This window comes from Pseudorasbora parva, chromosome 15 (assembly GCF_024679245.1).
Source record: "Pseudorasbora parva isolate DD20220531a chromosome 15, ASM2467924v1, whole genome shotgun sequence".
Lineage (NCBI taxonomy): Eukaryota > Metazoa > Chordata > Actinopteri > Cypriniformes > Gobionidae > Pseudorasbora > Pseudorasbora parva.
In genome coordinates this window covers 12,499,459-12,643,637 of record NC_090186.1, presented here as the reverse complement: position 1 = coordinate 12,643,637, position 144,179 = coordinate 12,499,459, and the positions used below count along the sequence as shown (strand labels likewise).

The 144,179-nt window shown below is 38.2% G+C and overlaps 4 protein-coding genes across 9 annotated transcripts in view; 1 reads left to right on the top strand and 3 right to left on the bottom strand.

The window, feature by feature from the left end:
• Positions 1-27,190: 27,190 nt before the first annotated feature.
• bloc1s2 (biogenesis of lysosomal organelles complex-1, subunit 2) lies at positions 27,191-32,010 on the bottom strand. 2 transcript variants are annotated; one of them, XM_067418520.1, is made up of 5 exons: positions 31,729-32,010; positions 31,263-31,379; positions 31,059-31,178; positions 30,133-30,237; positions 27,191-27,784 (listed from the first exon to the last, which is right to left on the bottom strand). In XM_067418520.1, exons 1-5 carry the CDS (start codon positions 31,883-31,885, stop codon positions 27,753-27,755), a joined length of 531 nt encoding a protein of 176 aa, XP_067274621.1. In that variant the 5' UTR covers positions 31,886-32,010; the 3' UTR covers positions 27,191-27,752. The 2 variants fall into 2 exon arrangements, with proteins under 2 accessions (XP_067274621.1, XP_067274620.1); XM_067418519.1 differs by having other exon boundaries at positions 31,720-31,995.
• A 615-nt stretch (positions 32,011-32,625) lies between these two features.
• Positions 32,626-117,950, top strand: usp24 (ubiquitin specific peptidase 24). Of its 3 annotated transcripts, XM_067417152.1 has the most exons (68): positions 32,626-33,145; positions 51,942-52,110; positions 52,203-52,270; positions 52,397-52,540; positions 55,198-55,320; positions 55,742-55,777; positions 55,893-55,958; positions 64,477-64,542; positions 65,029-65,103; positions 65,545-65,703; positions 65,786-65,900; positions 67,713-67,816; positions 70,032-70,139; positions 70,213-70,308; positions 72,573-72,734; positions 73,342-73,437; positions 74,465-74,572; positions 74,712-74,861; positions 76,763-76,894; positions 77,132-77,243; positions 77,459-77,535; positions 77,614-77,754; positions 77,860-77,913; positions 77,999-78,114; positions 80,028-80,094; positions 81,773-81,883; positions 82,188-82,286; positions 83,579-83,629; positions 85,365-85,538; positions 86,315-86,400; positions 86,616-86,724; positions 88,220-88,378; positions 89,599-89,696; positions 89,817-89,912; positions 90,388-90,616; positions 90,700-90,862; positions 95,045-95,200; positions 95,292-95,362; positions 95,457-95,617; positions 95,749-95,810; positions 98,299-98,490; positions 98,589-98,703; positions 98,777-98,921; positions 100,067-100,186; positions 100,901-101,026; positions 101,196-101,294; positions 101,387-101,469; positions 102,287-102,428; positions 102,511-102,630; positions 102,807-103,027; positions 104,324-104,448; positions 105,223-105,364; positions 105,437-105,587; positions 106,102-106,197; positions 106,283-106,386; positions 107,662-107,775; positions 108,585-108,792; positions 109,131-109,220; positions 109,357-109,459; positions 112,260-112,381; positions 112,462-112,575; positions 113,019-113,084; positions 113,175-113,241; positions 113,328-113,406; positions 114,493-114,568; positions 114,649-114,735; positions 117,059-117,169; positions 117,291-117,950. In XM_067417152.1, exons 1-68 carry the CDS (start codon positions 32,864-32,866, stop codon positions 117,351-117,353), a joined length of 7,932 nt encoding a protein of 2,643 aa, XP_067273253.1. In that variant the 5' UTR covers positions 32,626-32,863; the 3' UTR covers positions 117,354-117,950. The 3 variants fall into 3 exon arrangements, with proteins under 3 accessions (XP_067273253.1, XP_067273255.1, XP_067273254.1); XM_067417154.1 differs by lacking the exon at positions 73,342-73,437; XM_067417153.1 differs by lacking the exon at positions 83,579-83,629.
• Positions 117,951-118,074: 124 nt separating this feature from the next.
• pcsk9 (proprotein convertase subtilisin/kexin type 9) lies at positions 118,075-140,733 on the bottom strand. 3 transcript variants are annotated; one of them, XM_067417150.1, is made up of 13 exons: positions 140,635-140,733; positions 140,001-140,196; positions 137,243-137,434; positions 136,965-137,088; positions 135,392-135,525; positions 135,147-135,288; positions 133,554-133,750; positions 133,276-133,459; positions 133,004-133,180; positions 125,127-125,275; positions 124,854-125,016; positions 124,369-124,541; positions 118,075-121,733 (listed from the first exon to the last, which is right to left on the bottom strand). In XM_067417150.1, exons 2-13 carry the CDS (start codon positions 140,175-140,177, stop codon positions 121,545-121,547), a joined length of 2,001 nt encoding a protein of 666 aa, XP_067273251.1. In that variant the 5' UTR covers positions 140,178-140,196; positions 140,635-140,733; the 3' UTR covers positions 118,075-121,544. The 3 variants fall into 3 exon arrangements, with proteins under 3 accessions (XP_067273251.1, XP_067273252.1, XP_067273250.1); XM_067417151.1 differs by having other exon boundaries at positions 140,001-140,060; positions 140,664-140,731; XM_067417149.1 differs by having other exon boundaries at positions 140,664-140,728.
• Positions 140,734-144,113: 3,380 nt separating this feature from the next.
• The window catches only part of bsnd (barttin CLCNK type accessory subunit beta), a 4,736-nt gene continuing 4,670 nt past the window's right edge, over positions 144,114-144,179 (bottom strand). Inside the window, exon 3 of the mRNA XM_067418518.1 lies at positions 144,114-144,179. This exon is cut by the window's right edge and continues 885 nt beyond it. The gene's annotated coding sequence lies outside the window, so the exon portion shown is untranslated.

Below are 144,179 nucleotides of genomic sequence, written 5' to 3'. Positions count from 1 at the left end.
AGCAGAATGTGGTATGGCATTGTGCCTTTGAAAATACAATAGAGATGATTGATGAGCTAGAAAATCTTTAATTTTAGCCCGCAGGCAGAAGTGGGGTATTTTTCCGAACTTTTCCCTTTCTAAAAATCACGCTATTGTTCATATGTATGATCCCGTCAAGCAAAAGAGAGCTTAAAAAAAATGTCATCAACAACAATTATTGGCAGATTTACAAAGTCTAAAATGTTTGGCAATTGTGGCTTTGACAATGCAGAGATCTCTGCGGCCTTCATCGTCTGCAGTGTGCCAGAATTGACTCCTGTGTGGTATTTTGTAACGGTTGCACAACATACAATTGTACTGAGCTGCTACTCTTTGTCCCAACATCCCTAAGGAGTGAATGGACAGCTCCGTGGTCTGATTTTTTGGCATCATGATCCACACAGTGTTGAAGCAGAAGAACTGGAATCAACCTTTCTGGTTGGCTCTGTATCTTTTCCTCTTCTGTTACATATCTATAAAATGTTCATCCCAGAACTGGACTGTTCATCGGATGCAGCTTTTTTACCGTCCTCTAGGGCCATAGCTAAAGGGGTTAAAGGTGGGAATGTTTCTCAAGGCCCACAGCTCCAGGGAGGCCAACAACAATTCTAGTAGGACTGATGCCAGATCAAGTACACTGTTTGAAAAAAAACCAAACATGGGTAAAATAAAAACATGTTGTATATGTTGTCTTTTATTATACTGTTGCAGCGGATTACAAAAGGGAAAAATGGACAATGATCATGAGGAAAAGAACGCAGCGACTGAAAAGAGCTCTTGCCTTAGATATTCCTGTTATATCATGTCACATTAAAATGCCAATAGTTAAGTTATTTTCTTGACACCTGACAATAGTACATGAAGGAATTTTAAGCCAATTCAGTGAAACTGACAGATGATTACTGTAACACAACCTTGATTTAAAATTATTTGTCTTTTTGAGTGGAACTTCCCCAAACAGAAAGTGCCACCCATAATCTAAAATCCATAGGCTTGTTTGGAAAAAGGTGGATATGAAAAATTCCTCCATATTAGCATAGTACACCGGGCCCTATTTAACAGAATTATTTTACACTGCCCTGCCAACAAACTGCTTGGATTGAAATAGGCTAATGCTTACGAGTCTATAATTGGATAATTAGATCAGAGTCTATCAGTGGATCATCACATTAAATGTTTGACAACGGTTCTTCTAACCCTAATTGATGGAGTGTGTGGCTTTTAATTTCTTAGGAAGACATATTATGGCCATATTCCAGGATGGTGAAGCCAAGATGCATCAGGATCAATTGTTGGGAGGGAGCATGAATAATAATTTCCACTCATGAATTGGCACCTCTGAGTCCAGACCTTAAATTCATTGAAAGTCTTTTGGATGTGTTGGAGGAGAGTTCACAGAGTGCTTGAGTCATGCATTGTCCATACAAGCTCTTGATCAAAACATGTATGCACCTCTTGATGGAAATAACAGCTTAACATTTATTTTGTGAAACTGAAGATTCTCCACCAATTCAGAAAGAAATGTTTTAATGAAACTGAAGATTCTCCGTCAGGCCCTTACAGTATCATCCCTCACTGTTCTCGGTTTTATGTGAAACATGAAACGTAGTTTGTTTTTGTTTTTGTTGTTTTTTCAGAGAAAATCTAACTCTATTTCTTTTTACTTCCAATAATGGTACCTGGGGGATTAAAACAAAGAAAACTATTATCAGATTGGCGCTGTGCACAGACACTAACACAAACACACCCTGTATCCATGACATTGTGTTTTGTTGTTCCACTGTTCATTCAAAGAGATGGAATTCAGTCCTTCATCTAGCACTAACGGTTTGATTCAGCAATATAACATTGAGGAGCTTAGGAAAATTTAAACGAAGAATCGTAAACTGGAAAACCTCAAAAGACAAAGCCTGTCATAATATGGTCAGCATTAACATTCGATTTTGGTAGGGATAGGAATCCCACTGCTGCTTAAACTGAGGTGCAACAATATGTCAAACTGCTTTAAAGAGTATCAAAACTGAATACAAATTAATACAAATTGAATATTTTGGAACAGCTTTTGTGCCAATAAAGCCTTAAATTAGATTACAAACCCGATTCCAAAAAACTAAAATCAGTTAGGAAATTTTACAAATTTTGAATAAAAACAGAATGCAATGATGTTTAAGTTCCACATTTCAATATTTTATTCAGAATACATCATAGATGACATATCAAATGTTTAAACTGAGAAAATTTATAATTTTAAGGGAAAAATAATAGCATCAACACATCTCAAAAAAGTTGGGACAAGGCCATGTTTACCACTGTGTGGCATCCCCTCTTCTTTTTATAGTCTGCAAACGTCTGGGGACTGAGGAGGCAAGTTGCTCAAGTTTAGGAATAGGAATGTTGTCCCATTCTTGTTTAATACATGCTTCTAGTTGCTCAACTGTCTTAGGTCTTCTTTGTCGCATCTTCCTCTTTATGATGCACCAAATGTTTTCAATGGGTGAAAGTTCTGGACTGCAGGCTGGCCATTTCAGTACCCGGATCCTTCTTCTACCCAGCCATGATGTGTTAATTGATGCAGTATGTGGACTGTCATTGTCATGTTGGAAAATGCAAGGTCTTCCCTGAAAGAGACAACAACTCTATGGGAGCATATGTTGTTCTAGAACTTGAAATATACCTTTCAGCATTGATGGTGCTTTTCCAGATGTGTAAGCTGCCCATGCCACACGCACTCATGCAACCCCATACCATCAGAGATACAGGCTTCTGAACTGAGCGCTGATAACAACTTGGGTTGTCCTGGTCCTCTTTAGTCCAGATGGCGTCCCAGTTTTCCAAAAAGAACTTAGAATTTTGATTCGTCTGACCACAGAACAGTTTTCCACTTTGCCACAGTCCATTTTAAATTAGCCTTGGCCCAGAGAAATCGCTTGCACTTCCGTAACATTCCTGTCTGTGATGCAGGACTAAGTCTAAGGGCCCGAAGATCACAAGCACCCAGTATGGTTTTCTGGCCTTGACCCTTACGCACATAGATTGTTCCAGATTCTCTGAATATTATGCACTGTAGATGATGATAACTTCAAACTCTTAGCAGTTTTTCTCTGGGAAAATCATTTCTGATATTGCTCCACTATTTTCGCTTCAGCATTGGGGGAATTGATGATCCTCTGCCCATCTTGACTTCTTAGAGACACTGCCACTCTGAGAGGATCTTTTTATACCCAATCATGTTGCCAATTGACCTAAAAAGTTGCAAATCGGTCCTCCAGATGTTACTTCTATGTACACTTTACTTTTCCGGCCTCTTATTGCTACCTGTCCCAATTAGTTTGGAATGTGTAGCTCTCATGAAATCCAAAATGAGCCAATATTTGGCATGACATTTCAAAATGTCTCACTTTAAACATTTGATATGTTTTCTAAATTCTATTTTGAATAAAAATTCATTTTTTGGAATCGGGTTTGTAGATTGCAAAATGTATTTGCCATTCACAGTGGTGGTGTGTTATCACTGTTTGTACATTACAATGTGTCCACAGGAAGCAGCTCTTATATGCCAATACATCACAACCATCTTGTTCAATAACAGCAGCATGATATGCAATATGTATAAAGTTCTGCTACAATGTCACAATCTGGAATAAATAAAAAAAATAACCTTGTTTGTCGTCATCCCCTGCAATTCTAAGCAATCTTCCAGTGAAATTCTGGTGTATTGGATAACAGAGCGTGACAGTCTTGAGTCATCTCTGAGGATTTGAGGTTTGTTCATGTCCACAGAAATGGAGAAAATGCCAGGAAGCCGCAAGCAGGAAGCCGGTGATAGACACAAAAGAACCAGATGTATGAACTTATTTCATGGATGTAATAACATTCTACATTAACAGATTTTTGGCTTTTTTTTGAGAGAGAGTTTTCTATTTCTGGTAGACACCAATCTTAAACTAGAATGATGTAAAATAAAATTACAGAAAAAAGAAAAATCAGCATCTATGTTGGTCTGGTCAACATCTATTCTTTATTCTTGAATCCAGTTTTGGTTAATATAAAAGTAGTTATAAAGTAGGCCTAGTTCATACAATCCTGGATCAAGGGGATTCATTTTACACATTTAAATGAACTGGACATTTTCAGGCATATATTTGGTTTGTTGTGGTCTATTTTCATTTTATTCAGTTCCCTGTTACTGTTTGCCTGAGTTCATTCGACCAAGTTGTTTCCATGGTTAGTTCTACACCATAGGCCTGTTCCATAAAGTGCGCTAAGAAAACGGCGGATTACAGTCAAAACCCTTAAATTAACCTAAAAATCAGTCGACAGTATATATATTGTTGTGGTCAAAATTATTGGCACCATTGGCAAATATGATCAAAGATGGCTCTAAAAATAAATCTGCATTGTTTATCCTTTTGATCTTTCATTTAAAAAATTCACAAATCTCTATCCTTTCGTTGAAGAACTGAAAGTAAAGTGAAAATCACATTATTAAATAAATTATTTTCTCCAACGTATGTTCACCAGATCTATTGGCACCCCTAGAATTTTTATGAGTAAAATATCTCTGAAGTATATTCCTATTAATATTTAAAAATGATTTAGCACACTGGGTGATCAGTAACATTAACTTGTCTAGCTATTACTTCTTGTTTCACATAACTATAAATATAAGGAAACACAAAGGCCAAATTCCCTTAATCATTTATCAGAATGAGTAAAAACAAAGAATATAGTTCTGATGTGCAGCAAAAGATTGTTTAGCTTCACAAAATAGGAAGTGGCTGCAAGAAAATAGCTAACGTATTAATAAATCCCCATTTCAACCATCAGGGCAATGATTAAGAAGTTCCAGTCAACTAAAGATGTTACAAATCTGCCTGGAAGAGGACGTGTGTCTATATCATCCTAATGTACGATGAGGAATGTTTGAGTGGACAAAGACTCTCCAAGGATCACAGCTGGAGATTTGCAGAGATTCGTTGAGTCTTGGGGTCAGAAAGTCTTTTAAAAAAATGTAAACAGCACCTATCACCACAAGGTTTTTTTGGGAGGGTTTCAGGATAAATCCCTCTAGCTCATCCAAAAACAAACTCCAGCATAATCAGTTGTGAGACACGATTGGAACTTCAAAAGGGACCAGGTGGGAAAAAAGAGATTTTTGGCAGCAAACCCACCAGATGTTGGTGCAAACAGGGATACAAAAAAGTACCCCATGTGCATGGTTAATATACTGCTGGATCTTTAATGTTGTGGGCCTATTTTCTTGTTGGAGGTCCTGAACATCTTGTTCAGATACATGGTATCATGGATTCTAGCTAATACTAAGAGATACAAAAATCTAAAGGCCTGATGGCCTCTGCTAGCAATCATGGGGTGTGGTTGGATCAGGACAACGATCTAAAACAAACATCAAAATCAACATAAATGTGTCACTAAGTACAAAATGAAGCTTCTTTGGCCATCCCAGTTCCCTTACCTGAACCCTATAAAAAAGGAGGTGAACTTAAGAGAAAAGAAGCACCAACATGGAGCTGTGACTCTGGAGGATCTGGAGAGATTCTGGATGAAGGAATTGTCTCTCTCTTGTCAGGTGTTCTCCAAACTCGCCAGACATGCTGTAGGAGAAAACTCAGAGCTGTTATCTTGAAAAAAGGGGGTTGCAAAACATATTTAATTAAAAGGGTGCCGTTAATTATGGCCAATGTGTATTATGGCCACATTATTTCATGATGAGCCTTGCTGAATCATGCTAAATGAAGATGAAATGCACAGCTGTGTAGGCATTACTCGGTCAGCTGGTCTTATGTGCCCTGTTCCTCTGAGTTTTTGATTGTTCGTGTGTGTATTTCCCCAGGTGTTTCCTGCTTTGATGGTTGATGGAAAACTATAACATAAGTAAATTCACTGAGCACTGTTTCAGCCTCCTCATTCTGTTTAGCAAAATGGTTACTGCAACTCTTTCATGACAATTGCAGTTTCCACCAAAGTTCTGTACCTGCACATGACAAAGTGCACAGTCAACAAGGTTAAGGAGAAGAAACAGAATCTCTCGAGCGAGCACGGCCAACAGTTTGTGAGTAATGAGAACCACATGCATGAAATTTTGATTTAAGTGGTAATACATGAGAAAACTAAAGCTTCATCTTTTCCTGCGGGTTCTCTGAAACTCTAGCTCTCCACAGCTACTCTTCAGGCAAGGGGGTATGAGGTCAGTCTCCTGGCTCTTGATAGTAAAAATGAAAAACATGGAGAAAATATGGACTCATGACACGCTACAGCATTTCATTTACAGAGTCTGGACAGTGGAGGTACAACTCAAAGATAAATCTGACAAATGTCCTTGTTAGACATATTCAAACTTATTAAAGGTTGTAAAAAGCCATTAAAAGGATATTTGTAATTTTTCACATGCATCAAATTTTATTTACTGAACAACAATGTTTACATAAAGGGCATTAATGTACCATAGTTATAGATGTCTGGTTACTTACAAGTTGTACAAGTTATAAAGCCTTAACTTTAAACCCAACTAAATCTTAACTAAGCCCAATCTTACCCTATTGTACATTTTTTGAGAGATATTAGAGATATTGGATTTATTTTCCATAGACATAAATGTCAAAAGCTGGATATATTGGGACTCTTTACAACTCTTTTTTATCTCAATAACAACAATAATCGTTGTTTTTTGTTTGTTTTTTTCTCATATTGAGGTCTATCCATGAAATAGCCGATTGTAAATTGGTTTACAAACCCAGCATTCAGTTTCATTAACTTTTGATTGTATGTATATATATATATATATATATATATATATATATATATATATATATATATATATATATATATATATATATATATATAGCTATAATTTTATTTAAAAAATTATAGCAAATTTGAAATATTGTATTCTACATTTATAATTGAATCTGTAACATACTATAACAGACACAGAAACACACATTAATTGCCTACATTCTGCTTAAATTATCCTCTTATGATCATGTGTAAATGTGCTAATCATTTCAGTAAAACTGGACCTGTTCTCCAAGCTGCATACTTTTGGTTTAAAATTTCAAATGCTTAAAAGTTGGACATTTATTGAAGGGTAGCCAAAATGTATATAAGAACTTATATTTCTGCCTAAAAGATATAGTAAAAGTTGAACAGTCATGCTAAATGAAAAACAGTGTCTGAAAACAGAAGACAGAATGTTATGTTTCCCTCATGTAGTAATCCCAGGCTTTTCCACAAAGTACACAATGTAATAACATATATATAAGTAATCTATTACAATGCAATTGTAAATAATTGCATTGAAACACTAATTTAAAGGGGTGGTTGCATGTGTTTTTGTACTTGTACTTGTGACTTGTGTTTTGTTGAGGTGATTGCACTTTTTTAACTTTAGTTAGTGTGTAATGTTGCTGCTTGAGCATAAACAGTATCTGCAAAGTTACAGCGTTGAAAGTTAAATGCAAACGGAGATAGAGTTTTTTAAAGTTATGGCAGTTTATATATAAAAACAGCCGGTTTGGACTACAACGAGCTTCTTCCCAGGTTGGTGACATCATAAACCCTTGCTATTAACATAAACACTGCCACAGATGTGACTTCTGCCTGTAATGGTAAGGGGTGTGGCGTTTCCGGACAACCTGTGCTTGGCATTTCAGCCAATAAAAAAACATAAAACTACATTTGGCCATCTTACGCCGCATTCACACGGGGCGTAGGCGTTAACGCTTGACGGAGGGCGTGGCTGAAGCTGGGTGCTGACGCGATCGTCATAGTGACAACAGACAATCACATTAATTTGCCGCTTGGACCAAAACACAACACAAAAAAGCGCCTTTTTATGACAGCTAGTCTGTGAGACGAAATGGATGCCGATTTGGTTGTATGTGCGAGTGCGATTGCCCATTTAGTTGTTGTCAGCGCACTGCACAGGTGCACGAAGCTGTTAAGTACATTAAATCCTGAAAAAGCGCCGACAGCGGGAAGAATATCACGTAGTGGTCAAGGAGCTGCGTCTGGATTTTTAGCAGTTAATGAACGCAATTGGCTAGCGTCTGCTGTAGGATATTTGCATACGGCGATCTGATTGGATGACGCCTGCGCTGGCGCTTGAAAAGTTGAGAATTCTTCAACTTCTGCTGCTTGCAACGCGAGTGAAGCGCCACGACGGAACCCACAATTCAGTTCGGCAACGGATGATGTCACCCATTCAAAGTAAATGGGAAGCGTTAACGCCTACGTGTGAATGCGGCGTAACCGATCTAAGACCATTGCGTTTTTCGGAGGGATGGGCTTCAAGGAAGCAGGAAGAAAACGAGCCGTTCAAAGGACAGTGGAGACAGCGGTGTAGAATAAAGGTAAAATATAAGAAAAATGCGGCGTTTAAAAAAAAAGAAGTATTAAGACATGTTATACTGTGCCCCATAAACACAACCAAGCCTAGAAAAAACACACGGAACCACCTATATAAGGATCCTATATGTAAGTCTTTGGCTCATAACTCTACATTATAAAACATCTCACCACCACATAATTGTTTTTAAGTGCATTTCAGTTGGTTTGTGACCTCTGGCCTTATGAAGTAAATATTTGATCAGAAAAGCAAGGCTTTTGATCGCTCCATAATGCTGTGGATATGAAGGGAGTAAACTGGCTTCCCCTTTGGTTCACAGAGAGTGTATTTCAGTGGAAGCCAATAAACTTACACCACAGTCTATTACTCAACATTAATCTAATAATAATGTCATAATTCTCAGAATACCCCCAGGTGACATCTATGTTATTTGTTTCTTAGTTCTTCCTCTGTAGGCCAGGTGCTCTTCAGTTTGAACAAATCTAACAGACAAATGTATTTTTGATATGTGATGGGAAACACTTTCAACACACAGCATCCAGCAAAGACTCAACCCCTACTAAGGTTATTAGGCTACTTTTATTTGGTACAACAGCATTGTATAAAAGAGAGAAAAAGTATTCACCCCAGTAAACCTCATATCCTTAGTCTTCATGCCTTATGATTACAATGAGGGATTGTTGTAATGCAGCATATTGGAACACAATGCAGTTTAATTATTGTTTGTGGAGCGGATTATGTGAGTTGGAGGTATACAGAATAATTTAGATATGCTAGTGTGGCTTTGCTTTATTGTTACAAAAGGCTATTTAGGTCAGTGTGGCCGTAGTCAGGAGCCTATTTTCTTGAAAGAGTAAAGCTTAAGCACGGCATTACATAAATGGGACTGTGGGAAGAAATCTCACTCTCCAATCCTTGCATCCCCCTTAATGAGAAACATTATGTATTCTTGAGTCCATGATACAGGTTTTACCTGTTTGCTCTCCCTTGCTAAAATATTAACACATTATTGGAACTTTATAGTAATGCATTTGGCACTGACATGCTTACAAAGTCTTTGATTCTTCTCCAGTTGCGTTACTTACCCACATGCTTTAAATGCAAGATTTAGTGAACAAATGCATGCAGGCAGGGTTTGGATTTGCTGTGATGAGTCACAAATTATTGCCTTTGATCTCAAGGCTCTCATCACTTAATCAAGCCAAGAATGAGCTAGAAAGAGAGATGGGAGGATGAGACGTAAAGAGAGAGACACAGTCTCCATTTACATCTGGCTGAACATCAGGTTAGATCACATCCATATGTATACCCTACTCTGTTCAAAACCATTACATCTTTCTGAACTTCTATTGAACAGATTTTGTTATTAGGTCTGATTTTTGCAGAATTAGAGTTCTCGGTTGGTGGAAATGTAGCATGTTGCTTGGATGTTTCTATAGCACCAGATAAATTATTACAAACACTGATCAATGTGTTTTTTTAGGATAGTTCGGTCAGCTCGTATAGTGAACTTATTACGCATCAATCAGTGGTCCGTTGGCCTGGTTATACTTTCCACATTCCGTTCCATCTCACGCACAATAGAGCATGCAAGCCTTTCGAGGTATATTCCTTTGGACTTGAGCGCAAAAAGATGTGCACAATAACTATTGGACTTTGTTTTCCAGCTATGAGGTCAACAACGGATCGAGGTGGAGACAGTGGGACGAGGGAACCCGGTGGAGCCGCAAGGCTGAGGGTTTCTGTACAGACAGACGATCTGAGTTTATAAAAGTCCACAGATGTAATCCTCAGTAAACCTCAGAATTAATGCTACTTACAGGGATGCTAATACTAATGCAAACGCTCTTGACACAAACGAGACCAGACATTAAACACAGGAAATGGAGGAACTTAAGTACTGACACGAAAGGTCAATTAATGATACACAGCTGAACACAACAAACTAATCATGTTAAAAACCATAGAGACAAAGGAGTTCTGGGAAATTCAAACAATTTTCAATTTGTTGTTGTGTGGTCTGGTACACAGGGTTCTGGCACTGTATGCATTTGATTAAACTCTATTGCACCATGCTATCATGGACTTCTTTGCCATCATGCAAAACACACATATTATGTGTGCACTGCATGATTAATTCTCCAAGGCAAGTTCCGTGTTTGTGTGTTTGTGAGTGTGACTTTGCTTCTTGCTGTTTCACTTTACCTAAATAAGCAAATATAACCCAGTCTTGACAAAAGCACACAAAAAATAAACAACATGTACGATAAAGTCATACAATCCATGCTTCCTGGAGCCCCTTCTAACATTGAGTTTTCCTGTGAGACGTTCATTCAGCCAGACACAATGGCACAGAGGCAGAAACCAGATACTTGTCAAACCTCGCGAGCACCTCTGGCCTTCTCCTCGCTCTCAGCTACATGCCTACAGTCTTGCCAGCCTTATATTTAGTGATTTCTCTTTAAGTGACATTATTAACGCAGTTTCGGGAGGTGTACGCCCGTCTAATCTTCAAATTAATACCAAGGTATAAAAAAGCCCTTACCACTTTCCGTTGTTAGTTCTTTCAGCATCCCGCTTCCTCACCTTCATAACATGTAATGGGGGGCAATCAGAGCTTGAGTAGAATATCCTCTCTGAGACCCTCTTTATCAAACAGCAAGCCAAATCTGCTTAGCATTTACATTAAGATTATATGGGCACACCAAATCATGAAATTTTGTTTAGCTTTTTGACAAACAGTTATGCTGGTTTTATAGAAATCTTCAGCGTTTGTCAAACCAGCTTGATACGTTTATGTGAATGTGGACATATTAGACACAGTAATCGTAATTCATCTTGGCCCTTGCCGGGAAAATGGTCTGAATATTGTGAAATGATCTACTTATGTATATGTAGAAATTTGATCATACACTGAAAAATATTTTCTATTACATTTTACATTGATAAGATATCTATTTTTAATACATTTATTTATTTATTTTAAAGTATCATATATTCATTGTATATTTTCAGTGTATAACATAGCACAAAAAGTTACGGACTGCAGCTTTAAAGGGCAACTAAATCAGTGTTGGCTTTGGTAAATCTGGACCCAGGAATCACGAATGAATCTAAATATTTGGATGCTCAATTGTGGGTTGCTATGAAGTAGCTCATGAGGAGAATTCTGGGAAATTTGTGTGTAGAATCTCACTAAGTGTGACCTAAAGTTTATTGTAGAGGATCATGTTGTCATATATTATTATGTACATCATATGTGATTACACCCCATGCCCTGCATTATATCAACGTTGGCTTGAGTTACCAAGGCTTGCAGCAACAGGTTCTGTGTAAACCATCCATTGCCTTGTTAGAGAAATTACTACCAGATGTCTTCACTGCAAAGATAAAGTACCTGCATGACGGTCAATTCAGACAGATGCTCAGGGTGTTGTGAAGTTTTCTCCTCACATACGGGCTCATCTGCATAAGTAAACAACCTGGGCAGTTTGTTCATGTGGTAACAGAGCAGCTGTCTTAATGGGTCATTGAACAGCCATGGCTTTCTCTCTGAGGACCTGATTTACACCTCATGTAAATGAAGCTGTGATTGGGGAGAGAGAATGAAATGTGCACTGAGAGGGCAGCTTGCGTCTTTCCTTTGAGACTCGCGTGTCGTGGTTCCCATTGTGTGAGGAGATTTAAAGATAGCTCTGGGTTTGATAGCGCCACAAAACCACCTAAAACACAATGAGCTCTGAATCTCCAAAGATCGGTGGCATTAACAACCGAAGCAGACTGACCAGCTGCTCAGTGGAAGTATCAGTAATGACTGGCATTACCAGCAATCTCAAAACTTTGATGAATTAGTGTTATCAGTGTAACAAGGTTTAATAGTTCAGGGAAGAAGGAGGTGGAAACACATTTTTCACACACTTTAATATAAAAATAAACAAATATGAAAACGAAAGTACAGCGGAAGCCCCTCGCGGACGACTGTCGCACAAACATAAATAAAACACAATGTAAATAGTCCAGGTCTGGGGCCATATTTATAAACATTGTGCACGCACAAAAGAAGGCGTACACCGTTCTCTACGCAGTAATTGGTATTTATAAAAAGCAAACTTGACGGGTCAATGTGCGGCCCTTCACGCAAGCTCTGACCCAGGCATACGCACAAAAAATGAGAAATGAGAAATGGCGATCCTGTCGGCAGATGGAAGTAACACGTGAAAGTGTGTGAAACTGTAGACCGTTGTGTGAAAGAAATGGCAATACTCCCTCTCATAAATAACATGAAGACTTCACAAAGCAAGTCTTACAATTAACAGCCTACACAAACACCCGTTGATCGATCTGCAGAGTAAAACAAACGAAAATGCTAATTAACACATATTTGCAAAAAGAAAAGTGAAATATGTTCTGAAATATTGGCATGTTATGCAATTCATCCTCATAAATAACATGGTTAACAAACAAAATAATGTACACGACTGATATTCTCGTCAATGTGTCTGTCTGGCGGAGCAGATATACTGTAGATGCCATTAGACAGATAGATAGATAGATAGATAGATAGATAGATAGATAGATAGATAGATAGATAGATAGATAGATAGATAGATAGATAGATAGATAGATAGATAGATAGATAGATAGATAGATAGATAGATAGATAGATAGATAGATAGATAGATAGATAGATAGATAGATAGATAGATAGATAGACGTATTAATTGTCCATATGGGGAAAGTTGTTTTCATAGTAAAATAGTAAAAAAATTCCTTATCAGCTACGGAATTATGGTATTCATGCATATGCCTTTGGTTTGTTTTATTTTTGATAAAATAACTTATGATGTAGACTGTCTTAACCATTCAGAAAGAAAATTTGAAATTCTCAAAGAGGAGTTAGCTTCGGTGTCCACTTTCCCCCACCCGTGGCAGACACACTCTGGCGATGAAGCACTAGACGCTTTTTTGCCTCCACTTGTCCGGACATTTCTTTTTTATTTCGGCTACGGTCCGAGGTTGTGAGCTACAGCATTTATGCCGTCTACAACCTTTTGGCACTTAAGTGCCTTTTTGGCATTAGCAGTGCCCGCACTGTTCCCTCCAAACAACATTTTTCTCCTCTTTTCCACCTCGCCAACGATAACTTCTACTTCACATTAAGTGAAATTGCGTTTTTTTTTTGTATTTCTGTGCGTTGCAAGTCCTATGTTTCATCCATACGCCACTTCTGACGCAAATCCTACGCAAAGTTTTATAAATGAGTCCCCTGGTCCTCGCTCATCATTCGCTGTCATCACTGCTCCTTTTATCCTTTCGGGAACTCCTCCGTGAGAGACACGAGGCTGGTGTGGCACACTGGTGATGCTCATTAGCAATCGAGCCGCCGGCCTCGTTCTGTTCCAATGGCTCTCTGCCCCGCCCTGCTTACCACATACCCCCATAGCCCCTTGCAGGCCAAGCAGTAGCCACGAGAATGCACTCTACTCCATCCTAGGGGTTGCACTGACTAGTCGACTAACCGACTAGTCGACCTTTATGCTGAAATGTATTGTTAACACTGTTCTGTGATTTATCAATAAAATAGCTTAGAAACTGAAAAGTTCTAGCATATATTTCTTGATAACTAAAACTCACCGCTTCACTATTAGTAGAGAGACGCTGGCAAGTAGAATGAATTCACACACAATCTCTCACTAATTTGCATTCATATACATGTAATCTTTATTATGCTACTTTATCTGTATCTTATTCAGAACGAGCAGAAATCGGTAAGAAATATAACGACCATAAGATAAAAGAACTGATACAAAAGCTGTAGGACCAATGTAGGACCAATAACCTTATGGGCAGTGCTGTGTCATATGCTATAGCTGTCCTGTGCACAAGAAGACCCGTGTTCGAATCTCAGCTCGAGGTTCAGGCTTATTTGTTCTTTATTGACATCATCAGCAACTAGTCGATGTCAACTCGACTTTCATCACATAAATGTCGACTTTAAAAAATCGGAAGTCGTTCAACCCCTACTCCATCCACCCTTCTCCATTCACCCACGAGACGGCCAGTCACAGAGGCCACAGCACCTGGGGGTAAGGGCAGATGAGGAGAGAGAAAAGGAGACAAGAGAAGGGGAGAGAGGAAAATAAAAATAAAACATTCTTGGTCCTGTTCCCAAAACGCACTGCCATCTGGTCCTACACCAGCTGGGTGAACTCCTCCGCGATGCCTGGCAGTGACACTGGAAACCCCTTGGTGGATGGCCCTCTAACTTTTCCGCCACCTGGCGAACACAATGGCTCCTCCAGCCATAGGCAGCCGACACCAAGTCCTCAATTCAGACTCTGGCCTCAGCAAACACCGGTGACTCCTCCACAACCCAGGCAGACGGTAGTGAGTTTATCCTGTGACTCATTGGTTGGTTAGTTTTATTCTCAGTGTGATGGAAACGAGATTATAACACATCTCGCTCTGTAAATAAATCTTTTAAACATTTGTTTTGATCAACTGTTGCGTATATTATCGCTCAGTCAAGTAGCATCCTGTGAAGGGCTTTTCTTTTTAATTGCAGATCTATTGTATTTATATTTAATAATATTGTTTGTGTTGAAATATCAGCAAACAGTTTGTTCTGCATAGTACAAAGTGTAAGAATATGAGTAAACAGTGTCGGACCTGATACCAGTTCTGGCATTCCGGAGTATGTAGGCCAACCAAAAGCAATGCCCTCTGTGTTTATGACTGCATGTCCTGTATGTGTGTGATCCATTTTTCTCCTTCGCTATCATTTAGAAAATGGCCCCTTTGCATGTTCTGCTACCCTGCAACTTAAGATACATGCATATTCATTTATCAGGCAAAAAGCCAGAGTAATTCATTTCATGTTCAAGAGACAGATGGACAGGGTGATGGAAAAAGATTTATAAAAAAAAAAGCTAATAAGGCAAAAGCATAATAAATGGTTTTGTTCTGTTAGGGGGATCCCTGCTAATCACAACAGCTGTTTTTGATTACTTTGGCCTGGTGGGAGGGATGCATTCTGAACCTTTTGTTGCTCTGGTGTTTACTGCAGCAGAGCATGAAGACCGTAGCCCCAACATTGTACGTCAAATGGGATGAGGGTAGGGTTCTTTGTTTGCTTGTGTGTGACGGAAGGCAGGGGTAGTGATGCTGGAGAACTGCAGTCTGCTTCTTATTAGCATGAAGAGCATTTGGATTCTGGTCTAAAGTATCCCAATATCCTCTCCTATAATCCACTCTCTCCTGCCGAAGGGATTCAGCTGTGGGTCAGCGCTAGGGGAAGGAATACTCAGAGACTTTCGAAATCAAAAGCTGTAATCATTGCAAGGAGCTATAATGGCAATTCAATGCAATAGGTCAATAAGTTTTAAATAAAAGTGTATGTATTAAGTACTGTACTAAGAACTAATGGCAATGAACTGCATGTGCATGCAAGCATAACTATTACTAAAATGTTGTTCCATAACACATTTCACGGTAGTTATCCCGAGGACAGGAGTCATATTACCATTTTAAGTGGTTAAAATAAAAATGTTGTTTGGCACATTATAAAATGGCTGGAAAACCCATAGACTTACATTGGTGGGGCCTGAGCAATATCTTAATATCCACCCAGATCTATTTAGCAACCACCCATTTACAGGTCCATCTCAAAAAATTAGCATATTGTGATAAAGTTCATCATTTTCCATAATGTAATGATAAAAAATAAACTTTCATATATTTTAGATTCATTGCACACCAACTGAAATATTTCAGGTCTTTTATTGTTTTAATACTGATGATTTTGGCATACGGCTCATGAAAACCCAAAATTCAAAAAAAATTATCTAAAAAAAATAGCATATCATGAAAAGGTTCTCTAAACGAGCTATTAACCTAATCATCTGAATCAACTAATTAACTCTAAACACCTGCAAAAGATTCCTGAGGCTTTTAAAAACTCCCAGCCTGGTTCATTACTCAAAACCGCAATCATGGGTAAGACTGCCGACCTGACTGCTGTCCAGAAGGCCATCACTGACACCCTCAAGTGAGAGGGTAAGACACAGAAAGACATTTCTGAACGAATAGGCTGTTCCCAGAGTGCTGTATCAAGGCACCTCAGTGGGAAGTCTGTGGGAAGGAAAAAGTGTGGCAAAAAAAGCTGCACAACGAGAAGAGGTGACCGGACCCTGAGGAAGATTGTGGAGAAGGACCGATTCCAGATCTTGGGGGACCTGCTGAAGCAGTGGACTGAGTCTGGAGTAGAAACATCCAGAGCCACCGTGCACAGGCGTGTGCAGGAAATGGGCTACAGGTGCCGCATTCCCCAGGTCAAGCCACTTTTGGGCTACAGAGAAGCAGCACTGGACTGTTGCTCAGTGGTCCAAAGTACTTTTTTCGGATGAAAGCAAATTTTGCATGTCATTCGGATATCAAGGTGCCAGAGTCTGGAGGAAGACTGGGGAGAAGGAAATGCCAAAATGCCTGAAGTCCAGTTTCAAGTACCCACAGTCAGTGATGGTCTGGGGTGCCATGTCAGCTGCTGGTGTTGGTCCACTGTGTTTTTTCAAGGGCAGGGTCAATGCAGCTATCAGGAGATTTTGGAGCACTTCATGCTTCCATCTGCTGAAAAGCTTTATGGAGATGAAGAGTTCGTTTTTCAGTACGACCTGGCACCTGCTCACAGTGCCAAAACCACTGGTAAATGGTTTACTGACCATGGTATTACTGTGCTCAATTGGCCTGCCAACTCTCCTGACCTGAACCCCATAGAGAATCTGTGGGATATTGTGAAGAGAAAGTTGAGAGACGCAAGACCCAACACTCTGGATGAGCTTAAGGCCACTATCGAAGCATCCTGGGCCTCCATAACACCTCAGCAGTGCCACAGGCTGATCGCCTCCATGCCACGCCGCATTGAAGCAGTCATTTCTGCAAAAGGTTTCCCGAACAAGTATTGAGTGCATAACTGAACACAATTATTTGAAGGTTGACTTTTTTTGTATTAAAAACACTTTTCTTTTATTGGTCGGATGAAATATGCTTTTTTTTGGGGGGGGGGGGGGGGGGGGGTTTCATAAGCTGTATGCCAAAATCATCAGTATTATAACAATATAAGACCTGAAATATTTAAGTTGTTGTGCAATGAATCTAAAATATATGAAAGTTTAATTTTTATCATTACATTATTGAAAATAATTAACTTTATCACAATATGCTATTTTTTTAGAAGGACTTGTATTTATTATACACTATATTGCCAAAAGTACTGGGGCACCCCTCCAAATCATTGAATTCAGGTGTTCAAATCACTTCCATGACCACAGGTGTATAAAATCAAGCTCCTAGGCATGCAGACTGCATGCAAACATTTGTGAAAGAAGTCGGCAACTTTCTGCAGAGTCAATAGCTACAGACCTCCAAACTTCATGTGGCCTTCAGATTAGCTTAAGAACCATGCATTGAAAGTTTCATGGAATGAGTTTCCATGGCCAAGCATCTGCATCCAAGCCTTACATCACCAAGTGCATTGCAAATTGTCGGATGCACTGGAAAAGCAGACGGCCGATTCCGCTTCTTCCTGTCATGCGTATGTGGGATAATGCAATGCTATTTTATCATATTAGATACACTTGAGTGTGTTGAAAGTTATGATGCTTCTCTGTGTGTTCACTTGGTAGTTACTAGGCCTATGAGACACTTGTTGCACACTGCAGTAAACTCGATGGCAAAATGTGGTAGGCTACTTGCAGTAAATCAGCTGTGTTGAGCTATATAACAAATTATTAGTTTTCTGTCGATGAATGTATCCAAACAGCTGCTCATCTGTCTGATAAAATGCATTATATATTAAAGCGTTTTGGTATTTTCATGGTTTCTACAAAATAAAAAAATCAAGAGTAACGTGGGTATGATGTCACTGACAGGCAAAGCACAGACGCGGTCTGTTTCCTAGTTCAAATTGCTTATTTCTCTGGGCTTAAACCTTCTTGAAAACATTTGGGATAATGTAAGTACACAAGTCAACAAAATATATAACATTGTTCTATAGTTTTTGGGTATTGGAATCCAAAAATCTTACAAACCGTGCCTTTAATAAACACTTTTTTTAATGATGCAAGTTGTAGGCAGAATTTATATATTTTCTAGTTCTAAAAACATAAAAACTTCATAACGACTGATGGATTGATACATGTCTGCTGTTATCCTGTTAATTTATCCAAGCATCATTGTGATCCCCAGTTTGGAGGAGTTTATTTAAATAAAGTATCATGTATACATCAATGACTCTGAAGCAGATATCAGCAGCCGAGGATGTTTACGAGTGAATTGATCAACCGATTCAAACATTCCAGTAAATCTATCATAGGCTCAATGCGATTTAAAAAAGATATGAAAGAGATCCGTCCAGTCACTCAACTCTTACACACAAACACATTTCACGCTCTCTCTCTTGCTCATTCACTCACAAACACAATTCCTGACTGCTTCCCAGGGGAAGGACTTAGATTTATGTATGTTTATTTACTTCAGCACAGGCAGTCTCCTGTGGTCTTGTAGGGTTCAGCATTCCCAGAGGAAAACCAGGAATTTCTTTCACCACAAATTCAAACACCGACCGCACAATTCCAAGGAGCTCTTTATTGCTTCTTCTCATCAAAGAAAATCTAGGCTATATCTTGGATCTTAATTTCACTATTTTGTTAAGAGATATGTGCTTTAGTTTCTTGTATATCCTAATTTCTGTCTTTTACTCAGAACTACATTTATTTTCCCAGGTGTTTTGAAAGGTTATTTTTATGTTTGTGTCCTGTTCTTAAAGGGAGAAATTGTTTAACTTGCTCTGGAGCACCTTGTGTAGAAGAAGTACACTTTAGCATTCTTTTAGTAGGACCACCAATGAAATTCTGTGAAAGAATATACCCAGTTGTAAATTAAGTCATGTTTTTGGCCACTTTCTTCTTTCAGACGAATAAAATCGGAGATATGTTCAATAATGTACTGACTCTTCCAAGCTTTATAATGGCAGTGAATAGATAACGACATTTTGAAGGCCAAAAAAGTGCATCCATCCATCATAAAAGATATCCACATGGCTTCGGGGGTTAATAAAGGCCTTCTGAAGCCATGCGTTAGTGTAAGAAAAATATCCATATTTAAAACTTTATAAACTAAAATAACTGAATGCACTTTTTTTGGGCTCCAAAATATGATCCTCTTTTCACTGACATTATAACTTGTAATTATATAATATATAAGATCCAGTATTATAAAAAATCCAACTTATACTTTATATGACATAACTATTTGTTATGAAAAAAGTTGAAATAACTCAAACAAAGTTTGTACAGCTATTCACCCTAAGTTGAGGAAATTAACTAATTAACATTTTAAATTAACATTGTTCTGCAGATGGTTACCTTAAACTTTTACTTTTTCTCAAAAAAATTTTTTTTACAATGAGCACATTATTTAATATATCTCAGTTTGTATGATAATATATATATATATATATATATATATATATATATATATATATATATATATATATATATATATATATATATATATATATATATATATATATATATATATATATATATATATATATATATATTATATTTAATACACTGTATTGCAAAAGTTTTGGGATGTTTGCCTTTTCATGCACTTAAAATGTAATGATATTCAGTTCTTAATCCATAGGGTTTAATATGGAGTTGGCCCACTCTTTGCAGCTATAACAGCTTCATATCTTCTGGGAAGGCTTTCCACAAGGTTTAGGAGTGTGTTTATGGGAATTTTTGACGATTCTTCTAGAAGCGCATTTCTGATGTCAGGTACTGGGGTTGGATGAGAAGGCCTGGCTCGCAGTCTCTGCTCTAATTCATCCCCAAGGTTATCTATCGGGTTGAGGTCAGGACTCTGTGCAGGTCAGTCAAGTTCCTCCACACCAAACTCACTCACTTTTTGGACCTTGCTTTGTGCTCTGGTGCGCAGTCATGTTGGAACAGGAAGTGGCCATCCCCAAACTATTCCCACAAATTTGGGAGCATGAAATTGTCCAAAATGTATTGGTAAGCTGAAGCAAGAGTTCCTTTCACTGGAACTACGGGGCAAAGCCCAACCACTGAAAAGCTCACACCTGTCACAATGCAGTCAGGTAAGTACCGTTCTCTTAGCAACCACCAAACCCAAACTCGGCCATCGTAATTCCAGACAGAGAAGCGTGATTCATCACTCCAGAGAACATGTCTCCACTGCTCTAGAGTCCAGTGGCAGCGTGCTTTACACCACTGCATCCGACAGTTTGTATTGCACTTGGTAAGGCTTGGATGCAGCTGCTTGGGCCATGGAAAACCATTCCATTAAGCTATCTACGCACTGTTTGTGATATAATCTGATGGCCACACAAAGTTTGGAGGTCTGTAGCTATGCAGAAAGTTGGCGATTTCTGCACTCTGCGCCTCAGCATACACTGATCCTGCTCTGTGATTTTAAGTGGCCTACCACTTTGCGGCTGAGTTGCTGTTGTTCCCAATTGCTTCCACTTTGTTATAATACCATTAAAATTGGACCGTGGATTATTTAGTAGTGAGGAAGTTTAATGAATGGACTTGCACAGATGGCAACCTATCACGGTACCACGCTTGAATTTACTGAGCTCCTGAGAGCGACCCATTCTTTCACAAATGTTTGTAGAAGCAGTCTGCATGCCTAAGCGATCGACCTGTCAATAATCATGACGTCGTAATCCTTTGGTCAATATAGTGTATGTACATTTTGTCCGAAAGAAGGAAGTCATATACACTTCGGATGGCTTGAAGGTGAGTAAATAATTGGATTATTTTCTATGTACTTTAAGTACATTGTATGGATTTTCATAATTACTTGTGCTGTCTTTGAAATAGGTTTAAAATGTATGTACTGACAAGCATAGGATAAATCAAAATATACTAATGTTCCTACTGAAATGTGTGTCACGCTCCCAACCCTGTTGACCAATTACAGCACACTGGTCTAGCTCACCAATCAGAGCACATTAAGTTTTTCACAAGGAGGGGCTTCATAAAAACAGGAACTAAACAGAGCATTACTGACGGACTGGAAAAAGAGAGGTGTTGCAGCAGTGTAAAATATGTGAAAAATAATGTGTTTTTTGTTTTTTACATTCAAGCATCAAAACCAATTGGACCCCCAAAACTAAACATTGAAAAAAGGGCCCTTTTAAAACATAATTATTTAGATTGTACTACATATGTATGTAATAAACCTTCTAATTTAACGTGTGTGTGCGTGCGTGCGTGCGTGCATGCACGTGCATTTGTGTGTGTGTGTGTCCACAACAACTAAAATATTTAGTGCTTGTATCGTGTCAGAAACCATTGAATGGGCATGTTTGTCTTTCACAATTAAACTTCCCCATTTTCACAACTGTCATGTTTGGATCAAATATGAGACAAAGGCATTATTTGTACTTGAAGTTTATGGGAAGATAAAGTGGTAAAATAATAAAAATGCCTAATTTGAAGAATATGTTTACGCTTCATTTTTCACCACATTTCTCCAAAGTGTCCCATAATAGGAATAATGATTCTGAATGATTCGTGAACACAGCACGACTTTACGAGCTCTGTGCTTGTTCTAAGCCCATCGGTGAAAAATCTATTGAGGTTGAAGGAGTTCATGCATGTCACATTTGTGGTGGGTTAATGTGTTTTCTGTGGCGGAATCGGGCAATCGGCCATTTACAACACAGAGATCCTCTTCTCTTTGACATATCACCCTTTTCTTTCTTTGAAATACGCTCTTTAGATAGTTTAGCAACAGAATTTGTGTTGGCCTCTGCACAGAATGGTCCATGTTTTGAGTGAAATAATCCTCTTTTCACTCTTTTTTTCAGTGTTATGACATTCAATGTGTCAGTATAAATGTACAGTATGTGGACAGTAGAAAGCACATTGAGCTTCACAGTTAGTTCTTGCACTTAAATGGTCAAATAGCGTTCCAACAGCACTGTGACTTTCCAGTTTGTCTGTGTTTGTTTCAGACAGATCAGTCTGTGTAGGTATTGGGCGTTTTTAAAGTCGACATCATGAAATTAAAATGAACCCTATCTATTTTTTAAATGCATATTATTGATCTTATTGTGAACGATTCATCCATGCACGTTAGGGTTAGGGTTAAGGTTAGGGTTAGGATTAGGGTTAGAGTATCTCCAAAACTGCTACTCTTGTGGGGTGTTCCTGCAGTGGTCAGTATCTATCAGAAGTGGTTCAAGAAAGGAAAAGTGGAGACCCAGCGACAGGGTCATGGGCGGCCAGGGTTCATTGATGCACGTGGAGAGCGAAGGCTGCCTGTGTGGTCACGATCAAACAGACGAGCAACACAATATTAGGTCATAATGTTATGCCTGATACATATATCCATAAAGTGCTACAGTTATGCTTTTTCAGATATTACCTTTCATGTGCATACATAGTTGTTTATGTAAAAGGTCTGCAAAGTTTTAAAGATCAACGTGCATTATAAAGAGTCGTCGTCTTCCAAAACAAAGAACCAATTCTGAACTGCTTGAAAAGAGTCACCGGTAACTCCAGTCTTACTTCCTACTCGTTCCTACATAGGTTTGTAATAAATCTGCCTAATGCCAGCCTATGGTGTCCACTGACTGCCCGTAAACATGTCTATCACCTGCTCTTATATGCAATGGTGGTTTAGATTGATTGGATGCTTCTTCCAATGTTTCATTATCGGACTCCGGCTCAAATTGATACAGTAAAACCGACGCCATTGTTACTGTTCACATAACTGTGCATATAAGTGCTGAGGAAATTCTTTGAGGAAACTGACAGTATAGGTTCTCGGAAAACAGGGGTTCAGACAAACAAACAAACTCTTTCAGACATTGTGAGAAAAGAGTTGATTCTGCAATATATAAAGTGTTTTTGGACCTCGGATGCATGTAAACCTGTTGTAGGAGACCTCCGAGACAAATTTAGGAGAGCATAATTGGAACACTTTAACATGTAAATGTATATAATGTAATGTGTATAAAACATACAGCTTTTTAAAGTATGTTCCTCAATGTGCTGGTCCTGAATAATGTCAGAAACCTTACCCAGTATTGGCAGTAATTGAAAGCATGTAGTAAAGTAAAGCAGGTTAGCAGACTTAAAAGCCCCGGAGCCCAACTACAGAACATTAGCACCACTCAACACTAATTACCTACTCGAGCAGGGGCTCATAATTAGCCTTGTCAAAAAATGTGATTAAGCACTATATCCACATACAAATGGCTGTATCCATGACCTCTGCTGCTCTGCCCGGGATTTGCCCCGCAATGTTAAAACTATTTAGGAGGGTGTAGCACCCAGTTCAGCCATGATGAACTGTATTATGCCAGATGTTTGTGAAAAACATGCACTGTATTTGAAACTAAGTGTGTTTTACATATAAACACTGGAGAAACAAAAGACATATAGGGTGGAGGAACAAGCCAATGAGCATCTCTCATCACTGAAACCCACTAACGGCATAAATCCTGTCGTACAAGCCCTGTGGACTGGAGGAAGTGTTGATTAATGAGTCACTGTGCTTAGTTACTTTCTCTTTGCTTTCAAGTTAGTGTTAGAAGCGGCATTCCGGGATCGATTTACTGTAAACTCAACATACGAACAAATAGCATTAGACATCTGTAAGAGTGCATTACGCACAGATATTTCCAGTAAAGTGATCTCTGAGGACTAGATGAGTAACTTCAGTATCTTGGGTCCTTCAAAATGATAAATCTCATTTATTAAAAAAACGTTTCCTTATCCATATATCGATGCCTCAAACTATGTTTAGATCCGAAGCACAAACAAGTTCTTCCGTGAGGCGCATGCAGTTTTAATTGTTTTTATTAAAACATTTTTAAGTCATATAACCTTCTTTGACCGATTTAAACCAGTTTCAGAAGGTTAAAAAGCCAAAGCGGCACCTGTTTGTGAAATAAAGACGTGGCCAAGGAAACATCGACTTGCACCAAAATAAAAAAGCACTTCTGTGAGTTGTATAACAAGTGAAGGACAGCTTACCACATTAAAAGATAAAGAAAACCTGCTATGGGTTAGAAGAGACGGTCTTTGTTTTTAACTTAAAAATACATGTTGAGTATGTGTAAGTTAAAAGAGTAAATATATCAAGGGAGAGAGAGATCTTTCTCAGTAGTTAGATAGCATTGTTACACAGTTTAGACTATGTGTATGTGTGGTCAAAATCAAAGTGAGAACTAGAGATAAGTTTGGTTTGCCCTGTTAAATATCACATTGTGAAAATGTGCATATGCATGCTGTCACTCACATTCAAGTTGTCTCAAGCCTGTATAAGTTTCTTTCTTATGTTGAACACAACTTTTGATAATCAAACACTAGCCATTGACTTCCATAGTAGAAAAAAATTAAATTACTATGGAAGTCAATGGAAATTATTTTGTGTTCAACAAGAAAGAAACTAATACAGGTTTGGAACAATATGGATGAGTAAATGCAAAATTTTAATATCTGGATGAACTATCCCTTTAAATTAACGGGAATCTATAGGCATACATTCATGGTTATGGACTGTTAAACTGTCTATCAAGTGTATTAAATGACTCCGTGCTGATTATTTTGGTATCCCGACATTGGAGCCTGAACAGATGATACGTCGGCAACTATCTCTGTGGATGAGCACCTCACCATACATGGCCCTGAATCCATCACTGAGGTTATAGTCAAATTCAGGTTAAAGGTTGAGTCAGAATATGTGTGGGCTTAGTCTGCCCTCTGGTGGATGTAGAGAGTTTGAAACATTTCATTAAAAGAAGCATAAAAAGAAGCCCCCCCCCCCACCCCCCCCCACACACACACACACACACAAACACACACACACACACACTGGCATCAACATCCAACATAAGCAGCCAATAATCATGACAGAACAAAATTATTAGTATGTAAAATTATGATGTGAGGCATATTTGTTAGGAACATTTTCTTAAATTGATTTGAAGCATTTTTCCAAAATCAGATCACTGATCGCAAAACAATTAACATGGTGATCTGAACACTTCGTAATTGTCCTACACAGACTGTTTTTATTAATTTCATACAAATTACAAATGTGTACAAAGAGTATAAGTTGAGTTGTGGAGAGAGTTGAGGAATGGTTGTAATAAGATGAAGAGGAAGAGTGGAACAGGGAGAAAGAGATTTTTCGGGCAATCATATAGCTAATGATTTACAAAGGTGTCATTATGTTATGAATTTACTTGTTGGGGGGCACATGACTATTAACTAATTGATTTAGTAATATGTAATCGTGGTTATGGGTTTTGAATTAATTTTGAATTAGTTAGTCATGTGCCCCAATAAGTAAATTCATAATGACACCTTTGTAAATCATTAGCTAATGATTCATTAAAGCAGACAACTGGAAGTTAAAATGCATGGCTTTGACCCCTTGTGGTAATTAACACATTAATTAACATTATTAGTTAATATAATGTGTTATTAAGGAATTAATATATTGACACATTTAACTAATAACAATTGAATTACTTAATCTATTAATCAGGTAGAATCTTCATTAGTTGCTGATGCAGTAATCATGATGGGTTAGTTCACCATTAGTAATACATTAACTCATGATTATCTGTGCATTAGTTAAGCATGAACTAATGCATATTAGTGCACCCGTATTGTAAAGTGTTACCAAAGCCTCTTTAGTGTTGAACTAAGGCCTAATCCTGGCATCTAAAAATTATGTGAGACCGGAAAATAGCATATTCCGTGGATACACGTCAAAATGTCCCATAGGGTCGCTACAAAAGAATACATACCTGTATGTATGGCTTATGAAGTTGAAAAATTGCATACATCTTCTTTGGTGGACGTCCCAACTAATTTCACGAGGAAAGGCCTACATTAAATAAGCATGGCCACAAGCAGCCAATCAAATTTCAGCAGCTAATAACGTCAAATCTGAATGGCCCACCATTGCACATATTGACATTCGTAGGCTGTGTAAAACATAGAGCCTGTGTGTTCCAAATTGTGTGACAATTGCCCATACAGGGGCATTTTAGTATGCAATTTTAAATGTTTTGTTAATAATGCTGCAACCGTGCATGATAAAATCAAACATAACCTTTGTCAAGTTACCAGAAATGATTAGTTATATTGCTGTCCATTTAAAATGATGGCAATTTTATTTGTCTCTTTAAAGATAATATAGGCCTATACTATATTATTTCTATAGGATTTATGTAATTTTTTTCTAACATGTTTTTATTCATGTGACAATTTGCTGCATTATGTTATAATTCGTACAAATATATTATACTCAGACACCAATCCATTCATCCAGCCACTTTCTCCTCATCCTCTAGTGTAATGGTTGTGGCTGAAGTCCATCCCAACATCCCAGGCAACATAATTATTATATTTTTAAAACATTTGCAGACTGAAGTGATTTGCTTTGGACGTCAGTTGTCCCTTTTGACAACAGCATGTATTGCTAACATGCTTCATTAAACCCAATCTGTCATCCATAAATCATTTATGCTTGGACTCTGATGATTGCTGCTATATTCATTAGTGTATTAATGCTGAATATGCTATACAAATCAATAGCATTTACTTTTAATAAATACAAAACCAGAAAAAAAATGCAGTGCTTTTTGGTTACCTGTTAGGTAAGAGTGTTTAGATAATTGTTAAGAGAACAGAGACCTGAGTTTGGAGAAATGTGTCAAATTGATGAAGAAACTGTAAAATATGAAATAGCATTCACTTCTTTATTCAAAAGGTTCACAAACTGACATTTTAGTTAGGTTAGTTAAGATCTTGAAAATAATTACAGTAATAAAAATACAAATGTCTAACAAAACATTCGCTTTTTAATTGCAAACATACAAAAAAATTTTTTAAAAGAAATAATGGGTAAATCATCTTTAACAACATATAACAAGCCATTTTAAATACACTGTACAGGTTTATCTGTATTCATGCCTTTTGAAATCTTAAATATGTATTTCGAGATCAGGAGTCAGTATGAACATATGCCAAACTTTATACTCCTGCCCTTTGCAGTCTTGCCTAGATTACCCAAAACCAAAGCATGGCGTTTGATAATTAAATGAGTGTTTAATATGGGAATTCATGTTACTTGCTGAACATTCCATAACCTAGAGACTATGACAATACCATAGAGTGTGTCGTACAATTGTGTGTGTGTATATGTGCGAGAGAGATATCCTTCTGTAGATTATTTAGTGCATAAAACAAATAATCTCTGAGAAACATTTTGAGGATGACTACATGGAAAAAGAGCCTGGCCATTTTCACCGCTTCTCCAGTTTCTTAAACTTGGCCTCTGTGAAGAAACACACAAATAGAAGTTAATACACAAGTGAAAAACAGCTGCATATCTGAGTACTGTATATTAATTTCACACAATACGCTCCCTACCGTAACGAAAGAGGAGCCAAGCATATTTTTTGGTCTAATAGCGCCATCTAATGTCCATTTAATCAGTGAACCACCAGCAATTAATTCAGGGGTATTTTATTCATTACGTCCAGTCTCTACATCTTACACATAACGCAAGTAAAATCAGAAGATCAAAAACTATGAACATTATAAGCAGGATCTAAATGATGGTCAGTTTATGTAAATATATAACAAATACAAAGTGCTTTGCAATAAGTGCATATGGTATTTGTAAATAATATGATCTCAGTTGAAATGCAAAAATTCAATGGTAATAAAGGAAGCTGCACAGCAGTTTAAAAATAGAAACAGGGTGCATGTCATCAGAGGTAGAGAGTAGACAACTCTATTGATTGTAATAGGAGATGAACTAGTTTCATCACGTGACGCTCTTCCAGACATGGTGGAGGCGGCTCTGCATTAAGTGTTGCAGGGATGACAGCCAACTATGGCACTTATGGCTCAGTACTGGTAGCGGCAAAGGTCACATGGGCTGCATCTGACCCACACACATCAAGTCGGTTTTAGTGTGAGTTGTGGCTTGCTGTGTGTGGCCCAGATGCGGCCCATGTGACCTTTGCCTCTGGCAGAACTGAGCCATATGTGCCTGGCTCTGCCCTCCTACGTACTTTCGCTCAATTTTATTTTCCTTCAGTACTACGTCTGGGACTGCGGCGTATTCTTAGTTTTTTTCCGAACAAATTTTTACCGGTCCAATCAGTGAACAAAGGGAGTGGCTAAGAAGGATGAGGTTGATGTCGTGCACTAGTTTGAGTTGTAGTTCAGTTATAGCGGCGGAGAACAACCTTTGCTGGGGTTTGTTGGTGGCCATGATGTTGTGGCCCTCCTCCCCAACAGGGTGAATTCGGGAAAAGTTTAATTTTCCAGCTTGCTCCATTAGTGGTGAAGGAGTTGACTGAAGCCCTATTCGGAAGGTAATTGTTCCTCGTGGGGTCGAAAGGTATTGCCATCATTTAAGTTACAGAGGCTAGTCAGTTATTTCATCGCTGTCCGTTTCCCACCACCCGCGTAAAAATCCCTGGCCGAGTTACCTACTGCTTTTGACAAACGCAAGGTCGTGTGGTGATGTAATAGCGGTCCGAATCCACATCTCTGAGTTTTCAAGAATATCTCACTTCAAAATATATCACTTCCTTTTACACCACTGCAGAGCACCGCACGGTTGCGCTTTGCTGTTATTTGGGTAAGTATTTATAAGACCAATATATTTCATAACCGCTCAAAGAAATTAAAATAAAAGCATGTAAACATTTGAATTGGGCCGTTATTTACCGCAGCATTTATTCTTATCATACTAAGCATATGACATTTTATTAACAGCATACAATCATGTTACGGACCACGTGAGCAGTGCATTCCCGATCACAAAACTTTCCCGTCCACCAATGAATAACACAATCCGACTGCTTGTTTTAGGTTATCACTGAGGTGGCGTGCCAGCACATTTATTTTGACGGATTTACAAGAAACAGGCGAAGTGCGCATGACATACGTCACGACCAAACATTAGCGGTTGTTTATGGCAAATCCAGAGTGGCTCAGGGCAGATCCAATAGTTTGAAACTTCAACAGAATTCCCGCCTTCACGGAAGTAAACGCTTGTCAATGGAGAGTGGCCAGACTCAATGTACAAATGAAATGTACGGGAGTCTGGTAAGACCAGGCTAGGAATGTATGCTGCTATTGCCAGCCACACTCAGGCTGAGTCATCGCTGTCATTCCATGCGGTATGTGGGCCAGAAAAATGTGGGAGATGTGGGCCACGACTGGGCCAGATGTCATTTGCTATCTGGATTTTAGCACTTCCGCTTCTATTGTCCCAAATAAATGTGATTTTGGTTAAATGCCTGAAAAAGGGTCTGTAGTAAACACAAGCTCAAGATATTGTCACATTTTATTCTACAGCATAAAATACATCAGTATTTTATACTTTCAGATATTGTTCAGTTTTTTTTGTTTATAAATCAGTAATGACAAAGAGAGGCCGCTTCACGCAATACAAAATCAATGGAGACGGTTTGATTGGTCCCCCCATTGGGTGTAGTTTTCAGATTATGACGCGTGTCACCCTGTCTCTATGTCTGGTTAATCGTTTTTTATAAAAAATTAAAATGATTTATAATCAAATTAAACTTCCCTATATACAAGTAAATAGTAAAATATTACTTAAAGCATGTAGTATTTTCCCCACAGAGTTCTGTTTGTACTCACCCAGTTTCTTCGAATACGTGTCTAGTTTATATGCAGCCTGCTCCAGAGCCGTAACCTGCTCCTCAATCTGGTTAATCTGATCCAGATAAGGCTGCAAACTGGCATCTACAGCCAAAAATGAGAACACACTTTAAAATGATCAATATACAGTATATGGCTTGCATATTCACTTATCAGCAAATCACAAAAGAATTAACACTTGCAATGTAACAATAATGTGATTAAACGGTTATTAGTGTTCTTTATTTCTAAATAACATTGTGAAAAGAATGTGGTTGCAAAACACTTAATGTCAAACATGAACGTGAAAAAATGCATATGTTGGTTGATTTTATACACGAAATCAAGCCAAAATAAAAAAAGTCGCTGTTTGGATTTAAATCAAATACAAATACTTAAGAGTCAATGATTGGATCATTATTGCAGTGATTATTATGTTTCTAGCATGTCATATGTTTGGTAACAGTTCTTCTAACCCTAATGGATGGAGTGTGTAGGAAAACATGACAAATCATTGCCATATTCAAGGATGACAATCCATCAGGCTTAAATTGTGAAAGAATAGTTTGAAATAAATGTTATGATGTTATTTCCATCAAGAAGTGCATCAATTTTTGGTCAACATCTTGTATTGGTGATGCAAGAGTCAAGCACTCTGTAAAGTCTCCTCCAGCACATCCCAAAGACTTTCAATGAATTTAAGTTTAAGTTAATTTATTCACGTGTGAAAATGATGCTTCATGCTCCCTCTCAAACCTTCCTTTCACAATTTGAGCCTGATGAATCTAAGAGTAAGAAGAACTGTTTCCAGACATTACATGTTAGAAACATAATAATCAATGCAATAATGATCCAATCATAGACTTTTATGCATTTGCCTATTAAATCCAAACAGCAACAGTGTATATTGGGGCCACATTGCTTACATTTCTGATTGAGATCTTGCAGATTGCGGCTGATGTTGATGGATATGTCCTTCATCTCCATGTACTTCAGACTGGTGAGTTTGTTCATGTTCTCGAGGAGTTTGTAGTCCTCACAAGTGGCTGAGTAGACAGGAAAAAAAACAATTACACACAAAGATCTAAAAGTCTACGGATTAATCATCATCATTATTCTATTCTCATTACCAGTGAGCTCTCCCTGTAGGAAAACTGCCATTTTGTCAAACATGTCTCTGCAGAGCTCATTGATATCTGGTTCAGCGGGTTCAGTGGCCTCCTCTGCTGTCTCCACACCTCCCTCATCTGTACAGACAGCAAACACGTTTAGTGTCGCATTCCCTGGCAGAACTTCTGGGCATTAATTGTGGATTTTAAATGCCCATGTAGCCTGGGCAGGCAGCTTGTTCGATTTAGAGATACAGACACTAACATTCTAGTTAGTCACTGAACACAAAACGCATTCACCTCAGGGGGAAGAAAACAAGTAAAATATCCAGAAACAGGAAGAGAAACAGGTTGCAAATATCCCGAAATATTTTGCATAGCTAAAAAAAAATCGGTGTCGAACACAACATGACTACAGATGAACTTGCAGTATGCAGTGACTTGCACACAACTTGCATTGTTTACAAAAGCAGCTCACTGTTATTACTGGGTCTTTTGGCTTTTTGCGTCTCAGTCGCGTCGCTTGTGGCCGCATCTCTCCTCGGCTCTGGCTCGGGTTCGGCTGTGAGGTTGAGGTCGGTCGGGGGAGCGGGTGCTTTACAGATGCTGTCCATCGCTGCGGCCTCCTCCCCCGTAGCTGCCATTTTCAGCTCACATGATCACATGACCAAAACCAACTTCACGTGACTTATCATTTCCGTCTTTTTTCTTGAAATTAAGGTAAATGAAACCGATTTTTTAAAACAAAAATTTGGCGAAACGAAACGGACAGAAGACTGTTATGATTGTGTGACGTGGATTTGTGAGTTTTTAGTTTTAAGTGCTAAGATAATCAGTTGCTCTTATTTATCTTGTAAATTATTTTTGGCGTTCATCATTAAATTCCTAAATTTGAAATCTTTTAAGAGTTATAATAAATAAAGTATTGGACAGAAAACATGTTTTATATACAGATATGGGTGGGGCTGCGTGACAACTGCCAATTTAAAAAGAGTGAAGCAAAGAACAATGATGCGCTATTAATTGTATTTCCGGTCAAATGCATTTCAAAATAATGATTAATTCAAGCTTTGAACTCGGAATTCATGCCCGATGCCTTCATGTGTAATATATTTTGAGTATATTACACTGAGTCATAGTTTACAGTTTTTACACACGTATTAAGGGGGAATATATTTTCATTCACACTCTAAGATGATGAGTTTTTATTTGTATGTTTATTATTCATTTTTTACCATTATTCATTGTTACTTGCTTGAGATAGCTACTTTTTATATATCATTATATTTATATACATACATTTTTATTTGCAAGTACATATACTAATTTTTATTATTATTATTATTATTATTATTATTATTATTATTATTATGAATACGTGTTTTAATTTGACCTTTATTTTGAAAAGTATCCCAGTCTACACCCACATAGCTAGTCAGTGGAGACGCCAGCTTCACAGGCCTGGTGCGGCCCGCTCTCAGCCCCGCTGCCCTCTGCTTGTGACGGGAATCCATCGTGACAGGATACCAGCAGCACCACCGACTGTAAACATGGCGGCATGCACAGCCGGATGCCTGTGCTATGTGCCCCCTTACTGAAGCCCCAATCATCGATACACTTCCATGATGGAGACAGAGGAGGAGCAGCATATGACCACGCTGTTATGCATGGGTTTCCCAGACCCGGTGGCCATCCGGAAAGCCCTGCGCCTGGCCAAAAACGACATCAACGAGGCTGTCGCGCTGCTCACCAACGAAAGCCCGGGACTCGGATACGGATACGAGCCGATGGAGAGCGGCACTTCCCCGGGCTCTGGCCTCAGCGGAGACGGCGATAACAGCGGGCGCACGGGCACCGGAGGATTTGATCCTCCGCCTGCCTATCACGACGTCGTGGAAAGTGAGGTATGATTATGAAACGCATGCATGTGTTCATTTAACTTACACGGCTGCTTGAGGCGGAACCACCGGGGCTGTCAAAAACCGGAGGGAAAGGCGCACGCACGCCTTTATCGCCCCTGTATGCATGCATTACCTGTTGTGCATATGCGTGCAACACCTGGCGAGGATGTCAAGATATTGTCTCTTAACCTTAGTATCCTTGTGCATGCAGGAGCAGATTACGAGTATATTCTGCTGCCATGTGATGAATGCCTCGGCTGAAGTTGTAGGATCTTGGGGGATGGGTCGTAGATTGCCTTTAAATGTACGACCTGTTAGAGTTCACGGTTTTATTTTCGTGTTGAACGTAAATCATTAAGCCAATGGGGTGTGTTTCCTCCTGATTAATAATGAAGCTAGTGTCTTTCCATACAGTTAAGTAATAACAGGAAACGTATGGCTGATGATTTACCATTGTTGAACCATCAATGTCATCTGTTTTATTAACAGAGGCAGGCAATATTGACCAGTGTTATTGCTGGGTTGAATTAAAGAGGCTGATAAGAAGCTGCTGTACATTAGCATATGAAATATTTCCCACAGGTCTCGAATGTTTATTTTTCTAGATATTTATAAACAGCTCTAATGTAATTCTGTGATAAAGCACGTCTGATTTTTGAGTCTTATCTGTGGCCATCGGGCTTTTTGATCATTGCCCAAGTGTAGTGGTACAAGTTGTAGTGTTTCTTTTGCTATTTCCCTCATGGCTTCTTTGACCTGTTGGTCAACCGCAGTCAGAGCCAAACACTAAGTGCAATGATTTAAAATATCCATGTGGGTCAGCGTGTTATAAGACCTGACTTGTGTGCACAAACAAACTTCTTCTATTGTCGAGAAAGCTCGTAAAAATAGTAAAAAAGTAGTTTTGTGTTGTAAAAGTAGTTTAACTACAGTGAAATAGGTTAATGGTAGTTAAAAAGTACTTAAAACACTAAAGATAAATAAATAAAAACACACAATAAACAGTAATTATATTACATTTATACCCAACTACAACAGTCCCTTTACAGTCATTGCTCTCATAAAAGTATAATTTCTTATATGTAGAACTTTAAACCCACATTTAAAGAGGTATTTCAACGCTGGGAATCTGCATTTATCTGAATGTGTATTTAAATTGGGTCATTTATGTAGTAGAAATGTGAAATTATTTTAGAAGTTGGTGCCTTCTAGACTGAGAAAAGCCAGAAAATGTGGATAAAAGACAACAACTCCCAGAATGCACTTGCGGAACACTTGTCGGTTACATCACTTGCCCACTGCGGCTCTGCCTCCACCATCTTTTTAATTTTTATGGTAATAAAATAATTTACTTCAGTTAGAGAAAAGACTCTTCAAATAAAAACTGAACATGTCTGCTCAATTCAGCGTGAGCTGAACGAGAGTCGCAGCACAAACGCAGCAGGAGTCCGATTTCATCATCACGGGAGCAAATAGCTGAGCTGTAAATGTGTATGTGTAATAATTTATAATAATCACTGCATTCCATAAAACAGTTGTGTCATGGTGACTTGAAAACATCAATGTGGTAAATGATCAGCAAGAGCATGGCTAGGTTTAAGCATCACTACTTTTAATAATTATTCTCCTTTATACGTTGGGCAATATTAGTATAGATATAGAGATGATTTCGTGTCAAATAAGGTACATCTTTTGGTTTCAGGCAATTACTATGGCTTGTCTTTCACTCGGAATAAACCAAAGCATATCCTCTGCTAATACTTATGACTGGATGGAAATGTTATGTAGCCATTCTGTTCTAGCCCAGTTCGTAATTGCTTCATTTAGAAATGCCACTGAAATCCAGATGACATTTCATCTAGGTCCTCTCCTGTCATCCACCCTCTATGCCTTAGGTTTGCCTCTTCTGCCTGTAAAGTGTTGTTGGATGACAAGCAGGTTTGACAAAGCTGAATGGTTGTTGAGCAATGCTTTTGGCAGACTTGTCTTTTAGAAGGATGATGATATTATTAGGAAACCAAAGACTGTGGGGTGGACCTCTCACCTCTGTCCTCCTAGGGGACAGAATTAAAATAATTTGAAAGGTGCAGCAAGTGATTTCTGAGAAACGCTTTTGAAAGTTGGTCAGACCGAGCAGCACAAGACACTTGTAGCCAATCAGCAGTAGGGTGTGTGTCCACTCATGATGGGAGAGGAGAGAGAGGGAGATTTGAAAAAAGACTGCAGAAAGAGCGATGGCTGAGAGACATTACCAAAGAGAAAAAGTTAAAGGAATATCAATGGAAAAAGAAGGGTTATGATCAGGCAAGAGCTGTAGGACCCGTGTTAATATTCGAAAACTTTCCAGAACTGGTTACACCTAAGCGGGAAGGCCTGAAAATGGATGCAGAGGTTGCTTTATTTCTGCTCCATGCATGAGTAACATTGGTTTTGCTATGTTTCACAGAACCAAGATATGCTGTTGTTGTATTGTTAGCTATATGAACATGACAGTTTAGAGTGTCATTGAAGCATTACTGTGTGTTCACACTTCACACTCGACGGAGGCGAGAAGTCGTTCATTTTCAATGGGAGCCGGCGAGAGTTCCGGCGAGAGCGCGTCTTGGACGTTTTGGGCGTTGAGGAGAGTTGAAATATGCTCAACTTTATGGTAATAAGTTATGACGCAGTTTGGTGACAACCGGCGCAATCAGTCGGAATGCAGAAGTGCTCCGCTTGAGAGAACGCAGGCCTGTAAACTTTGGTTCCGACCACATTAGTTCCCAAGCAAAATAGAGGAGAGGTCCTCCAGGAGAGGTCCTGATCATTGCCGTGCGGGTTTCCCTATCATTTATGACGTCATCATTCATAGTGATGTGAAATTTGTTAAGAAGGCCCGCAACACTATTTCAGTGTTTCCCACACATAGACTAATTTGAGGCGGTCCGCCACATATTGCTTCGTCATTCATTTTTAACGCTATTTAAAATACGCACGCATATTCGTTTAGCTGCATTTCCAATGTGATCACTTACCCACACACACTCTCACACACAAACAAACACACACACTCGGTGTTGCATTCGACCGCAAGTCTTTAACAAGTTTTGTTGCATTTTGGCGAAATTTTGATCGGTTGGATTTAGTGTGGTACAACAGTTAAAACCAGAGCAGTTGAATAACAGAGCTGCAACATGCCTTCATCTCGCGGCAGCGCGCATGGTTACGGCGCTCTCAATAGTGTCAATCAATACATTTGACCTGTGTTTCCCAACCGGGATGCCGTGAGCAGGGGTGCCGTGTAAAAGGTGCCGGGACGCACTTGCACCGCGGTTCATCTCACATCTGATGACGCATCAATAATTTGGGTTGTAACTTGAAAATAATGCTTGTATGTTTCTGTCAATGGATACACGTGCTAGCTCCTCAGTTTTACACTAAAACAGCTTTGTGCTCAATAGTATTTATTTGGGCTGCTGCTTCTATTTTAGATATTTGTTCTTATTTTCTTTATTTTTATTTGACAGTAGTCCTTTTTTCCTGAACATAGCAAATACCAAACTATACTGAAACCGTGAATCTAAAACTGTGATACAAAGCAAAATGTGAGCAATCTGTACTGTTACAACCCTAGTGTAATATATGCGAGGGGGTGCCACAACATTGTGAACATTTTCAAAGGGTGCCTTGACTGAAAAAAATGTGGAAACACTGGAAGAGACAGCAGCTTCACTATACTGGTATTTGCAGATATGTTTGGTAAACAGTACAGCATAGTGTGCAAAGAGGCAAATTAGAGTCATTTTGTGGCCAGGTAAAATAATAAGTTTCATTTGCAATGCCATTACCGATAAAGTGACTATGGCTCTTTAATAAATAAATAAATAATAGTGAAGTTGCTTAAAGTATTGCAGATCATAACTGCTTACTTATTTGTAGGTTTTACATTTGAATACATGTTAGACATGGTCAAATATTAGATTTCTTTAAATTATAAATTTTAAAACGTTAACAACACTGGCTATGTATGTATATATATGTGTGTGTTAGTGTTGGGCGATATGCCTAATTTTCCAATCGTCATATCGTCAGCCTGTGAGATCGCCGATACACGATCTTATCGCGTCGGGGCGGAGCAATCAGTGGCGTAACTTTGTTTTAAAAAGTGGGTGGGACAGTCTCACGAAAATGCGTATAAATAGTACGAGTGTGCAATCTGGTGGAATGTATACGTCAAAATGAGCTTTGGCTTACAAATGGTAGGCTACGCAGTTTTATGTGTGCATATGATACACACTTTATGGCGTATTATAAGGGGATGCATTTAAACATAATATAGCATTAGTGTCCAGATTTTTCACGTGAATAAAGGCATAGATTTGCACCCTTTAAATCCTCGTATTTTTTTCTCATTAAAACCGAATATCATCAGTGATTGTACATGAAGAGCAGGGACAGTTTTTGTGCTTTTTGTTTCGTGATTTTACCGGAACGAATAAAAAAGTTCGATTAAAGTGCTCTGCACATGCACGAGCCACGAGAGAAATCTGCACCACTGAAAACGGCAACGAGCGCCAGATCGCCTCTTATTTAACAAACGAAATGATGCTCTTCTAGTTAACCATGTGTTGTGTTTGTATTTGTTAGGTTCATCCGTGAAGCAATCCGTGTGCAACTGGTCCGCTGTTGCATACCACAAACACAGCATTTATTCATTATTTTTTATTTAAAATCCAAAAGTTTTTACTGAACATGGTTCGTCAGAATTGAGGCTCGTCAGAACATTTATTCATATTTAGATTTAGCTCACACAAGTGGCAAAACATTTAAACATAGGTTATAGCCTAAATCACAAACATTTTAAATTAGAAACTTACAATAGGCTATTCAAAAACAGCCGACTCTCGTCTTTTCTTTCGTTTTTAAACCTTTTAAAGGAAATCCTGCAGTCTCGTTTCCTTGCGAGAAAAAAAGCCATGTGTTGACTTTGAAACAAGAGTATATTTTAAATTATATGCATCTGTGGTTAAATTACTAGATTTTCGGGCTCCATCGGAACGTGTGTTCAGTGCAGCGGGCAACATAACTCGATCCCCACCGCAACCTTCTCAATCCCGAGAGAGTAAACCAGCTGGTTTTCTTTATACAAAACATTTTTGGGAATAGATACCTGAATTGCATAACAATAATTGTTGTCTTAATTGTTTGTGGCCTTGTGTTTGTTTTAGCAATAAGTTAATTCGAGTAGCCTATACATTTGAGGTGATTTAATTGTTTTGCCGTTTTATTTGAGTTCTTTCATTGTGTTTTTTATTTATTAAAGCCTATTTCGTTATTTATTATTTTTAGGCTACCGTCAACCTGGTGTCGCAGCCTGTCTATTTTAATGGACTATTTATTTCTGTAGCCCATACAGCGGGCAAGGGCTAAAACACATTATTAGAAAATACATTGTCTGCTGACATTTAAGTATTTCACTGCACTTTAACAAGAAATCTTAGCTTAACGGCCAGTGCAATATTTTTTGTTCATTGTTGTTCAGTCGTAAGTCGTTTGAAATAAAGCTGCTTTTACTTTTTGACTGATTGCTCTGTTCAAATTTATAGGCTAGCCTATAATTATAATATAGCAATTTGTTATTGTATTATTATAAGTATAAAATAAATGTACATTTATGAAAAAAAAAATGCTTTAGCCTGATGATGATGATGATGCCGTTTTCGCCGTGGCTTATGTGAATTTGTGAATATAGGGCTAGGTTGATCACCTTGCAATTAAATTCTGAAACTACGTAGTTTTTTAGTCTTTAAAAAAACATTTTTTCACTGAAGAGTAACTCATTTTTACATTTTAAAAGCGTGTGGTGTTCCACTCGCAGTATATATGCGGCACATAGCCTGTGAGTGCAACACCACGCGCTTTGATTTTTGATGTGAATAGTAGGCCTAAGGCTAAGCAGAATAAGTACAATTAATGTAATGATGATGATAATAATAATAACTATGATCATAATATTTTCATTTAATAATGATTTTTTTTTAAATTATATTCATGGGGAGCGAGCCAAATATCGCCTTGAAATCGCCAACAGCTTCAGCTTTCGGCGATCTCTCTGCCTATCGTCGATACACGATACTATCGTCTATCGGCACAACCCTAGTGTGTGTATATATATATATATATATATATATATATATATATATATATATATATATATATATATATATATATATATATAATATTAATATATTATATTTATATATTATATAAATCACAATGTATGATTTCTTAACTATTTATATGATACAGCTGCAAATAAGTATTTGAACACTTGAGAAAATCAATGTTGATATTTAGTAAAGTAGTCTTTGTTTGCAATTACAGAGGTCAAATGTTTCATCTAGTTTTTTACCAGGTTTGCACACACTGAGGGAGTGATTTTGGCCTACTCCTCCACATCCTCCAAATCATATATTGTGATTTCTGGATTTATTTATTTATTTTAGATTATGTCTCTCACAGTGGACATGCACCTACGATGACAATTTCAGACCCCTCCATGATTTCCAAGTGGGAGAACTTGCAAAATAGAAGGGTGTTCAAATACTTATTTTCCTCAATGTATAGCAATATCTCTTGTTTTCTTTGGAAAGGGATCTTTCCAAGAATTTTAGAAAAACTGTAATAACGTTAGCAACAACAACTTTATTTTATTTAATCAACTCTTTATATCACAAATCACTATTTTGTGCAGTCTAAGTAGAGGACAAATAATAAAGTGCTAGCAGGATTATTTAGGTATACAGTAGGGCTGGGCGATATGACGAAATATGTCGTCTGGACGATAGAAAATGTCTATCGTTTTATATAAGGCTCTATCGCTTACGCCACGATAAGGCGTTTACGGCAGAATTTTATGTCAAGATGCACCTCACGCCACGGCATGCCCATGCACACTGCAATACATAAACAACAAACATGGAGTAGTAGACGCGGTTCAGACCAGGGTAATTCTCAGAGTAATTATGCCAGAGTGGTGGCATAAGCGCTCAAAACAAACTTCAGACACAGACGCTGCAACGTGCTTTTACGCATGGCACACCAGCCATACATTGAAATATTTTAATGGCAGGTGTAGGGATGGCGAAAACTAAACATTTTCATGACCGACCACCGAGCCTCATTAGCCGGTTGAAACCGGTTAACCGATTAGTTTAAAATATGCTGCGCTATTTGAAATAACAGCCGCGAGTGGCGCTCCTGCTCTCTCTCTCTCACACACACACACACGCACTGTCCTAGCGCTGCCGCCTCCCTTCCACTCACGTCACTTTTTTTTAAATCCCCCACAGCGCGAAACACGAGTCCCGCAAACGCGCCGCCGAGGAGCTTGTTTGTAATCTGAGAACAAATGGCTCCTTAGTTTCGAAATGGTTTGGGTACAAGGTGATCGCGTTGAAAATAAAAGCATTTGTCTAGCGTTAGAAGCTCATTTGAAACATTGCCGCGGCTTATTTAAGAAAATGACAGCTCCGAAGAGACGCCGCTTTAGTTCGAGGTAGTGCTAACAATAATAAAGAAAGACGATCAACACCTGTGTTACCACTGAAATGTAGATGTAATATACATTTCCAAATGTAAGCCCATCTTAAGCGAAATGCACGCTTTATACGGTCGTCTGCCCTGGCTCTAACCTCGAGTGCTTTAGACTGTTTACTTTTTGCAAACCTTGTGAGCGCGCAAACCCAAACGCTGTGACCTCGCGCCAAATGTTTTTATTGGTTTATTAAGTACAAACAGGCGAGTTATGAAAAATTGAGTGCGAGGGATATGTTCACTTCACACGAAAAGATTTTGGAATGAGACTGCTAATTGTAGTAGCGTTTAGTCCACTGTATAATAGCCTAATTTTGAGATCACTTTTTTTTTTTTTTTTCAACCGACAACTTTGATTGGTTAGCGTTGATACGCTCAACCATCGGTCAAACGGTCATCGGTTAACATCCCTAGGCAGGTGTTAACTTTACCAACAGTCTTGCTTGAAAAAAGGTTCTAAATAAAATAAAAATGTAGTCCATACTACCTTTATTTGTTTTGTATATCATTTCAAACTGCATTTCCACATTGCAATTTTGTATAGACTATTCATAAACTGAATTAACAGAAAAATTGCTATATCGTTATGCATATCGTTATCGGGATATCAAATGAGCTATATCGGGATATGAATTTTTGGCCATATCGCCCAGCCCTAGTATACAGTATATACTTATAGTGCATCGTACACTCCATGACTGCAGGACACTTTAAAAAAAAATAGTTTATACTGTAAAGCTTCTTGATTTAAAGCATCTACATCTATTGTAAATGTGCTTAACTGGAGTGCTAAATTTCAGAGCTTTTTCAAACATAACCACATCGCTATGGTCAGATGCTTTCTTGCTGCTGTTGTCACAGCTGTCATTTTTGTTGTGTCTTTTAGTTATTGAGAGGAAAGTGTTCAATACATATTTACATATTCTATTGTAACCCCCACTCTCAGTAGCATGGATTGGGTCAGGATGTTTAGTGAGCTCTTGGATTTTATAGGTTTATAGAGTATTGTTCTTTATCATCGCTTATTTTGCAATCAACATGTCTTTTGTCAGTCTCCTTAGAGGTTTCTTTATAGTGGAAGCCAAAATGGGTCCACACTTCAGCTCTGTAAACCCGCAGCACAAGCTGGGTTTGCTAATGCTAATGCTAACGTTAGTACCAGTGCACTCTTGTTTAGATTTTGAGATAACACTCCCATGTAGTCGGTAGAGATGTGACTGATTTTCCTATCGGTTAATCGACGTGTGACAACACCAGAAATACCGGTATCACAGACGGTGTTTTTTAAATCGCTAATTCTAAACCGAAAGTAAAATGCGCTCATCCGGTCGGGCATTCATAAAAGAGAGGAGCAAAGCGAGGATTTTCAATGAATTCCTATGGAAGGTGAGCTTGAAAAAATCAAAAGACGGTGGGGGGCGGTGTCGCTGTGGGTAAGTGATGTAACCGTTGTAACACAAAACCAGACACAAATCTTGGACATAAACAAATAAATACATCAAAACAGTGTTTTTGAGAATTGATACAGTGTTGCCAAACATAATATTGTGATATTTACGTGTCATTATTTTCTTACACCGCTATTTTTTTAAAAAAATTTTTAAGGAATATCACAAGTTTTCCATCCTGTATACTTCTGTTTTGCAGCACTTTGTTTGCCACAAAAAACTAAAGGAATTGATTTGTGTATTTTAATTACCATAAAATTATTATAAAACAGAATATCAGGAAGAATTTTTTATAGGGTACTATTATCATTAATTTTACTGTTTTAAATATTACAATATTAAATTAATTTTAAATATTTTATTAATTTTTTAAGTTTACTGTGTGATATTTGCCCCCATCTAGCGGTACAAAGGTATATGACCATCCGGTGAATATTAGTTTCATTTCCTCTCAATTCTGATTTCGTTTTAACTCCTACGGTGGCCGATTTAGTCCAAGATTAGCATGGCAATCCTCCTCTTCACATTCGAAACGGTGCCATTGAGTGTTAAAACGCGAAAGGCGAAGCTTGAATTTACGGGTATGTCCCTCTTTGGCTAATGTACTTTCAAGATGGAGGGGCAACATGGCGACCGGCATTCGAAGCCCTCACCCGTATGTATTTTAAATGGCATATTATAAACTTAAGAGAATACATTATTACTTGAAAGAAGTAAATATACATTAATGAGCCCATATATTTTTGAAAGAACTACTTGTTTTTAGCTAAGAATAAACTAAAAGTTACACAGTGTAGCTTTAAAATTGTAATAAATTCTTTAATTGTTACATTTGTATTTGAATTCAATTGATTCAATTAGATTCAGTTTGATTAAAATTGTATTGAACCATTAAAGTACATGCCTAGCTGCTTTGTTTACACCTGGTCTTGCATGTAACAAGTTGCAAGCACCGCGTATTGGGACTATAAATAGAGCCAGCAGGCCTGGTCTGGAGGGTACTGGTACACACGGATGGGGTCTCCAGTTACCCAGCACTGCGCAATGCAGTGGAGAACAACAAACAACTTGCTCAAATCACAACTGGCAGGATTACATGTACAGTTGCTGGAAATAAGGGGTAGGTCTTTAAAGGGAAATGCATTCAGATGCCAAACATGGGATATGAGCCATTAGTTTGTGCCGAGGGAGGTTCGAACCCTCTGAGGTTGTATGTTTAGCGGGCAACAGTCTGTGCAATCACACACCACCCTATTCGTTCCATGGCAACAAGTTTGGAATGTGCCATGTGACCTTACATTGGCCTAAAGGCCAGAGGCCTCCTAAAAACACAAACTTTCTCTCGTCTCTTTAGATCATTTCACATGAACAGCACACCAGCCCTAGATTTACAGTGTTTGTTCGAAATATTAATATTACACGTGACAAAAATGAACTAGAATTCTGCTAAATGGGCACAGATTGTTTGCACAGCAAAATTATTATTATCTCCATCAACGCCGGTAAACGTAATCCTGCATTGAAATGCGGACTAGGACATAACAAGTGTCCAGTTACATGCTCAACGTTTATTTCCATAATCAGGCACCCTTATGTTAGACTGTATGGGCTTCCTGACCTTTAAGAACAGTACACAAGTATGCAGACATGGATGCTTGTAGAACTGAAGAATAAGATTTAAAAAAAAAAAGTTGTATGTTGTTTTATAGTGGATTTTCACTGGTCACATTTTTTTATTTACCAGCATATATTATATTATCACCCTTTTTGTTTTTTCCCTCATCAAACTCTCACTTATAATTAATCTTTTATAATTTAACAACAATATTAAATGTTATATTTAGCAAATCTCTGAAAAATTGAATGTGCTTTTTTATACAGCACATTATAATGTGGGGATGCTTAAATGTACTTGTAAAATTAAAAGGAACACGCTGACTTTTTGGGACTTTAGCTTATTCAACGTATCTCCCAGAGTTAGATAAGTCCATACATACCATTTTTATCTCTGTGCTTGCCATAACTCTGTCTGACGCACCCACCGCTTTACCTCCAGTCCAAGAGCCGTTTACCTCCAGTCTTTGTGCTACGTTAGGTTAGCGGTGGGTGCGTCAGACAGAGATATGGCACGCACGGAGATGAGAATGGTATGTATGGACTTATTTAACTCTGGGGGGTACAGTGAATAAGCTAAAGTCCCAAAAAGTTGGCGTGTTCTTTTAAAATGATTGTTCTTTTAGAATGTTTTTAGTTATCAATATCATTTAATCTTTGTGCATTATAAATCATATCTTCTATCACTATCTGAGTAATTTTATTTTAAAGTGGCTTTTAATATGCTGATACCCATGCACTTTCTTTTAAACTGTTTACATTCACTTAAAACATAAAGAACTGTGTTAACGGGATACTCGCAAAGATGGGCATTTTGACACAATTGTGTGTATTTGACCATTCAAATATTTGATCGTTCTCTTTCTATACCTACTGCGCTTCAACAGTTTAGAATCACTTGTGTTTTAAAAACGCATTTGAATGAAAAGCTTTCGTGACTGTGCAAGATGATGGTTCAAAATGGCAAATTTTATTCCATTGACAAGTTTATCATGTCTACCATATCACCCACCCCTAAATTCTAGGTCCCATGGCATGACATTTTCATTTAATGAGGGTTTTCAACATTAATATGAGTTCCCCTAGCCTGAATAATGTACCCAAGTGGCTAGAAATTTTGATCGGTGTAAACCGAGTTCTGGCTGTATTTTTCAGCCTTTGAGTAAATGAGAGCTGAGACGAGCTTATCTTTAATTCTCCTGTTATGACATCATGCCAGGAAAGGTTACAACCCCTTCTTCTTCTCAGCCCGCCCAGAGAATTAGTAAAAAATGGATTCAGTTTATCAGTCGCGATGTCAGCACAGGCTTTACCATATGGATTCAACAGCACCTCCACAAACAGTGAGTAACAGTGTTCATTAATGCCTGATCTGGGATCAGTGATTTCTGATGTGTGGGTAATCCTTCAAGTTCACACAGACTTTCTTTCTAAATCGTTTAATTCTGGTCAGTCCTGCCGCTGGCCATCCTTATGCATCAGTGAATCAAGCCAGTGGCTAAAATGATCCACTTCACGTCGTTTCTGTTAGTAGCATGAAACAAATCTGTTATTTAAATGATTAAACAGAGACCAAAGAGCGATCATAGAACACCCTTTATAATGTATGGATCTGTCAGTCTCACGTATATCGGCAGTGCACACTTGTCCTAACTGCCGTTAAGCTGCACTCTTACTGTACAGAAGCTCTTACTGTATTCATGTCGACCTTGTGTTTGTTGTTAGTTGTGGTGAAAGCATTTTGTGAGAGAAATAATGTTGCAAAGTTCACTCGTGTTTATTCAGAGCTCTCAGATACAAACAATTTAAACTCGCGCTCACAGTGCTCTCAACAACTCGGTACAATAACACTTTCTCAGCAATCTTTCTCCAGCTCTCCATCTCTCTTTGGACTGGCAGTGCTGCTTGCGCAGTTGCGCCTCACTAAACCACGCCTCCTCTGCCACATAATCTCATTTCAAATGCAAAGCATTCAAGCCAAGGGTTAATATCGGTTTAGAAAAAATGCCTTTTATTTCTAAATTATGACATTTTTTGATGTAAAAACCATACTAACAATATAAGTACAACTCAGGAAACATTATAAAATAATAAAAAATCTTTAATCAAAATAGCTTTCCCTCCCTCTTGACGTCTCTTTTCTCCTCTGATGATGTTTACGCTGCTAAATAAAAAAACTTGCCTTACCATACTGGCAGGACAACCTGTCATTCACATAACATCACAGAAATAGCAAACCAAAACCAGCCAATCAATTTTTGATTAACCATTCCTGCCCTAATTTTTTTTTTTCTTTGTCTGAGAATCTGTTTCATTTGGATATACATCACAATATGGTAGGAAAGACAATCACAACTTCCTTTTCATGCTGATGTCATGACAAATCGGGTCCTCCCTCGAAATCGGGTCCCAAACTGTCAACGGTCATAAGGATTATCCTAAGTTTATACGAATTATATTATTTCAAAATATGCATAGCTTACTATATAATGCATACAAAAGCACATGATTTTGACCCAATTTGTCACTAGACTGACATTAACTCTTCCCCCACCATTAAAAAGTTTCACAAAAATTAGATTTTCTCAGCTATTATTTGCTCAAAAAGTCCCTTTTTTAAAAATCTAAGCACATTGCCCCCCTTACCCACATTATTTGCTTCTAATATTAGCCATTAATTGCAACTAAAAAAGAAAACTTTTTAAAATCTTTTTGGCAAATCATAATATGAAACCATGTTAGTAGGTTAACATACAACAAATATCACTTCCCTGCTATTCTTAACATTTGTGGTTTATCAATTTTAAAGTCACATGGCATAGGTTATGTTTTCACACTCCACAGCTCCTGAGGTGACTTTCATTTGACATCAGCAGTCACAGTAAATGACGACATATAGGGGACAAAAGGTGTCAGTAGCTACCTTCACCTGTCATAATTTAATTAACATTGACAAATATAGATCACAAGACTTTTAATATGTACTATAAATATGTGGGTTGTAATTAGCATATTTTCCTCCTCAGAACAGGCTTCAAATATTCAGATAAAGGAATAGAGATTTTCCAGTTTTCTGATCATATACAGTGGTCTTTATATTTTTAGTAAACACATTTATTTGATCAGAATGCTAAAATAGGTCGGAGCTCAACTTCCGTGGTCTCTCTTTCTGTCTCTTTCTGAGATTCTCACAGTGCAGGTGGTGGTTGCCTCCACCAGAGAACAGAATAAGTAATTTGTTCCTGTTGCCTCTCTTCTGCTTTCCCAGCGCTGCCTCTTCCTCTCACGTTGCTCAGCGCTTCTTATTTCTCCTGAACACAGAAGCTGTCAGACTCCGTCAACAGAAACACACAGATCTTTAACAAATCAATCGCTCCTCTACAGCCGTTTAATGTTTCTGTCATAGAGATTGTAATGAGATCTCATAACAACTGCTGTAAACTCGAACCTCAACGGTGCAGTTGTGGCACTTTTTACTAATAGGGTGCAAAAATAGAATGTGAATCAGTAAAAAAAAGTATTGGGTAAGTTTCTTTAAAAAGCAACATGTTGAGCAAAAAGCTGAGAAAACGCAGATTCAGAACAATGATCAAAACATAGATGGAGTTCATCAACACCGCTAATGCTTGCACAGTCCTATAGCTCGTCCTGGGTCAACATTTCATTCAATTACATTTTCGTTTTGATTTATCTGCTATTTAATATTGATGATGGCATTATTTTACATGTGCATATGATTGCATATGATATCGCTTGTTTCTGCGCCATCTTCACACGTGTTTTGACCAGATGATTCAGCACTCTTTCAGGAGATGTGCAATTGCACCCCTACTAGGGATGTCAACGATTAATCGATGATCGATTAATTGTCGATAAGACATTTGATCGATAAGACTTATCGGTCATCGATTAAGCAGGGTCATGCGCGTGGGTGCGGCTCAACCGCGAAACGGGAGGAAAAATGATGCGAGCGTGCCCGAGTTCTATTTGGGACCATTTTACAGCTGGAGTAACACCTTCATCATGACTGCAAGCTTGCATGTGCATTCGCAGCCTTTTGTTTTGTGCAAATGTAAGTTGTAATATTGTGTTTATTTTGTGTAGGCCTATCTTTAGCTGATTTATCTCATAAGGATGCATTTGATTAATAATTAACGTTAGAGGCGAGTGGTAGTAAAAGCGTGGCGGTGATCAGCTTCAGCGTGCAGCTCCAACAGCAATGCACAGCTAATAATGACTATGATTGGAACTGTCATATTACACAACATTAATGAAAACACTATTGTAATAAAACATTGTGATTTTTAATTATTTGGGTTTATTTGCCTTGTGTTTTATTGCGTTAATCCAGGAAGAGCGCATGCACAACATGAGTCACGCATTCTGACTCGCGCATGTCACTTGTTCAAGTTCACTTCTGCATTCGCATCAGATTGTGCTGAAGTAATTTGTAATATTACATTTATTTTGTAACGTTATATATGTGATCAATCATATAGGATGCGTTTCTTTTAGCGAAATAAAACGCACTAACAAATGGCTTCAGTCAGTGATGGCTACCGGTTTTCATTCAGTGCTTCGGCTTTAGCGCATACAGAGCAATGCATAATAACGATGATTGGGACAGTCATATTATATACCAGAAATGAGAACACTATTTTAATAAATGGTTGTAAAGTCATTGGGTTTAGGTGCCGTGTTCAGAGCGTTGTTCCAGGAAGAGCGCGTCTCCCATTCTGAACATGAATATCAGCAACTCAATTCAAGTTCACTTGTGCATTCGCATCATTTTGTGAAGATATATAATTTGTAATATTTTGTTAACTTTATATAATTCTGATTAATCTCATATAGGAAGCTTTTTGTTGAGCTAAATAACGTCCTAGCAAAGAGCAGTGTAACTTACCAGTGTTGATTCAGCGCATCCGCTTCAGCTCAGGCAGTTCAAACAGCAACGCACGACTAATAATAACTATGATTGGGACTGTCACATTACATAACATTAATGAAAACAATATTTTAATAAATCGTTTTGAATTAATTGGGTTTAGGTGACGTTTCAGCATGTTGTTCTTGCAAGTGCGTCCACAAATTCTGAATAACAGATCTGAGGCTGCGTTCGTGTTGTATTACATGTTATATTTGGTTATTAAATAAGTAATTTAATTAAATTATAAATAACATTGACTAATTTTACAATCCCATAGCCCTTTGTTTAGATAAAAAAAAAATCCTTCTCATTCATTTGGTGAAGAACATGGCGTTTTGAGCAGCATTGCACATAGGCCTACTGTCATGCTGTCGGCTATAAGCCACTGCTGTAGACGTATATTTCAGTATTATGGTTAACGATTAATTGATCGTTAATTTAAACGACGATCAATCATGGGAATTTGTGAAAATTGACATCCCTAACCCCTACCATATAACAGTGAAAACGCAGAAAGCCGTAATTTTCTGTCAATGGCAGGTAACGAAATTTTAGTAACAGGGTTAAAGAAAAAAAAGAAAAATTAAGGATATGTTTAATTGCTGTATAAAACCTTGATTTGATTTGACTTGATTTGCATTGAAAACTGTAAACGCACAATCTGACTTTCAGCTATTTGCTCAAAAAGTCCCTTTTTTAAAAATCTAAGTACATTGCCCCCCTTACCCACATTATTTACTTCTAATATTAGCCATTAATTGCAACTAAAAAAGAACATTTTTTTTATCTTTTTGGCAAATCATAATATGAAACCATGTTAGTAGGTTAACATACAACAAATATCACTTCCCTGCCATTCTTAACATTTGTGGTTTTTCAATATTAAAGTCACATGGCATAGGTTATGTTTTCACACTCCACAGCTCCTGAGGTGACTTTCATTTGAATGTATGAAAGAAAAGGAAAAAAAAAAATTAAGGATATGTTTAATTGCCGTGTAAAACCTTGATTTGATTTGACTTGATATGCATTGAAAACTTGATTTGCGATGCAATTATGGGCGTTCAAAATATTTAGAAATTCTGTGGAGTGGGGATGTCAAAATTACCAGTGCTCCGGTACCAAGTCGGAACTGAAATTGTGAAAATGTGACTATACCAGCATTTCTGCTGTACTTCGCTGCGTGTCTCTGTGTGAGTGAAGGCCACAGACGGTTTCATTTACTGTGCGTGCATGACGCTCACAGCGTTTTCAGCCTTTGCCGTCTCACTGTATGAGGCCATGAATGCATGAACTTTATCTCCGGAGCCGCTTTGAGAGTCACTTTTGAGTTTCATTTGAAAAAAAAAATTACGTCTTATCATACGTCAAACCATAGATATGTATACATATCTATGCGTCAAACACCCACACAAACTCAAAGGTCTTCACGGCAACCCATCAAAATGAGCTAATTAGTTGTTCTACAAAAAAAAAAAAATGTTCATTTAAATTGACAGATTTTTTTAGTGATTATAAAGAGACCACTCTGTGTTTTTGTTTTTGTTTTCGCCACAGGTTTTGTGAGTGACATCCACTAAAATTATGTATTTGAGGAATTTTTTTTCTTTTTTTTTCTTTTGTTCGTTCATTACCACACACTTATGTCGATCTGAGTGGGTCAGTCCAACCCCTGGCCCTTTTTTAGCCTCACCACTGCCATAATCATTGATCTACATCCCACCATTGTGAAAATAATTTTATTTCTCCAGTTCTTAAAAAGCCATAAACTTGTTTTTAAAAGCCCTGCAGATACCCTGTGAAACATCTTTCACAGTAGCTGCTCTCAGTTTGAGCTCAGTGTTAAACCTGCTGTATAATGGCTTTTTAATAAGTAAACAGTAACAGCTGAAGTTCAGTCAGGTCAGGAAAAGCTTTATTTAACCCTTGAACTCAGAACCTGCCCACAAGGAGGCATTCACTCCTAATCCCAGGTCTAAATCAGATCTCGGTTTTCCCTCTCAAAGTTAGAAAATCACTGATTTCCAGACCTTGTTGGGAATGCCACGACAACTGACGTTCCCCTGAGTAACCAATAGAGAGAAGGTGACTTTCACTCTGTGTTGCTGCGCTCAGTCTTTCCAGACCTGATTGCACATTCACTTATTCCACTCACTCAAGGGCAAACATATGTCTTGTATACTAATTCCCCTGGCAGAACTGTTTTCTGTTCGCAGAGTCCGCAGCCCATAAAGCAGTAATCTACTACAGCACATATGCTGAAAATCACCAAACACCCATTGAAATATTTGGCTTTTAAAGTTGTGATATAATTGCAGTGAAATTTGAACATAAATAGCCTCAAAAAATCAACTGCCAAGCTAATTTCTTTTTGCGTTCCACTCAACATCATCAATATGTGCTAGTTTCTTGAGTAACCATAATCCAGATTGCAGTATTAATTATAAATGTGAAACAGATGACGTAGATAATAAAAAATGAGACGTGGTAGTGGCACAGCATTGAATTACATTCTTGAAATGAAGAGAAAGAGACTGAAATAAATATCAGATTTATTATCCTGGCTAATATGTTTGTTAGGCCTTTTTTTAATATTTCTGAAATTAATATTGTCTAAAAATATCAACAATTTGGGGTATTTACTATTTTTTGTGTTGCTTTTGTAATTTGATTGTAATATGTAGGCAGATGGAGTTGGCCAACATACTCTTCTTTAGATATCGGTCATTGAAAAGTGTCTTGATTAACACATAATTAAATGTCGTACGTTGTAACCTTTAAAATAACTAAATAATTAGGTGAAGTGATATAAATGTAATGTAATGTGGTCAAAACCTGCCTGGAACTACTTTAGCTGTGCGTTTCCTTTAAAAAATAATTGCACACCTTGGAACGTTAATCAACCAATCAGATATATGTATATATGTATATATGTATGTATGTATGTATGTATGTGTGTGTGTGTGTGTGTGTATGCTGTTTGTGTGTGTGTGTTTGTATGTATGTGCATTGTGGTTTAGTATTTTGTGCACAAACTCTTGCACTACAAATTTGTATTGCTGGATTGGATCTCGCTCCAATAGTTTCCTGTTCTCGATGTGTCATGTTAAGAAAAAACATAGCATTAAAATACTGTAAATAAATAAAAAGTTAAATTTATAGAAAATATGAAAAAAACAGTAATTGCAAGTGTTCATTTTGTGAAAGATTTCTCTCTTTCTCTCTCTTATAGAGGAGTAATGATGAGAATGGGAACTGTTCTGGGAACAGTATGGAGTTCCCCACCACTAATCTGTATGAGCTGGAGAGCAGAGTGTTTACTGACCACTGGTCCATCCCGTACAAGAGAGAGGAATCACTCGGCAAGTGCCTCATCGCCTCCACCTGCCTGGCCCGACTGGGTAAGTTTTTATGGCTTTTTTATGTACATGTCTGGATTTTTGTGTACTCCAGAAAGAAATGTCACATCTGAAATCATATTTCCTCTCTCCAGGCCTGGCTGATGCAGATGAGAACTGTAAGAGGTTCATTGACCGCTGCATGCCTGAGGCCTTCAAAAAGGTTAGTGTGTGTTTGGATAAGCAGGCATGTAAACGTACCGGCTCTACCAGGTGTTTGTTAGAGACTTTTGTAAATAACGAGATGTGACGATGAGATGAATAATTCAGATGTTAAATGGTGTTGTAGTTGCTGACGTCCAGTGCGGTGCACAAATGGGGAACAGAGATTCACGAGGGCATCTATAACATGCTGATGCTGCTGGTGGATCTGGTCGCGGAGAGAGTCAAACAGGATCCCATACCCATCGGCCTCATGGGAGTTCTTACCATGGTACACATACCCTTTTGAGTTTACATTCTAGTAAATATGGTTAGCTTCTACTACTACGACTGCATGATAATTAAAATAAATGTATTTTTGGTGACATACTATATGTAATTGCTCTTCAATATTAACATTATTAACATGTTGACACAAAGTAAAAAAAAAAAAATGTGTTTTTTTACCTGTTATATACCTGAGACACAGGGCTGAGCTTCGCGTCAGGTGTGAGATACCGGAGATGCGGCGCTGAGCTTCGCGTCTGTTGTGAGATACCTGAGACGCGGCGCTGAGCTTCGCGTCCGGTGTGAGATACCTGAGACGCGGCGCTGAGCTTCGCGTCCGGTGTGAGATACCTGAGACGTGGCGCTGAGCTTCGCGTCCGGTGTGAGAGACTTGAGACGCGGCGCTGAGATTCGCGTCCGGTGTGAGATACCAGAGACGCGGCGCTGAGATTCACGTCCGGTGTGAGATACCAGAGACGCGGCGCTGAGATTTCACGTCCGGTGTGAGATACCAGAGACGCGGCGCTGAGATTCGCGTCCGGTGTGAGATACTTGAGACTCGGCGCTGAGATTCGCGTCCGGTGTGAGATACCTGAGACTCGGCGCTGAGATTCACGTCCGGTGTGAGATACCTGAGACGTGGCGCTTAGCTTCGCGTCCGGTGTGAGATACCAGAGACGCGGCGCTGAGATTCGCGTCCGGTGTGAGATACCAGAGACGCGGGGCTGAGATTTCGCGTCCGGTGTGAGATACCTGAGATGCGGTTCTGAGATTCAAGTCCGGTGTGAGATACCTGAGACGCGGCGCTGAGCTTCACGTCCGGTGTGAGATACCTGCGACGCGGCGCTGAGATTCGCGTCCGGTGTGAGATACCTGAGACGCGCCGCTGCGATTCGCGTCCGGTGTGAGATACTTGAGACACGACGCTGAGATTCGCGTCCGGTGTGAGATACTTGAGACACGGTGCTGAGATTCGCGTCCGGTGTAAGATACTTGAGACACGGCGCTGAGATTCGCGTCCGGTGTGAGATACTTGAGACACGGCGCTGAGATTCGCGTCCGGTGTGAGATACCTGAGACGCGGCGCTGAGTTTCGCGTCCGGTGTGAGATACTTGAGACACGGCGCTGAGATTCGCGTCCGGTGTGAGATACCTGAGACGCGGCGCTGAGATTCGCGTCCGGTGTGAGATACCTGAGACGCGGCGCTGAGATTCGCGTCCGGTGTGAGATACCTGAGACGTGGCGCTGAGCTTCGCGTCTGTTGTGAGATACCTGAGACGCGGCGCTGAGCTTCACGTCCGGTGTGAGATACCTGAGACGTGGCGCTGAGCTTCGCGTCCGGTGTGAGATACCTGAGACGCGGCGCTGAGCTTCACGTCCGGTGTGAGATACCTGAGACGCGGCGCTGAGATTTGCGTCCGGTGTGAGATACCTGTGATGCGGCGCTGAGATTTGCGTCCGGTGTGAGATACCTGAGATGCGGCACTGAGATCCGCGTCCGGTGTGAGATATTTGTGATGCGGCGCTGAGATTTGCGTCCGCTGTGAGATTCCTGTGACGCGGCGCTGAGATTTGCGTCCGGTGTGCGACCCCCTTTAGGCACAATCGGCTTAAGAATGTGCATGTAAATGCACTCAGTATTCTTTTCCTATCTGGGATGGTACACACACACACACACACACACACACACACACACACATAGATGATTCGACTATCAGTCGACTATAGAAAGATTTGACAATTCTGATTCGAATGTGTAAATCCTTAGTCGGGGACACCCCTAATTTATATGAACCAATTTAACAAGTAATGTATATTACGTATTATGTGTAATACATATCAATTAAATGTTATGCTTTAATATATATTTATATACAAATGTATTATAATAATTCATTTTAATAACAGTTATTAATATAATGCATTAAATATGTATATAAATGTAATAAGTATATTATGCAATATTTATTTAATGTAATGAATATTAATAAATAAGTTGGCTGAACATCTGATGCATAAGGCACACAAAATAGGAAACACTTCAGGAATTTTTAAGGTGTCATCTGATTGGTTGAATTCTCCAGGATTTCCAGGAGAATTCAATGCATTTCACATTCTTTAGGCCGTCATGTTTACAACAGTGACAATTAGCGCCACAATTTCATGGCACCATTGTTGCCGTAAATTTGCAGAGCGTGTCCGCTCTCTTATAGATAATTGCGATGCGTAGCATTGACTACCTGCTGTGTCACGGGCCCAAGGTTCAGAGCCTTCATTAATGAATAATTTATTAGATGCACTCAGGTCTGTTATTTTAGAGATGTTAAATTTACATTTTCACGCCCTTAAACATGATGCGGAACAAAACGATCTGTGATTGGTTATGTGATTGGATCTTTGTGATTGTCGATCAGACATCTTCTTGGGCGACATTTGGCCAATGAAAGCTGCTATGAAGTCCAGACCTTCAGCCGTCAATCTGAATTAAAAAAGACGTCTCTGTCTGCACCATGTCTGACTATAGGAAACTACAAGATTTCTTTATTTGAAAGATTAAAACTAGTGTAATGACGTAGTTATTTCATATCACCAGCAAGTATATTGATGGCCCTACGTCTATCTTCGGGTTAACTTTTTTCTCTGTGTTGTTTTATTGATAGGCTTTTAACCCCGATAATGAGTATCACTTTAAGAATCGGATGAAGGCCTGTCAGAGGAACTGGGCGGAAGTGTTTGGAGAGGACAGCATGTTCGCTGTGTCTCCCAGCTCCAGCTATCAGAAGGTACTGTAAATGTGTGGGTGTGTGCGTGTGCTTTCGGCTTGACGTTTTTGACATGACAGAAAAACTGGTTTTGTAGATTCCAACATGTTTGTCAGGAAAAGAGTGGCACAGTGGGGGATTTTTTTGTCAGAAGTTGCGCATATGTGGATGTTTGATGGAAGTACAGTGAATGAAAAACCTGCAAGTTTATGATTAAGAAATTATACTTTTATGATGCCAATGAGTGTTGTTGTATTTCTGCAAGTAAGCCTGTTAATTGCAAAGCAAAAAAGAGTCATTTAGACCATGAAAAACGCTTTTCTAAATATATTCTCTAAGATGAAATTATAGAATTTGCAAAGAAACATACCTGCATAAGTGAAGTAAATACCACATTTTTTGCAAGCAATTTATCTCATATACTGTGTTCTGATTGGACTAGGAGCCTCACGGCTGGCTGGTGGACTTAGTGAATCGGGTAAGAGCTTCAGTCACTGATGGAAGGAATCATATTATATTACCTTGCATTAGACGTTAGAAAAATCTATGGGGTATTTGATATCTCTAAGTATGACTCTTTCTTATATCTGCAGTTTGGAGAGATGGGAGGCTTCACAGCAATTCAGTGCAAGCTCAACCAGGAAGAATTAGAGATTGGGGTAAGACTGTGCACTCCGGGCAATTCTAAATGTTCCTGATATAGAATAGTCTTTATATTTATTTACCTCAAATGCCCAATGTCAATTAAATGAGACCGTTGTTGGTATTATTATAATAGTTATCCTTTGTGAACTGACTTTCTCAATTGCACATAGACCTTTATCACACTTCCTATTTCCAGCAAGTGAAGCTGTGTATCGCTACTTCCGCTACAATTGCAACACAATCAAAAAGGAATGTCTGAATCCTCTCGCTGGTGTTACTGCAGCGATCCTGCTGCTCTAATTCTAAATGATGACACCCATATCGTCATATCCACAATTATATCATAGATTTCATGATTTCCAGACACAAAAAGAATTGAGGAAAGCATGGGTGGGACTCATACAGCGGGGTCTTCTAAAATAATACGCAGGAGTACGTTTGTGTATATTAGACATATGTATTTCCATACTGAGTATGTTTACGTCTCATCTTATTATTCATTGTTTTATTTATTTTTATAAAGATTCACGTGGCCAGCATGTTCCTTAGGGTTGGGCATCGTTTTGATTTGAGCGATTCTTACTTTCGATTTTGGTTCTTTTCGATTCTCGATTCCGATTCTTTGAGGGGTGGAGTCAAAACATATCACATCGATATTCAGTGCTATTTTCAATATCACAGAGGGGGAAAAAGCTGCATATACTGTCAAATAGATATTTTTTATATAATAATATTTTTTGTCTGTCTATTGAAAATCTAGGCAATCAAAAAATTCTTCTGAAGAGATCACTTTATATGATCAAGCTTTTAAGCTTTTTCTCATATATAAACATTGATCAATTACTATTAAAATTAACTCAAAAATATTTGCTAACTCTATGTATTTTTTACAACGGGGTAATTGTGTTGCAATAGCTTACACAGGACAAGTAAGCTTGATTTCAAATGGTAAATTAAATTTAAAAGACGAGTAAACAGTAATAAAATAAGATCAAATAAACAGACTACAAACAATAGCACAAATAAATACAATAGAATAAAAGATGAAATACGAATGACATAGACTGCTTTATTTTTTCAGGTAGGTCTAACATTCAGGTAAGAAACTGAATAATTTTTTTTTCAAAGTAATTCAATTTAAAACAACATTGGATAATGTTCTTTGTAAAAAAAACATTAAATAGCCACGAGTTGATCAGTCAAGAGCACCTAACCCTTTAAGACCTCACGCATGCATGGATCCGAAACACTGTTCCTGTTAATCATTCTTCCTGAACTGTTTACGACTGCGTTTACGTCGCTTTTCAAGATGTGCACTGAGAATTTTTTTGAGTGTATTTGACCAATAATAAGCTGTAAAAAGAAGCAAACGTTTGCACTTGTATGTCAGAGGCGGCTTTATTACGGTATGTGCGCTTCAGATGCGAGTGCGAAATCTGCTGGGATTAGCAGAATTATGTGCAATCCCGCGTGAAATTCAGACCAATCACACACTAACACTAACATGCTGTCATGAGAAAATATCCAGCAGAACACGCGTTCGCCGTGTCCAGAGGGTTAACCGGGCTGAATGAGAATATGCGGCAGCTCGCTGTCGGTCATAGAGGAGAGGAGGGCGCAGCTGGTATCGATACTGTAAAACTGAGTATCGTATCGTTTCATATATTCCAGTATCGATACATATCGAAATATCGATATTTTTGACAACACTTCTTAATATAAATATATTTAATTATATATTAATTAATATATTTAGAAATGTATCCAAAAGTGCATTCTAAATAATAAAGTTCAGTGCTCGTCTTCTCATTAACATTTTTTTTTTCTCTTACTGATCATTTTCCATACCTGCTGAGTTTACGTTTTTAAATGAATTTGACTGATAAACACCACTTTGAAAACTAACCATGGTTGTATTATTATTATAGTAACAATCTTTTTTTTTTCATTGATTGATCCTGACACTGTGGTCATAAAAAAGTCATTAAAAATGTGCCCATTGGCCCCTGTCTATCATGGCCTCCTAATAATCCCCATATAATGAATGGCCTAATCACTCAGTCTCCTCTCCACCAATCATCTGGTGTGTGGTGGGCGTTCTGGCGCAATATGGCTGCCGTCGCATCATACAGGTGGATGCTGCACATTGGTGGTGGTTGAGGAGATTCGCCCCATCTATATGTAAAGTGCTTTGGGTGTCTAGAAAAAGCGCTATATAAATGTGATGAATTATTATTATTATTATTATTATGGTTAAACGATGGTAAATAAACCAAGGTAACCACAAACCAACCATTGTTTTAAGATGCGCAGTGTACATTTTAGCGGCATCTAGTGGTGAGGTTGTGACCTAGAATTGCAACCGCCCACCTCTCACCCCTCCCTTTCGAAGCACATATTGAAGCTGTGGTGTATAGCATATTGAAGATATTGTCGTCTGAGACAGCAGAGAGTGACTAGCGCTCTGTAGAGCAGTTTTTTTATTATGGCTTCTGTAGAAACATGGCGGAATGAAATGGTGACTTCACAATAAGGGGACCTGCGGTGTATGTAGATAGAAATGGCTCATTCTAAGGTAATAAAAACATTAAGGTTCTTTATACACCACTGAAAACATAGTTATGTAAATTATATTGCATTTCAGTCAATAGATCCTCATAAATACTACACACTGCACTTTTAACGACAATCACCATGTTTTTTGGGGTGGGTTTGTGTTAAAACCATGGTTAATTTTGTAAGAGCAGTATAAAATTGATGAATAAATGCGTGGTAACTGCCTTAAAGAAATGTAACTATGTTAAACATTTAATTTATCTTAAACAGTATTGCATAACAGCGTGAATATTAAGAATTTTGACATATATGTGATAATTACATACATGGAAATAATTGTCAATGAAAAATGACAGAAAAATGACTAAAATATTGAATACAAATAAATGTTAATTTTAGACGAGCACTGACACGTGTGGTGAAATAGTCACGTACGTTTACGAGCTTCAGCTTATGTTGGGTTAAAAACTACAAGTTCCTTTGAGTTTGGAAAATTCTGTTACATGGTAATTATCAGAATATCTCTTCTGTCTCTGAAAATGTCTGGATTTTGAAATCATCCTGCGGTTGCTCATTTTAAGAGCCAGTTAGTCAACTTAACAGCACATTGAAAATATACATAACCGGAAAAATCAATGCTGCTTCTAGCACTTCCGATAATCAATTCCGACTGTGATAAAGGTCTATTGATAGTGGCTTATGGCTTGCTTGACACAAATTAAATTGTATTGACTAATTGTGGTTTCTGTGTAAACACAGATGTGTGTTTTTTTTTAGTCTAATCTTTGCCAGTTTTCTGTTTTCTTCAACTGATTTTTTTTAAATACAATTATGAAAATCTTAATATGCATGTAAATACGTAAATGTGTAAAAAGAAAAGGGAAATAAACTGCCACTATTTAAACCATTACCAAAACGGAGTAAAACTAAACTGACTTTTCTCACAGTGTCTGAAATGGTGAGATAAGGGATTAGTTTTCTCTGAACCCCTCCTTTCCAAGAGCCTAATTGGCTCTGATTGGTCAGATGCCCCAGTCTTTGTGATTGGTCTACCACTTACAGCGTGTGCTGGAAACATCACAACAGTAACAATATCGTCGGTTTTACCGTAACCATTCAAGTCAATCCTCATCCTTTGGAAGTGAGAACGTCGTCTTTTCGACATGTCAACCACATGATCCAAACTCTTCCAGGCCTCAGCTACAGCTACTGTGTTTGAGACGGACCAAAGTAGATGTTGTTAACATAAGTTTTTTTACACAGTTTTACACATTACAAAATTCATAGTTTTCTCGTGTCGTCATGCGCTTAAAACAAGTTTTTTCCTCCATTGCCTGCCAGTCATTTTTACCAGTTTATATTCAGTATTAATGCAGTAAGACAGTGATAACATAACAAATTCAATATACACCTTATTGATGTTGCATACTTTGTACAGGAAAGCAGATGAATACAGAATATTAGTGCAGCACGCAGTTTCTCCTTAGGTATTTTTCCCATTGAAACCCATTATAAAAGAAAATGCCTTGCGTTGGCTCATTTACTTACCAGTACATAGTATACATCATCAAAAAGATGTAAACTGAATTTGATATTTTAATATCACTCTTATAGTACATTAAGGCACTTTAAGGGTGGGTTGCACTAATGCAGATTCTTTAGCCTGTCGTCAGTTCACCCTCCGCCTGCTCCTTCATCAGCTCTATAACGGGTTTACTGCGTAATCTGTGCTTAAAATTAAGTGGTGCAACAACTCTATTTAAAAAAACCCATATCAACAAATCCTAGATTAGCATTAAACATTGCTTAATTTAATCCTTATTGGTGAAACTCACCCTATAGTGTTTTTCACGTTAAGCGTTTTAAAAACATCCCGCTGTTTTTAGTGATTGAAATATGCAGCAGGGGTGTATATGGATCATAAGTGCCCAGTACTTGCATCGTGTTCACATATTTTTGTTTTAAGATGGAAATTTGATAGAAATCCATTGAACTACAGCGGTTTGCCCTCCAAGGCTCCGTGACAGTCACGTGACTGAAAACTATGAATTGGGGCACTTTAAAATTAAAGTCCCCATTAAATCAAAATGTAAGTGTTTTGGGGGGGCTTTTATGAACTCATATGAATATGTAAGCCTTACTGACTATAAGCTAGTATGCTCCAAAACAATACAACAAATTGCTGTTAGAAGATATAAGCATTCAATACTTACAGCCTCTCACTTCCACTCTGCACTTCAGCATCTCATCAGTTTTTCTGTCCAATCAAATGCTCTCTGAAATCTAAACTGTCCCACCCCTTACATTATAAATAGATGCTGAAGCTGTGGCTGAAATCTGTCAGCTTGTTCACACATTTACTGTTTTCTATATGGTGAATGGCACATGGTACACAATATAGGGGATAGGGAACGAATCAGGCGGTGTAAATATGCTTTCCATTGGGGCAAATGAGGTCTGGTTTCATGTTAGTGTCACATGAACCGCTGCAGACCGCGCACACACACAGCCTGCTCCGGTCCAGAGACATGATAGCACAGAGCGGATCATATGCGCGAGTCGGCGGAGACCACAAAACATATCTGACCCATTTAAATTCTGCACAGAATGATATATTTTAAAGCGATGTGAAGGAGATTATGAAGAAACCGCGGCTTTACAGAGCTCAGTGGCTCTGGCCGAGCTGTGATATAAATGTAACACTATTGGCTATTTAAAAAAAGGGGCGGAGCTGATCGATTTTTCCACCCTGTCTTCCTGTTTTGGTGGAAATTTCGTCAAATTTTGTTAAATATAAAAGAACATTAGTTGCACTTTCACATTGGCTATGAGTTTAGATATCCCAGATAAAAGCAGGATGTTATCTTTTATGTTAGCATAATTGAATGGCAAAGAAATGAATGGCTAATTCATGTGTCATCAGAGAGAGAGAGAGAGAGAGAGAGAGAGAGAGAGAGAGAGAGAGTTGAACGAGGGCAGATTCTTTTATAGTGTGTGCGCTAAAGAGCTCAGGGTGTTTATCACCATCACAGAGAGCGTCCTACACACGGCAGACAGTGAGAAGGAGACGAGAGCAGGGGTATGAGAGAGAAAATCTGAGAAGATCTCGCATTCCTATGGGCAGATAAAAAGTGCGTTCAGGCCTGTTAAGATACCCACTAAAAGAATTGCTTTTAAACACTATTTCTTATCAAACCCTCTGAGGTAATGTGGTTGTCTGAAAAACATTAAAAAGTGAGTTAGTGGGATAATGTCAAAGAATTTTACCTCACCGCCCTCAAAACACAAACTAATAATGTTTTATATAGTGAAATGGGAGGATAGATAATTTGACATATGGTAGTGATAGGGAGGGTGGTCAACACTACTGTGGTTTGTATTATTTTTTATATACATTTTTTCATTCTTTATTTTTCAATAAAGTTTCCTGTGTTTGTTTGTTTGTTTGTTTGTTTTTAAAGAAGAACCTCAGAAAAGCGTCTAATCTGGTATGAGACAGACAGATAGATGCTCAGAATGTTTGACAGCTTCATTATTTTTAGCAGTAGAGGCGTCCGCTCCCCCATTTAGTGCAAGCGTGTAAATGCTCCCTCTTGTCTCGGAGCTGTGAAGCTGCCTTGTTTTTGGTTCCGCCCGCTTGTCTTTTGAAGGTGGGCATTAGCATGATCTGGGTGCCAGGGCTGACAGATAGAGCTGGCGACAGGGAAAAGATGCTTTGATTTGGGATTTGCATATTAATGGCCTTAACACAGGAACCAGGAAGTTTGAGGCGAGCGTAGGGAGGGAAATTCTTTTCAGGGGCACATACAACCTGCTGTGGCACGTATAGGAAACTCCGCTGGTTCATCGCCAGCTATGTTTTAATCTCAGACATAAAGGGATGCCCTGCTACAGTGACCATTTAATCCGTAGTGAGGGTAGGAGTCAATTAAAGCCAGGACACAAGAGAAAGACGCTGTCTTTTCTTCTCCACTGACTGGACTGATTCATTCACTTTCTCCAATGGATGAGAAGTCATTAGATGCTGAACAGAGGAGTGATTCATCTCTGCTCACTCTCTGTTGGCAAATAGCTCTAAAGAGATGTATGCCAGCAGAGAAATGTTGTATAAAAATCCCAGATTTTTTTAGTTATGGCTCAGTTTTAATCAGGTGCTTCTGAGTGGCCACTCACCTACAAATGGAAATTTTGTTATTTGCTCAACCCATGTCCCTCTATGGGCTCTTTTTTAATGAACTGAGCACATGGTCTTAAACCCAGGTGCACTTAGGGCGTGTTTAAATCCACTTTTGCTAGTTTAAGGATGAAAAATGGTCCAATAGGGTTGTCTCTACTCTCTTAATGAGTTATGGGTGTGTTTTGGGCAAAACCATGGCAGATGTGCTATTTACATGGCGGAATTTGCGTGCAGAAAGACTCATTTTTAATATTTAAAAATGTTTGTGTGCTGCAGCGCGTCCCTGTGTGTGTAATGAGCGATGAATACGCGTTGTGCCTCCGCCTATAGGTGTATATTACTAACACGCCCTTTAAATAACCCAAAAATTCTGCGGCATTGACTTTAGACCAGGTTTTTGTTAATCAATGTTGCCTCAAAACACACCTTGTTTTCAAAAGACCAGCACGCCTGGGCAAACAGATTGGCACGAGTGCATTTGCTGTTTAAACTGCAAATGTGAAAACGATAAATGCGTCAGGATGAAACTAGCAAAAAACACTTGCGTGACGCCTGGTGTAGCATTGCACAGGGTCTATGATAGGGCACTAAATGAAAATCTTCTCATGGTGTTTTTCCATACAACAAAAATTCAGAGATTTAGTTTTTATGCCACTGCTGAAAGTGTCGTACAGGTTGTAAAGGTTTGTAAAAAAGTGATTTTTCTTTCTTTCTTTTTTGTCAAAAAAATGTCAAAGAAAGCAAGAGAAAGAAAGAAAGAAAAAGTTGTTGTCTCACCCCTTTTTGCCATGTCATGTCTTACGCCCGTTTCACACATACTCCGTCTGCAGTGCGTGTGCGTATTTTTTTCCGTACCCATGTTAACGGATTACAGCTTTCACACTGCACCCGGATGCTGTCCGTCAGTCCGTTCCAGGAGCGTTGCGTCTGCAGCAGTGTACGGATCGTTTTCGTACCGAGTCTATTTTTTGCTGCGCTGCGTTGCTGCATTAAAGCGACAGAAGACTTTTCGCATTAAAATTAACATGTACTGACGCGAAAATCTAGTAATTTCACCAAAGATGCATATCATTTAAAATATACTCTTGTTTCAAAGTCAACGCATGGCTTTTTTTTCTCAAGTAAAGCAACAAAACGACACCCACCTGGCATTTAGGTAAAAAAAAAAAAAAGTGCCATAATGGAGAGCACTCGTACTTTCTTGGAGGTGAAAAGCAAAGTTATTTTTGACCTGCAGGATTTCATTTGAAAGGGTGTAAAAACGAAAGTAAAGACTAGAGTTGGCTGTTTTTGAATAGACTATTGTACGTTTCTAATTTAAAATGTTTGTGATTTAAGGCTATAACCTGTGTTTAAATGTTTTGCCACTTGTGTGAGCTAAATCTAAAGTATATAAATATGAATAAATGAATTTAATAAAATGTTTAAATGTAGTAGGCTATACGTAACCTGACTTCTTTTAAAGAGTAAACAAAGAGAATTGCAATTCTGACGAGCCATGTTCAGTAAAAACTTTTGGATTTTAAATAAAAATAATGAATAAATGCTGTGTTTGTGGTGTGCAACAGCGGATCAGTTGCGGACTGCAAACGCAGCATATGTGAAAACACTACTGGGCTTACGGATCCTGCAACGCACATGCAACGCAACACGCACCGCACACGCACTGTAGACGGAGTATGTGTGAAACGGGCTTTTAACAGGCAAACAAATATGTACCGGTATTTGTTTCATTACTGATTTGTTTTTGTGGTAATATTTAGAGTAAAATATATATGTGTGTGTGTGTGTTTCCTCAGTGTGTATCAGCTCTGGTTCAACCGCTCGGTGTGTGTGCAGAATACCTCAACTCCAGCCTGGTCCAGGTGAGTGTTTCCACGACTGATCTGTTCTCTCTTTGTTACACGGATCCCTGGAATGCTTGATTCTGATCGGTCTGTCAATAGTTTATCAGGGTATTTTCATATCTAGTTAGAATAGTTGAATTTTTTTTATTTATTTATTTTATTTAGAAAAACTAGTTGTGCTAATTTAAAAAAAAAATCTATTCTCTAGTTTAAAATGTTACTTTGTAAAACATCTTTGGCTGTTTTTCTGGGTGGATGGCTGGATGGATGGATGGATGGATGGATGGATGGATGGATGGATGGATGGATGGATGGATGGATGGATGGATGGATGGACCTTAATGCATTATAAATTAATAATGAGGTGGTGTTTTGAAAAAGATATTGAATCAAAAAGGATACATTTGAATGAACATGTTTTAGAACAATGGTTACCAGAGAAATTTCAAAGACACGGTCATGTGACCTTTACCTTAAAGTGGTTGTTGTGGTTTTATTTTGTAGCCCATGCTGGACCCAGTCATCCATAAGATGATAACATATGTGCAGAACCTGGAGGAGAAAGACCTGAAAGACAAGGTTAGGATATGTTTGTGTTTTTTTTTTATGTTAATCTCTCTCTCTCTCTCTCTCTCTCTCTCTCTCTCTCTCTCTCTCTCTCTCTCTCTCTCTCTCTCTCTCTCTCTCTCTCTCTCTCTCTCTCTCTCTCTCTCTCTCACACTCTCTCTCACACTCTCTCTCTCACTCTCTCTCTCACTCTCTCTCTCTCTCTCTCTCTCTCTCTCTCTCTCTCTCTCTCTCTCTCTCACTCTCTCTCTCACTCTCTCTCTCACTCTCTCTCTCTCTCTCTCTCTCTCTCTCTCTCTCTCTCTCTCTCTCAATAAATACAATAGTGTTGTTGTAAATAATGTTTGTAAAATATTGTTTTGTTTAACTGGCCGTTTTTAATTCCTGTAATGGTCGACTTTGACTCTCCCTTGTTGTTTTTCTCTTTTTATGTACATCACTTTTTCTCGAAAGCGTTTGGTGAGTATTCCAGAGCTCTTGTCAGCTATTAAGCTGCTCTGCATGCGTTTCCAGCGAGAGCTGGTGAACGTCGTGGATGACCTTCGCCTGGACATCCTCCTCAGAATGCTCAAGACGCCTCACTTCAGTGCCAAGATGAACTCCCTCAAAGAGGTTCAAATTCCTTTCTACATATTAGCACTTAAAGTTCACGCCTGAGTTCTTCCCTCATGTTGATGGCTCTTTGCTCTGATAGGTCACGAAGCTCATTGAGGAAAGCACAGTATCCAAGACTGTGAAGAACGCCATTGACACAGACCGACTCCTGGATTGGCTTGTAGAAAACTCGGTCCTGTCAATAGCTTTAGAAGGTGAGGAGTTCCCTGATCCAGTTTAACATATTAACAGTTAATCTCATATCAAAGCCATATCGGGCCTGTTAACCTTCTCCGGTTTCGCAATGTTTTACCATACAGGGCAAATAATAAAGAAAATAGTTTTGTGAATAAATTTAGTCAGGGTTATTCCCATTATCTAAAATTAAACCCATAAATTAGCCTGATAAGTCAGACCCACATCAAGATTTTTGGTCTGGAAACTCACCATAGACAGGGCTCAATCCGAGGGGCGGGATAAACGGTTGTCTTTCAAACTCCCTCTGCACGCGATAGGATAGCACTACAACCAACCAGAGCAACGAAGGTGAAGCAGAGCTAGTTCTCAGATTAAACTTTCGCCGTATCCGGTCGGCAAAACTCAGAACACATCTTCCCTTCTTAAGAATGACTTCAGTGCCGTTCTATGTTCTTTTCTCAGAAAAAAGCTCACCTCCAAGTCTTCCAGAGTCGCGGTCAAAGCTGAATTCGAAAGACCTCAGTTCGCCAGCTTCTGTGTTTACTAGAAGCACGCAAGTGCAACTCTGCTGTCATTATGTTAACCCCCGCCTACCGACTCTATACACGATGTGATTGGCCCGACCAGAGTTTGGCGTTTACAGCTCAGAAGTGTTTTAAGAGTTGCTAGACGACACTCCCGACAGATAAGATTTGCTGCCGCTTGGCTGTGTCTAGATTTCTAGGCTACCCATAAATAACTGTTATTTGAAATAAAATAAACTTTTACTGAAATAAAATATTAAAGAGCTTATTTTGTTGAAGTACTAGAATAACTAGAACAAATACATAAAAATGTATAAATGTAATATAGACTTTTTTTTTGCTAAAAAAGCAAACACTAATAAAATGTTTTAATTAAAGTGAAAATAAAAAAATATATTTAAAAATATTACAAAAAAACTTAATAAATTGGTAGATTTAAGGATACTAAAATAACCCTGAATTCAGTTTACAATTCAGACATATTTATCCTTCCAAGCTTCCCACATAATAAATATATATATATATTCATGCTTATTTATTAATCAGTAATTTTGCAGGGATGTAGTCACTTTTTTAATATGCAAAGAGGTTAGCTAATCACTGAGAGTACATTAACATATTAATGTCTTAAGGGTACAGCCTATTTAAAAAGTGTCAAAGAGAAAGTGAAAAAATACTACTGTATATAATACTACAAACTGCATTGAATACAGTCCCTTAAATATGGCTGTATGACATGCCTTATGTGGACGCACACACACACTTTCATACTGAGCGAATCCTCTGTGTTTTAAAGTGTTCAGAAGCCAGAATCTCAAGCTGTTGCTTTGTGTCTGAAGTCTTTTCTCCTCACCCACTCATTTGTCATCTTCTCTTTATTCAATTGTCTTTATTTAACACCGCCTCATTGTCTTTTCTCTTTTTGTTCTGTTTGCATACCTCATGGCACTTTCTTTTTTATCCTCTCACTTTCTCTTTTGCTCGTCTCTTTAACTTTAATGCCTTTATTTGGTTTAGCTTTCTCTTTGCATTCTTCCTTTCATTTTCTCTTTTTATTTACTTTCATTTTTCCATACCTCTTTGACAGCTTTCTTTTTCACTTGTGCTCTCTCCCTGATTCTCTTTCTCTTATTGCTCTTAATGTCCTCAGAATGTTTATTTTTTGTTCAATGATGGAAACCATCTGTTTTTTTTATGTATAAGGAATGTATGTTTTTCATATATTTAATTTTCATAAGGATTTTGTTTAATCAGTTTTTTTCATTTTCAAAGCTTGAAAGTGTTCTCTCTTTCTCTGTGCTGTAGGAAACATTGACCAGGCCCAGTACTGTGACAGAATAAAGGGGATCATTGAGCTTTTGGGCAGTAAGCTCTCATTAGATGAACTCTCCAAAATATGGAAAATACAAGTAAGCTTTTACAGAAATGTATCTACTCTGAGCTCCATCAAAGCTGCATGAACTTCTGACATTGAATCTAAAATGTATTTTTGAATATAATCGAAATGAATGGAGAACATTTCAATTGGTGTCCATCTGCATTCCCTTTGATTTTCAGGATGGAAATTAAGCTGTGAAATTAAGCTTTTTATTAACAACAGTAACATGCAAAACATGCTTTTTAAATAGCTTTTTTCTACTCTTAGTAAATGTACCATACATAAATGTTCTTATACAGCATCATGAACTAACTGACAGCTTCAGTGATTATAAAAGGAGCGCTTTGTAAAAGTTGGTTTTTCATTACCCTATGTGACTTAGTTCACACTTGAAGTTCGGTTCGTTTGGTCCGGAGCAAAAAACAAAACGTATAGTCTTAGTCCGCTTAGGGTTCATACTGGCATTTTTTACACTGAACCTAAAGTTACCGAACCAAAGGCAAAGGGAGACACTCACAACCTGATTGGTCGGGTTATATGACGTAGGAGCTTGCTTACCGAACATTCAAAACAATGCTGTGTGCTGGATTAAACGCGATCATTTTATGCATGTACATATGGCATTATTTTTACTAGCTGAGAACTCATGAAGAGCTCATAAAATGTTCAAAACATTCAAAACACCACCAGGATTTCCTCCGTTGCATGCAGAAAAGAGACGGCAGTTTGGTCGTCTACCGACTAATGGACAACACAGGTCCTTTGATGAGAAGAACCAAGTATGCTTTTTGTGTGTTTTTTTCTAGCATTTTCGAAACATGCTCGTCGGACCAAATATTGATGAGGCACTTCCTCGTTGCTTCACGTCTGCCCTCTAACGTTAACGTTATTCATTTTGGATACACCGATCTTTCCGCGTCGTCAAATCAGCTGACTATGTGTCACATCTTGTGAAAATACGTCCTGTTTTTGGTTTGTTTACATGTCTTTGGTCCGTGTTGAGTTCATATCAATCGAACCGCACCAGAGTTCGTTTGGAAGCGGACCGAGACCCATCTTTTTAGCGCTCTCGGTCCGCTTGTTTGGTGCGCACCAGGGTTCGGATGGCAGCCTTCACATATGTTCAAATGAACCGCACTAAACGAGCAATCGTGCCAGGGTTCGTTTTAATCGAACCAAACATGACAAGTGTGAACGCACCCTTAATACTTTAGTACAAAAAGTGCCAAACTTTGACAAACATTTATTTCTTGATGATTTGACATGTTAGCTATTGTATGTCTAAATATACATTCACAAGTAAAACACATGAAAAAATGTTAGGTCAGGGTTTTTCCTACATTGAATTATTTTGGTGGCCGCCAAAACAAGTTTTTGTCCCGCCAAAGCATTTTTGATGAGTTATTGTGATTTTATAAATTGATGTAGATTGCTAATGCACGTGACAGGGCGCACGTTAACTGAGTGACAGAGAACGAGCTGAGAGCCCGGCGCGCGCACTCTCTGTCTTCAAAACGATTGATCATTGCTCTGAACTGATAAACAATCCTCGCTGCATAGCTCAAACGAGAAGCTTTGTTTCGTCCTGGTTTCTTTCAGTTTGCTGCTTGATGTTTCTCATTTGCAAGAGAAATGGCAGGTCTTATCAGTTCAGCAACATGGTGGTGGCACCAGTGTGACCTCTAGCAAAATGACCGGTCGCAGTCTGGAGCCCTGCCGAAACTTAAACCAAAATTTAATAAAAATGGAAACTATAAAAATAAAAACTAAATTATTTATAAAATCTACTAGTACATCAATGAAACCAAGGGGCCGTTTACACGACACAAAAAAAAAGGACAACGGCTCCTCTCCCAAAACACTTTTATGGTGTAAATGTATTTAAAGTTTTCTGTTTTTAGTTGAAAGCGGTGTCATGTAAACGGACGCTAAAATAACACTAGTGTCAAGATCACTTATTATTTTTTTCATGATTTAAACATATTAAAAGCCTTTAAAACAAATCAAGTTATTTTGAGTTATCACAAGAAAACAAGGCAAAAATAATTACTCTGAATGCAATAACTCGGTCATCCTCACATGGTTAGTCTGCCTAAATATATATAGTATATTGAATTATTATTGTTATATTGCATTTAAATTTTGTATATTGCTTTTTTATTATAAAATTGCTGTTACAATTAAGTTTATGTAGTCTGGTTATATCAGCTGAATATATAAGTTGATGTGTCCTATTTTGTGTACAGGCTGGTCAGTCTTCCACTGTGATTGAGAACATCCACACCATCATCGCCGCTGCTGCCGTCAAGTTCAACTTTGACCAGCTCAGCCACCTCTTCGTCCTCATACAGAAGGTCTTTTCCATCTTCCTTTGGGCTCTTTCATCTTTGTGAACTGTGTTTTTGACTTTACCTTGTGTGTTTTCAGAGCTGGGAGGTAGAGAGTGATCGCGTAAGACAGAAACTTCTGAGTCTGATTGGACGGATCGGCAGGGAGGCTCGCTCTGAGGCAACCACAGGAAAGGTGCGCGTCGTCAGAATTAACCTGCATGTGTATTTCTGTCCCTCACCTGAAAGTTGGGCTTTGAACCTGCCTAGCCGTTAATAAGATAGAAAGAGGAAATGTGAAAGGCAGTGATTGTTGTAGCATTGTTGATGCTAGTGAAAGTTATTTTCTGTATTAAACAATACATTTTAATATGCTATTTACCATTTAATATGCTACCACCTACACTACAGTACAAAAGTTGTGGGTCAGTCTGAATTTATATTTCATAATAAATATTTTATAATATAAATACTGTTACAAATAAATGCTGTTTTTTATTTATCACGGTTGAAAAAAATATTAAGCAGCACAACTGACAACATTGGTAATAATAAGAAAAAATGTGCTTTTTTGTGCTCAAAATCAGCATATTAGAATGATTTCTGAAGGATCACGTGACTCTGAAGAATGCAGATATTTAACTTTGCATCACAGGAATAAATTACATTTTAAATTACATTCAAATAGAAAACTGTTATTTTAAATTGTAATATTATTTCACAGTCTCACAGAATTTTTTTTATCAAATAATTGCAGCCTTGGTAAACATAAGAGACTTCAGAGCATGACAAAAAATAAACACTATCTTTTTTTAGAGGTGGGCGATGTGACCAAATATTATATCACTATATGAGTACCGGTAATTTTATTTATTTTTACAATATATCACAATATAGTTATTTTTGATTTTAAATAAGTTTTTTATGATATCAAAATGTTTAATACCATTGAAATGTTATAATTCTTATCACCATTTTCAATATCTTACAATAGCACTAGAAATATTACATAAAATGTATAAAGTAATATAATGTATAGAAATCCACAGTGTTGCCACAGTAACTTTGAAAAAGTAATCTGATTACTGATCACTCCTTTAAAAAGTAACTTAGGTACTTTGCAGATTACTTGATTTTAAAAGTAACTAAGTAAGATTACAAGTTACTTTTATTAGTTACATTCAGCAGTTGCCGACAACACCCCTTCCGCCTCAACATAGAAATGACAACTGAAATGAAAATGAAAACGTTTTTGCCAACACTTGTACGTTGTTGGTCCTGGTACGTAAAAATGTGTGCATTTTTAACAGTAATGTAAACAATGTATCTCCTCCTGACATTTTAAGTTAAAATTAAAAAAAAAATTTCCTTTGATAAAAATACTCTCCTAGAGACACGAGAAGAAAGCAAAAAGATATTTTTTACTAAGGAAAATTTATAAAATAGTAACTCTGTGACTTGGATAAATTACTTTAATCTGATTACTGGTTTGAGAATAGTAACGCATTAGATTACTCGTTACTGGAAAAAAGTATTCAGATTAGAGTAATTTATTTAAATTAGAGCATTACTGGCATCACTGGAAATCAATGCATAGTCTTTACTGTGTAAATTAAATCCACATTTATTCTTATTAAAGTTAAAAAAGTGATTCAGTCAAGAGCAGTTTCTCTTTTTTGTTGTTTGGGTAGCATTTATAATGACAGCAGGTAATTTGTATATTGTCACTTTAACACAGATCCAATATACCTTTAACGTTTACTTAAAGGTGCACAATGTAGGATTTTTGCAGTAAAATATTCAAAAACCACCAGGCCAGTGTTATATATTTTGTTCAGTTGAGTTCTTACAATATCCCAAATGTTTCCAACTATTTGTAAATTGTGAAAAAATTGCTATTTTAACCAAGGAGCCGGGACGTCTGAGGAAGTCTTCTGTCAATTCCGTCATATCTGTTAATAAACGCATCCATGACCTTGATTTCTACCCCAGTCCTATCCCAATTCTTTTCCAGTGGCTGTGAGACCACGTCACAAGATTCTGAGCTCAAACTTTTGTTTTGAATAGGTGGCCTCTATCGGATGACAAAATTTACATAGTGTTGCTTAAAGACAAATGACTGTTTACTTGCTAATACATGGTCAGTTAGACACATGGGTATGTGTATTTAACCGATCAAGCCCAATTATGCAGCAAAAAGCACAGCGCTGAGAAACTATATAGCGAAATGAGTTCCTTTTGCTGCTAATTGTGCTTCAACGGTTTAAAATCACCTGTTTTAAAACTGCAATGCTTAAAAACTCATGCAAGTAATAAGATTTGTGACCACGCAGCACAGCAACGTCACATGAGCGTAACCGTGATAGTTATGATAGTCCAAAATCTCTACCGGTTGACAAATTTCTTCTAGTTAGTCTACCGCCCACCCCTAATCTGTGTGTTTTGTGGCTTGTGTGTCAGGTGTTGGAGGTATTGTGGGAGTTGGCACATCTCCCCACCTTACCTACCAGTCTAGTGCAGCAGGCCCTGGAAGAACACCTGACCATCCTCAGTGACGCATACGCCGTCAAAGAAACCGTCAAGCGGAACTATATCATAAAATGCATCGAGGACATCAAGAAGGTGAGCTGAGACCACAATTCTCAAATTTCTAATAATGGCCCGGACTCTTAATCTTCAGTGTTTCAGTTTATCAACTAATAGGAATCTGATTCATTTTTTATGATGCGACTCTGCTACATTATTCTTTTGTTTTTCTGTCATTATGGAAACTCATTGTCTGGCTTGCTTCTGGTGGTCTGAATTGGAGTGAGAGTCTCTCACTATCACACAAATCTCCTGTACTCCTTCATCTGCTTTGTTCTCCTTTCTGAAAATCTATATTCAGAAGGTTTTGTACCGTAAACACAAAATAAACACAGAAGCGCAATGGCACACATTTTTGAGCTTCCTGGCTTCTCTTTCAGGCTAGAATCTGTGCAGTGGGCTATTTTAAGAGCTGATCCAGGGAGTATAAAGGTGTTGTTCTGTCTCTAGTGCTAGATGTATATTTTCGGCAATCTAGTTTCAGCTTGCCTCATCTCACCCCAAACGCACGCACACACACACACACAGGCATTCACTTTGCTCAATCTTTGCGCTTCAGCCTCTGGTGTGATTTGGGTGCAGCGTCTGCCGCATAAACTCTTTAGTGGCGCTCACTGAATACAACTGAAGTTTATTTCTTTAGATGCAAATACAGGAGGATTCAAAGTCTCCCAGCGAGTCACAGGTCTCTTTTCTTACTGGCTCCTGGGGCAAGAAGAAACCAAGCTCATTGGCTAAAGTAAGAGAAGACCCACCCCTTTGGTTTAACACTGACCAATCATAACTCATCCTGAATCTTACATGAACAGAATTTTATTTACAAACTGATGATTGCCACTTGATTCATGGGGAAGTACTGTAAAGATATGTGTGATTTACAAAGACCTCTAGGGGTTTGTTCTTCCAATCCAAATAACTAATGACTTGTTGTCTGTTGGCTTCAATCTGTTGTTGGACGATTTGAAACATTTGGAAATCTGAGACTCTAACCCAAGCCTGGGGTAATAGTGGGGTCAATGACGTGATTCTAATTTGTTTGTTCCTTTCATTAATTATTTTTTTTAAAGTAATTCACATGTGTAGTAATGTTTTTTTTATTTATTTTAAACTAGATTAAATCCTCATTAAAAGGAAAAATAAAACAAAAAAACATAAAACAAGAAATTATATCATAGATGTATTTGCATACCCCTGCAAAAGCGTGACTCTTGATGATTTAATAATTTATGAAATATGTTTTTAAAAAAAACAACTTTTTGAAAAATACCAGAAAAAATATTTGGGGATGTTCTATACGTCTCATCCCTTCATTTGCGTGTCTGTTGTAGATTTTGATTATTTTATTATCTTTTTGTTGTATTTCCCATTAATTTCCTATGATGGGTCAAATTGACCCGAGGAGAGGATTAAAAAGAGAGCTCACCCAAAAATCTAAATTAGCCCATGATTTTCTTACCCTCAAGCATCCTATAGGTGTATATGACATTCTTCTTTCAGACGACTACAATTGAAATTATATTAAAATATGTCCTGGCTAATCTATGCATTATAATAGCAGCCCACAACAAAAATTATGTTTTACTTGGTTACACCACATAACATTTTAGAAAAATGAAAACGATATAAAGGTTTTATTAAACCATATGAAAATACATACTTATACGTCATTGACCCAGATGGAGATTTCTGTATTCAATGAATGCACCATTTATGTTATGGTTGATGTGGTTGTGTGTAATATCTATGTGTTTGTGCTTGTATTGTAGTCATCTCAGCAGACTAACCCACAGACAGTGTGGGTGGTTCCTGCCTTGCGGCAACTTCACGAGATTACCCGGTCTTTTATCAAACAGACCTACCAGAAACAAGACAAGGTAGGTGCAGACAGCATCCAGACGGACCATCTGGCCTGTTCATTTTTTACACAACTGCCGCTACGTAAACAATATATATATATTTTTTCTTGTTACTTTAATTGGCTTTGCATTTATACTTTGTCATCTTCTCTATCAGAGTATAATCCAAGATCTGAAGAAGAACTTTGAGATAGTGAAGCTGATCACAGGCTCTCTGGTGTCATGTCATCGATTGGCCGTGTCCGTCGCTGGATCCAATGGTCTTTCTGGGTCCACACTGGTCGATGGGCGGTACACCTACCAGGAGGTATGCTGCCACATGTCCTTTTTCTTTTTAGTCATACTGAGAACTTTATTAAGGTGGGAATACAGTGCAAATGACAATTTTTATATTTTAAAAAAGAGTATTATTACATTTTTGGTACCAAAAGTATTTTATGAGACTGCCAGTCTCATGAAATAAAGATATGCTGTACCAATTCTTTCAGAAAACAGCCAAACTCGTGCAGACATGCACTGGGCGGAGCTAAATAGACACGAGTGCGCGCACACGACACACAAAATACATCATGGCATTATCCCTGGATAACTTTCGATTCACTATACGTTTGTGTTGTTATACGCACTTACACACTGATTGCCAACAAAACAGACATTTGATGCAGTTTCACTCACCGCCTGCGGTTTCAGCTCATGACCGGGAACAAACAAACACACTTGCAGAACTCCGTTGATGCTCCGGAAAAACAAACTGCATCCACTGTTTCCTTAACGCTGAGTTATTTGGGAAGCCGAACAAGGTTATCTTTCCCCTCGCAACCGAAAACACTCTTCTTTAGTGACACTTTTGATTAAGTGGTCTAAAAACAGCGCTGCCGATGGCTCCCTTAACCCGAACGAAGCTCGTTGATGGATGCGCGCTTGCTCTCGCTCTGGTTGATGTGTGCACGTACTTAGCTGGGTGAAGTGCCCATACAAGGAATTCCACCCTTTATGAAGTCACACAGGGCCATACTCACAAAAAAAAATCTGAAACTTATTCAGTGCCTGAAGAAGTGTATTTGGCACAGAAATACACTGGAATACGTCCAAACTTTGGCCATGTTTAGCATGAGAATCCAACTCTTTAACAGTGTAAGTCAGAATGCATGGAATGGCATTAGACCCCTTTAAAAACGTATCACAAAACCAATTAATCAACATTAATAATCAGCAAATCAGCATATTTAGAATGATGTACGTAATGGATAAAATAATTAAACATGCATATGATGATGACTGTTGTGGCTCATACCAATTTATATTTAAAAGCCTTCCCTTATGATGCAGGTTTTTTTATGAGTGTTATGAAATTATTACAATATTTGTGGACGTTAAATGGATAGTTCACCCAAAACTTACAATTCGATGTTTATCTGCTAACCTCCAGGGCATCCAACATGTAGGTGTCTTTGTTTCTTCTGTAGAACACAAATGAAGATTTTTAACTCCAACCATTGCAGTCTGCCAGTCGTATAATGCACGTGAATGGTAACAAAATCCATGAGAGTAAAAAAAAATGCACACACAAGTCCAAATTAAACCCTGCGGTTTGCAACGACTCATTGATGTCTTAAGACACAAAACGATTGGTTTGTGCAAGAAACCGAACAGTATTTATATATTTTTTTAACTCAAATACACTATGTCCAACAGCCTTGATCGCGCAATCACTTCCAGTGTGTGAGGTCTGTACACAATCTGGGGTAAGCAGATAAACATAAAATAAAATTGTTTGGGTGAACTATACCTTTAAATAAAGTGGGATGTACTTGGGTGTGTTAAATATTTTAGAGAAATAAGTTTTTTTGGTTCAAATTTCTACAAATGTGACAAATTTATGACTGGCAAAATGTTGGGATCCCATGGCCAAACCAGTTAAGGACTACTGATCTGCAACATATTAAATTGTTTTTTTTTACCATCTTGTTACAAAAAGATGATTAGCGTCTAGTTTCTAGTTAAGGAATACAGCATAAAGAATCTAGTAATTTCCTCTGGTTCACAGATGAGTAATATTGTTGTTTGGCTAGGGAATTAGCACAGAAATATATTTCTAGACTAGAGAGGTGACTCATATTATGCCTCATATTTAAAAATAATCCAGAAGAGAAGTGTGGTTTTGACTACCTGATGTTATCTTTTTTTTTTTTTCTCACATATTTTCAGTATTTGGAGGCTCACTTGAAGTTCCTCGCGTTCTTCCTGCAAGAGGCCAGTCTGTACCTGGTCTGGAATAGAGCCAAAGAGATCTGGGAATGCTTAGTGTCCGGCATGGATGTGTGCGAGATGGATCGAGAGGTGTGGTCCTGTTGGTCTTTTTGTTTAGTTGGCTGCTTGTTTTTTTGGGTTGGTTTTGGGTTTGGTTTTGTTTTCAATTGTAATCATACCATTTATACAACTTTAAAATGCCGTTTAAGTAACTTATTTATTTAAACATTAAAGTGTATTCAATGGCTTTTCAGTTGTAGTGTCTAACTTGATTGCATTTTCACAAGCTATGTAGTAGTTTTGATGATGTTCGTCTCCCTGCTGTAGATGTGTTTCGAATGGTTCACTAAGGGACAGCATGATCTAGAGAGCGACGTTCAACAGCAGCTCTTTAAAGAGAAGATCCTCAAGCTGGAGCCTTACGAGATTACTATGAACGGTAAGAGTTCAACCCAAGAGTTCTCACCAATTCCACTTAAACCACAGCGGTTCCACATTAAGTATAGCACCTTGAGGTATTGCATCCTGTACATCTGCAGGAAACCACTGTGGTTACTGTGCTAAATTTACCCTTATTAGCACCATGGGGTGGAGTGGCATGAAGTGGCACTATAAGTATGTAAGTTTCCTGTGGGTTTCATCAATGTCTTACAGGGTTTAACCTCTTCAAGACCTTCTTTGAGAATGTAAACCTCAGTGACCACCGTCTCAAACGGCAGGGAACACAACTGGTATGAGATTCCCTGCTTGTTCAGTAAAATTGATGGGAAAATCCAGCATTAAAGTCCGCATATGATTCATTCTCTCAGTGTGTGGAGCGATTGGACCTGGCTGGGATGGACTTCATCTGGAGAATCGCAATGGAATCTCCAGACGAGGACATTGCAAATGAAGCCATACAGCTCATCATCACCTACAGCTACATAAACCTCAACCCTAAAATGAAGAAGGTCAGCAGTCAAACCCTGATTTTCTTTATTAATCTTGCCATTCCAGTGCACATAGTTTTTTCTATAATTCTGTTAATAACCCTTTTCTTTGTTTATTTGTTACAGGACTCAGTATCTCTACATAAGAAATTCATTGCTGACTGCTATAAGAGATTGGAGGTGAGTATTGCAGTGTGAAATGACACTCTCCCCCCCTCCCTTGTGATGATAATTGTGATAAAACTCATCCTTATATCACACACAGGCTGCTAGCTCTGCGCTGGGCGGCCCGACCCTCACACATGCTGTTACCCGGGCAACCAAGATGCTGACAGCCACTGCTATGCCAACAGTCGCCACCTCAGTGCAATCTCCATCTAGGTACGACTCGTTTAGAAGCTAGTTGAGCAGCTTTCAGATCAGTCGATGAGATCCAGCTGATGTTGTTGGTTGCATTTTAATTGTCCTAAAATGAAGAAAGCACTTTTACATTTTTTATTTATCCAGAGCAAAAAGGAGGAAAAAGCACAAGGAGAATATTACCAAAGCTGGAGCAGAGTGATTTCATTGTACAATAATTAACTAATAGCAGTATTGTAGTAATATATAACATAGGATAATTTACAGATTATATTAATAAACAAAAATATATTTAAAGACACATTATTGTAGAATGATTGTAAAAAAAAAAAAAAGAAATCAAGGGAATGTTTGAGTCATTTCAGTAGAATTTTTTTTTTTTTTTATTACTAATAGCAGAAAGTCTGGTAGAAAAACAAACATTTGCAAAATCGATGCTTTTGTTTTCTTTTTAGTTGTATGTTATTACACTGTAGTTTTTTGTTGTTGTTTGTTTAATTCATATCCTACATTTACCTTGTCATTTAGTCACATCAGACTTGGTGCAACATTTAAGTCTTAAAGGTGCACTATGTAGGATTTTTGCAGTAAAATATCCAAAAACTACTAGGCCAGTATTATATATTTTGTTCAGTTGAGTTCTTACAATATACAAAATGTTTTCAACTATTTGTAAATTGTGATAAAATTGCTATTTTAACCAAGGAGCCGGGACGTCTGAGGGAGTCGCCTGTCAATTGCGTCATATCTCCGTTACCCTCGGTTTCCTGTTTTATTTGGCAGAAGCGCTTCTACTTTAAGCAAGTGTCACAGCAGCCGCTGAGCGAACGCACAGAGTAACGTCATAACATAATTTTAAACACAATAACATGTATCTAATATGATGAACAGAGCTGCGTTACCTCATACTCATGACCGGAAAAGCAGAAATGGCACCGGCGACTGTCCCGTAATAATAAAAGTCCCGCTGCTCGCGAGCCGTGTGTTCGGCAACATTCGCCCCCACGGCCTTGCTCAGCTCCTTCAACACTCGGTCCTGCTCTTCTTCATACTACAGTAACGTTAATAATCACATACATCAACATGATTTCTGCCCAAGTCCTATCCCTATTATTGGCTGTGAGGTGAAGACCACATGTCCCAAGACTCTGAGCTCAAACTTGGCGTCATCAAACTACTCCTTTGTTTTGAATAGGGGCCCTCTAGCGGACGGAAAACTTACATAGTGCACCTTTAACTGATCTTAAAGTGTTAGTTCACCCAAAAATGTAAATTAAGTCATTAATGACTCAACCTAATGTCATTCCACACCCGTAAGACCTCCGTTCATCATCAGAACACAGTTTAAGATATTTTATATTTAGTCTGAGAGCTTTTCTGTTCCTACTATGAACGTGTATGCAGACTCTACTGTCCAATGTCCTTTCGGGTGACCAATGTCACGTGATTTCAGCAGTTTGGCAGTTTGACACAAAATCCAAATCATACGCTGATTCATAACCGTTCCAATCTTTGTTTGCGGATTGAAAACAAACGCGGAAGAGAAGACAATGCTGAATAAAGTCATAGTTTTTGTTATTTTTGGACCAACATGTATTTTTGATGCTTCAAGAGATTCTAATTAACTAACTGATGTCACAAATGGACTACTGTGATAATATTTTTTTATTACCTTTCTGGACATGGACAGTATAGTGTGCATACACTTTCATAGGAAGAACAGAAAAGCTCTTGGACTAAATGTAAAATATCTTAAACTGTGTTCCGAAGATGAACAGAGGTCTTATGGGTGTGGAACGACATTAGGGTGAGCCATTAATGACATAAGTTTCATTTTTGGGTGAACTAACCCTTTAAGCTTGTTTAGATATAATTTGATATCAAGACTGACATTAAAATGTAACCCATTGAAATCCATAATCATCTGTCCTCAGGTCTAGTAAACTGGTGATCATTGAGAGACTTCTGTTATTGGCGGAGCGCTACGTTATCACGATAGAGGTAAGTACACACTCACACACGGGCACATACACACACGCGCACATCACACAAAATATCTTAATTTGTGTTCCGAAGATGAACGAAGGTCCTACAGGTTTGAAACGACATGAGGGTGAATATTTAATGACAGCATTTTCATTTTCAAGTGAACTAACCCTTTAAGTTCATCCTGTATTGTACCTTCTATAAGTGTTGCTTTAATATTTATCTTAAAAAACTTAGTTTATCTTTGTTTGAAAGCTCCAGTCAGTGTCTGCAAGAAACAAGCAAGTTGTAAAAATCAAATGTAACATCATTGCTAATTAATTCTCTTAATGTGTTATAGTTGTCAGACTTGCAGCTGTAGAACGATGGCTGAATGCAATATACACCATCTCCTCATTTCTCCAGCTGTTCAATTCTGTACTGAAATCTGGCATTGAGTCTGTCATGTCATTTAGCAGATTCAGGAATCATCATCCCAAGACACAGCGAAAGTGATCCGATATGGTGTCGATTCCTGTGTGTATCAGAAAGAGAGGCAGACATTTTGACACCCGTTCAGTCTAACAGATGCTAATTGGTCGGTTATTGACAGACATTTGGCTCAGGAAGTGCTTTTGGACTGTAGTGTTTTGTCTAATATGTGAAATTGAGTAGACTGTAATATAAAGCCTAGTAGCTTTTTTTCTTGCATTCATTACCCCAATTCAATGCAATGCTTTTTCATGGAAAAATGATTTGAAATGGCAGATATATTGCTGTAAGATATGCAAGAGCTCTAATCTAATGTTACATTTACCTCAGAAAAGTGATCCAATAGCCTTTATCTTATTCTTAATAATATATTTATATCTTATTATAATATATGCATTATATTTTATTTATGTATATCTAATTATTTTATATACACTATCGTTCAAATGTTTGGGGTCAATTTTATACAGTATATATATAATAAATATATATATATATATATATATATATATATATATATATATATATATATATATATATATATATATATATATATATATAGCTCTGGAAAAAATTTTGACCACTTAACATTGATTTGATATTGATTTGAAGTTTTCAGAGCTATTTATAATTTAAAATAAACATTTTCAAACTATTTAAGTATATTTCAAATGTAATTTATTCTTGTGATGTCAAAGCGGGATTTTTTCTGCATCATTACTTCAGTCTTCAGTGTCACATGATCCTTCAGAAATCATTCTAATATGCTGATTTGGTGTTTACATTTTATTATTATTATCACTGTTGAAAACCGCTCTACTGCTTAATGTTTTTGTGGAAACAGAGATTTTTTTTTTATTTGATGAGGAATTCTTTGATGAATACAAAGTTCAAAAGATTTGTGTTTTTATTTGAAATAGAAGATTATACATGTCTTTGTCACTTTTGCTCAACTTAAAGTAATTATTCCTTGTTTAACAAAAGTATTAATGTCTTTAAAAAAGAAAAAAAAGGTCTTACTGACCCTAAACTTTTGAACCACAGTGCATCGGTGAGAATAAATCTTTAGCGAAAATGAAATCTTAAAAAAAAATATTTAGAGGCACTTTTATCAAGTTTTTATGGCATCCAACATCTAAATTATAATACGTCCACACTGTTTTGAACTGGAAAATGTGTTTCCTTGTCAGCACCTCCTAATGAACCACTGAATCTGTTTCAGGACCTGTATTCTGTTCCTCGAACGATTCTACCTCATGGAGCTTCTTTCCACGGTCATCCGGTTACACTTCACATCACTTACGAATCTACCAAAGACACATTCACCTTGGAGGTAACGCCACACGCACACTTTCCTTCTGGAACCCTCAACACAGACGCACACACTTAGGACAGATTGTGAGCAGGGTTGATATAAATGTTAGACAAACATTCTCCCTATTTGGAGAATAGAGAAACATTGATAGATGGCAGGTGGACGTTCGGCATGAGATACCGAATGTGATATTCACGAGCACGGCAGTCTGTTGTGTGACCACTCACTCCGTAGACTCAACTGAACTGCATTTGCTTTGCCTTATTTAAAAGCATGAATCAAAATGGCCCTTATGTGTTTGTGTACATGTGAATGTGTGCAGGCCCACAGCAACGAGACTATAGGCAGCATCAGATGGAAGATAGCGGAGCAGCTCAGCTGCCCAGTGGACAATGTGCAGATATTTGCCAATGACAGCATGGTGAGTAAACACTAACTGTGATCTGTCGCAGTCATACCCAAGCGGTGCACAGGTGCCAAACACTCCTACAGGACACGACAGCGCTGTTTGAGACTGTGGCAGCTATTATGACTGCATGTGGAGCCTTTGTTCTCGGACTAGTTATAGAGAGTTAACATTGTATATTCATATTGATTATTGTTACAATTATTGTTACTATTAGTGTTATTTTAGTAGTATTTATATACTATTGTTTTTTTTTTATTAAAGTACCCCTATTGTGCCATTTTAAAGGTTCTCCTACAACAGGTTTACATGAAGTGTGTTCAAAAAACACTTACATGTTCTCATAACATACATCGCAGCATCACCTCTTTTCTCAGTCATTGGACTGGAATGGTCCAATAAAGGATTCCATCTCTCTAAACCCGAGAGCCTCATCTGCTCTGATTGGTCAGATGGCTCAGCCTGTTGCAATTGGTCTGCCACTTACAGCGCGTTTTGTAAACGAAACGCTCATTACTATATCTGAATTTCATCTCCAGAGGCGTCCTCAGAGCTTGACACACTGAGACGAACAGTAACGACAGTGTGCGTTTTGCCGTATCAATTTTACTCCGAGTCCTCATTCTTTTGAAGTGGATGCAAAGTGAAAACGGTGTCTTCTCTACATGTCATCAACATAAACCAAACTCTTCCAGGCCTCAGCTACAACTACAGGGCTTGAGGGTCAAAGATGTTTTTCACGGCAGTCAAGGAAGACCATAGGTGTGCATTATGCAAATTTGTTAGGTTCGAGCAGGAAGTAAGACTAAATTTACAGATGACTCGTTTCAAGTAGTTTTTTAAATTTGAATCTTTAAAACTTTGCAGATCTTTTACATTCACAAACAGCTATATTATATACTACGTGAAAGGTAATATCCAAAACAGCATAATAGGGGCACTTTAATATTATGAATCAGCTTTTATTTTTATATTTTCAGTTGCTATTTTAATTTGTTTAACATTTTTGTCATGTGATTTTGTAGTTTTTATTACTTAAAATTATTTCTAAATGCTAATAGTTTTAATTAACAATAACATTATTGGCCAATTAATTGAAATTTGTCTAAGAGGTCTAAGGGCCTGTTTGCACGTGGTCACTTACTGTGTTTTTTACGTATCGGACAGCTGTCTGATTTGTTTAAATTCCATTTACAATTGGCCACATAAATGGGACTGCAAAACGGATATAAATCCGATCTTCAATTTTAAACGGAGTTCACGTCAACAAAAGCAACCGATATGAGCTGCATTTTATTTATCATCAGCTAATTTCAAGATCAAAGACTGCAATAGGAGAGAGAGCTCCATCAGCACTGGTAAGATCATTCAGTCACTACTTTTAATGAAGATGATTGTGTGTTGAGCATCTGCGACACTTTCAGTTTCATTTGCGGCAGTTTGCACGTCGACTTGCTGAAGAGATACTCAGCTGTGGCGATGTGTGTTGCAGTAGCGCTATCATATATGGCTATAACATGTCATATAGCCTAAAACATGTAACAATTTTACACGTGTTTTTAACAAGGTTCCAGGTTCTGATCTGCTCAGCAGCTCAGGCCGGAAACCTGCACATTTTCCTGTCCTGCTTCCGTTACGTTGGACCAATCACAAACTGGTTTATCCACCTGGCAAGCTATTGGTGGAACTATCCAATTGCGTACTGAGTCATTTGAACTATGCCCGTTGATCAGGCCTCTTGTGCAGTAGAAAATACAAAGCAGACTCCCCAAACTAATGTTCAAACTTAAAAGATTGAGCTTGGTCTGGTGAGCCAGGCAACCTCAGACCACCTCCCGAAGTGGTTTGAGTGATTGGATTGAAATTCATCTCGAAAGCATTTCATTTACTCCTATATTATTAAAATCAAAAGTTATTTAATGGCTCTGAGCTAACATGAACTAACAATGAACAGTTCAGAGCTCCGGACTGCGAAAAACTAAATTTAGTTTGAGGTCGCAATGGTGCCACCACCATGTTGCCCAACTGATAAGAGATAACTGCTGTTTCTGTTGCAAATGAGACGAAATCAGCAAACTAAACGAAAGCAGAACGTAACCGCACTTCTTGTTTGAGGACCGTTTATCAGCTCGGACCAATAATAGCTCGGAACAGGTTTAATCACGAGCCGATCTCGATCAAGCGATCCTGTTACTGCACAGCGCTGAGAGATCCAGTGAGACAGTGCTCGAATTAACCGCAAAATTAATAACATTGCTGCTATATCTAGTGAGTAGCAGAACAGAGTTTTCGCTTATAAACCATAGATATCAGAACAAATATCGCTGATGTGGAAACCAGGAGAAACATTCTGCCATGAAGTTATAGAAGGCTTTTCACACAATATCACATCAAAGCTGTAAATATTATCAAATGTGCAGTGTGTCAGAGAATCTATGGATCTTTTGATATCTATTGAATTTTAATATACATAACTATGTTTTCAGTAGTATATAAAGACCTTAGAATAAGCCATTTCTATCTACATACACTATAGGTCCCCTTACAGTGAAGTCAGCATTTTGCGCCGGCATGTTTCTATAGTAGCCCTAAATGGACAAACTTCTCTACAGAGCGCTAGCTAAACGGAGGGTTGATCGGTGGGCGGCAATTCGCAACCTCACCACTAGATGCCCCTAGAAATAACACAGTACTCCCTTTAAATGTTGTTGTTTTTGGTAAAGACCAAAAATAAATATGTTATTTCAGTTAAAACTTAAGTTTATCTGCATCTTAACTCAAGCTCAGTGCTTTATTTCTTGCATTTCCAGGAGATAGATAGGTCTATTATTAGTTACTGTTCTTATTAATGCAAATTAATAGTAATTGTATGATTTAAATTACCTTAATGATTAAAAATATATTTCTTAAATATATTAAATAAAAATAAAAATCTAAAATAGATTGTGGAACACAAAATGAGAATAATTAAAATCCAAAAATGCATCTCTTTTGCCTTTAATGAAAGTGTATAACAAACTAGCGCTTCGCATAAACTCCATTTGTGTGTAGTGAGTAGTCATGCTAAGTTGTCTTGTTAAATGTGCATTCCAGCTGACGATGAATCGTGACCAGAAGCTGTTGAATCAGCTGGGTTTCTCTGATGAGCAGAGTCTGACAGTGAAGAGCTCAGGAACAGGCACGCCGTCGGGCAGTTCAGCGGACAGCTCTGCCTCAGCCAGCTCCAGCAGCAGCGGGGTCTTCAATTCAGCCTACGCTCTGGAGCAGGTACGTACACACACTGATCTGACTTATCAAAATTTTCGGTACTTATTGGATCAAATGCTCTCTAATGGTGGGAATACACGCTTGGTTCAAGTATATGCAAAATTGTGGGGTTGGTAAGATGTATTACGTTTTTGAAAGAAGTCACGGCAAAAAATGCTTTTCTTCTAAATAAATATAAAAAATTCTTACATTTATTAGACAAGTACAATGACATAAGATATTGATTTTTTTTAATTTATTTTTTTGTGGGGGCTAGAATTGAGATTATTATTTTTTCTTACCCCATTGGCAGATAACTTTGACTTTTAAGAACTTTCTTAATTTTTATTTTATTAATTTTTTCAGAAAACATCCCATAATATCTTGTAATTTTAAAGTAAAACAAGCATTTTTTGTAGTGATATGCTCACAAAGGCTGCATTTATTTGATAAAAAATAAAACTATTTTCTATTTTAATATCTTTTAAAATGTAATTTATTTCTGTGATGGCCAAAATTATTTTTTTTAGCATTATTACTCTTGTATTCAGTGTCACATGATCCTTTAGAAATCATTCTCTTAACATTCTAGTGGAAGTATAATTTTAAAAAATCTGGATTCTTTTTTTAATTAATCGAAATGTTTGAAATAGAATTTTTTTGTAACATTATACATTGATGTAGTGTTATGTTTGATCAATTTAATATGTCCTTGCTGAATTATATTAAGTAGCGCTCCATACTTTTTTATTTATTTATTTATTAACCTACTTTATCAAACTCCTGTGTGATTACAGGAGAAATCTCTTCCTGGTGTGGTCATGGCATTGGTGTGTAATGTCTTTGAGATGCTTTATCAACTTGCCAACTTGGAGGAACCCAGGTAAACAACCCACAATGGCCATGTTTAGCATGAGAACCCAACTCTATTAGCAGTGTAAATAAATCAGAATGCATGAAATCACATTAGACCTCCCTTTAAATCTTTTAATGGTTGATTTAGCTTCAGAGGGGAATATTTTCGCTTTGCTGACTAAATTGTATTTTGTGTTTTCAGTTGAATTGTAATGAATTTGTGGCCATCTTGTTCCTATCCAGAATAACTTTGCGTGTGAGGAAGTTGTTGCTGCTTATCCCGACTGACCCAGAGGTGCAGGATGCCCTTGATAACTTTGTGCCAAAAGAATCCAGCGTCTGGAGTCACCAGGTACCGGAACATCTCTCCTTAACTTCTCTTTGAAATAGTACTGATCTTTATAATGTATGATCGGTTTATAATGTTCTTGAAAATCTATTGATCTAACGACTTGTCCTTAAATGTTTTATTAAACAAAAAATATTGTAGACAAATATATATATATATATATGTATATATATGTATATATATGTATATATATATATATATATATATATATATATATATATATATATATATATATATATATATATATATATATATATTACATACATACTACAATTTAAAAGTTTGGTGTCGGTATGACTTTTTTAAACAGAAATGTTGTGAAATATTTTTACAATTTTTAAAATAACTGTTTTCTTTTTTTATAGATATCTTTTAAAATGTAACTTATTCCTGTGATGGTGTCTTCAGTGTCACATTATCCTTTAGAAATCATTCTAATATGCTGATTTGCTGCTCAACATTTCTTATCCTGCTTGACATTTTTGTGGAAACCGTGAATTTTTTTTTTCAGAATACATTGATTAATAGGAAATTATAAATGTTTGATGTAAATGTTTTACTGTCACTTTTAATCAATTTAATGTGCCCTTGCTAATGATAATTTCAACAACAAAAAAACGTATTGACCCCAAGCTTTGGTTGTTTTTAGCTTTGATTTATTTAACATTTGGGCTCAATGCATATGATTACAATTCTGGAAATTATTTAATAGTTTTTGAGATGTGGAAAATTTTTATAGTAAAGAATAAGTAGGTGTGACTGGTATAGGGATGTGCGTATACCGGATAAAATATATTTTTTATTTCAAACGGTACAATATCATGATTTTTCACATTTCGGTATATGCTGCTGTTCCGAAGTTCACCACTAGAAAGCAGTGCACGCTACCCAAACGGACGCAAAACCGGCAAATGTGACAACAACATAGACGAACAAAATGGATAAAGCAGTTGAATCTCACTCAAGATGCCCAAAACCAATTACTAAAGAGAGGAGTAGAAGTGAAAATTGTAATTACTTTCCTTATAAAAGTTAACTGATGAAGAACCATCAAACCTAGCCAAGCATCTGTCACTATCAGCTCACAATTTTGAGTTTTTTGCTGAAATTATTTCTCACAAGAAAGTTTTCAAATGACTGATGTGATGTGATAATCTTTGTTGATTAATTTACTAATAAAAATTTGTGGTAATTTCCCACTTTATAAACTCAAATATTGCATAATTGTACTCATTCGCGCGTAATATACCCGCACCATCAGACCATGTGGTATCGATTCAATATCGGTATTTCGGTATTAGATTGTGGTGCCGTATCGAAGCCAAAATTGTGGTATCGAGCCATTTCTAGACTGGTAGTTTAGGTGAAATAGAGTTAGATGTAATCACTGACTGGATGACAGCATTTTGAGAGCTGTAAACGTCATGTGAAAGTTTTTTGGTTTAGCATGATGCTCACAGTGCAGAAGACTAAATACCTTCTCTCTCGGTCTCATCAGAAAACTCTGTTTACACTGGGGTCTGGTTCTCAGGCCTCGAAGTCTCCATCTCTGTCCAGTAAACAGCAGCACCAGCAGAGTGCAGCATCTATCCTGGAGTCTCTGTTTCGTTCTTCTGCCCCGGGGATGTCTACATTCAGAGTGCTCTATAACCTGGAGGTTGGTCATACATTTCTCATGTTGAAATTGGAATATTATAACTTCTGTGCAGAGACTTAACTTCATGTGTAAGCCAGTCATAGGCTGACGAACCTAAACCATGTAAATAATGTGTCTCTGGCACTTTCAAAACATTGCTCTGTTTTTCTTAACTTCTGGATAAATCAGTGTCATGCGATCATCAATGCAATACACCGATCAGGCATAACATTACGAAAATTATACGAAAATTAAAGGAAGTGTATGTAAGATTGTGGCCAAAACTGGCACTGCAATGACTTTCAAATGACAGTAGAGCGGTGTATCCCCTCTCCCCCTCCCCCTGACTCGAGGTTGCCAGATAGGCTGCAGGAACGTTTGTAGCTGCAGCTGTGGTAACTAGAGCAGATCTGGCAACCCGGATGCTGAAACACTACTGACTTTGTGATTGGTAGATAGGTGGAGGGCGGAGCTTCAGGCCAAAACACAACATGACAACTTCAACATCAGTTGAGGTCTGCGACAACAACTTTTAAATGACAATATCCTGGCCGTACTACTGTTGTCACTGATATAAGGCTTTGAAATTAACATGATTTCTTAATGTCTAGTGACATATCAGGGCCATTTTATGATTAATTGAAATACATTTCTTACATACAGTTCCTTTATGTAAATAACACTGATTATCTCTTCATCACGGCAACTGTTAGTGAGTGCGATATATTAGGCAGCAAGTGAAAAAAAATTTCTCCAAGCTGATGAGTTAGGATCAGGAAAAACGGGCTAGTGTAAGGATTTGAGCGAGTTTGACAAAGGGCAAATTGCGATGGCTAGACGACTTGGGTCAGAGCATCTCCAAAACTGCAGCTCTTGTGGGGTGTTACCGGTCTGCAGTGGTCAGCATCTATCAAAAGTGGTCCAAGGAAGGAACAGTGGAGAACCGGCGACAGGGTCATGGCTCATTGATGCACGTGGGGAGCGAAGGCTGGACTGTGTGGTCTGATTAATTTAATGCTGGGCCTGATAGAAAAGTGATAGAAAGAATGTTTGTTGTGTATGGGGCTGCATAGCCACAGATCACTCAGGTATTTTTTGTTTATAACCAGCAAATTAAAAACAGAGGTTGTGTATTCAAATCTCACTTCTTTTTTTTACAAATAATACAGAAAATGGATGATAAACTCTTTCTTGTGAAAAAAAAATGAACATCTCACTCACCTCATCATCCATTCTCTTAGGTGTTGAGCTCCAAGCTGATGCCCACATCTGATGATGAAATGGCGAAGACCAGTGTCAAATCTTTCTGTGAGAACTTCCTCAAAGCAGGAGGTCTCAGGTAGCTGTCTGCTTTATACCCACTTTTCCTCTTCATGCGGATAATTGTGCAGTCTTAATGTGTCTGTATATTTGAATCATTAATTATCTCAGCGGTGCATTGTCTGTCTCTCTGTCTCAGTCTGGTGGTTAACGTCATGCAGAGAGACTCCATCCCGTCTGAGGTGGACTACGAGACCAGACAGGGAGTCTATTCCATCTGCCTGCAGCTGGCCAGGTGCAGTCTCATTTAGCAGTCTGGCTGTCTTCTCTTTCCTGTTTTCTCTTTTTCTCTCTCTTTTTTAAGCACCACTCCAGATTTTAGTCAGCAAGCATAATCATATTGCTTGTATTCTTTTCAGGTAATTTTTTTTAAAACGCATGCAAATAATAAACTTTCGTGATTGTGAATAACTATAGTGATCCGTGAGTATAACTCTCTGACACCAGCATTTCAATCGTGGCTAAACATAACTTTAGTGCATATGATTGGATATTTGCTCATATCAGCGCGTAGACTCTGAGAGAAACAGAAATAATGAATTAAATGCAAAACCGAAAAATGTAACCGTATTGAACCGTGAATCCCTTACTGAGCGGTTCAATACTATATTGAGAATTGTGGCATCCCTAGCACACACCGTTCACGCCCAAACTGAAATATACATTTGGCTTTAGCGTTCAGCGAACTTGCTTTTTGTCTCCCCCTGTAGGTTCCTGCTGGTAGGGCAAGCTATGCCTAGTATCCTCGATGAAGAGTTGAGCAAGGACGGTCTCGACACACTGTCCTCTCGGCCGTTCCGTAACGCTGGGCGGCAGAGCGGCCGGCAGCTTTCTGTCTGTGGAACTCCGGAAAAATCCTCCTACAGGCAGGTGTCCATGTCTGACAGATCCTCCATCAGAGTAGAAGAAATCATCCCGGCCGCCCGTGTTGCCATACAGGTGCGTGAGAGCATCCGTTATCTCAGTGTTTTCTAAATGATTTTTCCCGCACCCTATATGACTCAACTGGTTTGCTGTTTCAGACAATGGAGGTGGGAGACTTCACATCCACTGTGGCATGTTTCATGAGACTCACTTGGGCGGCAGCCGCAGGCCGTTTGGACCTAGTTGGCAACAGCCAGCCAATTAGAGAGACAACCAACTCGCTTCTCCCACTGGGCGTGCGCAGCAGGGTCAGCAGCACAGGTGAGACTCTTATCGCTACTACACTACCGGTTGGAATTTTGGAATAATCAAGATTTTTTTATGTTTTTGAAATAAGTAATTTTGTAAAATATTATTGCTATTTAAGATAACTGTTTTCTATTTGAATACATTTTAAAATGTAATATATTGTTGTGATAGCAAAGCAGAATTTTCAGCAGCATTACTCATTAGTGTCACACGATCTTTCAGAAATAATTTGATGCTTATTTGGTGCTCTTTTTGTTTTATCAATTATTATTATTATTATTATTATTATTATTATTGGTGTTCAATTATTCTTGTTGTTATCAGAGAGGTTTTTGCTGCTTAATCAAGATTCTCTGAATAGAAAGTAAAAAATAAAACAAAAACATTGATTTGAAATTTTCTGTCACCTTTGTTTAATGTCCTTGCTGAATAAAAGTATTCATTTCTTTAAAAAAGAAAATGTTACTTACCCCAAACTTTTGAATACTAGTGTATTGTGGTTTCCACAAAATATAAAGCAGCAGAAAAATATTTTTGTAAACATTGATGACAATAATAAATGTTTAAAAAAAATGCAAATCAGCGTATTAGAATGATTTCTAAAAGATCATGTGACACTGAAGACTGGAGTAATAATGCTGAAAATTCAGCTTTTCTATCACAGGAATAAATTACATTTTAATTAGTGCTGGGTAACGATTAAAATGTTTAATCACGATTAATCACACAATTGTCTGTGATTAATCACGATTAATCAGTGTGTGCAAAATTCAATAATGAATACAAAAGTGCTGCTAAATGAACAAAAGTGCAATAACATATGGCTTGCAAACACTTTAAACACATAAGGTGCTTTTTACAGCAGTTAAAAGTAACAGTTACAATATTTCTTGTAAATATCAACTTAAACACTATGGTGGTATACATATATTGATTCTGTAGTAATATTCTCATCAGTGTTCTGTCAGCTTTTACATAGGCCTATATAAATCTGCATGTGATATTCACCCCAGGGCATTATTAATTTTTATAAAGGCCATTTTTTAAAATCTTATGAAATGTATGCATCATCTTTCATGTTAAATTCTTACATTTGATTAATAAATTCACTTATAATAGTAAAGACCAGGGATGGAAATTAACTTTTTTGTCCACCGGCCACTGTGGCTGGTGGATTTCAAAATCTACCAGCCACTCAATGTTTTTACCAGCCACTTTCTTGTTTTTAACCGACAATGTGTAACTACACGTAAAAAATTAATACTACAAGCTCTACAATACTTAAGCTGTTTATTTAATCTCAAATCTCAATGAAATACTGACATTTTTTCACTCTTATACACACACAAACCATGAACTGATATACATTTCATTAAATGAGTAGGGCTCTGTGTTCTCTTTTTTTTTTTTTTTTTACCTGGATGTGGCATTTAGATGATTTGTGGTCTTTTATGGCTTCCAGTTTTAGGTTTTTAGTACCAACAATGAAACTACTAGTTTTGGCATCTCCTGAAGCGTGTTGACGACACACCGAGCAGAACATTGTCAGTAGGGCCGCACCAAAATAAAAATTATTGGCTGAAACCGAAGCACTAAAAGAAATTATGCCAATTATCCATTGCATTTATGGCTAATGCTATGACTGTAACTTTACTAAAAATCAAGGCATTGCAAAATTTATTAATATTAAAGTTTCAAATAATAAATCATTTACAAATTATGCAAATAGTTATTTAGCACATTGCAACAATGCACAGTATAAAATAAAATTCAAACTAAAATGTTTAACTCGACCTCACTCATGTGTACATTAAATAATAATGTACAGGTCTACTGGCCTGCAGAAAGGTACAGAAATTGAATAAAGTAATCAAATGTAAAATAACTGCACATTTAACTGTTTAATGAAAGATGAATCCTTATTTAACTTACAAAAGCTATTCAATCAAGAGCAGTGCGTGATGTCCTTTTGTTTGACATTAAACAGACAGCAGTAAAGGCTACTGCCCCTTTAAGACCTAGGGATATGCGTCATCTTTCACGACTGTATAAAGTGCACTTAAGGCATATTCAGACTATGTCTGCTAGAATACTCATCAAGATGAACATGTTGGCATACTTTTTGTGTGAGTTTGTCTGTTTAAGCACAAGACTTGAAAGAGAAGTCAATATTTGCGCGCTGTGAGACGAGTGCGCGCTTCCGGATGATCTTCTCTCAGCGCGAGCACAAGTTCTTATTCGCGTCTTCTGGCACTACATCCGGGTAATGACGGCGAAAACGACTGGTCATATTCGGACATACGGCCGCACTCGCATGCACTGAACACAGTTTATAAAGAGGGGAAACGGTATGCTATTTTTATTTACCCGCCACGGTGGCCGGTAGGTGAAGCGAGTTTACCCGCCACAACTCAAAATCACCCGCATTTGGCTGGTGGCGGGTGCTAATTTCCATCCCTGGTAAAGACACTATAGGCTGTTACCAATCAAATTAAATAATTTAAACTGCAAAAAATACAGCTGCGATAAATAATGTTATAAGATCGATGTTCTAAATAAAACATGCAATCATACTTTTAAACATAGCCACCAATAGGGGGCAGCAAGGGATCGTCTTCATAAGTGAGTCATTGAGTTGTTTATTCAAATGATTCATTCAAAACGCTGAATCATTTAGCAACAAAACACTGCGCTGAGTGTTGCTTTCTCTTTGGAACTATTTTCATCGGTGAAATCATGGGTGAAATGGAACAAAAAAGGTTGTTTGGATCTAAAATGGAAGTACCTTAATATTAATTAGGCTACTTGTTTATTGAACTAGGCTACACTATTCATGCTACACAATTCACGATTGCAAAGTCGACTTGTGTTATTATCAATATCATAAATCATAAATATCAACAACTAGAAAAAGCTCAGTTTTACCCCAGTATGTTTCTTCTGTGAGTTTATATTGCTGCTCAGTTGTTTTGATTTCTCCACGACTTGGAGCGCGACTTGTTAACGTACCAGAGGCAGAGATACACTCATCAATCGCTGTTTACATTGAACATAATAAAACAACACACAAAAAAATCTGAATCATTCTCGCGTTTCTGGTTATTTTTATATTTTATTCGTCCCAGACAAAGAATGTCAAGCCCTTGGGTTAGGCTACAGACAGCACTGTATTCTCCTGTGACCAATGGTTTGTCTGTGTGTATTCAGAGGCAGTGTGCAACGGCCTTTCAATATAATAATAAATAACTTTGTTAATGCGCGGTAAAATAATTGTTGGTGTTAATTAATTAATGCGTTAATGCAATAATAACGCGTTAACTTGCCCAGCCCTGATTTTAATATATAATATAATGTAATAAAATAAAATAAAAAGTTATTATGAATTGTAATAATTTGAGGTGTAACGATACACTTGTCACGATTCGATACAAATGGTGATACTGAACTCACGATACGATACTTATCACAATATTTTAAGCCAAAATAAGAGCCAAAGAATTTTTAGATACTATATTTATTATTATTATTAATATTATTATTATTATTGTCAGAACCCACACATATTCGCCCACTGCATTATTATACATTACTGGTATATATACCGGTAGTTGTTTAATGTAGTAATGTCACTGAAACTCTCACGCAAGCATTTAAATAATGTTTAACGTTACTACAATATACGTGTTGTTGTAAATCAGTTCATCATATAAAGCAATCGCGTCAATTCAGAAGACTTGGATTTGGATTAGATCACTCAATTGGTTATTTTTACAAAATTTGTTGGATCTTTTACGTTTTAGAGGAATAGACTTTATATGGAAGGACTGAAATCTCTCAGGTTTCATAAAAAAAAAAAACTTCATTTGTGCTTGGAAGTTAAACGAAAATCGTATATGTTTGAAAAGACATGAGGGTGAGTAAATGATGTCAGAATTTACTTTTGGGGTGAATTATACCTTAATACAGTAAGCTGAGCCTTGGATAAAACGAACTATTTGACGATATATCGATGCATTGTTACACTCCTAGAAAAAATATTTCACAAGATTACTGTATTTATTGATCAAATAAATTCATCCTTGTTGAGCATTAGAGACTCGTCAAAAGCGTGATTATCTTTTGACCGGCAGTGTATACATCTGTCTTTGCATCTCTCTCATTGTTCTTGCGTTTGTGTGTGTGTGTGTGTTGTAGGCAGTAACTGCAGCTCCAGCAGTGAGGGAGAGATCACCACATTACAAGCTGGGATATGCGTCAAACAGCTGTGCGTGTCCATCAAAGACACCATTATCGCACGAGAAGCGCTCTCTTTACTTGTCACATGCCTTCAGCTACGCTCCCAACAGCTATGTAAGAAGAAAAAAACACGCTCATATGCTAAAGAAAATTCAGCAAAAAGGAAAACGCTTATGGAGTCACTTTGTTCTTGTTCTTTTTCAAGGTTCCTTTTACAATCTGCTTTCTGTGAATGATTTCATCATTGATATTCTGCTGGGCTCGTCCAGTGGAGAGGTCAGTGCCTGTGTCGTATTCACAGACTAAATTAAACTCGTCTCGTTAAGTATGACTTCTGAGTCCAGATGTCCAATGTCTCGTCCTTTCACAGATCCGACGCGTGGCCTGTGACCAGCTGTACACTCTCAGTCAGTCAGACACATCTGCGTACCCTGATCTCCAGAAGCCCAACCTCTTCCTGCTGAAGGTGGTTCTGACAGCCCAACTTCCTCTTTGGTCCCCTACCAGCATCATGAGGGGTGTTAACCAAAGGTCAGACCTAAACTAAATGCTGAAATGAAATAATCAAACAAGGATTGTTACTGTAACAGGCCCACAAAATAAAGACGATGATGTGTAAACTTCGTAAATCTGTGGAGCTAAAATGATGATAATGTTTTTAGGTTGCTTTCACAATGCACGGAGTATTTTGACCTGAGGTGCCAACTACTGGATGACCTGACCAGTGAGTGTCTTCCTTTTTTTCAATAGAAATATATAATATAAATGGCATTTCCACAAATAAAGATGTTTCGTTCTCCCATTATTTATTTTCTTATTGTTCACATAATGTTCGATTACAATACATATTAAGTGTAGTAAAAAACTGTCATTTTTAACTCATTTAAATTACCAAAATCATTTAGCTTCCTCTCTCATTTTTACATTATAATGTTCTATTACAATAAATGTAACATTTGTAATATATTCATGAAATTGTGACACTCTTTATACAGTATGGGGGACAACACAGAGAAACTGATTCCATTTTCTAGTTTTCTAGTCTGCATTTATCAGTCTCACACTTCAACCATGTTAATCAAGATATTGTTAGAATCTATGGCAAATGTAATTCTATCAAACCAGCCCCAAACCAGCTAGTTGTTGTTTTGATGAATAGAAAGTTTAAAGGGATAGTTCACCCAAAAAGTTAAATTAAGTTAAATTTAAAACCCTATGATTTACTCACCCACACTCTGCTTTCTGATGAATATAAATGGAGTTATATTAAAATATGTCCTGGCTCTTCCAAGCTTTATAATGGCAGCCCAAAAATGTGCATCGATCCATTATAAAAGTAATCCACACGGCTCCAGGAAGTAAATAAAGGGCTTCTGAAGCGATGCAATACGTTTGTATAAGAAAAATATCCATATTTAAAGGTGTCATGAACTGACTTTTTTAATTTTTTTGTACTGTTGTCTGAGGTCAACTAATGATGTTCGTGTGGTTTTTACATTCAAAAACATCATAACTAATAATTAATAGGCTATTTTCTTCACTGGTTTTGAGGCTCTCTCCTGAACGCTGGGTTTTGATGGGCGTGCCGCACTGGAGACTAGGAAGTAAACACCCACGGCTAGGATTGGAGAAGATTTGCAGATTTAATGAGATTAAGCTTCCCTTTCAGTTCAGTTTTCATAAGGGAGTTTTCGTAAACGTCGTTATCAAACAAAAACAATGATTTATTTATTTTTCATCCACCCGCGATTGATTGGACTATTATTTTTATATTACACATAGCCTGCAAGATCAGACAATATAAGTGCGAACCGCTCTCACACCGTCAACTTGAGAGAGAGAGAAAGAGAGACAGAGACAGAGACAGAGACAGAGACAGAGACAGAGACAGAGACAGAGACAGAGACAGAGACAGAGAGAGAATAGCAGAACAAGAACGGAATATTACGAGATTCATCTGCCTGCTGGGCTTTGCTAGCCCTGGCCCATACGTGTCTGAGTCCAGCGTACACATAATCAAAACGATCTATAACAATGCAGTACTATTACATATAAAAACACGTTTTACTCACATAAGTGTGTTGCACCATTCCTCCTGTCGGATCCAAATCCAGCATCGACCGGAGATTTGTTTACAAACGATCCCGCAGTGAACTGAAGTGAACGTCTTCCCCACGTGAGCTGGAACTTCATTAAAAATAAAGTTCAACCTCTCATTCCTAATATTGGGATCCGAAGGAAGCTTATGTAGCGACTGTGTTCTTCCAGAACCAGGAATAGCGCAATATCTTAATCTTCCTCTGCATGTTTATTGTTGTTTACATTTATATTTATGCATGTGGCAGACGCTTTTATCCAAAGCGACTTACATTGCATTCAAGGTACATATTTAACATTTTTTTTGTCAATTCTTGCTTTCCCTGGGAATCGAACCCATGACCTTGGCCTTGCTAGCGCCATGCTCTACTGTTTGAGCTACAGGAAAGCTGACCAGCTTTCCGTGACCAGCTAGCACGAGCCCTCCATGAGTCGGTGGGCGGGGCTACTGGATTAGACACGCTGTAGATTCGGTAGAGGCGGTGTTTCGTTGCGCACTGACGTCAGCATGAAGCACAGCACCGTTTGCTCACCCCTTTAAAACTTTATAAAGTAAGATCTCTAGCTTCCGCCATACCGCCTTTCGTATTAAACTAACTGGCGTCAGACATAGCGTAAGCATTTTAAACTGCGAGAGGCGTTACACTGTCTTCGTAAATTGAATAAGGAAGGCGGTCTGCCGGAAGATAGATATTTTACTTTATAAAGTTTTAAATATTTTTCTTACACAAACCCATCTATTCCTTCAGAAGGCCTTTATTAACCCCCTGGATCCTTGTGGATTACTTTTATAATGGATGGATGGACATGTTTTGGCTACAAAATTTGGGCTGCCATTATAAAGCTAAGATTAGCCAGGATTTTTATATAAATCCCTCACAAAAAAATCTCACACAAATATAATTTTTAAACTGTATTTATAATTTTTGCACTTTTCATATAAAAAAAATATTTAAACCATTTGCTCAACCCGGTTTTGTTCCTTTTACTGTATGTGGAAAGTTCTAAATGTAACTTTTAGAGGGTGTCCTTTGCTTTAGTTCTGTTTAAGGAATTTAAGAATGATTTTTCGATCCCTTTGGAAAAGCTCAGCCTCATGTGTTTTATGTTCTCAGCATCAGAAATGGAGCAGCTTCAGATCGGTCCGGCGGCCATGCTGGAGGATGAGATCAGCTGGCTTGATAATTTCGAGCCCACTTGGACCACCGAGCTGGAGACCAGCGAGGCCGACAACATCCTGCTGGCCGGACACCTGCGCCTCATTAAAACCCTGCTGTCCCTCTGCGGCAGTGAGAAAGAGCAGTTTGGTCAGCCACTTTTTTTTTGATGAAAATGACAGCATAATATGATACATATGGTGATTCGGATGTGGATTAGAATGATTTTTCTTGTTAATGTGCTGCAGGTCCTTCTCTGATCCAGCAGCTGTTGGATGACTTCCTGTTCAGAGCATCTCGAATCATCCTGAACAGTGACAGCTCAGCTAGCACTATAGCATCTATCCATGACTTTCACCCAAAGTAAGATGAAAGGCGTTGCATACATCCGCACACAGTGACATGTAAGTTGCTAAAATTCCCTTGTGTGTCTCAGGTGCAGTACGGTCAGCAGTCGTCTGGCGGCATACGAGGTGCTGGTCATGTTGGCTGACAGCTCTCTAACTAACCTGCAGCTCATCACTAAAGAACTGCTGTCCATGCACCATCAGTCTGACCCATCCCTCACCAAAGAATTTGACGTGAGTGCCCTCATCAGCCTCACTGCCCTTCTGTCTTGTGATTAATTGTACAATATAGTCACTGTTATTGAACTTAATTAAATAATTGTATGGAAGATGGTTTCCACAGAATAACACCACTTATTTATCGCTGCTGACTTAATTTATCTCAATTTCAAGTTTATATCTTATTTGAGGTAATATCTAAAAACGTAGATTTGCAAGAAAAGAAGTTGTTAGTTTATACAAATCTGACCTTTATTTCTCATAATTCTTACTTTTACCAAATTTTTATGACTACTCACAATTCTGATTCAATATCAATCTCTCTCTCTCTCTCTCTCTCTCTCTCTCTCTCTCTCTCTCTCTCTCTCTCTCTCTCTCTCTCTCTCTCTCTGGAGTAATGATGCTGGAGTAATAAATTACATTTTCAAATTATTTTATATTTTAATAATATTTCACAATATTACAGCTTTTTTGTATTTATATTAACATAAATGCAGCCTTGGTGAGTGTTTTTTTAAACATTTAAAAAATCTTACCGTTCTAAAACTTTTGACTGTGTGTGTGTGTGTGTGTGTGTGTGTGTGTGTGTGTGTGTGTGTGTGTGTGTGTGTGTTTATATATATATATATTGCAATTCGGATTAATCTTGCAATTTTGAGTTGATAAATTCTGACTTTATTCCCCACAAATGTATAACTCGCAATTCTGCATTCAATTTTGCAATTCTGACTACCTCGCAGTTCTGACTTTATAATGCTGACTTTATTTCTTAGAATTGAGTTTGACACACAATTCTGACTTTATTTCAGAAGTTTGAGATTATATATTTCCAGTAAATGGTGTAATTGCAGAAAAAGCCAGATAACTCGTAATTAGCTTCTTCTTTTATTGTTCTGCTGCTGAAACAAGCTTCCATAGCATTGAACTGACTCGAGCTAACTAACGACACTATTGTCTTCTGCTTTTGGCTAAATTAAACTTTTCATAATGAACTTCACACAATTATTATACTGACTTGAGCTGAATAATGACACTATTGTCTTTCGAGCTGCTTTACAGCATCATTTGAATTGTTCTTGTATTTTATGAAGTTTGAATATTGTTATTTTCCTTACAACAGATATACTTGGTTTCATTTCTGTCATTGTGTGTGTTGTCAGTATCTTCCTCCCGTCGACAGTCGCTCTGTGTCTGGGTTTGTGGGGCTGAAGAACGGAGGTGCGACCTGCTATATGAATGCAGTGTTCCAGCAGCTCTACATGCAGCCTGGTTTGCCTGAGGTGAAGTCTTATTACCACTAGTGTACGATTAGCACAGTTTCTCTCCACTAGGTGACGCCCTAACCTAAAAGTACTATGAGTGAACTGGACAGTGTTTAGAGCTGTCTGACTGACCCCATATTTTGGTTATTAAAAAAGGATGATTTTATGCGTATTGTTGTAGCTTGTTTTGTTTAAGTTCTTTGTATTTTTGACAAATGCTTCTTTTTTTGTGGTATGATTCTTTGACATTAGCGCCCCAAGTTCTTCCATCTGTTTATGATGAGACACTATTATAAACTGCGCCATACTCAAAATAATATTGTCAAACTTAGTTTTGTTTATCGAATTTTCAGTAACACTGCGTACTGCAGGGAATGCTTCTATATTTATCAGTAGTCAGACTTGACGAATGAATTAAATCAGACCAGCTTTATGCGATTCTGTTTATTTTTTCTTCTTAATGTTCCACATGTTTATAGTTTCAGTTTAGTTTTCATTCTTTGATTATTTTACAATCTCCCAACAGTCTATTCATCAAAGAATCCTGCAATATTAAGCAACAGAACGTTTTTTTTTTAGCATTGATAAGAAATTTTTCATGCTGAAAATTCAGCCTTGCCATCACAGGAATAAATTACATTTAAAATAAATTCTAATAGAAAACAGTTATTTAAAAAATGTTGTCTTCATAATAGATTTTGGTAAGAATATTAATGTGTGTGTGTGTTGTAGTCTGTCTTGTCCATTGAAGATGATGCTGAAAACCCAGAGGAGAGTGTGTTCTGTCAGGTTCAGTCACTGTTTGGTCACCTTATGGAGAGCAAACTGCAGTACTACATACCTGAGAACTTCTGGAAGGTAAAATCCACCTTTATGATCTGTTTGGGACTATCCACACATATTTGAGTTATTTTAGTACTTTATACATATACAATATTTTAGTTAATGATAATAACCCTGCTCCGATCAGAATTAAGAGTGGGTATTTGATGATTCAAAACCTTACATTGTTATTCTCTTGATGTAGATCTTCAAGATGTGGAATAAAGAGCTATATGTGCGAGAACAGCAGGACGCCTATGAGTTCTTCACCAGTCTGGTGGATCAGCTTGATGAACATCTGAAGGTACAGCTCACCTGAAGTCCCGTGAATACTCGAGTGTACACGCACAGTCTGAAGCGTGTGTTTGTAATTCTCCTCACATCTCCCTTATATAGAAAATTGGTCGAGAGCAGATCTTCAAAAACACATTCCAGGGCATTTTCTCTGATCAGAAGATATGCAAAGACTGCCCACATAGGTGAGCCAACGAAACAGCTTACCCAAAGATTTCTGGCATTGCATATTTCATATATTTTTTAATTTGTCTTCTTAAAGGGTTAGTTCACCCAAAAATGGAAATTCTGTCATGAATTACTTACCCTCATGACGTTCGACACTCGTAAGACCTGCGTTCATCTTCGGAACACAAATGAAGATATTTTTGTTGAAATCCGATGGCTCAGACAGGCCTTCATTGACACCAATGTCTTTTCCTCTCTCAAGACCCATAAAAGGCACTAAAGACGTCGATACAAAGCCCATTTATTACATTTTATAAATGCACTTTATAACAATGTCTTTAGTGCCTTTTATGGGTCAGCGGGTTTCTGGGTTTTAATCAGGTTATTGATTCATGATTCGGATTGCGTGTCAAACTGCTAAAATCACGTGACATTGGCGATCCGAATCATGAATCAGTACGCTGATTCATAACGGTTAAAACTTTGTTTTGAAATTGTCCCATTACTATAGGCCGATCACTAAAGGTTTTTTTTTTGTGCACAAAAACTATTCTCATCGTTTCATAAAATTATTGCAGAGCCACTGTAGTGAGATGGGCTTTGTAACATCGTCTTTAGTGCCTTTTATGGGTCCTGAGAGAGGAAATGACAATGGAGGCCTTTCTGAGCCATCGGATTTTAACAAAAATATCTTCATTTGTGTTCCGAAGATGAACGGAGGTCTTACGGGTGTCGAAAGACATAAGGGGTAAATAATTATTGACAGAATTTTCATTTTTGGGTGAACTAACCCTTTAACAGTGGATTGAGTTTGTGTTTGGTTACGGTTTGTAGGTATGAGCGCGAGGAGACGTTCATGGCTCTGAATTTGGGGGTGACGTCCTGTCAGAGTCTCGAGATCTCTCTCGATCAGTTCGTCAGGGGAGAGGTCCTGGATGGCAGCAATGCTTATTACTGCGAGAAATGTAAAGAGAAGGTAAAGTTGGATTTGTTCTCCTTGATAAAGAAACACAGTGAATTATCAATGCACAGTTGTGCTTACATATTTTGTATTGCAGCGGACCACTGTGAAGCGGACTTGCATAAAGTCTCTGCCCAGCGTGCTGGTCATCCACCTCATGCGATTCGGCTTCGACTGGGAAAGCGGCCGGTCCATCAAATACGACGAGCAGATCCGAGTAAGATTATATCAATAAAATAATAAAATTTTCAATTACTCTGTTGATTATTTCTTTATACACTACTATACAAAAGTTTGCCTTGGTGAAGAAAAGTGAAGAAAAAAAAAAATCTTATTGACCCCAGTCTTTTGAATGCTAGTGTATAATCTATTTGCATCCATTTCAATACTTAGTTCCCCTGGGTGCTGAACATGGAGCCGTACACGGTGTCAGGAATGGCCCGCCAGGATTCAAGCGCAGATCACGGAGAGAACGGGAGAGGGGGCGAGGCCGGTTCCGGGGGGTCACCACGGAAAAAGGTCACCATCTCTGAAAACTACGAACTGGTAGGAGTGGTTGTTCACAGCGGACAGGCCCACGCGGGACACTACTACTCATTCATCAAAGACCGGCGGTGAGGGATGGCGAGTGTTTTTGCATGTTGTTGTGCTGTTTGTCTGGTGTTTACCTATTGGCCCAAGTCATTCATCGGGTAAAACGTCTGGTCCAAGCGACAACCTCCCCCGTTTCTGTTGAAGTCAGTACGGAAATAAATTGAACTGCAATTCATCGACTGGCCACTAGGGGCACACAGGCTCCAGAAGGGAGCAGAATCTCATTGAGCTCCATGTTAAAATGCCCAACTTTACAGCAGAAAAAAACATGTTTACAGCCAGGTACAAATTGTGGTTTTGGTCTATGCAGCTAATTTTGTCCTTCATGACAACTGTGAGGGGGTGAATTTTTTTATAACTCATTCGTTTACATTATATAAAGCCTTAGAGTTCTGCGTAATTAAAGGAGAAGCCACTTTGATTGACTGATGGATAGCCATTTATCCGCTGTCTGACAGTTGCCTAATAAACCCGTTGCTGTGGCATCCGTCATGAATTGTTAATCAAAGAACAAAGGAGAAAAGTGTTGCTTTAATAAGGATTAATCTATATTTAATGTATTATTTATGCAGTTAAGACTGTTAAGTGTAAGATAACTGTTCAGACTCAACTCATTGAGACATAAGTAGCAGTATTATCATCTGGCCTTCATTCATAAAAAGTATATGTTTTAATATTTAAAATATACAGTCTTTAAGTTGTTTCTATAATCATTTGGAGAGTAACTGAAATTATTACAATATAAAAATATTTAAAACCTTAATTACAGAAAAAAATTTGAGATTCATTTGGTTAATTTTTTTCATTGATTGACAGCACTATAAAATATATGAAGGTTTTAGGTCAAAGAGGTTCAGCTGACAAAAAAGTTTGGGAGTTCCTGATCTACATAAATGATGAGAGACGAGTAGGATTTAGTTTTAGTACTTGAGTTTAATACTAGAAAATACATCTAAAAAATGAATATATATTACAGAATGCATTGTAATGTCACACAAAGCTTGTTAAAAGATCCCAGATAGCCTGTGTTTGAACAATACATTTATGAAGTTCTGCAGAGTCTATTTCCATAATACAGCGACCGCAATATCTGAAACATGGGCTTGATTTGCGTGGGTGGTCCTTTGCCCCTCTGTGTGTATGTATGTGTATTTATGGGTCTCTGGGGGGGGCCGTGCTTCTGTTTTTATTAGAGCCTTAAACTGTCCCAGATGCTTGGCGCAGGCTTTTTTGGGGAATGAAGGAATATTTGAGGGATCACGATGAACTGAGCAAGATTCGTAACATGTTTTTCCAACACTCTCTTCCCTTTTTAGGGGTAGTGCACGAGGACGCTGGTATAAGTTTAACGACAATGTCGTGGAAGAGTTTGACATGAACGATGAGACTCTGGAGTACGAGTGTTTTGGGGGAGAATACAGACCCAAAGTCTACGACCAGTGTAAGTCATTAATATTTATTTAAATCCATATAAATTAATTATCTCAAATGTGTCAGTGCTTCAGTACCAAGTCAGTAAAATATACAATTCTGGCAGTAACACCTCTAAACATTACCGCAGAATTAGGCCTAAAAATAACTGAACAGCTATTAAAAAATAAATACTATATATATATATATATATATATATATATATATATATATATATATATATATATATATATATATATATATATATATAAAATAAGCCTTCAAGTTTACTTAGAGGACCTATTAGGCCCTTTTTCAAAGTGTTGAGAATAGGTTTTCCTGCTTGAATGTTCGAAAACAGATTATTTTTCACATATTTGACATTGTTGCAACACCTCTCTTCCCAGTCTGTCAGGAACACTCTTTTTAGTTCCTGTCTCTCTGAAGCACCTCATTCTCAAATGCACAATGTTCTCTGATTGGGTGGCTGGATCATTGTGCTATGATTTTTTTTTTCGTGCACAAACAGTGTCCACATTCGTCCACATTATACACTAAAAGACAAAGAAGAAAATGTAAAAAAAAAAAAAAAATGACCCCTTTCTTTTTTTTCCTTTGTCATTAGCAAGAATATTTTTTGCTGTGGTATAAATAAACATTTTCTGTTATTGGCTATTATTTCTTTCTTTATTTTTGGTTAGCCTAATTTGTTAACTACACCATACACTTACATCTTAAATTTATCCTAGATAGATTAAATTCACGTCATTATCACTCATGAGGTTCCTGTGTTCACATGCTATAGCGAACCCCTACCCGGATGTGAGGCGACGCTACTGGAACGCCTACATGCTGTTCTACCAGCGCATCAGTGACCAGAACTCCCCTGTCCTGCCCAAGAAGAGTCGAGTCAGCATCATGAGGCAGGAGGCAGAGGATCTCTCCCTGTGAGTTATCGTCTTACTTCCTCCTGCATCAGTGTTTGAATATGGACACATTTTCATAACCCTTCATCTTAGGTCAGCCCCGTCCTCTCCGGAGATCTCCCCCCAATCCTCCCCACGGCCCCCCAGAGCCAACAACGACCGTCTCAGCCTGCTCACACGCTTGGTCAAGAAAGGAGAAAAGAAGGGTCTGTTTGTGGAGAAGATGCCCGCCAGGATCTATCAGGTAGTGATTTTAAGGCCTTTTCACATCTGAAGTATAAATATTGGTATCAAATAAATAAACACAATATATTTTTGGATACCGTACATATTGTTTTGGTGCTACTCACTAAACCACAAATAATGCATTGATCGTTGCTTTAAACCTGTTACTTACCTTAACAACTCAAAAGAATGTATATATACATAATTAGACAAATCATTTAGTATTTCAGTGTAAATTATAGTAATTTTTTTCCAAAAGTTCCATTTATTTATTTTTATGAATCTTTTTCCTTTTTTTGTAGAAGTTTTAAAATAAATAAAACTAAAAATACACATTTGATCATCTTTTGGTGCGAAGACGTTCATATGATGTTTTAACAGGCATGTTTTTCTGTTTTACACTGAGAAAATCTTGGCACTATCTGAAAGACCATCAGGAATAAAATATATAAATGGTTGAGAGAATCATCATGTGCCCTCCTGATAATATTGTTTTGACAAGTTTGACACACTCCTGATATTTGGATCTGTAGATGGTGAGAGATGAAAATCTGAAGTTTATGAAGAACAGAGATGTTTACAACAGCGATTACTTCAGCTTCACACTGTCTCTGGCCTCTGTCAATGCGGTAAGCTCTCACTCGTTTGATTATTGCATCTTCTTTAAACTCTGTATATTCCCTGCACTCATATTTGAGCTTTACCTTTTTACAGACAAAGTTAAAGCATCCGTCTTATCAGGCCATGGCGAAAACCAGTCTGCAGCTGGCTGTCCAGTTCCTCTTCCACACATACCTGCGCACCAAAAAGAAACTCAGGTGAGAATAGGGATGGGGGAAAAATCGATACAGCATAGTATCACGATGTTTTGTGTGAGGATATTGATATCCTCATAAAAAATATTCAGGATAAAAAATATTCAATTTCACTGATATATTATAAAATTAATGTACAAGATATTCAAATAAATGTAATCAATGTCTCATTATATTAAAGCAGCACTAGGTAACTTTTCAACCTTCATAATATATTTTTTAAGACTCTTGTGATGATAAATTGACTTACAATAGGTTGAATGACACGTCTGCCATAGCCTGACGGGGTCTGTATCGTTTTTAATCGTACTTTTAAACTTCGGGTTTCGGGTAGTAACCCGAGAACAAAAAGAACTACAAAATTCGACTGCTTTACGGCATATACGTCACTTCCACCAACACACACACTTCCTTACATTCGGACGTGCGAGCCCAACTTTGTTCGTTGGATAATATAGTCATGTCCGAAGCAGCACAGACAAATAAGAAAGAAAAGGTTTTGTTGGAGGAAAGCAATAAGAGGAAAAGAAAAAGTGATGTGATTAAAGGCAGGACGAGAATCAACATGTGACCAGCGTTTGCTCGTCGGCGTGAGCTGAAGGAGGCATGCCCGACCGATGCTGTCATGCTTGTTACGGTGAGCTACCACTCAAACATTGAACTGAAGTATCATATAGATTCTGTAAAACGGTAACCAATAGACTACTATAATGAGGCTGGCTTGTAAACGTGAGCATCGTAATTATTTGGCGTTTGGAAAAAAATAAAACCCATGAAATTATATTCATATGACATGCTGAAACATATGCCACTGACTGTAACGTTACCTGGGATGAAGACATTTCACACGTGACGCCAGAAGAACTCGAACTCCTCTTGCAGTGTTCAGGGGAACTGTTAGTGCTGCACCGACCTGCGGGACGCTTTTATGAAGTTATTTGACCCGCACCGCACCACTGTATATATTTTTACAACCCGCCGCGCACCCGCGATCATTAAATAGACATACGGGGTCCGCGGGTTATGAGACGACCCGCGCATCACTAGTTCAGGGCTATCAGGGTTGTCATGTCAACAAATGCATGCGCGATGGCATCCCCTTTTGTAGGATGACAGCTCTTACGACAGTAGTTGAGGACATTATTTTTTCCAAACTGTAGGGGGACCCCGAGAGCAAAAGTAGCCAAGTGGGGCTTTAATATCCCAAGTGTGACTTTAGACTTTTCTGTATGTTTCTTGTGTTTGTTTTCCCTTTGCAACTGACGTCTTCTCTCTCAGGGTGGACACAGAGGAGTGGATTGCTACTGTGGAGGTTTTGTTGTCCAAGAGTAGCGATGCTTGTCAGTGGATGGTCCAGTACCTGGTGTCACCTGAGGGACGGGAGATCATCAAGTGAGCATCACATCCATCATCCTCTGCACACACATTGGCAATAGAATTGCCATTGGCTAGTAAACATATTCATCCGCAAAGCAGAAGAACAACCAAAGCAATGTTCTTCCAAAAAATGCATGTAATATTGTTTTTTTTTAAACTCTAGAGTTTTTTTTCCACATGAAGTAAAAAGAAATGCATGGAGAGCCCAGAAAACTGTCCCAGAAGACCATGTGGGCTTAAGATATTCCCTCACTTTTGTTTTTGCCAGTGCCCAGTTCCCCCAAAACCAAAAACACCCGTGTTTGCGTAAGTGTGTGGTTGTAATTCTATTGCTGAAAATCAATAGCACATGTCTGGGCTAGGGCCACAGCTGCTTTCTGTCATCCTGAAAGGTGGCCAGTCCTGGGATGTTAATGTGTAGAGCATGTACGTGAGATCTGGAGATTTGCAGTCCTGTTACACGATTGGTGGATTCGTATCGGATGTTAGGGCTGCCCCGATTATCACACCGCAGCCGAAGCCAAGGAATGTTCCGTATTGTTTTATGATCTAGCTCTAAAACACTTCCAACAAAACATGCAACAATTTCCCTTATCAATGGAGACCTGGAGCCATAGTTTTGCAAACACTTTCCCCCCCTGGGAAGAACAAAAGAGCTTGCTCTGCAGGAAGAGTTTCCACTGAATTTCCCAACCAGCTCAGATATGCCAACATCCAGCATCTCCTACCACATATTCATCCAAAATGTAGAAAACGGGTCGGATCTACAAAGCATTCTCAAATTAATGGGTGAATCTCATGAAGATGTCTTTCTCTCTCTGTAGGATCTGTCTGTTGGAATGCAGCGTTCGGGAGGTCCGTGTCGTGGTGGCCACCATCCTGGAGAAGACCCTGGAGACTGCTTTGTATTTCCAGGACACTGGGCTGGACTGTCTGTTGGACATGCTGCTTTCTCTGTTGGATAAAGATGTCCCGGACAACTGCAAGAACTGTTCTCAGTACTTCAGCCTCTTCAGTAACTTTGCTCAGAGGGTGAGAATGATGTCGCTGTTATGGGCACCAGACAGTATATTTGAAAGAATGTCCATGCTGTTCTTTTCCATAAAGAAAACAGTGTAAGCTAAGCTAAGAAAACGCCATAAAAGTGGCTCACACAACTGAGTGTACTGCTCACAAATAAACTCTTTCAAACAGCAGCTTTCTGTTGGTCAGCACAAGGAATTCAATCTGTGACCAGATTGAACATGAGCGAAATCTGCACAGGAACCTTTTTTTAGCTTTACATAAAACCCCATATCATGCAGACTCCTATTACAATGATTAGAGTCCTAATCAACTGATTTGAGTTGTTCACTGATGCTCTGTTTCAGGGCTGTGGACCGTGTCAGTTGCTGCTGAAACATTCAGCTTACCGTCGGATGCTAGTCTTCCTCCTGGGAGCCAACCGGCAAAACAACCAGGTATTGCAAATGCCGTTTTTTTTTAAATGCCTGATTGTTCTGCGTCTTGTGAATAATTGGGTTTGCTTAAGCGCCCATATAAACCTCTGTTGTTTAATGTCTGTGTTAATGACATTATGCCCGTTGTGTGTTTTAGCACCGGCGCTGGAGTTCTGCACAGGCTCGAGAGTTCCTGCATCTCCACAACACTCTGGCCTTGATAGTGCTGCACACAGACCTCACGTCTCAGAGGACAGAGGGTAAGAACACAGTGATTTCTGGACACACACCAAAGTTATTAGCATGAACAAAAACTTTTAGAATGACATAAAAATGCAAAAGATATATATACAGGTCCAGCTAAAAAAAAATAGCATATTGTGATAAAGTTCATTATTTTCCATAATTTAATGATAAAAATTAAACTTTAATATATTTTACATTCATTGCACACCAACTGAAATATTTCAGGTCTTTTATTGTTTTAATACTGATGATTTTGGCATACAGCTCATGAAAACCCAAAATTCCTATCTCAAAAAATTAGCATATCATGAAAAGGTTCTCTAAACAAGCTATTAACCTAATCATCTGAATCAACTAATTAACTCTAAACACCTGCAAAAGATTCCTGAGGCTTTTAAAAACTCCCAGCCTGGTTCATTACTCAAAACCGCAATCATGGGTAAGACTGCCGACCTGACTGCTGTCCAGAAGGCCATCATTGACACCCTCAAGTGAGAGGGTAAGACACAGAAAGAAATTTCTGAACGTATAGGCTGTTCCCAGAGTGCTGTATCAAGGCACCTCAGTGGGAAGTCTGCGGGAAGGAAAAAGTGTGGCAAAAAACGCTGCACAATGAGAAGAGGTGACCGGACCCTGAGGAAGATTGTGGAGAAGGACCGATTCCAGACCTTGGGGGACCTGCGGAAGCAGTGGACTGAGTCTGGAGTAGAAACATCCAGAGCCACCGTGCACAGGCGTGTGCAGGAAATGGGCTACAGGTGCCGTATTCCCCAGGTCAAGCCACTTTGGGCTACAGAGAAGCAGCACTGGACTGTTGCTCAGTGGTCCAAAGTACTTTTTTCGGATTAAAAAGCAAATTTTGCATGTCATTCGGAAATCAAGTTGGCAGTCTGGAGGAAGACTGGGGAGAAGGAAATGCCAGTGTCCAATGTCCAGTGTCAAGTACCCACAGTCAGTGATGGTCTGGGCTGCCATGTCAGCTGCTGGTGTTGGTCCACTGTGTTTTATCAAGGGCAGGGTCAATGCAGCTAGCTATCAGGAGATTTTGAAGCACTTCATGCTTCCATCTGCTGAAAAGCTTTATGGAGAAGAAGATTTCGTTTTTCAGCACGACCTGGCACCTGCTCACAGTGCCAAAACCACTGGTAAATGGTTTACTGACCATGGTATTACTGTGCTCAATTGGCCTGCCAACTCTCCTGACCTGAACCCCATAGAGAATCTGTGGGATATTGTGAAGAGAAAGTTGAGAGACGCAAGACCTAACACTCTGGATGAGCTTAAGGCCGCTATCGAAGCATCCTGGGCCTCCATAACACCTCAGCAGTGCCACAGGCTGATCGCCTCCATGCCACGCCGCATTGAAGCAGTCATTTCTGCAAAAGGTTTCCCGAACAAGTATTGAGTGCATAACTGAACACAATTATTTGAAGGTTGACTTTTTTTGTTTTAAAAACACTTTTCTTTTATTGGTCGGATTAAATATGCTAATTTTTTTAGACGGGAATTTTGGGTTTTCATGAGCTGTATGCCAAAATCATCAGTATTAAAACAATAAAAGACCTGAAATATTTCAGTTGGTGTGCAATGAATCTAAAATATATGAAAGTTTAATTTTGATCATTACATTATGGAAAATAATGAACTTTATCACAATATGCCCATTTTTTGAGAAGGGGATGGATGGATGGATGGATGGATGGATGGATGGATGGATGGATGGATGGATGGATGGATGGATGGATGGATGGATGGATGGATGGATGGATGGATTGATAGATAGATAGATAGATAGATAGATAGATAGATAGATAGATAGATAGATATACATCTATATAGATATATGAAAAATAAATGTAAAAGAAATTTGTTTATCTTCAGTAAGGAAGCATTAAATTGATCAAAATGACAGTAAAAAAAAAATTAGTTAAACTAAACAGTTTCCATAAAAATATTAACGGCACAAAATATATGATTTTTGGATTAAAATATCGAAAAACCATTAGAACAATATTATATATTTTGCTGACTTGTGTACTTGCATTATCCCAAATGTTTCCAAAATAATCCATTTTAACCAGGACACGGACCATGTCATTGTATAACCTATCAATGACATCATACCCAGGTTACCCTCGAATTTCGTTTTTATTTTGTAGAAACCATGGAAACACCAAAGAATCCTTAAATAAATTATGTGTTTTACAAAAGCATGAGCGGAAGAAGCGGAAGCGGTCGTCTGCAGCATAATAAAAGTTCCTCTGCTCTCGAGCTGTGTGATACTTGTCTCTCATTAGCAAACGCTCCAGCGGCCTCGCTCCGCTCCACCGGCTTTCAGCCCCACCCACCGTCTGTAGAGGTGAAGACAACAACTCCCATGATTCCGTAAAATCAGGGTGTCATCAAGCTACGCCTTTGTTTTGAATTAGCGCCCTCTAGCTGCGTAAAATTACATATTGTGCCTTTAAGCAGCAAAACTGTCAATTTGTTAATAATAAAAAATCATCTTTGCTATCAAAGGAATACATTTCATTTATTTTGAATTGTAATACAATCACAATATCAGTTATTACAATAAGGTAACAAAAAACAATACATTTTTTTGTTGTTTTTTTGTTGATAAAATAAATGTTTTTTGTAAATGTAAAAAACTTTTAAATGCCTTACCAACCCCAAACTTTTGAATGGTAGTTTATATTATTTAATGAACAAAGTCCACAGCATCTTTTAATTTGTGAAGTCTGCTGATTATGTTTAGATGTGACTGGTTGTCTGTGTCACTGATGTGTTAATGCTGTTCTCGTGTGTGTTCAGCTCAAGGAGTGTTCAAGCACGCTTCCTCAGGACTGGTGGCTCCATCTTCACCCCTCCTCCCTCTACATCCAGACATCAACACACTGCTCTTTAAAGCGGAAGGACAGGTGTATCTCATGGAGGTAAGACTACCTCTTTTTCTCTCTCTCCTGTATCTGTCTGTCGGTATTGCACACTACTGACTGAGGCACATGTCTTTCAGGTGATGTTTGCCATGCGCGAGTTGTCCGGACCGTTGTCGTTTCTCATAGAGATGATCACATATTGCTCATTCTGTAATGAGCCTTTTTCACTGGGAGTCCTGCAATTACTCAAGGTTGGTAACATGACTAGTTTAAACATTCCAGGGTAGATGTCTGATAACTTCATGTAGAGTTATTATATTTTTTATAATTAATAATTTATTATCATACAAATTAAGTCTGTATTGTGACTTTATAACTCGCAATTGTGAGATTATATCTCAGAATTGTGACTTTATAACTTGCAATTGTGAGAAAAAAAGTCTGAATTGTGACTTTATATCACGCAATTGGGAGTTTATATTTCAGAATTCTGACTTTATAACTCGCAATTGCGTGAAAAAAGTCAGAATTGTGACTTTATAACTCGCAATTATGAGAAAAAAGTCAGAATTCCAAAATAAAAAGTCGCAATTATTCTTTTAATTTTTTTTATTTAGAGTCGGAAACGGGTTTCCATAAAACCCTGCCTGTATTATACAATACAAATATACCTGACAATATGTTCATGTTCTAGAATCATCTGGAAACGGCTCCTCCTCATGAACTGAAGAACGTTTTTCAGATGCTGCTAGAGATCCTGGTGAGTGATGGGCATATAAAGATGCTGTTATACATACTAGTTTCGAGTAGGGTGTAATGATGTAACACCGCTTTTCCTGTCACCTCTCAGATGGTAGAGGACCCTCTGCAGTCCCAAAGGCTTAAATATGCATTTGAATCTGAAAAGGGCCTTCTGGGTAAGAACCATATCACTTGGATCTTATCAGCATGAGTATGTAAGGTTAAACTGATTTGAACTAACTTGATTGTTGTTTATTCACAGCTTTAATGCATCAGAGCAACAATGTGGACAGCAGTCGCTGCTATCAGTGTGTGAAGTTCCTGGTCACCCTGGCACAGAAGTAAGTGTAGAAGACTGGAGTCAAATTATGGATGCACAATATAGATTAACAATATTGATATTTACTACGAAGTTGTAAAAATATGATATAATTTCAGTTATCACGCATTATTTTTTTATAATGTATTTGTATTTGTGAGATATTGATGTAGGATATGTAATTGTTTAAAATAATCAACAAAGTGGAAGCAATTGGGAACAACAGCAACTCCTTTAGGCCAAATAAAATCACAGAGTGGGGTCATCGCATGCTGAGGCTCACAGTGTGCAGAAATCGCCAACTTTCTGCAGTCTCAATAGCTACAGAACTCAAAATTTCATATGGCCTTCAGATTAGCTGGTGCGTGGAGATTAACAGTGCGTGGAGAGCTTCATGGAATGGGTTTCCATGGCCGAGTAGCTGAATCCAAGCCGTACATAACCAAGTGCAATGCAAAGCATCCGATGCAGTGGTGTAAAGCATGCCACTACTGGACTCTAAAGCAGTGGAGACGTGCTCTCTGAAGTGACTAATCACGCTTCTCTTTTTGGCAATCTGTTGGACGAGTCTGGGTTTGGCAGTTGCCAGGAGAACGGTACTTGATTGACTGCGTTGTGCCAAGTGTAAAGTTTGGTAGAGGGAGGATTATGGTGTGATGTTGTTTTTCAGGGGTTGGGCTTAGCCCCTTAGTTCTAGTGAAAGGAATTCTTAATGCTTCAGCATACCAAGACAATTTAGACAATTTCATGCTCCCAACTTTGTGGGAACAGTTTGGGGATGGCCCCTTCCTGTTTCAACATGACTGCACACCAGTGCACAAAGCAAGGTCCATAAAAACATGGATGAGCAAGTTTGGCGTGGAGGAACTTGACTGGCATGCACAGAGTTCTAACCTCAAACCAATAGAACACCTTTGGTATGAATTAGAGCGGAGACTGAGTCAGGCCTTCTTGCCCAACATCAGGTCGTCTTCGTATTGTCGTCTTCAGTACCCGCCTAATAATTATGGTCACAGATAAATGATGCTGTCTTAGATACAGTGTGATTAATGAACTGTCAGTGTTTTTCCTTCAGCAGTGATGTTAAATGCCTCTGTGTTTCTGTTAGATGTTCTCCAGCTAAGGACTATTTTAAAGAGCTCTCAGGACACTGGAGTTGGGCAGTGCAGTGGCTTCAGAAAAAGGTAAGCGACTACAGATTCACACTCACACACTAGTACTTTTTTATGATGCGTTTTTCAAATCCCCCTCTCTCCTCTTTCAGATGTCTGAGCACTACTGGACGCCTCAGAGTAACGTATCGAATGAGACGTCCACGGCTAAAACCTTCCAGCGCACCATTTCAGCCCAGGTACATTTCATTATGCTGTGACTGTGTCGATTCTTAACTTGTTTTACACTATACATAAGCAGTATAAACGTATGTATTTGTCAAACTTGTAATTTCAACTTTGCTATGTAAAAACTTTTTCTGATCCATTGTTCTTCTGTTAGCCCCGACCTCCCAATGACTTTTTTGATGTCATTTAAAATGATTGAAATGCAGGGACTCTACTGATTCAGTGTTATTTTAGTATTATTCATATATTAGTATTTTGAGTTGGCTTTTACTTTTATATTTTCAGTTTTCATTTTAGTTGTAGGAATTTTGTGCTTTTGTCGTTTTTTTTATATTTCTATATAGCTTAAATATATTTTTATTTTAGTTTTAGTAATTTTAGTACTTAAACGTTTCATTTGGTTGAGGCGACATTTCTCATTTGAAAGGTTTTTATGTTTTTCATCTAATGTTTATTTTATCATACCTGCAAACTTGTCGCTTTTCGGCGACAATCGCCGTTTTCTTGGTCAATTGGGTCATTTACGTGAATCGCGTAGAACTGAAGAGTCTTTTTTTTTGTGTACAAAAAACTGTACAAAAGTGCTAATTTCTTGGTGTACACTATATATATATATATATATATATATATTTGTAATCATTACAAATAGTTGTATATTGTATGTTAAAAACAGTTACAGAAGACTTTTATCTTTATTTATTTTACCTTTTTATATTTAGTATTTTATTTTAAAGAGTTTGTTCATGATTTCTCACCCTCATGTGATTCCAAACCCGCATTTTATCTTCAGAACACAAGTGAAGATATTTTAATGTAATCTGAATACATTTAGGTTCCTCCATTGACAGCTACACAACTACCCCATTTCATAAAGTTCAGAAAGAGTTTGTTTCTGAAAAGATGATCACTTTATATGATGAACAGATTAAATTTAGGCTTTTATTCATCAACTCACACATTAGTTGTGGTAAACGAAAACTCAAGCATGTTCACTTGATGTTCACCAATGAGGTTCATTCTCGTGTTACGCATCACGTTTGAGCTTCTGCAAGAACCAATAAGGTTCATTCTCGTGTTACGCAGCCCGTTTGAGCTTCTGCAAGAACCAATAAGGTTCATTCTCGTGTTACGCAGCCCGTTTGAGCTTCTGCAAGAACCAATGAGGTTCATTCTCATGTTAAGCAGCTCGTTTGAGCTTCTGCAAGAACCAATGAGGTTCATTCTCGTGTTACGCAGCACATTTGAGCTTCTGCAAGAACCAATGAGGTTCATTCTCGTGTTACGCAGCCCGTTTGAGCTTCTGCAAGAACCAATAAGGATCATTCTCGTGTGTTACGCAGCACATTTGAGCTTCTGCAAGAACCAATAAGGTTCATTCTCGTGTTACGCAGCCCGTTTGAGCTTCTGCAAGAACCAATAAGGTTCATTCTCGTGTTACGCAGCCCGTTTGAGCTTCTGCAAGAACCAATGAGGTTCATTCTCGTGTTACGTATCACGTTTGAGCTTCTGCAAGAACCAATAAGGATCATTCTCGTGTGTTACGCAGCACATTTGAGCTTCTGCAAGAACCAATGAGGTTCATTCTCGTGTTACGCATCACGTTTGAGCTTCTGCAAGAACCAATAAGGATCATTCTCGTGTGTTACGCAGCACATTTGAGCTTCTGCAAGAACCAATGAGGTTCATTCTCGTGTTACGCAGCCCGTTTGAGCTTCTGCAAGAACCAATGAGGTTCATTCTCGTGTGTTACGCAGCCCGTTTGAGCTTCTGCAAGAACCAATGAGGTTCATTCTCGTGTTACGCAGCACGTTTGAGCTTCTGCAAAAACCAATGAGGTTCATTCTCGTGTGTTACGCAGCACGTTTGAGCTTCTTCAGGAACCAATGAGGTTCATTCTTGTGTTACACAGCACGTTTGAGCTTCCACGAGAACCAGTGAGGTTTGTCAAGCAAGTACGGTTGAATAAAAGCATAAATTCAATCTGTTTATCATATATAGCAATCGTGTTTTTTCATAAATGTTATACTAAACTGCTCCATTCATATGGATACGTTTTACAAACTCTTTATGTTTTGAAGCGTCTGGTTGTGGTTGTTGAGTGGACTATAACAGAAATATGGAGGAACAGAAATGGAGGAACAGAAATCTCTCTGTTTTTATTTAAATATTTGTGTTCAGAAGATGAATGAAAGTCTTAGCAGGTTTGGAATGACGTGAGGGTAAGTAAATGATGGCAGAATTTTATTTTTAAAATATACCCAAAAAAAGCCATTGAGAGAATCATTGCATTTGACCTGCTGAATGGAGCTCAATTAATGATGGCTTTGTGTTTAGGACACTCTGGCTTATGCCACAGCTTTACTGAATGAGAAGGAGCAGTCCGGCAGCAGCAATGGATCAGACGGCAGCCCGGCCAATGAGAACTCAGACCGAAGCCTCAGACAGGTCTCATTAATTCAGCAGTCCATCATCAATTATATCATAAAACAGTCAGCAGCATTATTATAAAACTTTTGTTTAATAGTTATATTTACCGTTTTACCATTTCTCCCTCTTTTTCTCTTAGGGATCTGAATCCCCAATGATGCTGGGTGATTCTCGAAGTGATCTAGAAGATGTGGACCCCTAATGTTTCTCATTATTTGTGTGCAACAAAACAACACCAAAAAAATGGCCCTCCGACGGAAAGATGTTGTGGCTCTAAACACACAATCAGAAAACTGCATTTGATCTTCAAGGGACTGGAAATAAAGCGACAGAAAGCAGCCAAAGGGCCCGTCGGAGCGCTGGCTCTTCAAGCCGCCTCGTCGGAGACGTGAACAGAAGCGAATATCCTTTTTTTTTTTTTTTTGGTGGTCAAAGCCAGGCCGGAAGAAGTTAGAGTTCATGTCTTGCAAGTAATTTAGATGTTTCGTCTGCCTCGATGAGTTCTGTCAGACGAATGGGACTTTAAAACGGAGGCTTTCATTTCCTTGACGTTTTTACGCAGAACTACTACTACTATGGTGCCAGACGGGGTGTTTTAAAAGAAATCAGTCAGCGTATATTTGCCAATGTAATTAAGTAGATACTATTCATGAGAAATGTAAAGATGTGTTCCATAAGTGTAATTTCAAATGTAAAATAATATTTTTAAGAATCCTTTACTGATTTTCTTTATTTTTTTTCTGGATCTGTTTGAGAGGTGCCTCAAATCTATTCGAGAAAAAAAAGAGGAACTTGCCAAGTCTCTGAGAGTCAAATAATCACACCGTTTTTCCCTTCTCATTTTTGCTGGTATTTTTAAAATGCACTTTATATTTGAATTCAGTTTGTGACAGATTGATCACGTGGAGACAATTGGTGCTGCTCTCTGTCCATCCTTGACTTTCTGGATAGGAACAGCGTGCAGCAGAAGACACGAGCTGTTTCCGCTAATGCTAGACAGAGAAATATGAAGTGGACACAGGGGACAGACTTAACAGCGGAAGACACATCACATCACCGAATGCGTCCTAAGACACATATGCAACAAACAGAGACGCTACTGTCCAATGAACGTTTCTTCCTCCTGTAAGACAATGAGTGCTACAATCAGCAGTAGAGCATCTAACTCTTTCTGTTCATCTGTTTTGATGTTGTCTTGTGCCGCTCTGGTATGAAGGTCTAGGACGTGAAGACACTTTTCAGGGTTAATTTTGCCAAATTTGTCCCTTTTTTTGTTGTTTGTTTGCCTGCATCTTTTCCATTCAGTCTGCCTTATGCGATAGAATGACGGGGCGAGGATCGGGCAGAAAGGGGATGAAGGGGGAGGGGAAAGAGTTAAGACAGAGGTTGTTAAAGGGACGGGAAGTTGTCACAGAGCAGTAAACAGTAAAGTGCCTTTACTCGTCTCGTCTCCTACACTGCTCGCGTCCTCGTCTTGAGACAAACCAGTGGACACGTCACGCTACACAAATGCCTGAACTCGCTCGACATTACGATGACAACGCACACACATCCGCTCATCTCAGAGCGCCATACGAGGACACAGTTGGTGTCCCATGCGTCACAGCCGCTTGTTTGAGCCTGGCCTGTGATGTCTCTCTATCAGGGAGTACGCAGGGTGATTCATCTGCCGTTTGCTGCTCATTTTGCTTTTAGACTAAAACACTTAGCGACGTCGCTTCAATGTTTACAGAGGAAAGACCTCAACACCACCTCACACAAGCGTTTTCTGAACGAGTGAACCATAGTGCTGCTTTTTACCTGCTCTTTGCTTGGTTTTTCGGACACTTTCACATTGATGCTTTTTTGACGTGTTTCTTCGCGTGTTTGTGCGTGTGACACTTTCCTGGAGGAAAAGAACTGAGTAAACTGGCCGAAGCTAAAACGTGCTGGTCCACGTGTTAAAAAAAAAATTACTTAAACCAGCCTACGCTGGTTTATGCTGGTCTCCCAGCCTGGCTTAGATGTGTTCAGCTGGTTTAGTGGCCAAAAGCCATTTAATACCAGCAAGCAGACCAGCTTGATCAAGCTGGGCGACCCAACAGCTTAGGCTGGTTAAAGATTATTTTCTTTTTTTTCCAAGAGGCCAAGCCTGCTTCTAGGTTTTAGGGGTTTTCGAGCACTTAAACGCTTTATTGGTCAGGCTGGGTGATCAAATAAAACCAGCACACCATCTTAAACTGGTTCACAAAAAAAATTCAACTGGGTCAGCTTGGTTTGCTGGTTTTAGCGGGATTTTGGGCACTTTAACTCGATTGTTTAGACTGGGTGACCAGGCAGAAACGGCAAACCTGTTGAGGCTGGTTTGAACAGTTTTTTTCAGAAGGGTATTGGACTTTTTGACTCTTTCACTTGGTGTTATCCTCTACTAGTCAGCAAAATACTGCAGTACTCACAACTGCCTTTATACTTTGAATGAGTAAATGATTTATTGCTAATTCATTGCCGTAGAAGTGATTAGTGTTTGGGTTAAACCGGTTTTAGGATGAGTTTTTCTAAATGTATCGGGCTGAAGGCACAGGGTTCAGTGACATTGAGGAGGCAATTCATCAGATCAGTGCCTGAACATAAGGCATCTTTCTTATTTTGCATGAATACGCACATTCGCAAAGATATCACTAATTTCAGCTCAGCTGCCTAAAATGGTTTTCACTAAAAGACCCCATAAATATGGTGGAGTTACAGTTTATACTCTGTACTTAAATGAACAGGGTTTGATAAAACTATCGTCAAATCTGATCCTCCTCCCTCTGAGCAACCCTTTTTTTTTAACCTTTCCTACATCTGTAGATGCTGTACCAACCACTCGGCAGATCTGTGACAAGGCTTGCATTTTTAAGCTGGGTGTCAGGACAGGGTTGAAAATGCTTGAGTTTTTAATAACTTGGGATTCTTTGATTCATTTCTGCTGCGAGTGTGTAAAAATGTGTAAAGGAATATGTTAATGCATGTTAAAACCACATTTTAATTTGTACATCAGAGTTTGACAATGAAATCATTTGATATAAAAAGGAAAAACTGGAATGCACAACTTTTCACAAATTGTGTGAAATTTGTACGTGTCAAGTCTGAAGTTGATATTAGACCATTACTCACATAAAGTTTGTACAAAACCTATGATGTAAAAATATACATTTATAAAAAGAATTGATACTCTTAGAAACGGAGCACATGCATAATAATAGATAATGCTATTTCCAAAATATAGTAAAATTGATCTTGTTCAATTCAAAATGTAATTATTAAAATGAAAAGTGCCGACTTAAAGGTGCAATAGGTGATTCTCTAAATATCTTTTTTGTTGTGCTAGTTGAAAGTATCCTCATACCCTAATAGCAATCACTGTTATGTGGTTTAGCTGTATCTAAATATATATTCTCTGTGGAAGGCATGGGACTATAAAATGTTTGTTCAATCATTGCATTCAGGCCGAATGAAATAATATGTTCCCTGTCAGTCAACCTGTTTGTAAACCACTGTGCAGCTTCACACAGACATCACACATCATCAGTGTGTTCATGTACGCTGTGCAGACAATGTGAGAATGGCTTTCCTTTTAAACCGACAACAAGTGGCAAATATCTACATTTCAGGTATGACAGTACAGTTTGCAGATAATTCAGTGAGATTCAACTGTGTTGCCGCTATATCCTGAAATCGCATTAGCATAAAAATAAATACAGTGCATTCTTTAATTTGTCAACAAGTAAATTTCTGATCTGAAGTCTGCAAGCAAGCACTTTTTTTTTTTTTTTTTTTAAGTTTTCTCACAGGGGAATGGCACTATGTAGTCTAATAATGTCTCTGGTCTGGCCTCTAGTCAGCATGTTTATGTGTTTTTGGTGTGGCTTTGGACAGCGATTTGCAGGAATGGTGGGATAGTATGCTTTAAATGCTAGCAGGCTAAAGTCCCAGATCACCTATTGCACCCTTAATACACTTTGTTATCGATTATTATTATTATTAGTTAGCAACATTAGAGGAGGTTTGTCAATTTCTCAGTATTGGTCCATATTTTAAATATAATCGGCCAATATCATTGTGTTTCTTCCATTTTTACATTTAGATTTCCAATCATCCAAGGCTCACTGTTCAGAATTGATCAATGTATCCTTATTTAAGATGCATAAAGGTGTTTTGCAGTTTTAAGGTCTACTTTAAAGTGTTTTAGTGTGTTATGTTATGCCCAGTTATAATGCTCTCTCTTCTCTATTATGTAATAGTCCGTAGTGGCAGAATTGAATGCCTCCATGTCTCATGCCTCCAAATACTGTGTTATAGCAGTTATGACCTTGGCCACGTGTTTAGAGAAGAGAGGAAAGAGGAACACGCATCCCCTTGGGCTTGGAGGTCTTTAGAGGTTATGTGGCTGGTGGGACGGGCGGTGCCTGCAGCAGGTGGCGATGGCGGCAGCACCTTTATCTCCTCCAGATGTACGAACGACACAGGTGTTTCCCAAAGCAAATGCCCCTTGAGACAGAGAACCACGTGAAAGAGCCTGACAGCCTGTCAGTGTCCATGAGTCTTCACATGAAACTTCCACCTAAAAAAAAATAAATTCCAGTTAGTTCTGTTAAGATGCACTAAAGGTTTAGTAATATTAGGGAAATTTCAGCAAAATACCAACATTGTGGCAATGTATGAAGCCCAACTCTCACAGAAGTCACTTTCAAAAGAAATCCATATGAATCGAGTGGTTTAATCCAAGTCCTCTAAAGAGACATGACCGCTTTATAAGATGAATTAATATAATTTTGGCTTTTACTTTGACAAGCACTGATTGGAAGTAAACGGAAGCATTCATTTTATGATGATAACTCTTTATGAGTTTTGGGTCAAGAAAATCTCAAATTTCATTAAAAAATGATCTTAATTTGTGTTCTGGAACATGAATGAAAGTCTTATGGGTTTTAAACGACATGAGGGTGAATATTTGATGACAGCATTTAAATTTTTGGGTGAACTAACCAGTGGCGGATCTAGAAAATTTTACATGGGGGGGCAAAGGGGTGGCAAGAGGTCTTGGCAGGGTGGCAGGTGTAGACGGTATATGGAAATCCCTATATGTGAATTGCTTTAACAAAAACAAAACCACTTTTTAAATTAATTAATTAATTATTAAAAACAGTAATAAGCCCAGCGTTCAAACAAAACAGTATAAAAAGCAAAATTAAAATATAAAAAAGTACAAGAATTGTGGGAATTGAAGGTCTACTCTCTTCCTCTCTGTCATCTTCCACCTCCTGATCCCTCCCTACCTCTGTCCCTCTATCTGAATCTGGAGCCTCCTCTTCATCTCTCACTGATTCTTCTTTTTCCTCTTCTCTGTCACTTATTTCCTTGTCTCCTTCTGTCTTCTCCTGCTCTGACCCTCCTGGTCTCTCCAGTTTACTGCCTTCTCCTTCATTTCCCTCACCCTCTTCCTCCTGTGTACTTCTTAGGATTTTTTTTTTAGCAAAAAAGCTGGTAATATTCTTACTTTTAGCCTTCCTTTTCATGGTTAGGCTCCAGCTACTTTCTTCAACTATCTTGCCTGCAAAAGTCAATATGTGAAAACCTCTGATTATCCTTGTATTACATTACACTGTAGGGCCATGTAGCTAATAAGTAGCCTATATAACAAATATAAAAACAGAAAGATTTGTCACATGCACACACCAGTTATGTTTAAACAACTTAATCCTATTGTATTTATTTCCCCAGTTCTAAACTGGTTTCATTGCTGTGATATCTGAGAGGAATTGGATTTAATAGGACTGCTTAGCTAAATCAAATGTAAAATAATAATAATAATTGCATCACAATAAGTGCATGTGATTGTCACTAACATTTTAGTAACAACTGAATTGTATTAGGTTTAGTGACAACATGTTACAGTGTTTACATGGTACAATTTCTGGTAAGCTATGCTTTGTTATTTCAATTCAATTATATTATTGTGATTTGATTTAATATTGACTCAGTTGGATAAATATTAGGCGCACAAGATGTCCCTTATCTGAAGAAAAAACAACTCACCTAATGCTGTAAACATACAGAGAGCCCTATCAGCTGGCAGTGTTATTTAAGGTAAAAAATAACTCAAATTAAAAAAATGTTTTATTATAATAACTTTATTTAATGATATAAATACAAATATAATAAATATGTGATATGGTACACTACACATATTTAGCAAAATACTCTCTAGCTCTAATGATCATTTAATGGCTTTCCTGAGGTAAATGTTATGTGACAATTGTTCTCCAGTTGTTTTATTGAGCTTTGTTAGATTGATTGGTCGATATTATGTATGAGGAATATACATTTAGGCAAGTTGTAGGCTACTGTTTCTTTCAACATTGTTCATTCATTCATTTACTAGCTAGTAAGTTAGAAATGATCGGTCCAAGTGCAGCTAGGGGTTTGTCACGTAACATTTACAAGCACCAAAACGGCATTTATTGTTTGAATTTCGTAATAAAAGCGACAGAATCTGAGAGCTGAGATTTTTTTTAAATATCAAAACTCAAAAGTAACGTAGACTCGCTGTATTTGCTGATGCTGAATGTCTTTAGCACACAATACATTCATTACAAGTTTAATTTTAAGTTAAACGTGTGTTTAAACTACACCTGGGGAAACTTACTTCACCTTCAGGGGCTCTGGGGCAGCTGTCTCTCCAGTGGGTTTGTTGGGCTTTGCACCGCTGCAGACTAGCTGTGTGTGTGTGTGTGTGTGTGTGTGTGTGTGTGTGAGTGTGAGCCAGACTGAGAGCGAACGAACGCCGCTCTGCACGTTTGAATCAGGGACGTATTTGAGGGGCGGGGCCGCGGGGGAGGGGTATTTTATGTATTTTAATGTTAATACATTTAAAATTTAAAATTAATGTTAAATGGTTTACTTTTGGTAAATGCATTGGACATACTGGCAGTTCGGGTTGTTTTTACAAGTAGGATTACAGTTTTTGGAACATATCAAGGCTAGGGGGGCAGCTGGGGGGGCAGGGCTCTGGAATGGGGGGGGCACCTGCCCCCCCTTGCCCCCCTGTAGATCCGCCCCTGGAACTAACCCTTTAAGTCATGTTTCAATGAATCCACGGTTGTACAATAGATTTAGGAGTTAAACTGCAACTTGTATGAATGTTAAAAGCCGTGCAGTTGTTTTTGTGTTCCCTGAGCCTTGTGAGAGTAAGTCACCTGCTCGCTGTGACCTGTGGGGTCATGTTCCTTCAGCTGACACTCCAGAGAGGACGTGTGGCAGCAGGAGGCATATGACGTTACACCCCTTTTAGCAGGACATGCCCTGCGGCTGCCATGTAGAGGTCGATCGGAGTCCGATACGTCTCCAGATGAAGAGTCAGAACTGCAGCCTGAATAGAAATTAACATAAAGACTATCAATTTGTCATTAAGATAAGAACTCTGTTCAAATCCATTTTCAGTATCAGTGACAGCAGAAACTTTACTCATTAAAATAAGAATTTCAAAACAAATGCATGAGATTAGAGCTCTCAAAATATATATTTATTTTTATTTTTTATGAAAGAACCTTTTTCAGAGTGAAATAGTCTGTGATAACCAAAACCAATAACACTTTAACTTCCACTGACCCATAACATTCCATTAAATAATCATAATTTCTTAAATTTATGAAAAACGCTGCAGTGCAAAAGCATCTGTCACCTGTCAGCTGGTGGTCTGTGGGACATTCTGCATCCGCACCTCTCTCGGGACTCTCTATCATCTGGCACTGAGCTTTATGGCCTGTACAACAGCGCGCTACAGCGTACACACCTTGCCCTCCGTTCCCATGGACAGCAACACACTCTTTCTGCCCATCTCTCACCTGTAAAAGTCAATAAACATTACTCACTCTCTTGTGTAGAGTGGTGTCTTATTGCTTCAGGTTGACAGCTATTTTTTGAGGATACTGAACAAACTTTATCTGATAGTGACCTCCATTCTTTCTCCAGCTCTCGCGCCGTTATTTGAGAAACTGGAGCAGCTCAGCATCTCTTCACCGCTGCGACAGCGGGCCACAGCTGTGGCGAAACCTGAAGCGACTGACCTCTCAGACCAAACCGATCTACAGAGCAGATCCTCTCCTGTGAGAAAACACATGTAGTGGCAACTTCGTTAAAAATACACAAACAGCATTTAAGGCCACCTTAATAACAACTAGCCATTAATGACGCCATTAATAACCGAATAAGGCTGACTTGAGCTGAGACTTGAACACAGGTCGCCCTGTGTACAGCTTTGGCATATGACAAAGCTGCCCATGTGGATATTGCTCCTACTTAAAAACTTATTTTTATCAGTTCTTTTGTCTTTGGGTCGTTATATTTCTCACAAAGTTCTGAGTCATGTAAAGATAACTTAGTCTAACAATTACATTTATATGAATGCATTAGTGAGAGCGCGATTGCATGTTAGAAATATATAATGGAACTTTTCAGTTTCTAAGCTATTTTATTGAAAGACCATATTGCAGGTTAAAAAAAAATTGAGATGAATATAAAACCTTGTATGAAAATGCCATAAGAAAAGGTAATGCAGGATTTAAAATGTTTTTAAATGTATTGCGTCATATTACGTCACGAGAGGGAGTTGTGTGCCAAGCTCTGCATTTGCTCAGTGCAGAATAAGTTGGTATTCAGTAGGAATCAGTGTATTTTCAGTAGTTTTTCTATTTCAATTTATCATTGTCATGGAAAGTTATTGTGTCCAGCCTGTCAGGACATCGAGTCCACAGGTTTCCTTCTGAAAAAAGAAAGTTAGAAATGCTGCATGGTGGCATTTCGTGCAGTTGAAGAGACGGGACTTCACTTTTGCATCTGCTTTGACACATGCGGTGATGTGTGCTGCGTTCACTTTACACCACGGATTATCATCCCAGCAATATGATGGAGTTCAACATTGCACTACTCATGTATTGTTAAAGGATCATATGAAATGATTACAGGGGGGGTGAAATGCTGTTTCATGCATACTGAGCTTTTTACACTGTTAAAGACTTGAATTCATATCCTAAACATAGACAAAGTTTCAAAAACTAAGATGGACGTTTGATGGAGTACTTCTGTGTCAAAAATACTACTTCCGGTTTCTCACCAGTTTCGGAGAGTTTTTTTCGAGTACGAGTCCGCTTTACGTCAACGGGTCGGAATGTCCTTGTATGGGCCGTACGGGCTCTTCTCCCAGAAGGGTGTGCGTGGGAGCGACCAGAGCGAGAGAAGAAATGCACCCCCATAAACACTGCTCTCAAGCAGCAGACCCACTCGTCCGTGCAACACTTCTGTCGCGCTGCGCTCCACTTTATTCCTATGGGTGACGTCAAGCGATTTTAACGCGCCCGAACGCAGCGCTGCATTTAAACCGATTTAAACGCAGAAATGCCGGGAAGCTTCATTTTAAGTGACCATTTTAAAGAGAGATTATCCTGCTGTTGATAATGAAATAAATGCTCTTAACTGGAGCACAATCATGGAAAACAACGATGTGCATGGTTGCTGTAAAGAGGTAATGAACACAGTTGATGGGGTCATTTCTAAATTTCTTAAAAAACAAAAGCATTTGAAGAAGAGAATATTACCCTGGTTCAATGAGGAGTTGAAGCGATTAATGAAAGAAAGAGACCTGGCTTTGAAAAAATCAGTTAAAACCAAATTAAGTAATGATATAAATATTTTTAAAAGTTTAAGAAATCAAGTCACTAAAAATATAAGAAAAGCTAAAGCGGAGTATTATATTACAACAATAATAGAAGCCAAGGGAAGTCCTCTCATATTGTGGAAGCAAATAAATAATATTGTGAAACCGGCAGGCAAATCAAAGACTATTCATGAGCTTAGAAATGGAGATAGGCAGATTAGAGATAGTCAACAAATAGCACTGGAATTTAATACGTTTTTTGTTTCATCTGTGGAAGAATTGGTGCAACATGTGAATTTAGAACAACAACTAATATTCAATAACCATCAATCGATAAACCAATATTCGCTGTTTTCCCTTCTGCGGACGAATGAAGCAAAAGTACTTGAAGCGATAAATTCAGTTAACAATAGCCATAGTAAAGACCTTTTCCATATAGACACAGCTTTCTTGAAACGAAATAAAAACAGTCTTGTAAAGCCTCTAACACATTTGTTTAATTTGTCTATTCAGAGCGGACAATTTCCCACAACTTGGAAACAGGCAAAAGTCTTGCCGTTACTTAAGTCAGGAACACCAGACCAGGTATGCAATTATCGGCCGGTAAGCATCTTACCAATATTTTCAAAGGTGTTAGAAAAAATTGTGTATGGGCAACTTATGGCTTTTATACAATCAAATAACATTCTACACCCATTACAATTTGGCTTCCGTCCTCGATACTCCACCGAAACGGCCAACTGCTTTTTTGTGGAACAACTTAAATCTGCTATAGATAGTGGTGAAATCGTCGGTGCCGTTTTTTTGGATCTTAAAAAAGCGTTTGACACCTTAAATCATGAAATTCTGATTCGTAAATTGTCCAATTTTAATTTTACGCCGTCAACTTTGCAGTGGTTCAAATCATATTTGGAACAGAGAGATCAATGTGTGGTGGTTAATAATGAAAGGTCCACATTTTTAAAAATGAACACAGGAGTACCGCAAGGTTCCATTCTGGGGCCCTTGCTTTTTACATTGTATATTAATGATTTGCCAGACTCATGTCCCACAGCAGGATTTCAAATGTACGCAGATGATGCAGTGGTTTATGTGCGAGGCAGAAGTGTGCAGGCAGTTTCTAATGAGCTTACAATACATCTGCAAAATGTGGCGGTGTGGTTGCAAAAGGCAGGTCTGACAGTGAATGTTAAAAAGACTATGTCTATTTGCTTTGCCTCAAGATTCAAGTCCATACCAGATGAACTAAATTTGTGTATAAATGGGCAAAAGATTCAGCAGGTACAGGAGGTTAAATACCTGGGCCTTGTACTTGATTCTCATCTTACATTTGTCAGTCACATTAAAAAAATATGTCGAGTTGCCAAAGCTAATCTGTTTACATTCAGATTAATCAGGGACTACCTACCGTTTCATGCTGCTCACACTTTCATGCATGCCATGATCTTCTCACATTTAAGCTACTGCATCTGTACATGGTCACAAGTTAATGTCACTACACTTAAGCCAGTTCAAATGATCTATAACAGAGCTGTTAAAATCTTAGATAGGAAACCAATTAGGTCACATCATTGTATTAGTCTAAGGAAGTTAAATATTTTATCTTTTGCAAATTTTATTAAATTCTCATTGTTGAAGCTGATGCATAAATGTTTAAATCATCAAGCCCCACAGGTCTTGAGTGATTGCATAGTTGCTCTCAGGGTTGGGGGTTCAAGGACTAGAGGAGCGCTGAACGGGAACTGTCAGATTCCGAGACGCAATACTTTGTTTGGACAATCAGTTTTCTCTGTACAAGGCATAAAGGTCTGGAATTGTTTAGATACTGAACTTAAGGGAGAGTCAAACTGGGTCACTTTTAAACACAAACTCAAGGACACTTTAATCAGAAGTCAAATATGTGACCACTGATTGTCAGCTTTGTTGCTATTGTTTTATATTGTATTACTTTGTTTAATTTTACTGTGTATTGTTTAATTTTGTAAATGCTCACTAGGGACGGACATTGAGAATTAGCTTCGGCTAAAATGTTGTAGTATGTAACATTTGTTTATGTGACATACTTGTCCCTACTCAAATAAACAAATACAAATACAAATACAAATAACATCACGCTTCAGTCGTGTCGCAAAAGTGGATCTCCACGGTCACTGCTGTCTCAGGACCTCACGAAATCAACAGTTACCAAAGAAGTGTGTTTTTGACGGAGCGGTCCCAGCGATAAAGGTTCACGGTCCTGCTTTGGAAACAGGTGGTGAGTAAAACTGCTTCAAATATCTATGTTGTTGGCTATTGTCGCGTAAGTAAACATCAGTAAACGACACGATCGTGTATAACGTTAGTTAATTTATCAATGGAGCATGGGATGTATGGTGTGTGTTTAAATACATTTGTTTAGCTGACCACTATTTGTGTCTGTTTGTTTATTGTTTGCCTATCTTTTAAAAATATAATAAAACTAAAGACTTTTCGGAGATATGAAGGAGGCAATACTACTCTATAGGTACTCAAGATTGACATGAGATTGACTGAAACTGAGTGTTTCACCCCCCTTTAAACGCCCACACGTGCTGCTTCTTTGTTGTTGTTTTTATGTGAATCAGTTTCAACATTGATGAATACAAAGTATGTAGGCTACATGAGCACAAATCCATAGTCTCACACTTTTAAAAAAAGTCTGAAATGATGTGCTGATAATGTAAATATTTTATTCATGCCATGTATATGTACATTCAAGTTCACTCAAAAACAAACTTAAAACTTGATACATCCTCACACTAACGGAGAATCGGCACAAAATAAACCCATAACACAGAATGAGTGAATAAAGGATCACATGACACACACAATAACACTAACGTTATACTGTCTGTGGTTCGGCCGCGGCAGGAGATGTGACGGTCACAGATCCGTCAGAGACGCAGCTTGAAGAAACCGTGAACTGCGCACCATAACTAAGGCATGTGCCGGGCGTACAGTACACACAAGCTTTCGCGTTAAACAGAGACTGGAGACTCAAAACAGAAACTCAATGTTGCTGCTATAGCTTCAGATAGAAAAAATTATTTGTGTGCTAATGATTTGTTGAAAAGCAGAGAACAGCAGCCCAGAGAGGGAGAGATCGAGCGCGCGCGCAGTGTGCGCGTGCGTGCGTGCGTGCGTGCGTGCGTGCGTGCATGAAAAAGGCACGCTACATGGTTGCAGCTACTGAGCTATAACATATTAATACTCATAGATCTAGCCAGATGTGACATGGTTGTGCATGCTTTGGCAATAGGGGACAGCCATACGCTGGTGAAAATCGAACCGACTCCCGAATTGTGTATGACTTTTTTATGTTTAAAAAATATTGTACGATCGGGGGGTGCGAGAAACGTGCTTAGCTCGTCTCGTATTTCCGCTCACATGCTGCGAGCCATGACCATACGAGCATCTATGATGTGCCTGCGATGTGATGCGATGCGAGCTTGTATGGCAGCAAAAAATGCACTGTGTAATGTACGCCCAGCTTTAACGTTCAGTGTGGGATGGATATTAACGACTGACTTATGCCAGATGGTCAAAACGTATTATTAGTTTCTGTTACTGGCATCAATACGCCTAGATGACCAATACTAGTTTTGCGATTGCCTTATTCATGATAATTATCTGTAAAGTATTCTAATCTGAGCACAGTGTTCATATGCTAGTGTGAGCTAACTGGTCTCTCACCTGCTCTGTTTTCCACTGTTTTTCCTCACACAACAACTCAATTAATCTCCTCTAATCGTTGTCCTGTCTAATCCTGGCCTGTCCCTTAGGGTCCTGCACACTGTGCAATTTTTCTAAATCCTTTACGAATGTTGCTTGTCAGACTGTACGAACATGATCCCCGATGTAAGCCATGTCACACTGTAAGATCTCAGTTGTTATTAATGTCAGACTGTACGATAGTCAAGGTTCGCTAAAAACGGACGCATGCAAGAAAACTTGTACGGAGTTTTATATCATCAATGAATGATGCGTTTGGGGGCCGCTGCATTACACGCCGGACCGAAATGGTGGCTATGAAGAAATCTCTAGCGCTCATTATATGGTCATAGTTTGTCTTGATATTTGACGATCGTCGTAGAAGTCACACTGCAGGATCGTGCGCCAAATCTTTTGACACTGCCAGAATTTCGTCTGAGGTAAAATTTGATCGCAGTGGTCATTAATCGGCTGCCGGTGAACATGTCAAACTAACGAACAAAGACGTCAGATTTTAGCCTAGGATCAGAGGAATCTTTTAGGATTTGCAAAATTGATCTCAGACGGCCAAATCGTGGGCAAAATTGTGATCCATTTTTTTCCTATCGTTGAAACCACCGCACTGCCTCTTTGTTATGTCACTTCCTGTTTGGGCATTTTTAGATTGCACGTTGTACGTTGCAATGTGGCGATTAACTTGCATTTACAATAATCTGTTTAAAACATGCATTCACCTGATCAATTTTGAGCATCCAGATGATCTAATCAAATGTATCTAGTGAAGTACTTGCAGATTATGCATTTATTTGTCATTTTAGCTGTCGGAAACAGAGTTAATAGTCTTAAACTGGTCTACCTCCAAAAGCATCTACCTAAACCAGCCTGGGCCAGCAACAGACTACAAAAAATGGTTTAATACCGTTTTGGAAGTAAAAACTGTTCCAAATTGTTAATACAATGCAATAAATTATGAGATTTTATGTATAGTATGTTACATGATGAATGTCACTAGAATAAACAATTAATATGTTAATAAACCAGTAAAACAAAACAATAAATAAAGTTAGTATTATTTATTAATATGAATAGGATTATATTAATTATATTGCATTATATTAATTATATTAAATAGGACTAGATGGAGGCAGATGATTCGCTGTGGCGACCCCTGAAGGGAAAAGCCGAAAAAAGAAGAAGATATTAATTCTATTAAATTATATATTTATTATATTATTCAGTGCAGTATGATAAATATAATATTAAATCAAATGTTACATAATGAAAGTCACTACTAAATACTGTATGTAAATAAATAAACCAGTAAAACAAAACAATAAATAAATAAGGTTAATATTAATAAATATGAATAAGGAATTATAATAATATAATTATATTATATTATATTCACTGCACTCTGTTAAATGTAGTATTTAAAGGGTTACTTCAACGATTAGCATATGGCTTTGTATCAGTAGACACCCTGGAGTATTTTCAAATGTTTGTGCTTTCCCCCCTCATATCCCCCTGAGACAAAAGATTTATGCATTTTATTTCTGGAAAAATTCCTCCTATGATGCAAATTGATGATATTTGCATCATAGGAGGAATGTTTGGCCAAAGGCTAAAGACTACAGCCAGCAGAGGGAGCCATTTCCGCATGTTTTGAACCCGCACATGGGGGGTGGAGATCACACTCAGAGCTCAGCTCGCAGCTGCAGGCACTCATTTAAACGGAGCTATGCTGAGCAATGTAAGTCTTTTAACTTCTCAAATTCATTTCTATGAAAGTTAAGCTTTCACTGGCACCGCAAGTGTAGTCGCGATTACCTCAGCTCTAATCACGAGAGCTCAGTTCATTTATCTGACTCCTGCAGTTAGTGCTCAGTGCTGTTATACTCACGCAGTGACTCAATCATTATATTGAACAGACACGTTCAGTTTTTAATTGTAGTGTCTTCTCCAACTCAGTCAAAGTAATCAAGTTGGTGGCTTTGGGAGTGGCCTCACAGGGCAGCGAAGCAGTCTGGGAATTGTAGTCTTTCATCCCCATGAGACAAAAATACATTTTCTGTCTTTTCTCAGTCTAGAAGACACCAAATTCAAAAATAATTTCACATTTCTACTGCATTGATGACCCAGTTTAAATACAGATTCATCTTCCCAGCGCTGAAGTACCCCTTTAATTAGGAGTTAATATAAATATTTAAAATGGTTTTATATTTTATTATATTAATGAATTGCAGTCTGCTAATTATAGAATTAAATTATTAAAGGTTAATATTAGAAATGTATTATATTACATTATATTATAATAATTTATTGCAATCTTATAATTATAGCATTAAAATAATCATCATGCATTAAACTAATATCAGTCCATATTATTATGTTGATAATAATAATAATGTGGCAAGCCACATTGTTCACAAGCTTTACTCGTGAACTCTGACCTGTGAGTGTAGAGGCAGGGTTGGGCAGGGCGACCACCATGTTGGGTGTAGTGAAGTGGCTGTCCTGTGGCAGAGAGTCTGGGTTAATGACCTGTTTGACTGAATGATAGAGGAGCTGCTGCAGAAGCTCAGCAGAGCTGGAGTTTGGACTCAGATTCAGGAGCACTGCCGCTACACCTGAAAACACATACGGACCAGAGCTGGTATTATGGACGGACTAATAAAATATGCACTAATAAATTGTGTGCATTAGAGTATGTGTGTGTGCTAACCAGCGACATGTGCCGCTGCCTGAGACGTTCCGCTCTTGGTAGTGAAGCAGGTAGAGCAATCACTGGATGCGCTGATGATGTCATCGCCGGGTGCGAACACATCCACGCAACGGCCCACGTTGGTGCCTGTCTTCCCAGTGCTCAACGGCTGGTCAGCAAAATTAACGGCCCCTACTGTTATCACCTGCAGCAGGGGAACAAATGATTATAAAAGCAATTATATTGACAAGCAAATGCTTTTCTGAAAGATTCAACCCATTGTAATCTCAGGCCAATACCTCAGGCTCTGAGGCTGGTGAATACAGACAAGCATCTTCGTTGTAGTTTCCAGCTGCAGCAATAAGCACTGCGCCAGATTCAACCATTTTCCTGCAGGCAGCATTGAGGGTGCGACTGAATCCTCCTACAAATGGCAGCAGTAGGATCACAGGTCTGATAGGCTGAGACATTAGAGATGACTGGATGTACTCAAGACCTGCAATAGAGTCATATCATATAATATTAATATATTTATTTTGTTTTCCTGCCAAAGCTCCCAAAACTGTTTATCTTTTTTATTTATTATTTGTCCTTTTATTTACTTATATATATAAATATAATGACTTGTTTACCTATCAAAGCACCTGAATATATTATATATATTTTTATCGATTAATCACATCTAACATAAAATATTGTTTATATATTTATACACTGATCAGGCATAACAATATGACGTGACGTGAATAACACTAATCTCTCTTCATAACAGGACCTGTTAGTAGGTGTGATATATTAGGCAGCAAGTGAACATTTTGTCCTCAAAGTTGATATGTTAGAAGCAGGAAAAATGGGCAATTAAGGATTTGAACGAGTTTGACAGAACACGCAGTGCATCGCTGCATAGCTGCAGACCTGTCAGGGTGCCAATGCTGACCCCTGTCCACCGCCGAAAGCACCAACAGTGGGCACATGAAGATAAGAACTGGACCACGGAGCAATGGAAGAAGGTGGCCAGGTCTGATTTCATGTTTTCATGTCTGGTTCATGATTTCATGTACTGAAATCATGTTGTTTTCTTTTACATCACATGAATGGCCATGTGCATGTGCATCACTTATCTGGAGAACACATGGCACCAGGATGCATTATGGGAAGAAGGCAAGCCAGCGGAGGCAGTGTGATGCTTTGGGCAATATTCTGCTAGGATACCTTGGGTCCTGTCAACCATGTAGATGTTACTTTGACACATGCAACCTACCTAAGCATTGTTGCAATTCATGTACACCCTTTCATGGAAACAGTATTCCCTGGTGGCTGTGGCCTCTTTCAGCAGGGCAATGGGCCTTGCCACAAAGCGAAAATGGTTCAGGAATGGTTTGAGGAACACAACAACGATTTTGAGGAGTTGACGTGGCCTCCAAATTCCCCAAATCTCAATCCAATCAAGCATCTGTGGGATGTGCTGAACATCCCAGTCTGATCCATGGAGACCCCACCTCACAACTTACAGGACTTAAAGAATACGCTGCAAGCATCTTGGTGCCAAATATCACAGCACACCTTCATGGGTCTAGTAGAGTCCATTCCTTGACATATCAGGGCTGTTATGGCAGCAAAATGGGGACCAAAACATTATTAGGTATGATATAAATCAGATAAATCAATGTTATGCCTGATCAGTGTATATATATATATATATATATATATATATATATATATATATATATATATATATATATATATATATATATATATATATAGTTTATATATATATATATAAAGTAAGTTTATATATATATATAAAGTAAGTTTATATATATAAACTTATGTTAGATGAGATGAATCCATTTATTTTATTTTATTTTATTTTATTTTATGCTTTGGTTTACCTGCCAAAGCTCCTGACACAGTACCCTTGCCTTGGCAGTTCAACACTCGGACACTGTTTACACTGGCACCTCGAGCTACACCTGAGTCCCGTCCACTGACCACTCCTGCTATGTGCGTGCCATGACTGTCACACTGACTAGCCTGTGGGCAGAAGACCATAGAAATGAATGGACATATGCTTTTCATTAGCACTTACACTAACAACTGTCCAGTTGTTATAAGACATTTAATTACATTTACCAACCTGTCTGTGAACTCTGACCCCATCCTCCTCTGGCACACTATTGAAGTCCGTCACCATCACTCTGTCCTCGATCTCACGATGAGTCACCTGAACACTTGTGTCTAAAAGATACACTCCCACCTTTGCACCGTCATCTACATACACACAAGCATGATGGTTTAACAGACAAAAAAATCATACAAAATACTTGAACAAGGATTAAAGATTAAAGATTAAAAATTATATTAACATAAAAAGCACACAGTGCAGAAGGCAAATCGGTCACTTCAGGATCTCAGAATATAATTTTAGAAGTTACATTAAAGGGGGGGTGAAATGCTGTTTCATGCATACTGAGCTTTTTACACTGAACTACGTAACTACTTTTTACACTAAAGACTTGGATTCCCATCCTAAACATAGACAAAGTTTCAAAAACTAATGTTGGACGTTTGATGGAGTATTTCTGTGTCAAAAATACTCCTTCCGGTTTCTCACAAGTTTCGGCGAGTTTTTTTCGAGTATGGGTCTACTTGACGTTAATAAGAGCGGAAGGTCCTTGTATGGGCTGTACGGGCTCTTCTCCCGGTAGGGTGCGCGCGCGCGTGACTAGAGCATGCTGTAAACAGTCTCTCAGATGCAGATCCAGTCGTCCGTGAACACTTATGTCGCGCCGCGCTTCTCTTTATTCCTATGGGTGACGTCGAGCGACTTCAACGCTTCAGCACAGCATTCCGGGAAGGCAGCGCTGCATTTGAACCGATTTGAACGCAGAAATGACGGGAAGCTTCACAACATCGTTTCAGTTGCGTCTCAAAATGGATTTACACGCCACTGCTGTCAGGACTTTACCAAATCATACCAAAGAAGTGTGTTTTTGACGGAGCAGTCCCAGCGATAAAGCTTCGGTCCAGCTTTGAAAGCAACCGGTGAGTTAACTTAAACTGCTTCAAATGTCTCTGCTTTTGGCTACGGACGCATGAGTAAACATCAGTAAACGACACGATCGCGTGCTTCGTCATTCAAATGCGCTAACGGTTACTCCATTGTTGTTCTCTGTATAACGTTACAGTATTCTGACGTGCAAAACCGTTTTGCTTGCTACTTCTAAGGTCTAGTCGCATACAATAGTCCATAAACCGAATCATGTCCTCATAAACTGCGAGTAAACACACAGAAATGTGGAGAGGCCATTAAATACAGTAACTTACATACCACAGAGACGGACGTCCTGATGTTGCCGTTTCTCCTGTTCAATTTATTTCTCCCTCAGATTTGATTCTGGATCATTATCTGTATTAGCTGAGATAGATGGGTTTCTCCACGCTTGAGGACGTCACCGCTTTGTGCACATTCGTCATTCTTTAGCTCCGCCCACACGATACGCCTCCAGGCGCTCGGTTTTTTCCGGAAAGACTCGGTACAGCCCATATTTCTTTTATAAATATGATAAAACGAAAGACTTTTCGGAGATATGAAGGATGCAATACTACTCTATAGGTACTCAAGATTGACATGAGATTGACTGAAACTGAGTGTTTCACCCCCCCTTTAAGTGTTTTGGAAAGAGTACACAGAGGAGACTTAAACTCACTGAGTGGTGAGTATTTTCCAGGCTCATATTTGTTTTGAAGAATGCGCTGCAGATTCCATGGGATGCTCTGGGCAAAGATGGAGGAATCCTCTTCGATGTATTCCACATGGGGCAGCTTTACTGCCTGCCAAAAATAGAAACAATGGAATGAAAAAGACTTGAATTATTTGAATTCCATTTCAAGTTCTTTTTTTTCAGTCCATAATACTGTTCAAACATTTTTAGGTATAAAATACTTAAACTGAGAGCATTATTGTATAATAGTGTCTATAAATTACCATGTGAAGAACGTCGCTGCTCATCTTCACCAGAAACCCGTGGAAGGCTCCAGAATATGTCTGCAGAATTTCAATCAGGTATCCACGTTTTACGGCTTTTGCGCGGAGTCTGCGCGCGGTGCGCTCCACCTGGTTCACGTGCGTTCCGTTTCTCATCACCACTATATACTGACCCGGCATGCGCCACGCGTCCTGTGTGTAAAAACATGCAGAGTATGTGATTCACAGTACTTTTGATAGCCTCCTCATTACATGCGTACAGTACATTCATTTTAGGCTTTCTTGGCTTATGGCAACAGTGATGTTGTTGTCAGGACAACTTGTGAGTGTTTGTACACAACTAATAAAACATTCATGATTTGTGGGAAGTTTACCAGTTATATAAATGCTAGACTATATGATAGCTGAAGTGAATAACACTGATTATCTCTTCATCACAGCACATGATAGAAGGTGGGGGATGTATTAGGCAGCAAGTAAACATTTTGTCCTCAAAGTTGATGTGTTTCGAAGCAGGGAAAAAAATGGGCAAGCGTAAGGATTTAAGCACGTTTGACAACGGGAAAATTGTTATGGCTAGACGATGGGTCAGAGCATCTCCAAAACTGCAGCTCTTGTGAGGTGTTCCTGGTCTGCAGTGGTCAGCATCTATCAAAAGTGGTCCAAGGAACGAACAGTGGAGAACCGGTAAAAGGGTCATGGCGCATTGATGCATGTGGAGAGCTAAGGCTCCAATCAAACAGAAGAGCTACTGTAGCTCAAACTGCTTACGAAGTTATTGCTGGTTCTGATAGAAAGGTGTCAGATAACACAGTGCATCACAGTTTGTTGTGTATGGGGCTGCACAGCTGCAGACCAGTCAGGATGCCCATCCTGACCCATGACCCCATGCTGACCGCAGTGTGATGCATAGGGCAATGTTCTGCTGGGAAACCTTGGGTCCTGCCATTTATTTGAATGTTACGTTCAACCTACCTAAGCATTGTTGCAGACCATGTACACCCATTCATGGAAACAGTATTATTTGGTGGCTTTGGCTCTTTCAGCTGGATAATGGGCCCTGCCACAAAGCAAAAATGGTGCAGGAATGGTTTGAGGAGCACAACAGCGAGTTTGAGGTGTTGACTTGGCCTCCAAATTACCCAAATCTCAATCCAATCGAGCATCTGTTGGATGATCTGAACTAGTCCGATTCATGGAAGCCCCACCTCACAACTTACAGGACTTAAAGGATCTGCTGCTAACATATTGGTGCCAGATACCCCAGCACACCTTTAGGGGTCTAGTGGAGTCCATGCCTCGACAGGTCAGGGCTGTTTTGGCAGCAAAAGGGGGACCAAAACAATGACTGTGTGTGTATATATATGTATACGTATATACATATATATACATATATATTGTATACATATATATTATTTAGTAAAGTAATGGTTTCTTCATTTTTCTGTAATTTAATTACAGTTACTTCTGATGTAATTGCATTAAATACTGCAGACTATACAACAATTCTGCATAAAACAAAGTGGATTTAACATCAAATATAATGTTACTTAAAATGTATGTTTTAATATAAACTTCCCCCTTTACATACTTTGATCAGTTCAAGAATCATTTATGCAATCGCATATTGTCTATTTGATACTCGGGTCATGGACTGAGAAATCGAAATTCAAATATTGGATTTAACATAAAAAAATGAAATGTTAAAATTTTAATGCAACCTTCTCCCTTTACATACTTTAGTAAGATCAGGAATAATTTATGCAATTGTATATTGTTTATTCATTTCAAGTCTATCTTTGTATTATTCAACTGGTTGAGGTTGATATGCGATTTTAGAAAGTAATTAGTAATAAGTAATCTAATGCTTTTAAAAAAAAATTAGTACAGAAATAAGGATACGATACATATCACGATACTAAACAATACAATATTATTGTGATACTCCAAGATATGGTAAAAGGTTAACAAAAATGTACTGTTAATTAAAATGCTAAATTTGGTATGACATTGGGGATGGAAATGAATAGGCTTGGACTAGGTGCTGGTAACCCAATGCACAGGACAATGGTGAAACCAGAATAAAATTATTCATGAATCTGAAGCTGAAAATACAGAAGAACTTACTAGATATATTTAAAATAATTTAGGTCACTTTTTACTGATAACATCAGATATTTGGCATTATCAGGACCCACAAATAATCCCCCATTGCATTATCAAACATTATATTCAACAATATGTATCGTCGTTTCATGTAGTGCTGACACTAAAACTGTACATTTGAATTTTTTTCCTCACACAATAAAATATGAAAAATTATTTTAATTTTGGGTGAACTATAAACAATACAGATTGTCACTTTTTTAATTTTTTTATTGTGAAATATTGTGAAACGATTGTTACACCCCTAGCGTATACATATTTGTTTTTAACCTTGGAAATTAGTCATTTTACATTATATTGTATTATTTCTTATTTTATTTTATACAACAATTCATAAAATTCTGCATCTTATAGACATAGTAAAAGCACTTTGCTGGATTTAAAAGAAAATTAATGTTTCATATATCAGAATAATTTCCTTTCATAAAAAGAACCATGTCATGTGATTAAATGTCCAAGATACTAGTACACAGACTAAATTATAGAATTTTGCTATTTAATATGCATTTTAATTCAGGAAAAATACTATTTTTACATGTAATATCAGGCCATACAGTTATTATGTTAGATAATTAGCAGGTAGTAAGCCTACCTTAGTGCACCTGTAAAACTGGGCAGATGGCATGTTTTCTGCTTCAGGTTGGGTGTCATCCTGCAGAATTAAAGACAGGATCATCTCTTCATCCTCAGTGTAGTCTTCATCACTCTCAACTATAGTCACAAGACCCAGCAGAAAACTCAGGCAGCACACCGTCACGACGCCTCTCATTCTGTGGACACTTTTTGTGCTTTTAGGTCAAGAATATAAAACAAGTAGTTCAAGTGATATTGCTCAAAAATTTCTTTTTTGGATTGTTGTTCGTCATATGGTAAAGCAGACGAGTGAAGCAGAGAGGTTTAGAGCTGAAGTGTATCCTCATGTCATTTAACATCTCTCTGACGGACTGAACGCAGTGAGGTGGGGCGTGCTGACGTTTCTCTGTCCTTACATCGAACGATATTCGGTAATAAATATAGCAGAAGAGGAGTCAGATTACAGCCCACCCCCACACATAGTATATGCTTACTATTACTATTCCTGCACAGACTTGTAAGATTTGCTGGAATGAAACCTTAAAGTGTCATTTAGAGGTGCCTACAAACTGCCTGACAAGATGAACAGGCTTAGCAATAAATTAGTGACATTTTATTTGTTTCTTTTTAGGTAAAAAGAAGATGCGTCTTACTGTTTTTACACAGGACATGCTCACGTTACCTGCACGCGTCCGTGAGAGTCAAAAAAGTTGCACGTGTTGGATGCTGCAGCTGCACTTTGACCAAATGCCATACGCCAAATACAGATTCATGTCGTCCCCTGTTGGCCAGATACTGGTATTGTTGAAGAGCTGAACTAGTCATAATCAAACGAAACATGCAAAACACAATACAATCTTATGTGAAAGCCTTTTTTTCTGACAGTGTTAACCTCTTTGAGTGAAGGAAAAAAAACTTTGTGAGAAAAAGGAAGAAACAGATGCACCTAAAATAGGCTGACATGCTGATCCTAAAATAGCCTAGGTCTACATTTTTTCTTCCATTTTTTCTTCCTTTTTTTTTTTTTTTTTTTTTGCCCGTTTTGTTGCAGTAGCGTATAGGCCTACTCAATAACTATCAGTCGTATAAACAAAAATTCACACACAAAAAATAACTGGCTGTCAAAAGAGAACATTTACTGAAGCGACAATGACACAATCCCATACTTGCGTGTCATCTAATTATTCATTTATATCATCTTTAAAATGGTTAAAAAATAATAAGTCATTCACATGTTATAGAGAACTGTGGTGTGGCAAGCAGCGGGGCGAGGGACCGCGAGAGCGGGCCGGTGATTAACGTTCACGAGTGCCAGCTGCGTGGCACACCGGTCTCGTCTCGCGGCCATGTGACGGGAGCATATAAGGAGGAGCAAGGACAGCGGAAGAGGAGAGAGGACCAGGCCTGGAATTTTATGTTATGTTTTGTTTATGTGTTTGTGGGCAGTCGTCCGTGAGGGGCTGCCCACGTTTTATTTTGTGTGTGTTTGCGGGCAGTCGTCCGTGAGGGGCTGTCCGCGGTTTTACTTTCGTTTTGTTTATTTTATTTTGAGTTAATAAATGTTTGTGAAACGTTCGCCGGTTCCCGCCTCCTTCCTTCCCATGAACGAACTGTATTACAAGAACTATTGGATCCCCTGTTACGAAATAATGCTACACTTTGTTTGTGATCTGCTCTTCCTGCTGTATGCTGTTCTATGTTTGTATGTTCCTTCTTCAAATAAAAATAAAATAAGCTGAACGCTTAACTCATGTGTGTCAGATCCATAGACAGTAAAAGAGGTCAGATCTTGAATTATGGGAAGCAACGTTCCCCAGAAATGTAAACATATTACGCAACGCATTTTGCAGCTATCTATCATAAACAGAACATTTTGTTCAATTTATTTTTCTGAAACTTTTTTTATAGGCCTACATTAATCTTTCAGTTCTATACGCTTTTGAATGTAGTTCTTAAATTTTCATTTTCGTGCTTTGTCATGTTCAGTTTTAGAATGGTGAAAAATAGGCTATAGGCCTACTGAAAAATCTAAACGTTCTATTTGTTTACCTGGAAAATACATTTACATGATCTTTCGCTAGACCATAGCACATTATGAAGCAAATGTCATAATTTCTAAAAATCCTTACATAACAGAAAGAACACAACAACAAATATGCCTGCTACCAATTTATCTCAATTAAATGACTGTAGACATGGACAAATATAGGCCCTACTGCAATCTTATAATAGGCAATGAGCAATGACTGTGGTCAAGGACAAATGTAAGTACATAGCAGTCATCTCGTTTTTGGCATAACCTCATAAATTAAAAGTCCCCACCTCAAACGCTATGCTGAAACGTGCCGGTCCTTAGTTAAAATGGCAATTTTCTCACAATTTACAAATAGTTGGAAACATTTGGGATATTGTAAGTACTCAACTGAACAAAATATATAACACTAGCCTAGTAGATTTTGGATATTTTACTGCAAAAATACTACATAGTGCATTTTTAACAACAGCAAGTAATGCATGTGTTCTTATTAAAGCTACTAAAGTTATTCAATCAATTCAAATTATTTAGTTTGTTTGTTTTATTTATTTATTTATTTATTTATTTATTTTGTTGCAATGATATTACGCCTGAAAATAGTTCCCAGCATGCTCTCTGTGCAAGCAGGTTGTCACGCTGGTTATGTTGACGTCAACAGTTAAGTTAGCCTGTTTTCAGCTGCGTAATATCATTGATCTGCTGCACCCATGGTATGGCAGTAAAGTTCCTTGATTATTACACAGGAATGAGAGTATAGTTCTTAGCCATATTGATCTAGAAAATTGCAAGTTTTCATTTTCCGCCAGTCTTAGTACACAATGTAACTATACACATCACAACATGTAAATAGGAAAATGTTTGCATCATTTTTTTTAACTTATTAAGCAGTAGGCTAGATGGAGGCGTTTACATCCAGTCTTTGTGCTAAGCTAGGCTAGCGTTGTATGTGTCTGTCAGAGTTATGGCACGCACGGAGATAAGAATATCTATATCCATAATAAAGGCTAGATGTCTCGTGCGCGCTGTTGGCCAATGGAGGTCGCCGTCCGCAACTGGCGGCCATCTTGTCACAGGCAGCTCGCTCACTCGTAACGGTGTGTTTTAATGGTGCATGTATTTTTAAATAAACATAACTTGCTCAATTTTCAACCAATTTTCAAACTGTTTCGTTTGTTATGAATGTCAGAGATGTAGTTATGACACTACAAACTTATGAATAATTTTAACCATGGACCATTTGTACCGAATGGCAACATGAGAAATTATATATATTTATACACTTATACAGCTTTGAACTTTTTTCCAGAGCTATATATATACGCTTTTATAATTTGTATTTAAAAAAAAAACAAAAAAACATGCAAACTAAGTTTATTTTAACTAGACAAAAGATTGGTTGTCATAAAATCGTTATTGGTTTCAATAAAACCTATATAATTGAACAGCTCGATTGTGGTCTCAGCCTTGATAACGCATGTAAGTTAGCCGTGATACACAAGCTACACGATTAAGTCGTTTATCGAAATGAAAAGCTGCAATTTCAAAGAGTTAAAGCAGCCAGATTTGTAGCCATGTTAATAACGTTTGTAAGAAACCAAACCATCTGTAAATCCGTCAAGATTTCAGCAAGATAAGAGTATTTATGTTCGTACAGATCACTCATCTTACATCAGGTTCCACAGAGCCCAACAGAAAGCTTGCCTGTGACAAGATGGCCGCCGGTGATGACGATGGTGACTCCGCCGTAAGACATCTAGCCCTTATTATGGATATCTATAGCTATGTCTCATTTCAGAAGGCTGCGTCCTCCGGAGGTCGCATTCGAAGGGTGCACACGTCATAAGGCCGTCTCATTTAAAAAAAGTGAGTAGGACACTTCAAATGCGACCTTCGAATGTGTCCTTCTTTCACAGGAATTTGGAATGTGCATGAGGTGCAGCCTTCACGGCTGGAGATAACCCACAATTCTTTGCGTCTCCGTTAACAACCGTCATATTTTTTGAAATTATATGAAAAAACGGCACCACCGCCAGATATACATGCAAGCGTAGGTGTGGTGTTTAAATTAGTTGAAGCTTTTTTTGTTGGTTTTTTAAGCTTTATTACCTCAAACAGATAGTTGTGGTAAACAGGATTACAACTGTTTAGTGCATTTTAAACGTT

Bases quoted from the DNA above. Each gene is read 5' to 3' on its own strand.
- pcsk9 (XM_067417150.1), bottom strand. From the start codon at position 140,177: ATGAGAGGCGTCGTGACGGTGTGCTGCCTGAGTTTTCTGCTGGGTCTT. The intron at 135,289-135,391 runs GTTGGTAAATGT...TTCTGCCCACAG, and splicing joins GGGTCAGAGTTCACAGACAG to GCTAGTCAGTGTGACAGTCA. The intron at 133,460-133,553 runs GTATTGGCCTGA...CCCCTGCTGCAG, and splicing joins CACCAGCCTCAGAGCCTGAG to GTGATAACAGTAGGGGCCGT.
- usp24 (XM_067417152.1), top strand. From the start codon at position 32,864: ATGATGGAGACAGAGGAGGAGCAGCATATGACCACGCTGTTATGCATG. The intron at 109,460-112,259 runs GTAAGAACACAG...GTGTGTGTTCAG, and splicing joins CACGTCTCAGAGGACAGAGG to CTCAAGGAGTGTTCAAGCAC. The intron at 114,736-117,058 runs GTACATTTCATT...CTTTGTGTTTAG, and splicing joins AGCGCACCATTTCAGCCCAG to GACACTCTGGCTTATGCCAC.
- bloc1s2 (XM_067418519.1), bottom strand. From the start codon at position 31,885: ATGGCAGCTACGGGGGAGGAGGCCGCAGCGATGGACAGCATCTGTAAA. The intron at 31,179-31,262 runs GTAATGAGAATA...CTGTCTACTCAG, and splicing joins CCTACAGGGAGAGCTCACTG to CCACTTGTGAGGACTACAAA. The intron at 27,785-30,132 runs GTGAGTACAAAC...GTTTCTTCACAG, and splicing joins CACGTATTCGAAGAAACTGG to AGGCCAAGTTTAAGAAACTG.